Genomic DNA, 111,627 nt, shown 5'->3' on the forward strand with positions numbered 1-111,627 from the left:
AAAAAGGTTGAAAAACACTGCAATAGACATGTTCTTTGAAGACCCTTCCTACTTCAAAGTTCTGATTTCTTTGCATGTGTTACTCGGAACCTTGACAGTACCATTATGAAATCAAGACTCACATAGATTTAAATAAGGAGTTTTAATGCATGCATTGGGTAGAAGATAGAATCTTAGAAACTACAATAAGAACCTCCAGTCCTTTTTTATAAGTCATAGTTGCATATGTCGAAGAATTATATTTAATACATTGTTCATTATGTGAAGTTAAGACTTTAGGTTCTAATATGCATCACTTTATACTTATATAATTTTATCATTGGATTTCCCCTAGTTTAAATATACTGGAAACATGGATTAATTTTCAACACTTTCCATTTTAATTATAATCATTGACCAGAATTAGTGGTTACGTCGTAAGAGCTCCTCTTTGCCTCAGCCTCAAATTGTTTGATTTCATTTAAATCCTGGTAGGTATTGAAATTGGTTATTGGTTAAGGTACCCTTAATGTTTAATTCATTAAACATTAACATTATTAGCTAACCATATCTTAAAAATACCCAGTACGTTCCATGATGGCTATTTCCAGCCACAGTTAACAATAAAACAACCAAATAATGTTCCCATATTTCAATTTAGGGAAGAGACAGCAAAGAATTGATAACCATGGCAGACTTCTGTTGATCTGTTATTTCTCCAGACTAGACAATGCTGAAAGTAATTATTTTCACATAAACTCTGCATGTGAGCCTCCTTCTCGGAAATCCACAGCAATTAAAAAAAGAACACAAGCAATTAATCATTCAAAAACTGGTTCTGAGTAAAGCTGTAGTAAATCCCAATAGTATCTTAATGTTATTTAATCTTTACATAACAGCTGTTTCTCATGTGATGTTTAATAATACTTTACAAAACAGTTCACTATCGCAACTACTTCAGACTTAATTCTGGAACCAGACGCAGTAGAAAGATGAAGAGGCTTGTGTCTGTACAAAGTTGGTTTTTTTGGGAGGAGAGTATAGCAAATGGTTATCGTAATTGTTAAGGGTGTTTTTTTTTCCACCAAGGAGAAAAAAGATTGGAAAAATGTGTACTTCATATAAGAAAATAATTTGATTGGCTTTGAGCTTCCTTCATTTTCAGTAGAGTTTGAGAACTGTTATTTCTTTTCTGGCTTAAGCTCTGACATATATTAATCCCAAAATCATTTCTGATGAAGAAAATAAAGTTTATTTTCTTCTATTTTTCAGTATTGCTGAGATGAAGAAGGGGCATCCCTCCGCTCAAAAAATTCATTTTTTCCCTCTGCTCTGTTGATATTTCTGTGTTCAGTTTTTCACCGTTGCACATTTAAAAATGTAGGATAAAGGAGAGAAAGATGCTTAGATATTTAGAATGCAGCAATTTATTTGCCATATAAACTTTTGGGTATAATGTATATATCATATTTATCAGAATTAAGGCATTTATATATTTTAATCTGAAAAATATATCATCTGTACCCATTTAGGAAAGTGTGTATATATATATGTATGTATGCATGTATGTATATGTATATGTATACGTATACGTATACGTATACGTATACGTATACGTATACGTATACGTATATGTATTATGTATACTTTAATTTACACCCACAATAAAAGGTGAAATTTATATTCCTGAAACTTGAAACAATGCAGAAAAAGTCATTTTCTTCTTGGTTGAAATTTTCCTCAACGGTAAATTCTCTAGATATGGCTAGTATAAGGGTTAGTCACAATGCATTTTCCTTAAAGACTTTCATTCTAAGCAGCAGACTATAATTATATAGAGAATATTCGCTCTTCTGGGTCAAGGAATTGGTGCTTATGTCAGTATTGTTCTTTATGTCAGTATTGTTCTAAAAATGTGTTGATGACTTAGAGATCACCCTCCTGAAGTTTCTTCCAATCAAAAGTTGTATTTGGAGCCAAATCAAAATAATCTCGCTCTTGCTCTTTGCAAAGCTCTAGGAAAACCTACATAAAGGAGACAATGTTTAATAGGTTAGTCAATGATGGTTGAATGGTATAAGAGATAACATTTGCCTAATACTTATCTTTCCTAGGAAAAGATTACAGTTCCCTTTTTAAAAGAAGGATCTTTTGGATGAAGAATCCTTGAGGGATTTCTGATTGGTCATTGATTGTATTCTGTCCAAGTAGTGTCTTTGCTATATTGTACTCTTCCTGTTTTTTATGGAAGCACTGCCATCCCTTCCTTGCTTTTTGGGGGAAAAGCGAGACCATCTTCTGCCACATACCTCCCTTAGACCAATAAGATCACACAGGATGGGCCTTCTCCGGGTGCCTTCAGCGGGACAATGCCAGCTGGCGACACCTAGGAGTAGGGCCTTCTCTGTTGCCGCTCCGGCCCTATGGAATGAGCCTACCTATTCTCATGGCCTTCTGCAAAGCTATTAAAACCTGGCTTTTCTGGCAGGCCTGGGGCCGTTGACCTCTTGATTGAGGTCCGGCCCCTCTCTGATTGGGTGCATGTTGTGCTTTTCTTAACTTTGTTGTGTCTCATTGTTTTAATTCTTTTTTAAATAATTTTTCATTTCTGCCCAATCCCAGAGTCCTTCGGGATTGGGCAGCCTAGAAATTCAATAAATGAAATGAAAAGGCAAGATGGTCTTTTGAGTGGAAGTGTTCAACTCCACTGCATTTCATGCCTAAGATATCAAAATGTAGTTGATTTATTTCGTTTTGTATTGGGTTGAGCTTTGCCAAATTTATGCTTCTCATGTTCTATGTTCCAACTATTATTTCTGTCTTTTTGACACCAGCAATTAGATGAAATGTAACTGCATCATCAACATTGTTAGTGCTCTGAAATATTTTCAGCTCTTTCTCAGTACCATCCAACCACTAGAGCACGGAGGCAACAAATATTGCAGGTCCCGTCCCCTAACGAGATACGTCTGGAGGGACCTAGAAGAACATCATCCCTCCGAAAAGTAGTCTGGCCCCCACTCTGACACTCTTCCAGAAGGCACTGAAGACTTGGTTCTGCTAGCAGGTCTGGGGAACATCATCCCTCCGAAAAGTAGTCTGGCCCCCACTCTGACACTCTTCCAGAAGGCACTTTAGACTTGGTTCTGCTAGCAGGCCTGGGGAACCCAGAATGGGATGGAGGTCATTAAATGGCTGGTATCAGAGGTGGGTTGCTGCCGGTTTGGCCCAGATTGGCCAAACTGGTAGTAGCGGTGGGGGAGGCTCCGCCCACCTGCCCGGATGCTTCTGCGCATGTAAAGAAGGTTCTCTGCATGAGCAGAAACATCGCATACTCATGGCAGTGCACCCAAATCAATAGTAAAAAAAAATTGGCAACCAACCTCTGGAATGTATGTTGTTAGCAAGGTGGAAGGATGTGGGAGGTGGGGGGTGGGTGGGTTATTATTTTATTATTTATTTTTATTTCTTTTATATTGTGTTTTTATCTCCTGTTAATCTCCTTGAGTCACCATGAATGAGTGGATGGCAATATAATTTTAAATAAATAAATAAACCAAGGGGCCTGTCATCCAGCATTATACCATCAGTCGGTTTATCTCATCTATCTACATGATTTTCTTGATAAAATACATGAGTGATTTCCCATTGCCTTCTCCCAAGCAGTATAATTATCTGCTTCCAAACATCTTCCTAGTTCACTATGGCCAGATATAGGAGTCTGCTTAGAAATGACCTTCATCCCTTGAGCGACTCTATGGAGAATATAGGGGCACTATGGAGTGACCCTACAGAGAACATATATTCTTCCTGTCCATTGCAAGTGTTCTTCACTTGGACCCCTCCCAGGAGCACTCTTCTGCCATGGTAAGGCTGCACTATCTGGGGTGGGGGGTGGGGGGAGAATCCCCATAAATTCTATCAGATAAGTATATCATATAAAGAGATTACCTGTTCCAAAGTGTTCAAAGAAAAGCTGTACTCCTCAAGATTGAACAGTTGTTTCACTATGTAAAGAGGGGAAAGTAGGCTTGGTTAGGCTTTGCATGGAACATTTTTGCTTGTCTTCTGTGCATAGCATATTCATTCCCTATTCAATACCCATATAGCCCACAATACCCCACAATACCCCACAATAGTCACTAGTAACGACAATCAGGCTAAGGATTAGGGCTGTGCATACTTTGAAATTAATTCGGAAGTCTGCTTTAGACCTCAACTATGAACACCCAACTCTGTCCTACTCAGCCTGGCTTCTTAAGTCTGAAAATATGTTGTGTCTGATAAAACATTAATCAACATTAATGAGTTAATTCTTTAAAGCAGCAGCATCCTTTTTTCAGAATTGTCCAGCACACTGAAAATAATGGGTTGTTTTAAAGCATTGCAGGGAACTGCTATTCCTTGTAAGGCTCAGTTTTGAAAACATTTCAAAAGACTAATGGTGCTTTAAAATATGGTTGGGTTGGTGTAGCATTACTTTGCAATATTTCATTTCTCTGTCTATTCATTTGTCTTAAACATAATCATAACATAAACATAATCGAGAAATCTATTATGAAGGTAAGTTCCAAATAAAATGAATTGTAAGAGTATATGATTCCCCTCAGAGTAAAGGGTATTCCCCAAAATGAACTGCATAGTAGAGACCACATCATAGGCAAAATAGCCTAAGATGTCAACAGGGAATGATAAAACATCATGTCAATAAGGAGTGAAGCTGGGAGTTTATAGCTGGGTTTACCGCAGCAATAAGGACAGAACACCCATATAGAGAGATTCAGTTTCCTAAAAGTTCCAGTTTCAGATCTCTAAAAGGTGACCCTTCTATTAATGGCAATCTACACTGTTTATTCACCTCCCTGATTTTTGAAAACATGCTGAAGGGCTGAATTTCTGAAATAAGCTCTGCCATGCTTATTTCACATATGCCATAGATCTACTGCTATCATTCCTTTGGGCTAAAACCAGAAATTTCCAGATTTATTCTTCCTGACTAAAATTACCACACAGGACGGAGGGAGCTTTGGGTTATAATGGAAATTTGCACCTGGTTTTCTTAATCCTACAGAGGCTCTAAGCTGAAAAAATTGAAAGGCACTGAAGTAAACAAAATATTTCAGCTGACATCTGAGTATTAGCCATACACATTTTACTCAGTTTGCTATTGTCCTCAAGAAAGCCACACATAGTTCAACATTTGTACTTTTTCTGGCACATGGACTCTGCGTCATTCATTTCTCTCAAAGTTACTTTGGAAGTCCAAAGAGGTTTCCATTGAGTAAACCTTACAAGAAGATGGGAGGTTTCATAGGTAAAGAGAAACTTTGATCATGAATGGTGAACTTAGATCTGCAGTTCTGGGCTGCTTCTTAAGTACTTACAAGTCATTCTCAAGTTACAACCATTTGTTTAGTGACCATTTCAAGTTGCAATGGCATTGGGAAAAAAAGGTGACTTATGAATGTTTTTCACACTTCTGACCATTGCAGCATTCCCATAGTCACATGATGAAAATTCAGAAAATTGACAACTGATATGTATTTATGATGATTGCAAATAAAGAAATACATTCAAATTTCACACTTTGATAGATGTCCAGAGATTCTAAAGATTTTTTTTTAATAAATCTGAGAAAACACATTATTTTTCCTTCAGTGTTCATGCAACATAAGGAGCAGATAATGCCATCTAATTTGAAGTTTATGTTTTCACATTTCATAATACTTACAGACATACCTTTTTCTAACATGGAGAAAGCTTTAGAGAGAGGCAGTGCATTTTCCATTGGAATCTTGTAGACCAACAAAGTGGATATCCTAAAAATAGGTGAAACCATAAATATCCAAAAGAGAGGATAAATAATAATAACAACATCTCCAGGACTGCTGGTTCCATCTTGAGTCAGTCCATTCAAATTGATCCTCCTTTGCAAAATTATTGGTGGTTCCCCCATGGGATTGAGGCTATTAAAAAGTATGTTGGCCTCAATATTATGGAATATCCTGCTCCTGGAAGTCTAGTATTTTCAGTGATAACAGGGAAATCTCACACTGGAGGGGGTTGATTAATTAAGACCCAATCGCACATCCCCCCCACAAAAAAATCTGGCTGCTCTTTTTCTCCATCTTGAAACTACTTTGAATGTACTTTCATTTTATCCCTGATGTTTTTAATGCTTTGATGCTATAAGATGCCAAGAGTGGCTTCAAAACAAGATAGCAGCAAATAAATTTAATAAAAAATAAAATTTAAAACTTTCTAGAAGGCAATTAAAACCAAGATACCATACAATAATAAACAATAATAAGAGCCATGGTAGCACAGTGGTTAGAATGTAGTACTGCAGACCACTTCTGCTGATTACTGGCTGACAGCAGTTTGGCAGATCAAATCTCAACAGTCTCAAGGTTGACTCATCCTTCCATCCTTCCGAGGTGGGTAAAATGAGGACCCAGATTGTTGGGGGCAATAGACTGACTCTGTAAAACCGCTTAGAGAGGGCTGTAAAGCACTGTGAAGCGGTATATAAGTCTAAGTGCAATAATCCATACCACTGATAATTCTGACCAATAAAAATATTGGGCAGAGCAATCCAATTTGTATATATAGAAACTTTAAAAATAAAGGTGTAATTTGTCCAGGGAGGAGTAACAAGGATTGTATTTATTTGTATCCCACCTTTTTTATTTTAACAAATAGCTCAAGGTGATGAACATAACCAACATACCTTCCTCCACTTATTTTCCCCATAACAACAACCCTGGGTTGGGCTGAGAATGAGTGTCTGGCCAAAAGTCACCCAGATAGCTTTCATGCCTAAGGCTGGACTAGAACTCACAATCTTCCACTTTCTAGCCTGAAGAAGACCAAACTGGCTCTGCACATTACATATATCTCCATCTGTGCCACAGTATGGTGATTAATTTTGAGAAGCAACTGAATCTAACAGGGAAAACATGTAGCATAACCATCTGGATCAAAGGTATGACTTTCTCCTCAGAAGCAAAATCTTCCTAATAGGAGATTAAATTTTAAAAAGTTATTTCCTTCTTCAGTTAAGCCATCTGAAAAGAACAAGGATTTCCATTTCAAACAATTTTAAGCATTCAGTCACATTGTAGATAAATGTTGCTGTTACCTTTCTTGACGAGCTGCTTGTGGGAACATTTTTAGAATCTGAGTATTCACAAGATCTCCTTGTTCTACCCCTTTTACTTTTATTTGCAGCAAATAATTTTTTCCAAATTTGCTTTTCAGGTACTGAATTGAACCCAGGCACCTGCAAAAAATAAATAAATCAGCATACAATGAATGGCATCAAATTGTTATTGGGTAGCACTATTCTAATCCGGCATGGATTAGAATGCTGATTTTAAAGGACACCAGTCCATTGAGCCTCCAATGGCATTACAATGTTCATGTAGAGAGGAGAAAGGATTAAGTGCATGGGAGTACATGTAGCATGGTACCTTGTATTCTTCTGTAAGTACTGATAATGTTACCTAGTTTGGTAATGAAATATCTGCAAGAAAACAACAAAGCTCATAGAGCATCAAAAACCCTACAGGTCAAACCTGAACTACAAATATTCTCTTCTATCAAATCTTCTGTAATTTGAACTGTCAATCAACAATTGCAACTGTAGAGAGGCTGGGAGAGATGCCTTTAAGTCATACCATAATTGCCATTGCATTCTCACGTGTCTCAACCCATGTTATATGGGATATTTGGAATATTGCTGTATTTTGATTGTGTTTTTCTCTTATCCTTTCAATCCAATTCACATCTAAGAACTCTGTTTGCACTGATGTGGATTGAATAAGATTGACAGTTTGCCTTGCAAATTTACCGGAAGCTCCTAGCTAACTGATGGTTTGCTGAAAGCTGACAGACTGGGGTTCACTCATCATACTAAAACTAGTGAGACCATTCTGAAGTCCCCCATTATTATGTGGAAATGAGAATTAAGAATGTCAAGAGAGATATTCCAGTAAATTGAATGTACTGTAGTTTAAGAAGTGTAAGTTGGAAAAAATGAGGATAATAAACAGACTGAATATATATTTTACTGCTAATCACATCTGACAAAAGGATATAAAGAGACATTACCAACACATTTTTCTGCAGTTATAAATCTGCAGAATGAGAACAGAATGCTTCTGTGTTAAGCAATGGCAGCTGCAAGAATTTTGGCAAGTTAAGATGCTAAGATTTCATTACAATGACATAAAGCAAATAAAAACCTGATGGAACATGAGCATAAGTAGTCCCATGGTGAGATAGCTGGCAAATAAATTTAACAAATAAATCAACATGTGCAGGGGTTATAAGGATGGGGTCCCCATTGTATAAATAAGGCATGAAAGGAACATGTGGAGGAGGGCCTTTTGTTCCTCCAGATCACAGCAACATATCTGCTCTGCAAAAGCAGAGCAAAACACCTTCTCTACAATATCACTGAGGGCAAGTCATGAAAGCAGGCCAAAGAAAGAAACTCTATTGCATGTAGGAGAGATAGCACAAAATCAATAATTTGGTGAAGAGGGTTTCCTGTGTATATCCCTCCAGTATTAATTATCTAGATCACTTTGATCTATTTGCAAAGTTATACTGAACATAGGGTGCTGGAGTATGACTCTAACTGTTAATAGTCTCATAGCCAAGAAAGCTCGATACTAGAAGTTGCATTGGCATAGATCAATCATTATGGATTCTAGTTCTAGATTCCTAGAAAAGGAAAAAGTGGCAAAAAGATTTATGATGGATAGGGAATCACTGGAAAGGTGAAGTTTAAGTCAGATATAGAGCTGATTTTTGCATTCCAGCAGGATCATCCCAGTTTGAAAGTAGATTGTTAAGATTTTTTTATTTTTATTTTATTTATTTCGTCAAGCATGTATTAGATTATATACAGGGCGGGGCATAACCTTTTCCTAGGGGGTCACAGCAAGATCGACAGCAGTTTACAACTTCCGCGACACCTCATTTTAAAGCCCATAAAAAACTGAATTGAATGAGCTATTAAATGTTAAATTTGTTTCGGTTGAAACTTTGAGAATGAATTTGGAAACTGTGTTGAAAAATCTGGAAAATCGAACGGAACTGTTTGAAGATTTGTTGTGTTCTTATCCACCTCGTTTGAATGCTGTTCGAAGGGCTAATGGTGGTCATACTGACTATTAAATCGTGTCAATAAACTCAGTTTTTGATGGGCTTTCGAATGGTGTATGAATTATTTGTGTTGTTATTACAAGTGTTGCTGTGACCCCCTAGGAAAAGGTTATGCCCCGCCCTGTATATAAGTATGAACGTGATTTTGGATACATGAAATGGATACGAATAAAAAGAAACATTAGGACAGGGACAGTAAGCGTGTTGGTGCGCTTATGCATGCCCCTTATAGACCTGTTAGGAATGGGATGAGGTCGACAGTAGGCAGCTTAAGGTTAAAGTTTTGGGGGTTTGGGGAAGAAACCCCAGAGTCAAGTAGTGCATTCAAAGCACTACCACTCTATTGCCGAAGTCGTATTTTCTGCAATTGAATTTGGAGCAGTTTACCTGAACTTTATATCTATTGTGTGCTCACATATTGCTATGGTTAAAGCTGAAGTAATTATTGACAGGTAAGACATTGTAGCAGATAATTTTATGTACTATGCTTAGGTCAGATCAAAGGTGGCATAGTTCTAAGTTGTCTAAGCCCAAAATTTCAAGTCTGGTGGCATTCTGTTGCGAGCAAAGGAGCGGATGACTCTTCTCATGAAATATCTCTGGACTCGCTCAATTGTATTAATGTCCGATATGCAGTGCGGGTTTCAGACAGATGAACTGTATTTGAGAATTGGTCTAGCAAATGTTTTGTATGCTCTGGTTAGCAGTAAATATTACTAAAGAAGAAGCTATGCAAGATTAGTTTAACAACTCTTAATGCCTTTTTGGCAATGTTATTACAGTGGGATCTGGCACTTAGGTCATTAGATATGAGTACTCGAAGGTCTTTGATAGAGTGAGGGTCGTCTACAAGGTTGTGTCCACCCAGCTTGTATTTTGTGTTCTGATTTTTTTTGCCAATGTGTAAGACAGAGCATTTGTTGATTGAGATTTGAAGTTGCAATAGGTTGGGCAAGGAGCTGGTGCTGAAAGATTTTTCAAAGATTATGCTTAGAGGTTCAGCTATGGCAGTGAAAAGTTTTTTTAAGAAGTAGGCACATAGTCCATCAGGTCCAATAGATAGAGATGGTTTTAGGCCATGTAGTGTCTTTTCAACATTATCTTTTGTAAAATCGATTTGTGTAAGATCACTGTAATTATTTGTGGTATGACTAGGAAATATTGGGCATGATCCATTGCTGTTTACAAAGACTGAGCCAAAGAATGTGTTAAAGAGATTGGCTTTAACGGCTTCATCTTTACAGTCTTTGCCGTTAGGTCCTTTTAGGGGTGGGATGGATCTCGAGTCTTTAAGTTTGTTGTTTACCAAATTATAGAAGGCTCAGTTAGATTACCTGCGCAGAAGGTTTTCCTCTTGTTTGATGTGATAATTAGTGCATTCAGTCTTCATCTGGTGGCATAAATTAGTTACATAGCCTTTTTTGTTTTTTCGCAGAGAGATTTTTTTTTATTGCAGCTTCCTTATTGTTATGGGTAATTTGTTTTCCCTGGTTTTGGGGTTTATTAGTGGTACATATAGTTTAAAGACTCGTTTGACTTCAAGCAAAAAAATGTTATAAAGGTCTTTGGCAGCATTACAGCCAGTGAATAGAATGTGCCAAATAAGAGATGAGAGGTCAGTGTCTATGAGATGATAGTTGGCTTTTTTTAAAGTTATAATTGGGTATCCCATCATTATGATGATTTTTGTAAAGCTGTATATTGAGACAAAAGTCAATCGTGCTGTGGTCACTGTTGGAAAAGTGTTCTTTTATTTGTAGTCCGTAAATTGAGTTTAAACTGTTTCAGAAGATGAGATCAAGGCAGTTGTTGAGTCTAGTGTTGTTAGTTACTAGTTGATCTAGTCCCAGATTAATAACAGCATTGTACAGGGTTGTATGTATGGGTTCAGTTGTATATTCGTTTAGGGTCCAATTAATAAGAGATAAATTTAGGTCACCAAGAAAGATAAGAGGATGTAGGCAGGAGGCAGCCCATATTAATAGTGAGGTTAATTTGTTCGCATGTATGATGTCGTAATCAGGACTTCTGTAACATAGTAAGAAATGAAGTGTGGTATTTAAGGACAGCTCACAGATGATTGTCTCAGGAAGAGCGAGTTCATGAGTAACTTGAATATTTTTTAGATTTAGGAACTTTTTATAGAAGATAGCAACTCTACGGATTTCACGATCGGACCAGTAAGCATGGTAGCCTCTTACTGTGATAATGGAGTTAGGAAGGAATACGTTCAGCCATGTTTCACAGACAAATATAATGTCGAATATACTGGTAAGAGGAGGAATTTGGGCATTTTGCTTATGATGCTTCTTGCGTTAATTAGCTTGCATTTAAGGTCAGTAGTGGTTGGAATGCAACACAGAACACAAAACAGCACCCTTAGGAATCTGGACCGGCTTTAGCACTATTATTAACCTTATCAGAAATAGATTAAATTTGTTCACACCAGAGACCAAAAAGTTGAAATTCTATGCCAAGGTATTTGAAGGATGATACCTAGACTATACTATTATTGATTATCTGCCACTAAAGTTTGTATTTTTCAAGTTCTTTTCTGTATCAACAAATCCCATCATTTTTGTGTTGGTGTAGTTTTGTGTATCTTGACTTCCTACAACATAAAAGCTTAAAGACCTTTTCTAAGACCAATGTCAGTCAAAGAAAAAATAGTCACATCATCAGCATGAAGAAGCACAGCTAAATTGTCCACCACAGAGTTAAGAAAGATAAAATTCTTTTTAGTTATGATATACACAATTGAGCTACCTAAATATTAAGTGGAAAAGGGGCTAGAATACAGTCTTATTTCTTCCTTTTTTTCTGCATAACTCATTTAACTTGCATAACACATTTTCGGGCAACATTCCAATTAAGTAAACTAACATCTGTTCTTCAATAGAACATTTGAAGTTTGTTTTTGATTAATCAGCAAAATAGGAGAAGAGCATCCATCAGACCACACGGCAGGAGATCATTTGTGTACAATGTACATTCTTACATTGCTGCACTTTCCACTAACTGCAATTTCTGAGTAATCTTCAAAGCTAATCTCCAGAGAATGCATACAGTAAAGTCTGTATCCTTTTTTTCCATGCAGAAATTCTTTGCATATGAGAATCAGTGCACATACAGGGTTTCGCCTATAAGTATAAATTACTAAGTTCATTACCATAATTCTCTTCGCATAATGCTTGAATGTGTTATGGCATTCAAGAACTCCATTATTGCTTACTCTATTTCAGACATTGAACTTCATAACCAAAAAGACAAAAAGTCTACAAGAAAGTCCTATGTGCTCAACAAAGAAAGCATGCACTAGAAAACCTACCTGAGCTGTCCAGACACCATGATAGCTACTCGGTCGCACATTGCCTCTGCTTCCTCCATGTGATGAGTTGTCAAAATGGCACCTTTATCCTTGTTCTGCAGCATGGTGTGAATTGCTCTCCTAAAGAAACCATTCAACTGATGAAAATGAAAGAAACCTGAATTCTGCTTTGATTCACCTTTAATTGATGAGTGGAACATCCAAGCAGAATACTTGGAATGCCCGAATCTAATCCCAAATCAAGTCCAATGAGCATAATATAAAGTGGGAAAGTTGATGAGAAATCAGGACAAGTGTCTCAGCTTGTGCATCACACTTATGGAATAAGGAAACGGCTTTTTTCTTTCCCTTATTGGTCAGGTGGTACATACATGAAACAGGCAAGATTAGGATTAATGCATTATAGTCAGTATTTCATGGACATATCAGGAACATGAATAAAGCAGCACCAGATCCATATTTACATAAATATTCTTAGTTCTTAAATTAATTTCAAATACAATTGCAAAGAGTCATGCAAATATGATAGTAAGTCTAGAAATTTGATAAATGAATAAACTAAAATTAGTATCAGGTTTATTGTGCTATTCCTGGAGGCTCTCTAGATTCAAGGACCTTTGAAAGACATTTTCTTCAAAAGGAATGGTGAAGATAGACAAATAGCTAATTCTCTTATCTCCTTCCATTTCACTGGCATGATGTCAAGGGGCATAGAGAGCCGAGATGGCGCAGTGGTCAAATGCAGCACTGCAGGCTACTTCAGCTGACTGCAGTTCTGCAGTTCGGCTGTTCAAATCTCACCGGCTCAGGGTTGACTCAGCCTTCCATCCTTCCGAGGTGGGTAAAATGAGGACCCGGATTGTTGTTGGGGGCAATATGCTGACTCTGTAAACCGCTTAGAGAGGGCTGAAAGCCCTATGAAGCGGTATATAAGTCTAACTGCTATTTCATAAATCCCAAAAATTGAATGTCTATATTTTGTTTTGTTTTATTTTATTTTATTGTGATATGTAATTTCCATGAGAAATAGCCTGATGCATTTCCATTGGAAAAGGAGGACACTGAAAGCCTTGCAAAAGGCTTTTAATCCCTAGAATCATGAATAAAGACAAGATAGCTGGGTGCTCTGGAAAGCCTTAGATTCATCACATACAGATACAAAAATAACATTTTCTAAGAGCACATTAAGAAGCTACAAGAGGTAGGAATAGAAATCAAATGGAGTTTTGTCAAAAACTTTTAATTCAAACAATACATTCTTGATTGTTGAGATATGAAAGATAAGAGATTGGAGATGATTTTTTATTACAAGTGTTAAGTGTGCAAACCTAACCCTAAATGTTCAATGTACAGAACACCTACCACACTTGGTGTTTTCCTTTGGGATCCAAGCCAGTGGTTGGTTCATCTAGTAGCCACACGGTAGGATTACTCAACATGCTCAGGGCAAAGCACAACTGAAATGCAGGAAATTATATTAAACCTTCTTAAATATTTCACACACACAAAAGATGGAAATGTGAAGAATATACATTTCAATATGTTCTTCAAAAATGTGTTTTCTTAATGACTGCTGCACAAATGGAAAAGCACTATATCAGTGAGGACAAACATGATAGGATTCTGCGATACTAACCAAAAAACTGTGAATTATTAAAAGGCATTTTAATTTTTACACAATATCTTCTTGAAGGACTAGAAAGGGCAAAGATATTCTTTCACTCTGTTCTACTGCAAACCTCATCAGATTTGAGAACAGTCTTTGTGGCTTAACACAAAATACATTTGGAGATGTAACAAAGTCCCAGGAATTACCAATTTAGATTTTTAAGACAATTATCAGGAGAGTTATTCAATTACAGCAAAGTCTACAAGTTTCTTGGCATAAATTTGTGCATGCTTAATTCATTTATAATTCCATAGAGCTTCCAGGTACTGCAGCCCACCAACAATATATGAAAATATTAACATTCTTAAATAAGGATTAAAAATCTGAGGACATAGGCAACCAAATGGAACAAAACTGTACATGGTTAAGAATAATTGGATAGCGATTTTTAATGTCCTGATTTACATTATGCAGTTCAGTTTGTAATGGCTGAATTCTGTATAATTATACAGAATATAACAGAATTTCAGAAAACAATTGAGGAATGTAATGTATCCTAATGCTATGTAAAGAAGTAAATCAGTTTAGACATTTTTGGGATTGAGTACTCGGGAATATGCTATTTTTTCATTTTCCTTTCCTTTAGTCCAAAATGACCAGACATCCTGCTTTTGGCAGGACAGTCCTGATTTTTAACAATTTGTCCCACGTCCCACAGCGTTTTAAAAAAGTCCCGATTTTTGGAAAGAATGTACGAGCTAGGGAATGGTGGGAGAACGGGAAGGGAACACTGTTCCCTCTAAGGTGTGTGGCTGCGCGGCCGCGCATGTGGCAAGAAAACACAGCGCAGCAGGTTCTAACTGCCGCACAGTGATTTCTGTCACAGGCTCCGGAAGCTGAGGGGCCTCAGAAAATCTAGGGTTAGACGGGCGCAGGGACGGCGGCAGGAGCTTACGTGGCACAGCCGGTCTCCTAGGACCTTCTAGGCACCGGCTGCGCCGCTCATTACCGTCAGTCACCCCGTGTTCAGCAAAGCAAACGCAGGGAAGTCCTTTGCAGGTGGCTAGAACTGGCCGCCCACAAAGGACCTCCCCAGACTTGTTTTGATGAGCACGAAGCGACTGATGGCAGTTTGCGCCGGCTGCGGTTGCTCAAACTAGCATCAGTTGCCCCGTATTCAGCAAAGCAAGCCTGGGGAGGTCCTTTTGGGCGGCGGCTGAAGTGAACCCCCAAAGCCCCCGCCGCCACCAGAATATCTGCTGCCGCCTTCTCCTCCTCCAACAGCACTGCCGGATTTGCCGTCTGATGCTGTGGCTGAGGTGAAGCCGCCAAAGCTCCCGCTGGCACCCCTGCTCGTGGCAGTGGTGCCTCCCCCTCCATGCAGAGCACCTGATCTTGGTGTTATCCCTCCCCCCTCCTCCCCGTGCTTTTGGGGAGCCATGAGGCCACGGGAGCCAGCAGGAAGGCAGGGGTGGGGGCAGGAGCAGGAAAAAAAGGCCTCATGGCTTCTCAAAAGCACGGCGGAGGAGGAGGAGGTGGCAGGGGTAACGCGTAGCTCAGCTCAGGTGCTCCGAGCAGAGGGGGAGGCACCGTCGCCGCTGCCACTGGCAGGGCCACCAGCGGGAGCTTTGGCGGCTTCACCTCAGCCACAGCGCTGGGCAGCAAATGTGGTGGTGCTGTTGGAGGAGGAGGAGGTGGCTGAAGTTATTCTGGTGGTGGTGGGGGGCTCATCGGCATCTTCAGCGGCAGCCCTGCCCCCAGTGAAAAAACCGAAGATGGAGCAGATCCACGCAGATGACATCACCGCAACATGACTAGAGGAAGAATTCTGGGAGTTGAAGTCCACAAGTCTTAAAGCTGTCAGGTTTGAAGACCCCTGGTTTTTTTCCCCCTAAAGGGTTATGGGTGCAAGGATCTTGTAACAACAGCTTTAAGATTTGCATGCTTCAATGCCAGAGTTTCTGAGCCAACATGACTGGAGGAGGAATTCTGGGAGTTGAAGTCCACAAGTCTTAAAGCTGTCAGGTTTCAAGACCCCTGGGGTTTTTTTCTAAATGGTTAGGGGTGCAAGGATCTTGTAACAACAGCTTTAAGACTTGCGTGCTTCAATGCCAGACTTTCTCAGCCAACATTTTCCTTGCTAAGCAGGAGCGTTGTTAAGTGATACTAATATTATATAACACTTTTAATTAAGCAGGTATCTTGAATAAACATAACTTTGAGTTTCAAATAATACTGATTTCATTGTTGTCTTAGGTGACATCTGTGAAAAAAATTCAGGTGCTCAGGCATGAAAATGTGCCGCTCAAACACTATACTTTTCTGCTCACACTGAAAAAAAATTAGAGGGAACATTGCCTCCCGCCCGGTCAATGGTGTCCCGCTTTACCAATGTTAAAATCTGGTCACCTTACTTTAGTCAGATGAAAGACTGACATATTTTTTAAGCAAGGACCACATCATACTAATTCTAGTTAGGCACAATGGCTTATCAGCATAAATGCAGATGTTCATGGTGTCCTATCATGGCTCTTCATGCCAAAAGGCCTCCTCCTCCCTTATCTTGCCCTGTCTCTTCTTTTCTCAATTTCATTTCTTTATTTTATGGAAATACTCTCAGAGAGCAGACAAGCTGGAAAAAACTGCATTGAGGAAGAAGTTTAAAAGGAGGAATGACAAAGCATAGCTGGACATGGAATCACAAGACCTGTAGCTAAAATATAATGAATCACAGGGCTTACTTTTCTACTTAATCCAGCAGATAATGTCTTAGTTGTCTTTTTTAAATGCTCTTCAAGGACTAGAACTCGAGCTATTCTGAAAAAAGAAGAAATGTTGCTGTTTTAATCTCTACATGAGGCTCTTTGTATGACAATTTTAAAATACAGCCTACTCCAATAAAATAATAGGAATGGATATGTATGTATGTATGTATGTATGTATGTATGTATGTATGTATGTATGTATGTTATTCAGATACACAAAAATACCTGATTTTTTACTAACTACTCAGAAAGCAATTTCATACTTTCCAGAGTATTGTTAATTTCAAACATACAGCCTGAGAAATTAAATTCCTAAGAATGAAAAATCTTGGAAAATAAATTTTGTAATAAAAAGAATATCTTGGGCTTCACTACCTATTAATGGCTATAGTAGCATCATCCTTCTTGATCCCTTTTACAGCTGCAAAAATCTCCAAATGTTCTTTCATGGTCAGATTGGACCAGAGCGGATTCTCCTGAGGACAGTAGCCAAGAGCAGCATTTTCCTCTGTCGCAGCTCCATCAGCTCCTTTAATATGCACCTGTTCCAAATAGGTAGCATAAGTTCCTCATTTGCTTTTGTCCAATGTAAAAATATATTTTGAAATATCAAAGATGTGACAAGGAGCATTTCTGACCAATAAGGACTGTCATTTATATTAAATCAGTAAGTTTTTTAAAGATCTTAATGTTATCCAAGAAGGAAGAGGAGACCTAGCACAATATATGAATAATGCAGAAGCAGACAATATGGCAGATCATAAGGACTGTGGATAACTAAGTGGCAATGAAAGTGACATTGGAAGCTCCACAGAAAGTTTTCACTCCAATCATGATGCCTTTGATAAATTAATAAATAGATTTTTTTCAATGAGTCTCTCTTGTCTTCATCTATTCTCTGATATATTACAGTAATATTATTTAAAGCGATTATATTGACATTGCCTTCCTAAACTGGATACCCAGTATTGCCATACAATAATAAATAACAGAAATATAATATGCTTTTCTTTCGAAAGGAAAAGTTACACTTACTTGCCCAGCAGTTGGATCCATATCTCCCATTATCATGCTAATTGTTGTACTTTTACCAGCACCATTTGGTCCCAGAAGCCCTAATATTTCTCCTGCAAAGAAACCATTGCTGTTAAAATATAGCTTAAAATGTATTATATATGCTGCTTTAAGGAATCTCGGAGTTATTTTTTTTATTTTCCTAAGAAGTAGGGTTCAAAGCATAGACAGGCCTTCTCTCGTCAAATGGCTGCTGTTGTATTAGGTCAAATGCATTTGAGGGACATGTTACCTTTTTTAACACAAAAAGAAACATTTTTGGTAGCCAGTTTTCTCTTCTGCTGTTTGTTGCAACATGGAGTAGAACAAGCCTTTCCATAGCTATACTCTTTGCACAAGTTGTGGACGATGATAACTGGTTTCTAAATAAAGAGAAGGAGAGACAGAAAGACATTTGTGTGTGTGTGTGTGTGTGTGTGTGCATACATATATATACACACAGTGTATACACACACACAAACACACATATACAGATATATTTCTATCATTTGTTTATTCAGAAAAAGCCAAATAGGCATTATCTTTCACCTGGGACAGAAACACCTAAAGTTTAGTTTAGTTTAATTTAGTTTATTGTCATTGCATCTTGTACAATGAAATTAAATGCCATCTTCAGTGTACATCATACATAAGTAAATTATATAAAAAATAAAAATAAAACAAAAATACACATTCTATACAATTGAATTGAAAACTCCTGATACTGCATTAATATTGCACTATAAAGTAGAATTCAATACAGTTACTGCTCAGGGATAAAAGCTGTTTTTCAGCCTATTTGTCCTTGTTTTTATTGTCCTGTACCGTCTACCAGATGGTAATAGTTCAAAAAAAGAGTGCCCAAGATGAGATGGATCTTTAAGAATGTTTTGAAATTTCTTAAGGCAGCGGGAGCTATAAAGCTCTTGCAATGAGGGGAGACGGCAACCAATGATCTTCTGGGCAACATTGTTAACCCTCTGGAGTGCTGTCCTATCTGCCACTACGCAATTAACAAACCATACACAGGTGCAGTAAGTTAAAATACTCTTTATAGTGCAGTGGTAGAAGATCACCAGCAGTTTTTCACTCAGTTGTTGTTTCCTGAGAAGTCTCAGGTAGTATAATCTCTACTGGGCCCAGTGCTGCAATGTGAGCGCCCCAGATCAGGTCCTCTTTTATGATAACATTCAAAAACATAAAATTGGCCACTTGCTCCACTTGTTCTCCATTGATAACTAAGGACTGGTTCTCTTGTTTCCAAACAAATCTGTTTATCTTGGGAGAAGAGTCCTTGTTTTCAGAAGTTAAGTCTGCTTGGATCTAGACTAGCCAGATTAGTTTAATGCAAATGAGAAATGGACAATTCCAGAGTTGTCAGAAATGGGGTTTCCTTGGCAAGTTTAAAACATATTTATTTCTTCTTCCATTGTCATATCCCATTTAGTATCCCTCTTCCAGTTATCCTTTAAATGGCTTGGGAAAATGTTTCTATAAGCATAAATGTTTCTATAAGCATATCCTTTTTGAATAATCTGTGTATGGTTCCACCTACAATAACTGTTTCATCGAAAGAGTGTTTAGTTTTTCAGCCATGTATCCCCACAGAAGTGAACAACATTTTGGTGGTTTGGCTCTCACCTTTATTGCTGGAAAATATTTTTGGCCTCTGAGAAACTGTCTCCATTTTAGAGTTTGAAAATATTTATATTTTCAAAGCTAAAGACAAATAATCTGACACATGTCCCTTATGCTTCCATAAGTCATTTTAAAAATTGTTCAATGATCTTGGTAATTAGAAACACTAGTTAGTCTAGTTCCAATGTCAATGGCAAATAATCTCTTTGGTAGAGGTGATGCTTCTGCTCATAGCTTTCTCAGTACCAAGCACAGTTCCCTAATATTCCTATCTATATAATGAGTATATTTTGCAAAAGGAATGGTTGCTAATACCAGCTTGGTTTGAAATAAATAAATTTATAAATCAATTTGCTCCAAAAGAGTGAAAATAATGTAGAAAACAAGGTAACAATGATGATAATAATGCAATATAAATACAAGGTAAAATTGCAATACAACAATATCCGGATGACCTGGATATTGTCATAGGGCACATGGGTCTTTTGAAAATGCTACCTTGGCAACTCTGGACTCTGTTGTTTTCTTTCTTCAACTGTATCTTAGTATCCCTGAGAGCAGTCCTGATAAGTATGTCCCTGCACAGTGTAATTAAGCCATGCAAAGAGAAATGTATGCTTGTGCATTTAACCACGCTCAATAAGCAAACCACAAATATAAATGGAGCAACTCATACTGTATGTATTTTTTCAAAATATAAAAAGCCCAATAGATATGTTTTACCTCTTCTTCATTGGCAGAATCCAGTGCACTCTGAGCTCTGGTCCTTTCATCTAGGATGTCTCTATCAGTCTCTTCACTGAGCTCCTCGGGATTCTGATAGGTCCTTTTTCTTTGAGGAGAAATCCTAGGGATCAAAGATACAACAAGTCTGAAGTGACTGAATATTAAAGTATAAATGTTGATTTCAACTAGGAAAGCAATCAACAGTCCAACCTTGAAGTAGAAGGTTGGTGGAGATCTTATGTGGTAACTTACTCAATGCTTATGCAGCTCTATTATTTATATTACTGCTTTTCTTTGCTCCCATTTTCTCCATCATTAAAGTGCTTGATGGCTCTTCTTTCCCTTGTTATCAATGTTCCTTTACTATTCTGAATTAAATGAGCTCTTGTCAAGTTTCTAAGCCACTTTAACAAACCAGGTAACCAATCTACATATGACCAGGTTCACAATATTCAGCAACTTGACATACTGGATAATGGTTATCACCTCAAATGGACCTATCTTTCCACAATATAACTTCAAATAGATATGAACAACTTTATCCTGCAGGTAACATACAAATTACTTACAACATCCTATTGAAGGAAGTCCTATAACTAATGAACATATTTTACAAAAGGAATGGCTACTCACACCAGCTTGGTTTCAAAGAAGTAAAAATTCTAAGTCAATTTACTTCACACTGTAAGTGTGACATTATCAACAAACTTGAAAGCATGGTATGAAATAGAGAATAATTTATTTTTCCTTAAAAATAACACTGATAAGGTACCCTTATAAGGTACCATTATTTTATATTTTTAATAATGTATTGAAGTGTTTAGGAGGCTTAGTAAAAACTAATAAAAACTACAATAGAAGAAAAAAAACTAAAAGTTCAGAAGATGCAGGAAAAGAAAAACACAAGAAAGTGGCTTCCAACCTTCATCAACAGAGCAATGTAATCTTGTACGTTTTCACTTAACTTTCAGCCTAACTTTTATTTATATGCAATCCAGAAATCATCGTCCTTTCAATCCTAGGAAAAATTCCATTAGGAGGTACCAGAAATATTAACCAAATAATGTGTCATTGATTAAATAGTCCAACTTCATATTCCTCCTTTTTTGGTCTGCACAATTTTGACCTCTAAATCATTCCAAAGGTATCAATCTTTAACATTTGGCAGGAGTCTTCAAAACCTATTTTGTAAATCCCATCAAGGGATCCCGATCTAGGATTTCTTGTTGCAACTCTTCAATGTCCAGTTCATTTTCTTGATTTCCCTTTTGGTATTTCCATTTTGGTAATCTCAATTTTTTTTTTACTTCCATGCCTTCAAATGCTATAATGTCTATGCCAGGTAAAAATGTTTTCTAAATGTTATCATCATCTAAATATTTATCCATTGAAATTTGTAACTTTTCTGAGATACTTGTTATTTAAATCTCAGATTACTTTTCAAAGGATTCTTTAACAAAAGAAAAAGTTATCGCTGAGTTAGTAATTTTAACTCTTTTCTACCTGGACCTTTAGTTTGCTCAAGTGTTCATTTGCAAACTTCATCAAGCTTCATTTCCTAATATGGGTATCATTCCATTTAAGTCATTTCCCATTCGTATGTTATTTAATCATATACTTGTTTTTTAATCTTTCAGCAAAAATAACCAATTTTTGAGATCTTTGTAGTCTCCCAATCCATTAAAAACTTTCTTAAATCAAAATCCTTTTTTTTGCTTTTTGTCAATTGCAAGATATTTTAAATTCTTGAGTCCCTATTTAAAAAATGTTGATCCAAAGAAGGTAACACTGACCGGGAGTCAATAAAGCTTGCCTTTTTGAAGTGGTTAAACTGAAAATTTCTTACAAGTTTTTTATTTTTTTATTTTTTACAAATATATCAAATCAATGTGTGAATAGTGTGGTACCTGGGTGTCATAAATTCTAATACAAGTAAACTGATAAAGTTAATCATAATTATTACATTCAATCAACTTAAGTTTTTCTAATAATCATACAGATTTATATTAGGTTGCAATCTATCGTTATTCAATTCCATGTTTTTTCTTGATATTACTTTTATTTTATTATATAAAATGTATATATTAATATTCCCTCTTCTCTTATTTCTATACTTATTCTAGCTTTAGTCCCATCATCCTTTATTAAAAGGCTTTTTCTTGCTATCCTGTCTTAATTTCTAATCATGTCACCCACCTAAGAAAAGAAAAGAGAGAGAGAGGAAAGAAAAAACAGAACAACAAAAAAGATGAATCATCTATCCATCATCTCATGCCCTCTTCAGTACTTTAATTGCTATGCTTAAAAGGAAAGAGAGAGAAAAGAAAAAAAAATCAGAACAACAACAACAACAACAAAAGAATTATCTATTCATCATCTCTTGCCCACTTCAATACTTTAATTGCTATGCTTTTTAAAACTTGCCACTGAAATTCTTCTCTTGGCTCTTTATTTCTGTCGGAATCTCTAAATATTTCTCCCACTTCTACCCTCTTCCACTGCCTAGTCCCAAATTTTCTGCCCAGGTCCCTGTTTCCCTTTCAAACATATCTTCCAACTCTCTTAATACATTTCCCCCCTGATTTAATTCATCAATCACTGTTATTTCCATTGTTATCTCCTCTTTGTCTACTTCTTCATTTCTTCTGCTGACTCCTCCCTTTCCTGAGCGTCTTGTTACTTCCTCATCATCCCTTGTATGGTATTTTCCATTTTTCCATCATCTCCTTAAATCTCCATGGTGTCTTTTGTGCTTTGAAAGAGTTTGGCCATAGTTTGAGCGCCCATGTTCTAACAACATTCAGGAGTCCTTATCTGGATCTCCAGTAGTCATAGGGTAGTTAAAAATAATCCAATGAATATTTTCAAAATTCTTCATGCAGGTCTTTCCAGGCTGTAATTTTCCCTTTTGTCAGCAGGTGGCATTCTCATCTTAAGTTTTAGTATTGCCACTAATCAAGCCTTCTTTTGGTTATCGAACGACCATGAAAGCATAATAGGTTTTGTAAGTAAATGATTCCAGCATTTTAAAATGCTTTCCCAGTACCACTTCTCCCAAATAAGAATCCAATTTTCTGTATCTTTCAAAATTTATTATTTTTCTCTCCCACGTCCCTCACTTCAGGTCTGGTAAATTCTCAGAATGCTTGGGTGCCGCTTTTACAGATATTTCTGAGCAAATAGTTCTAAATTTATTTCTTGGGGTTAAATTTAAAGAAAATCCTCTCCCCCAGATCCAGCCATTGTTCACTTGTTTCACTCCAGCACCAGTCTTAGATGGTCATCGGTTGTCACAGCTTTGTGGCAGTCATCTTTAGCTGCCTCTTCTTCTTGTCGTGGCTGAGAGGGAAAGTGAACACCAGGGTTCCAGGAGAGCTGTGACTCTCCTTGACTCACAGGGTGCCCCTCTTTGCTTCATCACCCCTCCAGGATGGCTTTGGCCCCTCACAGAGCCCACAAACAAGAATAATCCAGCACAGTGGATGAACTCCATTATCTTACATCTGAAAAATGTTGCGACATTAACCAGCCGCCTAAACTGAACATTTCTGAATGTGATTAGAAATGAGTTCATCTGGCTTAGTATCCTTTTTAAAGGCTCTGCTGTTCCTGAGAGCAAATATGTTGTTTCCCTTAGATCATGGCATCAAACACATGGAGGCCCACTGCTTTATGGACATCTCACAGGGAGTTGCCATTCATAGCACTCGTGGGTGATCTTCCATTATCTCCTTCTCTGGAGAAATTCAAAGGATCAGCCTGCTCAGTGGTCTTTCATTCTTCACCATGGTCATTTCTACTCTTTTGCAATAATATCTTCAGTCAGCCATGACTCACATCAGAAACCGGGAATTTCTTTCAGAATGGATCCCATCATCACAACATTCAATAATCACAAACATTATTTTAAAAAACCCTATTTATTCCTCTTTGCATTATCATTTTTTTAAAAACTACATTACATTTATAGTTCACTTGCATTGGTGTTACTATTAATATTATATTTTACAGAATTGTTCTGAGCAGGAGATGGGCAGTTTCTAAATGTGTTATATAAATAAAGACCTAAATCTCAGAAGAAAATTCGAATGCTGGGAAGAATTGAAGGAAAGAGAAGAGGATGATCAGTAGCAAGGTAGATAACTCAGTAAGAGCAATGAATGGGAGATCAAAAATCATAGCTTAGGGATAGATGATAATGGAGAAAATCTATGTATGTGGTCACTTGGAGTCAAAAATAACTTAATGACGCATAATCAATCAATCAACCAAACAATTGATACATGCATGCAGATACACACTTCCTCTCCTTGACCCTACTAACATATATACCAACCTAAATACAGGATCTCTTCTCATAACTGGTCTGTCATATTTCAAAACCAGATAGCGAAGTAAAAAAAGGAAAATTATGCTGTGGATGTAAGGCTACATAAAAACACAAACAGAAAATTATATTGAACATATGTACACCCATAGAGGGATCTTAATTTAACACATTTAATTCTGTATTTGGTTAAATATCTCTAGATTTGGGGAACATATATACAATGATTTTGTGGCAGACTTAATAATTAGAGAAGGAAGACTTTACTCAATCTTTTATGTTAGTATAGTAGAAAAGTCCTTTCAAGTAGCACCAGTATCAGCTACCTCACAATTCATACTGAATTAGAAGGCTTAGGCAGATGAGAAAAGAATGCCATCATATTTCTGAAGCTAGCAAACAAATACTAAATGCCACCACTTATTGATGTATACCAGGGGTGTCAAACTGATGGCCTGCGGGCTGATGCCTCATATGCAGGCTACGCTCACCCCAGCTCTGTGAAGAGGAAAAATATTGTGATACATCATTGATAGCAACGTGACATGTCGAGTTTGACACCCGTGATGTACAGAATCATTTCCTGCCTGAAAAAGATGATCATCCATACTCCTGCAAGTCTCTTGAATATATCAGAAAAAACCCTCCTTCTTCACTATTTAACCTCATAGGGATTTTTATTTATTTATCTGTATCCCGTCTTCATTATTTTTACAAATAACTCAAGGTGAAAAATGTATCCAGCACACCTCCCTCCTCCTGTTTTCTCCATAAAAACTCTGATTTCATACCTAAAGAGGGATTAGAACTGATACTCCCCTACTTTCTAGCCTGGTGTCTTAACCACTTGAACAAACTGGCTCTCCATTTTAGTTTATTAGTTTAACAAATTAGAATTGGATGGGATTAGTGTACAACTGAATTGCAAGTATGCTGCAGTTCTAACAGGAATCTCTAGAATCTGAAGTTGGCTGTATTTATGGACGTTTATGTGAAGATATATGTAGATATTAACCTCTTGGATAATAAGATAAACTGACTACATTAATGTTTTTCTTAATTTTTTTAAAAAATCTCTTTGCTATAAGAGTAATACGTTTGTTCCCCACCATGAAGAAAGATATCCAGAACTCATCCATATGTAAAATGTGGTATCCTGCATCATCAAATGCATAAACATCTTTCAGCGTCTATATAAAAATGTAGATAAAAAGCAATAAAGTTCTTAAGTACAGTTTTTACAATTCACTCTGAAAGTAAAACAAAACTTTTAAAAGAAAGATACTTGTTTCTCCAGAAGCAAAAGATGACCTAGCTCAGGGATCAGCAACCCATGGTTTCTGGAGCCGCATGTGCTTTTTTGATTCCTCTGCTGCGGCTCCCTGTCGCTGGTTGGCTCCACAATTGATAGGTCTTTCAGTTAGGACAGGTAGAGAAAAAAGGACACTGCGCTAGGAGGAGATTCTATGGTGGGGGAACTGGACTTCCAGTTGGCTTCAGAATTGAACAGAGGGCTTCTGGTTAGGACCTTTGTGGCTCTTTGAGTGTTTAAGATCGCTGACCCCTGATCTAGTTACATATCATTTTTTACAACTGCAAACAAAAGATTTCATAAAATTGTCCTTTAAGACAAAAGAACACCCCTGATGTGGGGGTGGGGGAGAAAGCAAGGAGAAGTGAACTGTATAAGTGTTGTTCTTTTTTACAATGTTTTATTGGTACACATCTGCATTGGGGACATAATTTGGGAACGATGAAGCATTTACCATGGATTAACTGAACAAATAAGAGTAAGAATAAAGCACAGAGCAACAGTATTACACCCACAATTAAAAAGTTTATTCTTATTCTTAGATTACTTGTTATGCCTATTCCAGTTCCTTAGTTCCAGGACCTGGAAGTTTCTTTGTCCCCAATAGATAAAATTTCTTTGTTTCATGTTCTTTAGAAGGGGATTGTATGAGGCTTGGTAGTGTTTTGAAATTGTTCTTTTTATTTGCCAATTGTGCTGCAGATTGGCAGATGACAGAAAACCTACTGGGCTGATTAACATGCGAATGGGAGACCATCAGGAAATAACAAACTGTAGACTAAGCAGGGAAGTTAAAAAAAAATCTTCCCACCAAAAAGCAATGGCAACCCCGTTTTGTACTCTTTTCTTACAGAGAAAACTACATAGTATAGGATCCTTGGTACCCTCTGAGCTTAGTTGTTTTCCTGCAGTTACATTACTAGGTAAACATTCTAGTTTTCCAACTAAGTAACATCACTAGTGCACTGATGCTGTTATCTAGATGGATAATGAAACATCTTCACGAAAGCAACCAAGCTCAGAGAGCATCAAGGACCACACAGCTCAATCCTGAGCTACAAATATTCTCTTCTATAGAAAACTTAATAGACAGCAGAATAGAAACTTGACTCAAGGGATTCTTCCATTTTCTTATGCAGACATAGTTTCCTAAGGAACTTCTGATGAGCTTGATGAAGGTTACACCAGATTTCTAGAAAGGCAAAGGAGCATTCCAAGATACAATTTAGGTCGCTTCACCTCTCTTAAACAACATGTTCCTTTCTACCATTTCACACATCAAAGGGCATGGGAATGGAACTGGAGTGAATGTCCAATCATCAAATTTATGTAGCCCAAGGGTTTGCAGCAGAGTTGGGAAAATGAATGAAGCTAATGTAAACTGGTAGATGTTTGCCATAAAATGCTATTGTTGTGTAAAGTTATTTTTTTCTAGTTTTTGCTGCAGAAATCTGTTTGCAAATCTGTAGGCTTACTGTTCCAGTTAAGTACAATATGGAGTGGTCTTAACACTCATTTCTGAATTGAAGTAAGAAAGAAAAGTGCATGGCCAGAAGTGGCCACAGAGCAGCATATCTGATTTTAATGGATCTGTGAAGTGCAGGGAAGAATTAGATTACCCTGGTGGTTAGGGAATTGGCAGAAAGGCCAATATATTAAAATAGAATGAAAAAAGATGGGGACTTCAAGATTGGAACTGGAGGCCAGCTACTCCAATCCAGTAGTTGTCCATACAATGGCTTTATCCATAAATATGATGGAGAAATTTGTAAGGCCCTAAACCTGCCCCAATTTTCACAGGAATAGGCTTACAGACAGGGGAATGGGACAACTTGCCACAGCCGACTGGTTGCAGCCAACTCATCATGGCCAACTCTCCACAGGCCAACTCACTGCAGGACAATGTAACAATTCTATTTAATTGTTTAATATAAATTTTAAAAATGTTTTAATTTTTGCCATTCACATTTCATTCTGTCCCTCCTTTCTTTAATGCCACCATTTCTTTGATATTCGTGTAAGTCTTGTTCTGCAGCAAGTTATCCTGTGGTGAGATGGCTGTGGTTTTTTGTTCTGCAGCAAGTTGGCTGTGGCAAGTTGGTCATGGCGAGATCGCTGTGGGGAATTGTCATAGACCTGACAAATAGTACGGAATTTTATCTTACCGTTGAAAAGTAAATTAAAAAACTAATAACTGGAAATATAGGAATGAAAACATCAAGTAGATACATCAGAGGTGGTATAGCTGTTACAAACATTGCAAATGAAATCACAGACACCTAAAATGAAATAAGAAAATATATGAATGTTTTTAACTTGCTAAACATCTTCACCCAGGTATCCTTTTCCATAAAGTCTGTTGTGCCTTTACTCCTTAAATTTACACCCCAGCTAAATTGCTTATCTAAGAGACATCTAAGAAATGTCTCTAAACCTGTTCACACTTGTCTGTTACAATTAATACTCTCAATTTTCATTCCTTTCAACATCTGCTGTAAGTTTTCTGCTGCAGAAAACTAGGTCTCAATTCTTCATTTTGCTAATTTTATTGTCTCAGTTGTGAAAATTTGTTAATGGTTGTTGAGATAAAGCTATTGCTCAAAAGAAATATATGCCAGTTGCCAAGCATCCAAATTTTGATCAATAGTAGTAAGTGTGAAAAACGGACATACGTCACTTTCTTCAGTGCTATTGTAACTTTGACAACCACTAAATGAATGGTTGCCAGTCAAGGACCGCCATCTGGGGCAGAAATGGGTTGCTGCCGGTTCAGTCCAGTTTGGATGAACCGGTAGTCGATTTCAGACCTGAGTCACAAAATCAGAAGGGACCCAGGCCTGCAACACCCCTGAACTGGTTCCCTCGCCGCCGCTTGGCTGCCACCATTTTGGATTTTAGTGATTGCGCCTGCATAGTTCACTGTAAATTGTTCTATGCATACGCACAGAACAATTTCCATTGAACAGTACATGTCTGGCACGCATGCACATTGGTAGCGAACTGGCAGTAGTGCTGACAGCAACCCACCCCTGACATTGGAGGGAGGAAAGTGAGGAGAAGTGAATGATTAGGTCGCATACTTACTAATATCAAGATGAATGACCAAAAACTGGCAGTATGCATTTTTTTACGAAATATGAAGGCAATTACATATAGGAGTAAGACAAAAGAGGTACTATAACCAAGCAGAAATATCACCTGTTTAAAAATAAAGCCTGAAATTAATGGCATGCAACTTTTTTGGAAAAATAGAAACAAATAATTCATATTAATATATGCAAAATTTTAAATATTGTAACATTTAAATAGTAATACTTACAAAAGCATATTATATCAACCATTTCATTTAAGGACCTGAGTTTAGCAGATGCAATCTACAAAATCTATTCATAAACTTTATGTTTCAAATGTATAAAAATCCCATTTGGATTTCATGGATTGTTTTTTTTATTGGACAACCCTTCCCTCCAAAACTGTCGGTTTACCAGATTTTAAATATATATATTTTATATATTCATTCTGTCAGAATGCATAGGGTTTGTGCCAAGGGTTATTAAGAACTATTTCACATATGCCATCACTGCCATAATGTAGAAAAAGGATGGTGAAGCACATTGTTTTGCAGTGCTTGATTCTAGAGATAGCTCCAACAGTAAATGAGTATAAACTTGGAAGTTTATATAAAATTCAGCACGTCACATATTTCTTTAATCTGCTTTGAGGTTTCTAAAGTTTTAATTTAATGGGTTAAGTATGTTTAGGTTGGCTATTTTATTTATTTTTGTGGGATGCGATCCAGGTCTGCTTTTGTTGTGTGACAAATGTTCTACCATCCTCTTGTTTCGTCCTGTCAATCTTTAAATTAATTTGTATGCCAGAAGAAACAATGCATATTTTTAATTATATACTAAAATAGCAAAATAAAAGAATGTTAGAAAAAAAGATACAGGTTTGTCCAGTCATGTCCAAATCTAGGGGACAGTGCTCATCTCCAGTTCACAGCCAAATATCCAGCATTGTCACAGAGCACTGTTACCTTCCCACCAAAGTGGTGCCTATTTAACTACTTGCATTTACATGCTTTCAAACTGCTAACTTGGCAGAACCCGGGGCAAGAACAGGAGGTCACCCTGTCCCACGGTACTTGATTCTGAAACTGCTAATCTTTCATTTGACAAGCCCCGCATCTTAACCACTACCTTGAGCCTACATCACACCCCAGCAAGCCCACTGGTTATACCAGCTAGAACTGTCTTATAATGATGTTACCTGAATAAATATGGAGATAGAGTTGCCATCTCAGCTGATTACAGGGCCTTTGTACCAATGTCAAGTAGCCTCTTTGTTATTCTTCAATCATTTATTGAAATACTTATTTATAATTAAAGATAGAAGCCTACCATTCAAAGCCTGAAACTGGATGTTTTGCTATGTATTATTAAATAAGTTATTGATGGCCATAATAGAAAAGTGTAAACTTAAATGTTTAAAATGTTGTTTAAATCATAAAACTTACCAAAACTAAATGTAAAATGCTCCAATTCTTAGCACTTATAACGATTAATTTTAGCAACCATGGCAATAGTGCTACAACAAGTAGAGCAAAGTGGAGAGGAATATCTATCAGAGCTTGTCCACACCAATATACAGAAGGCAACAGCCCTGAGATTCGGAGTTGAGAGTGAGCTTTTATCTAGCAAAACAAGCAAACAAATAAATATTTGGAGGGGAGGGGAGAGAGGACAGCAGAAGTTAGTTTAGGTTTTGAGGTCACATTGTAAAATCAGACAGACAGACCTTTTTAGGCCATTACTACTATTATTTACAGGTTATAATTTCTAAACTTTACATGTAGAGAGAAAAAGCAACACAAAATACAGATTTATTATTTTAATGGTTTTAAAATCTGCCCAGTATGTAGGATAGACTACATACTGGATAGTCTATGTATGATTAGACAGATTTAAGACAAAAGAAGGGGAAAATAATTAAACAGGATATACCAGAGTTAACATAGGCAATTGGACTGTGATAACAAACATAAACTGTGCCACATGTGTATCTTCACAGTGATCTGATGTTTGCTTTTTAATCAGTACAACCTTGTCAATGCAGTGGAATATTTTAACATAAATTTAATTAGTTTTACCTTGTAGTCTTGCATGCTCATCATTGCAAATTGAGGTGGAAAAGCAGACAGAAATATGAAAGTCTCAAACATTTGTAATTCCAAAAAATAAAACGCAAAACTTTCCTGTTGAAATTCCTGGAAAATGGATTTTTTTAAAGAGAAGGCTTTATATGTGATAATATGGTATAATGAAACAGTTGTTCTAAATATGTTTACATGGCAAGCTTAGATACAAATGATAATGAAATTTAAAATAATATAATTAATTGATTCTTCCACATTTTAATGATTTTTTAAAAATCTACATTGATTCTTTTAAAAAACATATTCGTGTACTTTCCCATTGGTTCTCTGCCTCTGTATTTATGATCTTATTGGAATACTTACCCCTAAAAACATTTGACTCCAAATTCGAAGACGGGCAGTGGAATTAAGCATGTGTAAAAATGCATTGCTGATGATGTTGACAAGCACAGGAAAGCAGTTGGTTATTTCTGTGTGGCACATAAGTGTGAACCTGTATTTCTGAAACAAGGCATCAAGTTAGAAAAGAGATGAATCAAGAGAAGAAAGTGATCAAAAAACAATTATAGCCTAAGGGCCTCATCAGGTTTTTGACTGAGAACTAGGATAAAATATAATTTACATTTAATACAATTATGTTAAATGTACTTAATACTTTATCCATTTTGGTACATTAACAGTTTCAAATCAGTTTATGGCTCACTAGTGTTATTTGTGCTCATTTTAGATTAGAGGTAGTCTTTGACTTACAACTGGTCATATAGCAACTGGTCAAAGTTACAACAGACCCCTCAGAGCTACTTATAACATGTTTTTGCATATCCTCCTGTGGTAACATCAGAGGTGGATTCCTCTTGGTCCTGTCCAGTACACCAGAAGAGGTAGTGAAAATCTGCCATACCTTACTGGTAGTAACTGGTAACTGTAACCATACCGGTAGCTTGGCCACGCCCCCGAACCTCCGCAGAAGCTTCTTTTTTTAAGCCCTTTTTCCATGCCAGTTCAGGCAAGGAGAAAGAGGTTTTAAAAACTAAAAGAGAGAGGGGGGGGGGAGAGGGAGGAAGGAAGGGAAGGGAGAAAGAAAAAAAATAAAAAGAAAGAAGGAATCTCACTTTTTAACTGGGATTCAGCAAAAGAGAAAAAAAATGCTGTTGCTTTAAATTGGAACTGAGCATGCCTGGCTGTGGAATTCTGGGAGTTGAAGTCCACAAGTCTTAATGCTGCAAACTTTAAATGGAAACCTGTTTTAAATTAAAAAGCTGCTCAAAAGCAATAGCAATAGCAATAGTTAGACTTATATACCGCTTCATAGGGCTTTCAGCCCTCTCTAAGCGGTTTACAGAGTCAGCATATTGCCCCCAACAACAATCCGGGTCCTCATTTTACCCACCTCGGAAGGATGGAAGGCTGAGTCAACCTTGAGCCTAGTGGGATTTGAACAGCCGAACTGCTGAACTGCAGTCAGCTGAAGTAGCCTGCAGTGCTGCATTTAACCACTGCGCCACCTCGGAAGTTTGCAAAGTGACATTCAGCAGTTTGTTTCTGGGTCAACTAACAACAAACTTGATAAAAGGTAGGATTCTTATATGGTTCTATGTTTTTGAAGTTTTGGGGTTTGTGCAATATGGGCTTTGTGTTTCTAAGAGTATTTTTTTATCATTCCCTGCTTGTGAATGGAGCCAAACTTTCTATAGGCTCATTATCTCATTATCTATCTGGCAGGCATGTGGAATGAGTCTTTCAGGGAGTAATATTTTATTGGGGGGTTGCTTCGCACAGAGGGAAGAAAGAAAGAAAGAAAGAAAGAAAGAAAGAAAGAAAGAAAGAAAGAAAGAAAGAAAGAAAGAAAGAAAGAAAGAAAGAAAGAAAAACAGCACAGCAATTTAGGGCTAGAAGGCTACTCAGAGGTCAACTAGTCTAACTCCCTGCTGCAGCAGGAAACCTTACATTGTCTGGATTATTTTAGTCCCTCTAACAGAGACGAAAATTGCCAGAAAGAAGAAGGAGTTTACTAGGGCAAGGCTGCCATGCAGAGGAAGGCAAAGATAGTCCTGACTTATGGCTACAATTGAGCCCAAAATTTTGGTTACTAAGCAAGAGCGTTAAGTGAGCTTCACCACATTTTACCCAATCAGTGACATATCCTGGTGAGTGACATCAAATTGGTCATGCCCACCCAGTCACATGACCACCAAGCCACACCCACAAAATAGGCCACGCCTACGTAATAGCTAGTAAAAAAATTGAAACCCACTCCTGGGTAACATGATCACATTTGGTGAGCTCAGCAACTAGCTCACTGTTACAGATATTTGCAGCAATTTGAGGGGCTTTTTGGCCAGGTTTTAGCATTTATTTCCAGTTTCTGGCAAAAAAAAACCTCTCAGGGAAAATGGATTTGCTTAACAATTATCATAATCACTTAGCAGTTGCTGTAGTTGATTAACATCTGTCAATAAGAAAGGTTATAATGTTGAATTTTGTCATGTGATTCCTTGACTTATGACTCTAACTACTTATGTCCATAATTCCAGGCTCATTCATAGTCATAAGGACTACCTGTAAAAGCAAGGAACAATCATTTTTTCTATTCTTTTAAATCTGATATCCTATTAACATGGTTGAACCCTAAATAAAATAACATTATATTAATTAAAATAATTATATGTATATGTATATGTATATATGTATATGTATGTATGTATGTACGTATGTATGTATGTATGTATGTGTGTATAATATAAATTCTATTTGATATATAATTAAAAATATATTTCTAAAAGGCAGTTATAATATCCACAATCAATTCCATTAAATCCCTTGTTTCATTTTCCAAAAAGAGGGAAAAATTCAATGTTACCTTCTCTTCAATGTCTACTTGTATGGCCCCATTGTGGACCAGCTGGTCACTGATATTGTTACCCGAGATTACGTCCATCAGAATGTTCTGATTCTTTATTGCCTGGACAAAATTATCAATTTTTTCACCTGGAAAATAAAACAAAGAGGGACAATGGCATATTTTTTTCCAAACAAAGAAGAGAGTACCAAATAATCAACAATACAATATTTAAATATAATCATACCTAATACTCAACTCATATTTAATTGTAGATTAGGATGGAGAACTCTGACTCTCTACCCTTTATTAAATTCTAAATCTGTGTGTCTTTCTATTTAGTGAGATTTTGGAAGTAATTATAAAGAATCCTTGCCATGGGAAAATGTTTTTGTTCTGAATTCTTAAAAAAAAAGTCTTTAAAAATTGGGCACTAGCGGGATCTAGAAGGAACTAAAGATTACAAGCAATGGAGATTACTCACATCTGACATAAATACAGAGTAAATCAAACTATTTTAACATTGGACATATTGAATGATAATTTTGAACAATGGACACAGAAATCAGTTTATTAAGAATATCTATCTCTAAAGATAGACTGTGGTTTAAAAGACATTATGGAAGAGGAACAAATTTTACTTGGCAAAACTGACACTGATTTGAACGTTTCTTTAAAAACAACTGGATATAAAGATGATAAGAAAAATATGTCATATGGACATAAAAAAGAAACTGGCAAATGTCTTAATACATAAAAGCATAATGCATGGTCAACAAAACACCAAAGGAAACAGTTTGAATTATATATGGTAACAGAATGATATGTGTAACCAACAGACTGTGGTTTAAAAGACATTATGGAAGAGGAACAAATTTTACTTGGCAAAACTGACACTGATTTGAACGTTTCTTTAAAAACAACTGGATATAAAGATGATAAGAAAAATATGTCATATGGACATAAAAAAGAAACTGGCAAATGTCTTAATGCATAAAAGCACTGTATAAATAAAGCAAGAGAGTGACTTGAATTGTTTTCTTAAATTGGATTTACAAAAAAGCTTGTTAAAGCTTTGAAAAAATTTATGAGAAGGGACAAAGAAAAAACTAAAAGAAATGAAGTTCTACGACATTACTCGAAGAGACTAAAAAGTTCATGATGGTTAGAAGTAAAAGGAAGGAATATAAAGTTGGTTTATTTGATCATGGTTAAAATATGTTATTATCTCTGATAACCCTTAATGGAGTTTTGCTGATCAGGACTAAAACAAGGTTTTAAGGATTTGTTTATAGATAAGATATGGGATATATCAAAATCTAAGGGACTGGTTTGGACAAAACTCAGCAGCACTTTTTCGTGCGGCTGTTGATAAAAGTAGGATCACCAACATGATCACCAATGTCCGATGATGGATATGGCACAGGAAAAAGAAGAAGAATGGGATATAGGAAGAAAAGAACATTTGTTGTATTTCAATAGATAGTGATTTTTTTTCCTGTTGTTTCTTTTGTTTATTTTTTATTAGTTTTTATCATTGTGTTTATAATTTATAATATAAATACTATGAAAAAAGAACATTATATTCCTCACCCTTACCTGTATTGTTAAGGATCAGAAGTCCAGAACTTTCCTTGAAATTCCACTTTCCTGGCTGAAAGTATAACCCAGGATGAAGCTCTGCATAATGCATGGTCAATGAAACACCAAAGGAAACAGTTTGAATTATATATGGTAACAGAATGATTCCAGAAATTAGTAAGCTGTAATAAAAGATAAATACAAATTAAGCATAGTAGAGATGTGAAATCCAACAAGTGCCATTCTACTTAGTTTATTAAACTAGACACAGTAAGAACAATATTATTTAGAAGAAAAGTGATCTTTATTAATTTCCCTGAGTTTTGAGCCACTGTGGAAAACTAATTGCAGCCCTAACTATTTAAAAATCTTAATTAGTTTTAAAAAATAGTTTACTGTACATGAAGCCAATGGCATCCTGGTAAACAAAGCAAGTCTTCCCCAACCCATAATTTTGTATATTTTATAGTTTTATAGTATCTTTATATGAGGAAAAGTAGTTGTACTTTCTACAAAAATGTATAATCTGTCAATGAGTAACATGGACAGAGCAACTTCACTGGATTAAAAAGCCAATTAACAAAATCTGATATTTTCAGAGTGAAATAGGATTATAGCAAAAAATTATCTTGGGTATTTGTCTTTTTATTTGAACAAATAAAAAGGGGATCATCCATGCCCTCTCGCTGAGATCATAATTGGTCTCCGTCCTTGGAGAAGAATTTTTTTATATCCTTGGACCCTTTAATGATCATTAAGAGAGAGGAAGAGGGAGAATGGGGAAGGGAGGGAAGGAGATGAAGAGAGGAGAGAGAGAAAGGGAGAGAAAGGAAAGAACATGGGAGGGAAACCTTTATTTTGTTCAAGATTCATGCAGGCAAGTTTTCACTTCAATCAAGGCATATATTTTGGCCCTTATTCCATAAGAAGATTGCACATTCAACATGCTTCAAATATAACTAATAGATCACTCACAGGGCTCCCCAGATTTTCCATTCCCTCTTGAGATTTAAAAAGTGCATTCTTGCAATGGCACAAACTTGTTGTCTCCAGAGTTTTAAGCCCTTCACTGTCACTTTTCCCATCTCTGACAAGAACAGCAGATCCTGTTCCATTTCATCCTTTCCTGGTTCTTCTCCTTCCCCTTCGTGATGGACTCCATAATCTAAGGTAATTTTCAACATACAATCAGTGTGCTTATTTCAGTTGAAGAAAGTCTTCATTTTCTAATCTTCATCCCTCCCTACTCCCTTCTAGCTTCTGTCTTCATTGTACTCTTTGCAATTTCTCTTCAATTATTACACTAAAGTACTTACAGCAGCTGGGATTCGATCTGAGGAAGGAAAATAGCAAATTAAAAGTCAGGCATTATGAAGGGGTGGGATCTTAAAGAAATATGTAAAATGTTGAAAACTATGCGTGAATCATTTGGGTTGAGAAAGGATGATAATTTGAATATTATGGAAAGAAATGAAATTGAACACCCTATGATAGAAAAAGCAAGAAAGAATGAGAGAAATAATAAGCAGATAATGGATCTCATTGGACTTAATAGAGACATAAAGAAGAGGGAAGAACGTGTCCCAATAAAAAAACAAAAAAAGGGAAAAGGAAAGAAAAGAATGGAACAGACAGGCAGCATGATGAAAGAAAGAAAAGAGTTCACTACAGGGGGAAAATATAATAAGAAAAGAAAAGGGGGAAATAGGCTGAGGAGACAAAAGGAAAATGAAGAAGTTATGACAAAAATTCAGAGATTTAGATTTAAGATTTTTTTAAAATAAATGGAAAGGAAATTAATAAATTGGTAGCTGAGAGGGAGGGAAGGTGGATAATGTTTGTAAAGCATATACTGTTGTGAACTTTAATTAACCGTAACACTGAAATGTAATATGTGTGTATGATATAGAAAGAATTATAAGCAAAAAAGAATTAAAGGTAAATTAACTAAGGTGAATAAAGATAGTAGGCCGGCTGATACGTATCAATAACGGAAAGTGAAATGATTATGCCGAGTTACAGATAAGAAAAATATTAGTTGGGAAAGTTATCAGAAGAGGGGTGGGGAATGGAGGGAAAATGTGGAAATACATCTAATAATGTATAGTTAAAATTACAAGATGAAACAAAATAGGGGTGTTTAATGATGTAAAAACATGTAACAGCATGATGAAGATAGCGGGAAGTCTGAATCCATCTTGCACTGCATCCAAAAAAGAGGTTGTTAGGGGGGTGGGAGGAGAGGAAACAATTAGAATTCGTATAAAGGTATACCTTTAAAAGAAAAACTAGCAATATTGAAAACATTTTTTTCGCTTCTTTTGTTGGGAATATAATTATCAATTCCAATGATACTAAATGGGGTTTGCTAAAAGGTGGAAATACACCACGTAAAATAGAGAATGGAGAGGGGGAAGTAAAAGGGAGGAAAAGAGCAGAAGAGAGGGAAGGTGTGGAAAGAGAGGAGAGGGAAAGAGCAAGGGAAAGCAGAGAAGAGAGAGGGAAGAGGGAAGAAGAAGATAGGGAGGAGAAGAGAAGGAGACGAGGAGAGCTGAAGACGAAATAGACTATAATATGGTGAATGGAAAGCAGAAGAGCAAACAAAAATTGAAGAGGCTTAATGGCAAAACAATTGATATACTATTGAATACTCAAAAATGTTTATTAAGATGTATAGGTATGCTTTGGATTATATTATATGTATGTTAAAAAATAAAAAACTTTTTTTCTCAAGTACTTACAGCAGAAGATATTCCAAATACTTTACCGTCATAATTTTTTTCATTTCCTTCTAGTTTCAAGAAGACATCTTCCAAAGTTGTCATAGTAACTCCATAGTCAACTATTCCTAGATCTGTCTGTTGATCGATTTCACTGAACAAACCTGAGTGGACAAAAACAAATCACATGCTTGACTTTGATTTGTCCTTCTAATTTAAGTCAAGCTATTCGCCAAAGCCAGCAAGCCTAGCAAACACTTGAAGGCAGGACAAGAAGCAATGGATGAAAACCAGGGGTGAAATCATCTGAAGTCTGCTATCTGTTCGCTTCCTGTGTGCATGCACGCATGCTCACCGCAGGTGGTAAAAAGACTTTTCTGAGTCTCCAAAGGTAAGTAGAACAGCAAGGGGGAAAACAGTTGTGCTATCCGATTTAGATTCGCTAGAAAGCAAGATTTCCTGATATCTAGCGAATATAAATAACACGGCACAGCTGATTATCGCACAGCTGATCGTCGGAACCTTTTTTAAAAACTTTTTTTAAGCATTTTTTTACTACCGGTTCTGGTAGTAAAAAAATGCTTTAAAAAGTTCCAACAATCAGCTGTGCCACCCAATCGTCGTAACTTTTTAAGCACTTTTTTACTACTGATTCACGTGACCTGATAGTAAAAAGGTGCTTTAAAAAGTTCTGATGATCAGCTGTGTGACAATCAGCTGTGCTGCACAATCGAACTTTTTTAAAACTTTTTTTTATTACCAGTTTGGGTGAACTGATAGCATTTTTACTACTGGTTCAGGTGAACCAGCCCGAATCAGTAGCATTTCACCCCTGATGGAAACTTATGAAAGAGAGATCCAATCTAGAAATAAAAAGAAATTGGTGCGAATTTGTAGAATGGCTTGCCTTCCAAAATTGTGGGTGCTCCATCACTGGAGGTTTTAAAGAGAGTTTGGGGAGCCGTTTGTCTGAAATGATATAGGGTCTCCTGCTTAAGCAGATGGTTGGATTAGAAGACCTCTAAGATCCTTTCCAGTTCTCTTATTCTGTTGTAAGAGTCCATCATAATTTTACTTAGATCCATTGGCATATAATAGAAAGCAAGTTAAATTTGTGTGACTTCAACTATATGGGTTCTTTCAGAAAAGAGTAACTAAATTCATTTTTATTTACTCGATAATTACCTGGAAATTTATTCACATGTTCTGAAGGCAGGATGTATCTCAATTCATTTTCACGTTGTCCTGATAATTTCACAGAAGGAATATAGTGCTTAACCAATGATGTTGTTCTTTCAGAATCACAAATTTCATTTATATGCATCCTGTGCATGTTAAACAAACATTCAGGCAGACAGCAATGACTAAGAGTTGCATTTTTTTTCCAGTAAATAAACTTGAATTTATGGACCTCATTTTTATTTTCATGTAATTTTCTGTTTTTGTTATAACCTTATATAAGCCATCCAGAATCACAAACTGCAAGATGGGCAATCATATGAATTATTTAAATACATATACATGCACATATAAAATATATGCTTATAATATGCTAAATTATATGAAATAACAATGCATAAAATATTCTGATTTAATGGACATTCAACTAACATGTATCACATTTCCCACAAAATTGTCTAAACTGAGAGGTTCCTATATTTGGGGAAATCAATTAAGTAACAATCTGTTAATTTCTGACCAAATTCAATCTATTAAAAGTTGGATAAATTTAAATCTAGTATTTAATTTCTTTTAGCATTTATCCTGTAGCTACAAAACACGTAATGTGATATTATATTTTTGATATTTTATCTAAATCCCTCTTTCCCCTCACTCATAGAAATAGGATCATTGCACCATATCACGTTTCATTAAGTACACTTTTGCATAGATGCATCCTAACTATATAGCTAAGTGTCATCTCCCAGCACCCCTCATTACTAACTGGGAGGGTTAAGATTGCTTGGAGTTTTAGTTTGGCAACTTCTGTAAGATCCCATATTAAACAGAGTTGTTAAATTAATAGCAGATTTATTAGTATTTCAGTTCCTTGCTCAAACGAAAAATGTTTTATAGATCTATTGAATTTGTCCATTTCTTTATTTTTAGATTTATATATTCCTCAATTACCATTTTGTCTTCAAACTTTAATAGAAACTTATAGCTTCTAAGAATATCAGTGTCCTCAATGCGGGCCCCTTGCACACAGACTGCATAGAAGTGATAGGAAACACCATCGCCAAACAAATAAAACACAATGCTGTCATAATTCTAGTACCTTAAATGGTAGCCAATTCCCCACTTTTTCTTCAGGAACAGAGATGAGCCAACACAATTCAGGCTGCCATGGGAGATAATAGCTTTGCGATCTAGAGAAATAGCAAGGAATAACGTTTTTGTTGTTATCTGTTTAGCAGTACAAAGCCCTCTATGCCAAATTCCAACTGTAGCATGAATGGGCATTTTAGAAAAGTGAGTCAGCAAAAGGAAACCAACAAATATTACTTCAACATCAATTATTCCTTGTGAAAAGCCTATGTTTTGTAACTGATTTTTATTGCTATATAAATGCAGATTTGTTCCCTTGCAATAGGATAAGCCTACATAATGCATGGGCAACCTGAATATCCCATATTCCAAATCTCTGCTTCAGTAAGGTGATCGCTGACTTGTTCCCAGCTAAACTACAACCAGTCCAACCTAATTCTTGAGGTTGAACTTGCTTCCCAAAGTAAAATACTTTTTAGTAGGAAAGTCAAAATAAAATTATGAAAAAATATAGTAATTTTGTTATTAGACTCTGAAACTGTACCCTGTTGGATGAAAATCCTTGAGAGAGAACACCTCAATCATTGTGCTATAAATGAATGCAAAGAAGGAATTTCCTGTTGGACTGCAAGGAAAAAAGAATGAAGGGGAGAAGTGGCAGTGGGCCTTCAAACTTGTTGAAGATAGAAGATAGGAAGAAGTGAAAAGTGAGCTTAGTATGGAAAATAAAACCATCAGATTGAATTCATTAAATAGCACTCACAACAGCAGTTAGACTTGTATACAGCTTCACAGTGCTTTACAGCCCTTTCTAAGTGATTTACAGAGTCAGCATATTGTCCCCAACAATATCGGCCCTCATTTTACTGATTTCGAAAGGATGGGAGGCTGAGTTGAGCCAGTTGGGATTGAACTGCTGATTGTGAGCAGAGTTAGCTTGCAATGCTGCATTCTAACCACTGCGCACCCACAGCTCTTAGAAGATTTATCATCCAACATTTTATTGGGACTTCACAATGTCCAGAGTGGGCTCCAAATTTCTGGAACACTGAACATTTGCATTAGGATGCTATATCAAGCAGTTATCTATGCAGTTCAAAAGAATGTTCTTCTATGAAATAGAAACAGAAAGAGGCCTGACAACATATACAGAAGTAGCATTACAATATACCTCTATTCCTCTTACTTTGTGCTTGTTCCTATATTGTACATTGCTTTATTATAGGAAGATCTACTCACCAGAGAGGATATCAGCTTCGTCCATGAACTGAGTAGTTAACAGAATGACTCGACCTGCTTTTTGCTCATTTAGGAGAGTCCATACTTGATGTCTAGAATAAGGATCCAATCCTGCAGTTGGCTCATCTAGTAATAAAACCTGCAGGTGAGAAGTACAAGAAGTACGTATTTTAACTCCAATTGTATTGAGAAATGAATGGGAGAGAAGTTATGCTATCAAATTTAGAGAAACCTGAATAGGTTTGGACTAAAGAATGTTTCATACACGTAGAAAATTCAAGGTTGTATACTTCAAGGTAGCACATTTGTGTTGGATGGAACTAATAATATATCCTCAAAAGGAGTGAAATGCTGAAAAACCACTGTAAGACAAAACCATGTATGAAGCACTATATACAGACAGAAATATAAGAATGGTGTCAACTCTAGAAATGACATTAGCTGAATCCATACTTTTCTCTGCTTTGTTTTTTAGGTGTCACATTGGGGAGGAGGCGGACTTATGGAATGCAGTGTGAGGGTTGGAAATTCACCCCTGTGTTCGATGAGGGGTGAATCGTAGTAAAATAAACTCGAGGTAGATTCTAAGAAAACACATTTTTATTGTAAAATAAATAACAAACAAACTTACTGGCTAATAACTACATTCTGGTAAAGTTCCTAGCCTACCTCCACGTGGCAGGCAAAACAGAAAGAGAGAGAGAGAAAGAAGAAAGGCAAAAGGACATGCGTAGAAGGCTTACAGAGAATAATCAGTCTACCGTATGTCTTAGAATATAAGCACAGCTCGCAAAACCAAAAAAAACATCGTGACATGCAGAACAACAATAAGTCACCTGAGCACCAAGGCTAACCCAATGTAACTTAGCAACAGCAGGAGGGAGTGCTAGGAAGCTCATCACCTGCTTGGTTGCCTAACGTGACCTATTAGCCAGGTGATGGCCAGTATGTATCAATTAATTATGCCAAAGCGCAGGAATTATTCAGAGTTGGCTTTACATTTGAACATGCCAATATGATGTACCCAATAAACAGGGTCTTTGAGAAAGGAACAGTGTCAGAGTCTTGAACTGGTGTGGAGCATTATTCAGAACCATAACAAATGGTTTGCAAGGGCAGAGAAGCATAGAGAAATACAGCAAATTGTGATCAAAATTAATTTGAATTACATTTTGTTTCTTTTTCTTATGTTATTCCTTATTTTCTTTGGCTTTTTTCTTTTCTTTACTCTGTTTAATATTGTTTAACCTAAGGAGAAAACTGCATGGGTAATCTCTGACTTACAACTGTTCGTTTAGTGACCATTCAAAGCAGGGGTGGGTTCCTGCCAGTTCTAACCTCTGCTATAGAAGAGATTCCACAAATCTATAGTGCCGTTTAGAACTGGTTCCAGCTCCCTCCCCCTGCCTGTCCGCACATCATCGAGATGAAGAGCGAGAGGAGGAATTCTGGGAGTTGAAGTCCACAAGTCTTAAAGCTGCCAAGTTTGAACACCCCCAGGTTTTTTTTCTAAAGGGTTAGTGGTGCAAGGGTCTTGTAACTTGACAGCTTTAAGACTTGCACACTTCAATGCCAGAGTTTCTGAGCCAACATTTTGGTTGCTAAGTGAGTTTCACCACAATTTACAAGTTGGCTACGCCCACCCAGTCACATGACTACCAAGCCACTCCCACTAAGTCATGTGGCTGGCAAGCCACTCCCACACAGTCACATGGCTGGCAAGCCACTCCCACAAAGCAGGCCACACCTACAGAAGAGGTTCTAAAAAATTTTGAAACCGACAACTGATTCAAAGATACAATGGCACTGAAAAAAGTGACATATGACTATTTTTCACATTTAATGACCATTGTAGCTTCCCTGTGGTCACATGATCAATATTTGGGCACTTGGCAATTGACTCATACTTATGGCCTTTGCATTGTCCCTAGATAATGTGATCACCTTTTATAACCTTCTGACAAGCATAGTCAGTGGGGAAGCCAGATTCGCTTAGCAATCATGTTACTAACCTAACAACGGCAGTGATTCATTTAACAATTGTGGGAAGAATTCACTTAATAACTGTTTTGCTTAGCAATGGAAATTTTGCGTTCAATTGTGGTTGTAAATTGAGGGTTACATGTATTATATGTATATTATATATAATATTGAGCAATATCATTCAATATAGATGTTCAATTACTCTTTATGATTAAATAAGAAAATTGGAAAATCCATTGGCTTTAGAATAAACTTTATGAAATCTAATTTTTGGCAACTAAATGAAATTAATCCAGATGAGAACATTTCCCTTTTCACAAAAAGCTCAAGCAAGTGTTAAGAAACCTCTGAGGATAGAATTGTATTTTTCAAAGAAATAAAGCCAGAGAAGAGTATATCAAATCCTTGTTCTTCCTATTTCCTATTAGAAGAAAGGAATCAACTTACCGGTATATACAGATTCTGGAAGTACATATTTAAATTAGGGACTTCTATAATCTATACAGATCAAGGAAGGAAAGAAGGGAGGGAAAGAAGGAAAAATGTGTGCAATAGACTTTTTCTCCCATGGGTGATTTTTACCTGTGGTTGTCCTAAGAAAGTAATCGCCAGAGTCAATTTTCGTTTCTGTCCACCACTTAAATTCTTAGCTTGTGTATTCTGAATGGCACTGATATCCAAGAGAGTCTGTATTTTTTCTACCTATAAAGAATAACAATGTACATTTATATTCATTTTAAACAAATATTTTATTGCACATTTTTCCACACATATCTCTATCACGCACTTAACAGATCTGTGACATTATCCATACAACTGGAATCAATATTGAATACATTATATACTTTCTATTTCCAAACATTCTCACCCTGTGTACATTTCCATTTCTTATTTCTATTGTCTATCCATTCATACCATTTCGCCCATACCGCATAGTATTCTGAATCACCCTTTCCCTTTAACTCTAATGTGAGTTTGTCCATTTCAGCACACTCATATATTTTTTGGATTACTAATCCCTCTGGCGGAATTCTATCATTCTTCCAATACTGTGCGAAAGCAATCCTTGCTGCCGTTATTATATGAAACATCAGGTATTTTAAGTGTCTATTGTACTTTGCACTGATTATCCCCAGGAGAAACATTTCTGATTTGAATTCTATTTGACATTTAGTTAATTCCTGCAGCCAATTCTGTACTTTCAACCAACATCTTTTCGCTTTGGGGCATGACCACTATAAATGAAAGAAGGTATCTTTGTCCCAGTTTACATTTCCAGCACTTTGGGTTTAAATTTTGGTACATCTTGGCTGGCGCTACATGCCAACGGTAAAACATCTTGTATTGATTTTCTTTATAGGTCACAGATTTCATAATTGTATAATTTTTGTTCCAAATTGTCTCCCAATCTTCTAATTCTATGTTGTGTCCAAAATTTTTGGCCCAGGCATTATTGGTTCTTTTACAACCTCCTCTGCCCTATCAAATTTTAGTAAATAATTATACATTTTGGTTATTAATTTTCCCTCTGGGCCTACCAACAGTTTACCTAATTGTTGTGGTTGAATATCGAATCCATATTCCTCAGCATCCTTTTTATATCTCGATTGTAATTGTAAATATGGCCACATATCCTTTTAGTCCTGATTTTTTTTGAGTTTCCGTTGGCAATCTAAAATTTCATTATACCTGTACATTTTACCTATATCTAATGTGTTGGGATAAATCATAGCCTTCATGGTGGATAACCACCAGGGGATCTTCATATAGTGTTTTCTCCTTACGTCTTCCCAAGTTGGTATTAACACATCCTTTATTTTATGTCTGTAAAAATAAGAATGTGCTTTATTTCCCTTATCCCACAGAAAGGCGTGCTATGCCTTTTGTAAATCGTGCCCTTCCAATGTTAGAACGCTTTTATTTTTTAGATTTATACAATTTCTAATCCAAACTAATGTTGAAACCTTGTAATAGAGCTCCCACACCAGGAGTCCAAAGCCATCTCTACCTCTTCTATCCTGGAGTGAAACTAGTTTTTTCCGTGCTTTTCTACCTGACAAGACAAATTTTGTAATTATTTTATTTAGGTCTGTAAAGAACCTCTTGCCCAATTTTATAGGGATTGTTTGGAATAGTTAAAGTAATTTGGGTAACATATTCAGTTTAACAGTTCTTATTAAAATGAATATCTTCCTATTAATTCTTCCTAATAGAGATAATTGTAGTGTTCCCCATCTTTCCAAATCCTTCTTTATTTGTTGGAATAATTGTATATAATTTTCATCTTTTATCAAGGAGCACCTTGCAGTTAACCATATTCTCAAATATTTAATTCTCCTAGTAATTTGTAGTCCCATTTCCTCCTCTAATTCTTTTTTCTGATTCATTGTTAAATTTTTCATTAACATTTTGGTCTTTTCTTTATTAATTTTAAGGCCTAATATGTCTTCATATTTTTCTATTTCTTGTAATAAGATGGGGCCAGTTTCCAATGGCTCCTTGATCCTTGTTCCTTTTATTTTTAGGTTTGCTCTAATTCTGATTAATAGTATTTCTAACGTCAGGATAAAGAGTAGAGGTGACAGTGGACACTCTTGATGTACTCCTTTTGTTATTTGGAATGTTTTTGTACACCATTTAGTATTACATTTGCCTTTTGGGTAGTGTATACAGCTTCTGTCATATATCCAAACTTATCTCCAAAATTCATACTTCTGATTTGTTGGATCATAAATTGCCAATTTAAGTTATCAAATGCCTTTTGAGCATGCTTTGTAATATTCCAGTATATTTACTACCATTCTTATATTGTCTCTTATTTGCCTGGTTGGTAGAAATCAATTCTGGCCAGGGTGTATATTTTCGTTTAATAATTTTTTCAAACTTTCTGCTATGATATTCAGAAATATTTTGTAGTCAGCGTTAAGGAGCGAAATTGGGCTATAGTTCTTAATTTGATTCTTGCCTATATCCTCCTTTGGTATCAAGGTGATAGAGCCCTCCCTCCTTGATTCCTGTAGTTTTGCTTCATTCAACGCTTCATTACATATTTCCATATTTCTATTAATTCACCCATAGTTTTATAAATTTCCCCTGGAAGGCCATCTGGCCCCAGGTCTTACTGTTTTTTTGTTTCTGGATTGCCTCTTTCAATTCTTCTAATGTTCTTTTCTCTTCTTCAAGTGCTGTTCTGTTGCTCTTTTCTCTTCTTCTAGTGGTGGCAACCCTTTCCCCTTCAAATAATTACTTATTTTATCCTTCACTATTTCTTCCTGCATATAAAGATTCTCAAAAAAAATTTTTTGTGATCCTCTTTTTCTCATCTTCATTGTTTTGTAAACCCCCCATTTCATTGTGTAGCTGCTGCTGTATTATCCTTCCTTCTTTTTCTTTTTTTAATTTATAAGCTAGCCATCTCCTTGGCTTGTTAGCATGTTCGAAGAAGTTTTGTTTGGTAAATTTTAGGTTTCTTGCCATATCATCTTGTTCTAATATATTTAATTTGTGTTTCGCTAGAGCCAATATTTATTTATTTTGTTCACTCCCTAATTCTTTTTGGAGTTGGTTTTCCAATTTTCCAATTTCTTCCTTTAATATATTATGCTGCTTCCATTTCTCTTTATTTTTCTTTGCCATGTATGCTATCATTATCCCCCTTATGTATGCTTTCATTGTGTCCCACAGGTTTGATAGTGAGGTATGTTGTTTTTTTTATTTTCTTCGAAAAACAGTGTCAATTCTTTTGTGATCGTTTGTGTATATTCCGTCTCATTTAAAATCTGGGGGTTTAATGTCCACCTCCTCTTCTTTTTTTCTTTGGCCTCTCCATGTTATTTCAAGGGGGTTATGGTCTGCCCATGTGTTTGGGAAAATCTCTATCTTCTCTATCCCTTTACCTACTTCCTTGTTCATCCATATCATGTCGATCCTCGACCATGATTTATGGGGGTTGGAATAAAAAAGTATATTTATTTTCTTTTGGGTGCAAGTTTCTCCACATATCTATCAAGTTTAATTCATCTGTCATCTTAAAAAAAGGTTTTGGTAGTATGTTCCTTTTTGCCTTGTTCTTTTTATCACTGGTATAGTCATTTTTAATATTCACTACCCCATTATAGTCACCCACAATACATATGTTCCCTTGCCCTGATTCAATAATCTTTTCATGGACTTTCTTGTAGCATTCCCCTTGGTTTTTATTAGGAGCATAGATAACTACCAACAATATTGTTTTTTGCCCTATTATAACTTTCATCATTAATGTTCTTCCTTTTGGATCTGCATAGATTTATTATTATATCTAAATCAATTTATTATATTCTAAGTATTTTTCATCTTGTTTTTTAATGTGTACCTCTTGGAGACACACAATATCTGCTTTCTGAATAATTAATTTTGTAAATATTTGTTTCCTTTTCACCAATGCATTTAGTCCATTAACATTAATCAATAGTAATTTCAATTCTTCCATTCTCCTATTTATCTACCAATTTCTGGTTCCTGTTGGTCCTTGTAGCTCTTTGTGTTCTTGTTCTAATACCTCCTTCTTCTTAGTGTTCTTTCTCTTCTGCCTTCCTGTTGTTGTTCTTCTTCTTCTTGACATTTGTTCTCCAGCTCCTCCCTGCTACTATAGTCCTCTTCTACTCCTGTCAATTGATCATATAGTTCCTGGATCTTATCTAAGTTATCAATTTTGATCTTTTTGCCCTGCCAGGAGATGGTTCCACCACAAAACCGCGATGCCCTTATCCGCGCCGACTTAAGTGCAGAGGCAAATCCGTGGCATCCGAAGCGCTAAGAAAAACATGACCCTACCTCCGCAACAACAGCGCCGACAGAAGGGCGTTCTACATGCTTCATTCTTTGCCTTCAAAGGTAGCCCTCCTCCTCCAGCTGACAGTGGCAGCGGGCACGGGGCAAAGCGGGCTGCCCAGCAGCAGCAGCCCGCAGGAAGGGTCCAGCTCAGCCGCAGGAAGCTGCTGCCCCCCGCGGCTGAGCTGGACCCTTCCCGCGGGCTGCTGCTGCTGGGCAGCCCGCTTTGCCCCGTGCCCGCTGCCGCTGTCAGCTGGAGGGCTACCTTTGGAGGCAAAGAACGAAGCATGTAGAACGCCCTTCTGCCGCTGCGCTGTTGTCGCAGCGGTGATGACACGCGGTGATGACATCGCGGCTTTAGCGACGCAGTTTAATCACCGCTATTTTGCGTAGCGCAGTTTTGTCGTGCCACGCCAGGAGACAAGTATTCCTTCCAGTAGTATCCACCTAAACAGTATGTTCCGTTTGTTCAATTGTGAGGCCAAAAAGCGGTAATCCCTTCATTGCTCTCGAAGGCTTCTGGGAACTTGTTTCAGGGTGGTAATTTCCTTATCTTTGTATACCATTGGTTCTTCTCAAGTTATTTTATATATTATGTGCCTGACCTTTTTTTGAGAAAATCTGCTATGTACCTCTCTGGGCAGTCTATGGCGCCTAGCATAGTTGGTTTGGATTCTATAGATATCGTCCAATTCGTTCAGAATTTCATGTTTGTCTCTTTGAAGTGATTCAGTGATTAACTCTGCCATTATCTGTCCTAGGTCTTCCTCTTTGGCCTCTGTCACGTTCTGAAATCTTAGGTAAAAAGCTGCCCTGTCCATTTCTAAATGGATTAGTGAGTCCTCTAAATCTTGTTCAGTGCGGTCATTTTTTGGTCAACCAATTCCAGTTTTTGTTCAGTTTGTTCCATTTTGGTTTCCACTGATTTTATTTTTTGTTCATTTTTCTGGATTGCTTCTTGGATTGACACCATTTTATTGTCCAGTTTCTGAATATCATTTTTCATTTCCCCGTGGTTTTTTGACATTGTTTCTTGTAACTTCACCATTGTATCCTGGATCATTAACAAGGTGGTCTGCATCATTTGCATATTTGGCATTGTGTTGGTGTTCTCTGCATTCTCTCTTTGTTTGTTCATTGGTTTGATGCCATGGCCATGGTTATCATTGGGTTTGATGCAGCTTTTCCCCCTGTCCTCAGAGTTATCATTGTAATACTGGTCATTTCTTTCAAGATTTTACTTTGTTCTCTAAGAATTCTATAAATACTTTCCCAAATTACCATCAACTATTTACCTGTAAATCTTTTCGTCCCTCTCCATGCTACTACCAAGTAGCTTGTAGTACTGTAAATATGTTATTAATATATATCTCTGCTATTAGTCAATCTAATCTGATCCAGTTATTCAGTATATAATTAAGGTTATTGTAGATATGGATATACATATAATAGATATAAATATTCTATATATATTCTATATGTTAATCATGATATATGCTAATATAAATCTGTAAGGTAATCAGTATGTATATAAATTTAGATATAAGTAAAGATGTAAGGATAGATATTAGTACGTCAGTTAATCAATCTATAAAAGTATAAATATAGATACAAATCTAAGTTTCAATAATATGAGTAAAGATATAAGTAAATAAATAAATAACTATATAATTCCTGGTGTAATATAATTTTAGGTCTAGACAGTTTAGTTGTGAATTTTCTGATTGTTGGTTCCTGGGTTACTTAACCATTTTATATTATGCTAAATATGTATAAATATTTCTTTAAATCTTCTTAGTTAATTTGATAAATGAATAACTGGTCCCTTGGTAATGTTACAATCAATGTCCAATGTTTTTCCTTGCTCCTCCTTGGTCTTTGGTTAATATCCTATTATATCCTCTTTAATCCATTCCTCCTTCTTATTCAACTCCAAGTCTCTCTGCTCCTCTCTGCTTTAATTTTGGTCTCTATATGTTTCTCTTCTCTCTTTTCGTCATTTAAGAACACCAATTTCTTCCTCCAGCTTCTGTCTCTGATACTCATCTGCTCAGTTCCCTCTCGCCGCCATTGTTCACGGAAGCCCACGGAAGCCATTCCTCACCCTTCTTACTTTTCTCCTGTCGCTCAGGCTCACCGAATCACTCTCTCCACTCCCCCTTCCTCCAATTCCTTCTCCTGTTGATCTCTCTGTTTCAATATTTTTGCCTTTTCTCCTCTATTCAGTTTTTATGGTAACTTCAGTATGCTGAGTCACTGCTCCTCCTGCCGAGTCGCCACTTGTTCTTCAGGGAAATCCCCCTTCAGCTGGAGCTATCTTCTTTTCTGAATAACTAGGACTTACTTTTACAGTCAATTATCACCATTGCAGCTCTGGGATTTCGACCAAATAGATGTCACAGTCTCTTAAGTAAATCTTCTCTTTCTCAGTCTCTCTGGCCCATCACGGCCTTGTGTCCATAATAACACAATGGCACATACTTTCGCATTGGGTTGGCAGGGGTTTCCTTCATTGCAGCGGGTGATCACCTTTCACCTCGCTGCCCTGCAGGCTTCCCCTCTATTCCACTTGGCTCTCCAGGTTCACTGCGCCCCCGAGAGGTCCCCAAATGCAAAATATTTGGAGTCTATGAATGGAGACCGTTCTCTTTCCCCGGCACCACTGTGACGTCTCCACTGGAAGCCCCATTCATATTCAACTCTGTTAAATTTCTTAGCATGTTTTTTTAGTCTTGGCTGATTGGAAATGAAAGTACATTCTATCAATAGGCATGCATTTTATAAGGGTTTGGATCTTGACTTATTTGAAAATCAGAGATTGTTTTTCACTATAGTCACTACTGCTGACTAAGTAGAACTGCTGTGGTTTGCTCCCCCAGGTGATCTCAACAATCCTGATGACATGGCTATAAAGTAATTGCAATGTACCTTTCTTGCCTATTCCTCTCTCCTTTTCAACCCCAACTCAGTTATATTCTTCTGAATATATGCTTACCTCATTTTCTATATCACTGGATGGTATCCCCTTTATTTTAGCAAATGTCTTTAAATTTTCTTTCACTGTTAAATATTCAAACTGAATATTGAACTGTGGACACACAGCACTAAATTGCCTGATTTGTTCCATCTCTTTCCTCTCAGCGATATTGTACTCCAAAATGGTTGCAGAACCTGTAAGCATTAACCCAAAAAAAGTATGTGGTGAGTTTTAACCCTGTGCAAGCTAGTAATAGTTTAATAGAGGATGATGCATGTTCTCTCATTGTATGGAAATAATAACAATGTTCAAAAAGATTGTTTCCAGAGTTTTATTCTACCTAGGAAAGTATCTTTAAGCCCTGCCCTAATGAATCTCTTACTCCCAGTACAAAGGAGAAATAGAAAGGAGGTGAAAGGAGGAGCATACATTGGGGAGAGAGGGAATTTGCAGTGGAAGAGCAAAAGATCTTCTTTCTTAATGAGCCAGAGAAAAAACTGCACTGGGTGAAAAAAACCTCCTGGGGACAGAACAAGCCCTTAATTCTCAGGGAAGCAAATCCCCCAAAAACCTATGAACTACTTTCTTAAATATAATGAAGGAAAAATAAAACTCAGCCTACAAATTCTAAGCATGCTTGAGAGTAAATTTTCACAAAGTACATAATGGAACTGTTAAGTTTGTTCTTATTTTGTGTCAGTGGCTTAGGTGAGTGTATTACAATTTGAAGAGCTCATGGGGATTAACAATGGAGGATTGTAATCATGATAAACTGCAGGGGTAGCTTGCCTCTGAATGCCATTTATTGGACAGCAGAGAGAGCTATGCCCCCCCCCCCCATATCTTAGTTGGGACTGCCAATAAGGATGAGGTTGGCCATTGTGAGAAACAGGCTGTGTGAGCTGATTGCTTCTTTGTCTGGTACAGATCAATTCTTCTTATATAAACTAGATTGGGATTAGTCTTGCATCTGACCTCTTCTTAAAGTCTAATTCTTACCATCAGTTGACTTAGAAAGTCCACCGAGGATGTTTAGCAATGTTGTTTTTCCAGCTCCACTATGACCAAGAATTGCAGTGATCTGCCCTTCATAGATATCCAAAGACAAGCCTAATGTAGAAGAACACGTGTTAGCTCTAAAAGTCCAGCAATATATGAAGTTTCAAGAGAAGAATGCAAACTGCTTTCTAAACTGATTTTGGTTTTCACTGAGCACTGTCCTGCCATTGTTGTCTTGAAAAAAATAGCCAAGCAAAAGTTCTGAAGGATTTGCTGAGAATGAAAAGCCAGCTTAGAGATAAGCAAAGAATCAAGTTCAATATGTGCCTCAATTGATTCTTGTTTCTAGGCAGTCCATGATCTCAAAATGATATCTGCAAATGGGCATTTTAAATCCTTGGTCAACCTGCTCAATCCTTGTAGAAGAAAAGTATTTTCTAGTTCATTCAGGTATTTTATTCAATGAGCATAATCTCAAAAACAGTATTTTTGTCCCAAATCCTATAATAAATTTCAGCTAATGATAATTTTTTCTTCTTTCCTGGGAATCTTTATATATATATATCTTCCCAACAATTTGTTGTGCATCTCTCTACAAGAGCTTAGTGATTTCCTCTCAGCATCTATTGCCAGTTAGGATGCTGATGGAAACCCTAGGAAAAAAGATGCAGATGGACCTTGTAAAACTGCGTGAAGTTTATGTACTACCCGTTGAAAAGGACCTCAAGATTTTTTTTCCAGAGAAAATTACATGTTTGTCAGCAATCTTTTATTAGGTATCGGATTCCACCATGTCATGTCACATAAAAGCTTTGGTCCACTCATATTTTAAAGTTTTAAAATGCTGTAATTTTGTGAGGTTAGTCAAATTTCATGAATGTTTGTTTCCCTCTGGACATCTGAAAAATATTCATGAAATATTAATGCTCGTATTTAACATATTACAAGATTTCAGCATTTTCACCCAAAAACTTATGAAATCATATAAAAATAATATTTTTCTACTGCCTTTTTTAAACAATCTCCCAGCATTTTGGATATTTGTAATTTTAAAAATCCTTAGACAAAAAGTTGCAACAATGTCAACAAAGTGCTATCATGGACATCCAAGCAAGGACTATCTGTACAAAGCATTGTTAAGGCTGATTCTTAGATTCAATTTCACACTAAAGGGCAGCATAAATATTCAAAGCCAGTGCTATGTTAGAGCAAATCCTTCTTGAATTTGAAGGAAGAAAATTAAGCGGAAAAGATTAAGACATGAAAATATTTCTTACCTCTCAAAGCTTCTGTGTTTGTTTTTCCCACTTTATATGTTTTTTTAATGTTATTTAATCTTTAAAAAAAGGGAAATATTGAACTTTTTAAATATTCATATATTTTTCTCATAAATATGATCTTACAATGCACCACTCAGGAGGGGGGATTGAGCAATTTTATATCTTATGCTTAACTTTAGTCATGTCACTGGAAATATTACCTGACTTACATGAATCCAGTTTGGATTTCAGTAGTGATATATTTCTTATTTTAGTTTACGTTTTTTGAAGGAGACCCTTAATATTCTCCGAATGCACTGTCTAGGTTGTCTTGAATGGAGACATTCAAGTTGAGGCAAGATTTATGAATAAGACAAATTTACAGTATGGTCCTGTTAGAATACCTTCAATAACTCCAAATATTCAATGCCATATTTCTAGTCACTTACCGAATGGCTTCCTTCCCATCAAATTCAGGAGGCACAGGTTCAATATTTTCTCTGAAAATATTTCCATGACTTTGTTCATTTCTAGGAACATCATTGGTGTAAGGCTTTCTTGATTTAAACCAATAGTTCCTCTTCAAGAAAAATAAGGGAGGATAAGGCAGCCCATATTTGTCTAAAAGATATTTTTAAAGAACATCAAATTCTCATAATTCTGTAATAACTATACATTCTTACAAACACAAGCAAGAACATTCCAGTCACCCATCATCAGTCAAACAAGATCACAAGTTGCCTGTTTGAAAAACTAAAAATGTTAAAAGTTTCTTTTTAAAAGACAGCAGAATTGGAACCGGAATGGCGACCTCTGGTTGTACGTCCGGCGCCCTGGAAGCCTGATCGGCAAGCTCTGCAGTTAGCTCCGAACTCTTCAGGTCGGGGGGTCCAATTTTGGACCATAGCCTCCCTGAAAGGGGGGGGGTGAACTAAGGGGTGATCGCCTGGTAGGTTGAGGAGAACCACATCTCTCTTCCCTGACTGGGAATGCTCCCTCATCTGATGATGAGGAACATTCCAGCCAGCCATCATGAGTCAAACAAGATCACAAGTTGCCTGTTTGAAAAACTAAAAACATTAAAAATTTCTTTTTAAAAGACAGCAGAATTGGAACCAGAAGGACTTGTGCCTACTCTAACTGAGCAGGACTCTATAGAAGTAAAAAAAGAATGGGGACAAAGCTATGTTAGTGCTTCTCTTATCATTAAACTGTAAGCTTAATCCAGAGTAATATATGCATTCAATCATAGTTGCTCCTGGTCTTTCTACAACGGTTCCTTTGGTATCTCTTCTATTACTTCATTTCATGGAGCAACTCAATAAATCAACTGAAATACATATATACACACCCAGGAGCAATGAACAGCACAAATTACTCAGGACTAATCCTACCCAGGCTGTTGTCACTTCCTTATTACAAGTGGTAACTAAGGCTTCAAATTAAACTGCCATCAGAATTTCAGGACATTCATTAAACATCCTTGGAAAATCAAGAGAATCCCTCAAGCACTTGGGTGGACCAATTAAATAATCCCTGCTTGCTCACTGAGAAGCACCAGAGTAGTCCAGTCAAACCAAAGAAAATATTTGATTATGGTAGAATACATTCTGAAATGTATTGGCAGGTGCAAATGACTAGAAGCATTCATTGAGTTCAAAGCACAGAATAGTTTATTATTACTATCTGTACATAAGAATCAAGGGAATTCACCTGGGTCTCTTGTGGCAATACAATGACTCCAAACTGATAACATGTTTTACTCCGCTTTCCAGCTCAGCCTGCTCTTTTCCTATATGTATCCTTCAATAGTAATGAATGGCAGTTTCATTTGTAGGACATCTTGCAGCATTAAAGCAAACTTTAAAACAAACAAGCCCAAGGTTCTGTCATGCAACATTATAATTAGAAGTGGCTTTACCAAACAAATAATAATTTTATAGAAATTCTTAATTTCCATAAAAGATTAAAAGAAAGGGAAGTGGAGAACGGTACTGCCATTGCAAAAGTGTAAATCTACCTTGCAAAATGATCACAAAGTTTGTTTTTCAATGGCTAGCACTGATAAGGAGTGCACCTTTGTACTATTCTAAATTTATCCTGAATGTCAGAATTAAGGCACTATATCATTTCATATCATATCAACAAGAGAAACTAACCAAAATGAAATTTTAAATTCAGAACAATGTGAAACAAGTACAGAAATGAAACAAAGGTCAGAATCTCAAGAGGCCAATTTCCTAAAATCTATTTGCTATCTATAAACTGGTTTTTCCTGAAAGTATTCTAACATTTTGAAGCTTAAATTATGAAAAACATGATGAGATTGGCTTGTCTGGAGGGAAGTTAAACAAGCATTATTTTGCTTTCCTTATTGATTATTTTGGAACAAGATTTATTGCAGCATTAGCTCAGCATCTAAGTCTATGGTTGCATCAACAAAAGGATGGTTTTGTTGACATTATTAATTTATGTGTCCATGTGTAGGTGAGGGGGCCCATATTAGTCTTGTTCCAATATTTAATAATCCTCTTAATGGCCCTGGCTGGCAATGGTAAGGAGTGCACCTTTGTACCATTCTAAATTTAACCTGAATGTCAGAATTAAGGCACTATATCATTTTGGTTGTGCGTTTTGTACTGAGTTTTTAAAGAGATTTTGGATGAAAATAGAATAGGGAACAAAGATCTAAAATGCAGACTATATTTGAAGCAGTGGTGGGATTCAGCCAATTCGCACATATTTGGGACAACCGGTTGTTAACTTTCTAAGCAGTTCAGAGAACCGGTTGTTGGAAGAAATCTCCTTTTTCCACTTTACAGGGCTAATCTGTAAGGAAGGAAACATTCTGGTGTTGTTTCCAGTCTAATCTTTATTTCCCTGCTTACAGAAACTGCCTCTCGTTAACCCTTATTACATTGTAACAGCTAAGGTGAAGCACCCATCGACCTGAGTGACATTGAGTTGCCCATGGTCATATGACCACCGAGCCACACCAACCCAGCTGGTCATTAGGGCACAGAACCAGTTGTTAAATTATTTGAATCCCATCACTGATTTGAAGGAACAAATTGTATGTAGGATTTTAAAATGCACTATAAGCAAATAAATCTAAAAAAAAATCATGGACTTCCTTTTTCATAAAGATTTTTGCAGACAAACTGCAGTACTAATTTATATGATCAATTCCTGAGAAGTACACCTGAAATGCAATTTGCAGAAAGGCAGTCTGCTAATTATCATACATTTATCAGCATATGCTTACCAGGGACAATCTTGTCAAAATAGAAAGTCAGCAGCATATATAAAACAATATCAAAAAGCAAGAATAAAATGAATGATTCAGACATTATCTCTGACAAACTGAAGGATCTTGCATATTTTTGGAATTGAAAAACCTGTATGAAAACACAAAGTCCACACTGTCATGAATAAACACCAGGCAAGAAAGAACAGATATTTGGAATCTAACAAAACCTTTAACAAATCAAACTTTAGCCCCCTAGAAACTCTATGAAATAAAATAATGAAATGGAATGGAATCAAAAGCCATCTTGTACTTATCCAGGGTTATTTGTAGATTATGTAGCAGAATAGAAATAGAAAGATAGAGTAATGGCAAGAATCTCTGCATTACAGGTAATCCTCGAGTTGCGACCACAATGGATCCCAAAATTTATGTTGCTAAGTGAAACCTTTGTTAAGTGACTTCACCCCATTTTACAATTTTTCTTGCCACAGTTAAGTGAATCATTGCACGGTTGTTGAATAAATCTAGCTTCCACCATTGACTTTGCTTGTCAGATCATTGCAAAAGCACATGACCCCAGGACACTGCAACCATCATAAGTATGAACCAGTTGCCAAGCATCTGAATTTTAATCACATGACCCAGTGGTGGGATTCAGCCAGTTCACATCTATTCAGGAGAACCGGTTGGTAACTTTCTAAGCAGTTTGGAGAACCGGTTGTTGGAAGAAATCTCCTTTTGTTTTTTCCCACTTTACAGGACTAATCCTGTAAGGAAGGCAGGAAGGAAACATTCTGGTGTTGTTTCTAGCCTAATCTTTATTGTCCTGCTTACAGAAACTGCCTCTCCAGTTAACCCTTATTACCATTGTAACAATTAAGGCGAAGTGCCCATCAACCTGAGTGACATTGACTTGGCCATGCCCACATGATCACCGAGCCCCACCTACCCAGCTGGTCACTGGTTAGTAAATTATTTGAATCCCATCACTGACATGATCATGGGGATACTGCAATGCTTATAAGTGTGAAAAAAGGTCTTAAGTCCCTGACCCTAACCTTTTTTCAGTGCCATTGTATCTTTGAATGCTCACTAAATGAACTGTTGTAAGTTGAAGACTACTTGCATCATATATCAGGCATGTTCTACCCTACTTAGAAGGGTGGTGCTTTAATGAAACAGCATAATACTCAACCTTTGAAAGCCCCGCACCAAAAGCAAATGGGCAGAATATGTTCAAAATTAATTCCAAAGCTGAAGGCATTAACTTGAATAAGGTTGTGATGCTAAGGACTCCAAAACAAAGATTGAGGAGGAGGACAACAAAGGCAGTGGTTTTGGCCTTCTTTAGGAGTGAACTCATCATGAAACAGAAGCATATCTGAAAGAGAGAAAACTGCCATTTAATAAGATTCTTTACTAATTCTTTACTAATATCCCATTAAATCAATGAAGTACCGTATTTTTTGGAGTATAAGAGGCTCCAAAGTATAAGACACACCTTAGTTTTGGGGGATAAAAATAATAATAAGAAAAATTCTGCCTCTGTCTATCAGCATCCATGGTATTCAGCTGACACATGATAACAAGGTCAGTCAATAAATAGGCATAACAACTAAGTCAGCCAATGAGGACTATTTGGACTCTGAAGTTTGCTGTGTGAGCAACAAGGAGACAGGAAGGAGCCTAGCTTAGCTGAAAACTGAAAGTGAAACTGCTTGTGTTTTGCTTGTATTTAGTGCTACCTTGGAAAACCTACTTTTGATAATATATTGTATATTATTATTATTTTGAATCCTGCTGAATCAGTTACTGTGCTTTCTGAATGTGATTGATGCTACAAACTTTGACCAGCCAGGTCAGCTTCAGCATTTGTTGCACCCTGATTCAGCACAGCTCATTGGCAGGTGGATCAGACTGCCGGAATTCCCCCAATCAGTTGTTCCAGGATGCAGAGATTGCCACAGACCAGTGATGGGTAAACCTTTTTCTAAAGGTGTGCCAAAACTGTGCATGTGTGCACTATTGCACGTGCCTGCATGCCTACCCACCCACCTGCACATGTGCGAGTGACCCCACCACCACACATGGCTAAGCGACCCCCACGCGGGGCAGATTTTCACCTTCTCCAGGCTCTGGAGGCTTTCCTAAAGCCTGGGAAGACTGAAAACGGTCTCCTCCATCCCTCCGGAAGGCTACAAATTAGCTGGCTGGTGCACACATGCATGCCAGAGCTGAGGGCTGCTGAGGATTGCTGTGGCAGCAAATATGGCTCCACGTGCCACCTGTGGCAAGGGTGCCATAGGTTTACCATCACAGCCACAGAGCATCACTGCCTCCATGCGTTGCATATTTGACCTCTGGTGGGGGTGGGTGGGGCTACATTCAGTGTATAGGACACATCCAAATTTTCACTCTCTTTTTGGGGGAGGAAAGGTGTGTCTTATACTCCGAAAAATACAGTTGTAATTCTGCAGCAAAATAGAAATATATATTGAGAAAGTTCAAACAGACATTGAAACAGTTTAATTATTATGAATTTAAACAGTGTAGGAAAATATGCTGAAAACAAACATGGAGGACTTACGGATGCTATACCATAAAGGAAGAACAGAACAAACAATGTAGAAATGTTGGTCAAGGGAAGATAGGAATGTTGCAAAAGAAATGCATATCCACTGGACAAAATCAATGTGTACACACTATACAGCAAACCCCAGGAAAGCCTACAAAAAGAGAGAGAGAGAGAGAGAGAGAGAGAGAGAGAGAGAGAGAGAGAGAGAGAGAGAGAGAGAGAGAGAGACTGTTAACCTTCTTGTAATGTCACTAATGTCCATATGTCACCGAAATAACTATAAAAATAATAATAACAGAACCCCAAAAGGATCCTCTGCCCTGTATTTTTTTTAAATCATTTTGTAAAATCACAAATGAAAGAATATTTAGGTGTATTTAACGTTGTGGTGGGTTTCAAATTTTTTTAGAACCTCTTATGTAGGTGAGGCCTGCTTTGTGGGAGTGGCTTGCTGGCCATGTGATCGAGTGAGAGTGGCTTGGCAGTCATGTGACTGGGTGGGCATGGCCAACTTGTAAAATATGGTGAAACTCACTTAACAACGCTCTTGCTTAGCAACCAAAATGTTGGCTCAGGAACTCTGGCATTTTAAGCACGCAAGTCTTAAAGCTGTAAAGTTACAAGACCCTTGCACCCTTAAGTCTTTAGAAAAAAAACTTGACAGCTTTAAGACTTGTGGACTTCAACTCCCAGAATTCCTCCTCTCACTCTTCATCTTCATGATGTGCAGACGGGCCGGGGAGGGAGCTGGAACTGGTCCTAAACGGCACTGTAGATTTGTGGAACCTCTTCTATAGAAGAGGTTAGAATTGGCAGGAACCCACCCCTGATTTAACTGCATCACTCTAAGATAGGGAAGCAAGGACATCCACAACTTCATAACAACACTGTTCACTCAGGTAAATGTCTAAATTGGAGAGAAAACAATACAGAATCACTATTTTCATCAATACTTTCATGACCATGCTTGGCTTACTTAATTCTGTTCTAAGTGCCCCGGGTAGCAGTGGACTCCTGCTTTCTTTCTCCCATGAAGTTGCTGGTTTCAAGTGACAAGAAGAAACCACAGCCCAGCTTATAGCTCACCAGAAAGCTGCATCTCGTAGTCCCATTGTCTTCATCACTTCCTTCAATTTCCTTTTCTCTCTTGAAAGAGTTTGTGCCAAGAAATACATAAAGGGTGAAAAACATAGTGATAAGAGCCATAAGAGTAGCAAAATATCCAGTTCGCTTCCGTGCATAATAGAAGATGATCTCATACGAATGCCGTTCATAGATTGCATTTCTTCCCAAACAGAATGATTGGTGATCCGCTAAAAACAAAAAACAAAATCACTGGTTTCTGAAATCACTGGTAGCTTCCCTAGGAAGATAGAAATAGGTGCGTGAGGAAGCATCAAACCCTTATCTCTTAGATTGCTGCAAAATATTATGATCAGTTCACTATCATAGATAAAGGAGCAAAGAATAAATAATATACAGCATAAGGCTAAAAGATTATTTAAAAATGCATAAATGAGATCGTCTTTGATGCAGAAAGCCACCATAAATACTCAGCTATGTAACACTGCACTAGTTCTGTTATTATACCAGCTATGTGCCACTTACGGTAATCTAATTTCCATTTCGGATTAAGGAGGAACTATTAAAATATGAAGAAATTATAGGAAAAATGCAAAACAACAGCAAAGGATTCCCTCCCCCTCATCCTGAAATATAAGTTTGACAACAATCTTAATAAGCTATCTTCAAAAGTATTTTTAAACTATCCCAACCAGAAGTATTAGACAGGATCCAGAAATAAAAGGAATGGAAATCAAAAAAGAAAAAAATTACAAGCTTTTGCAAATGATTTAGTTTTTCTGTTAGAAGAACCACTAGAAACTGGTCCTAAATTGAGGAATAGGGAGAGGTGACAGGGTTGAAAATAAACAAAGAAAAAACTAAAGTAATAGTTAAGAACCTTACAGATAAACATCAACAACAAAAAAGAATTGACAGAGAAAATAGATCTACAGATAGTAAAAAAAGGTTAAATATTTAGGCATCCACCTAACAGCAAGATGTGTAACAATTAAAGAGGACAACTATATAAAACTAAAGCAACAAATTAAGCTGGTCCTGGAAAGGTGGAGGAACCTACAATTATCTCTGATAGGCAGAATAGTCTACATAGAAATGAATACACTATCAAAATTACTTTTCCTTTTCCAAACGATACTGATAAAATTAGAGAAAAAATATTTCTGAGAACTAAATAGAATAATCTTGAAGTATATATGGCAAAGCAAAATAAAAACAAAAACAAGAATAAAATTGAAAATGCTACAGGATTCTAAAAGCGATGATGGCTTTGGACTACCAGACTGGGAGCTATAGTATCATGAGTACTCATATGGGTAAAAGATTGGATAAACTTGAAACACAGAAGATTACTATTATTAGAGGGACATGATCTCCAACTAGGATGGCATGCTTTCCTATGGTACGGAAGGAGTACGGTGCATAAATATTTTCAAAAGCATTATGTGAGAAATGCTTTGCTTCATATATGGGAAAAAAATAAAGTACAAAACTATATGAAAGTACCAATATGGTTCTCCACAATGAAACCACTGATATATCCAAATTTTATCGACTTGGAAAAAAATGTATTCTATAAAGACATTTTAAATGAGAATTGTGAACTTAAAACTAGGCAACAATTACAAAACCAAGGGGTGGATTTAGTCTGGTGGCCAAATTTGCAGATTCAAGCAAGATACAAGAAAGATGTAAAAAAAAAAAGGAGATCTTTATAAAGAACCAACAACACTTGATAAGATCCTATTAGGGACAGATGAAAAACTGATTTAAAAATATAATTATCTATTGAGCTATAAAATGGAAGAGGAACAAATCAAAGAAACAATGATTGTATGGGCAAAAAATTTTAGTTACACTTCTAGACTTTATTAATGCCAACTATTGAGTCTAGCCTGTTAGATTAACAATATAAGCATGCAAGGATACAAGCAACATACATCTTAGAGCTTATCTTCCAGAATCACTTTCTCTACTTCTAAGAGTGCAATTTGAATATACAAGCTAGTATCTGAAACTTCATCTTCCTTGAGGGTACGTGGGATTAGGCTTTCCATTAACATTAACTCCTTTTCAGCCTGTGTTTCTTTTACAGATCTAACTAGTTGTTTAAGCAAGGGTATTATGCAAGGCTAAACTTGCAATTCCACATAATAAAAGAAATAGCATTTGCTTAATCCAACCTGTTCCCAGTAGCCAAAAGAATCACACATCTGTTCCTTGTACTTTTTGACCAATAGAGGAAGCTTGATCTCATAGTTTTTGGATCCCCCCCCCCCCCGGACTGCTCCTGATCTATTCATATAGAAACAACAATCTTCTCCCAGGAATACACATAGCCCACCCTTTTCAGCAGTTAAAAGATCTATGGGATGCTGGTTCTGTAATACCATGGCTGCCAAGGAATCTATCTGGTCCTGGACTTCAACTAAGGTGCCAGAAATTTGGTTCAGGCTTTCTTGCAATTCTTCCGACAGTTGCCTGAACTATGTAATGGAATGGGTCATTCCACTTACACCTGTTCCAACTGCTGTCCCTATTCCCAAGATTGCTAATAGTGGAATTAGGAGTGGCACTCTTTTCTGGACATGTCCCATGAGGGGTACAGTGAGGGCCTGTTCCCCACTTACCACCTCCATTTTGGGGAGGAGGTGTACTAGGGTGCATGTGCCAGTCCAATTAGTGGGCAAGCATAGATAGGCATTTCTCCCACATAGAAAGAAAACTACATTTTCTCCTACACATACGCTGATGTTCATGGGGAAGGCATGGGCTCGAGGATTCCTTTCATTAGTCCAGATTTGTAAAGTTCCTGCTAGGAACATACCAGTCAGGGGCTGTAATGGAACTTCTTGATTAGGGTCCATTAGCTTATTCCTGAGGACTGGCCCTTCGAAAAGATATTAGGAACTTGCATTTCCAGGAGGAAAGTAAACACAAACTCCCATAATGGATTGTATTGAAAGCCTAATGAGAAGTCGGGGTGGTTAGAATGGCCGTGGGCAGCTTCCAGTGGTCAGATTCCCCTCCTATTGGTTAAAAACAAGTGGAGGTGGGAGCGAGAAAGTGACTTTCTGTTGGAAGTGCTTTTGAGCAGAGGGAGACATGCTGTGAGTCATTTTTACATCTACAAGGGTTTTCCTGGGGGCAAGGTACATTTCAGATGAGCATTGTTCCTCTGATAGTGACCCCACAGGAATGCCAGGTTCCTGATATCGTTTGATGCACAAGCAGGGTGACCCTATAATTTCTACACCAACTGCTATGGGTCCAATGATGGGAAGACGGCTCATCCCCAGTCTTTTAGCGCGTCATACAGATCGCCATGTAGCTGGGCTTCTGCCGTTTTAGTTTCCCATCTACCTCCCTTGTCAAAGACTATCGTAGCTCTGGTCTTTTCCCAAAGATCTGACTCAACTGGCACCGCATGATAAGATGAAGGTCCGGCTGACAAACACAACCAGCATTTCTGACCCAGGGCAGGGTCACACTCATTAAGCTTTGTCCTAATTCCAACACTCTTAACATGTGATTCCCTTATCTTAACTGTTGCAGGGGTCTGTTTTCCCTAGGCTTTGCCCTTTTTCTTACAGGGTTTGTCAAATAGTTGGCTGGAAGTGTTGGAATTGGCTTGTGGTTTCATCCCCAAGCATAAATAATGCGCTGCTGATGGGAGCGGACCTGTTCCCCACCCTGTAATGGGTTTTTATCTTGTTCTCCAGGATTTTTGACATCCTCAGATCCTTCTTCAAGAGCTAAGGGCATTTCTTGGGTATTTTTGCAACATGGGGAGTTAATAGTCAGGAAGTTATCATTTAGCATGCCTTTTGCCAACAACAGCTAAAGCCACAAACAACTCATAATTATCCCTTACACAAGATTTCCTTTTACACAGTTCCCTTTTGCCTATAGATTCACCACATCAGGGAGAGGGTAAGGATTATATATGGTTTGGAGGGTTACAGCGTCAGCTTCTGGCTCTCCACAAGACCAAATCTTATTTGCTAGAATCACACAACAAATTATAATAAGGATAATCAAACTTACAAAAGTAAAGGATATGGTGGCTACAGATATAAAAGCTTGCACTGCCATATCCTGACAGGTGCTCAAGTTCTCTAATTCATCTTGCAACTGATAAGTCAAACATTGTTTTCCTTCAATTCTTCAGCCATACGTCAAGAAACCAGCTTCCGGTTGTGGTTTCAGTAGGGCTTCTTCTAACCCCGTAAGAGCTACCCATTGCAGTAGGGAAGCTTATAGGAGGCGTTTCTTTAAGCATACTACTCAGGGACTGGATTCGTCCAAGTCAGCCTCCCAGTATTCTTCAGTGGCTGGTTTAATGCAGGTCCAATGAATCCAAGTCTTGGATTCTAAAACTCTTACTGCAAGTGGAGAACACATAACTACAGTATACAGGCCCTTCCATCTAGGTTTCAAGTTCTCCCCTTTCCAGTGTTTTACCCACACTCTGTCCCCCACCTGAATATTATGATTGGAATTTGTTAAAAATAGTGGGGTAAGGGAAACACAATATTGTTGGATTTCTTGTACTTGCTTATTTAATTCTCCCACCATTTGATTCACCCATGAGGCCCCCAGCTGTCCCAGGTCCCCTCCATGATTTTTCAAATTACAACTTATTACTGGTGGCTGTCCAAACATCATTTCAAAAGGGGACAGTTTGAGTCCTTTATGCGGAGTACATCTTACAGACCAAAGGGCTAAGGGTAAGGTGTCTACCCAATTTTTGTCTTTCTCCCTGGTCACTTTCTCCTACTGCCCCTTGGTTAATTCCACTGCCGGCATTTGAAGGTTGCCTTGGGTGATAAAGAGGGGCATATGGAGTGGGCCTTCTTCATCAGGCGCAGTTTGGAGGAGAGACTTTTTCTCAGCGTGATTCATTGTGACCTTGCTTTTGCCATTTCCTTTTATTTGGGCCACACAAACCTTTACAGCTTCCTTTTTACATTTATGGAGCCAGTCAGGATTTTGTTGCACTGATATCTGCCACTAGTCAATATACTGATATTGATCTGGGTGACCAGTTTTAGCATCGGTTATAATCTGTTGTACTTTTGAAATGATGTCTGGATTAAAAGTGCCTTCAGGTTTCCATCCTACATTAAAGGTGGGCGATTCATTCTCACAGAATCTTTTTAGCTCCCCAGGGTTGGGTTTGGGATCTCCATAATCTCCACTAAAAACTCTCTTGAAGTTTTTCAACATGCACTGAATAGGTGTTCAAGGAACGCTCCCTCCTCCCATGTTCTATTTCTAACACACTTTCTGCTGACCTGTGGTCCCGGAGCTCACGGTCACCAACAGGAACTGCAGCAGATTAACGTCCCACACAAACCTAGAGCCTCATTAGGATATGCCGGTTCCGTTTGGAAGGGATGCTATCCCAGGCTCAGGGGGGTGATCGGGCCCCTTCTTCCATTCCTAACCGAGTGGGTCTACAATTCTTTTGATACTTGCTTGCAGGCATCTTCTCTTTCAGCTGGTGTAATTTTTATTAACTTGTCCTGATCCTGGTCAGATTCTTGGATCGGTGGTGTCCTCCGGATGCCCAGGAGAGGTAGTCAGCCCTCTCCCGGAGAAAGGTCTCCGTCGGCACCTGAAGATGGGTGAGACGGCCTCGATAGGGCACCGGTCAGTCTGTTCTGTCCTCAGCGAAATATCTCTCTAAGTCCTGCTGCAGTCACCAGAATTGTTGCAGAAAATGACAGGCTTTAGACTTCTCAGGATACAGGAAAAGTTTATTTGGTAGCCAGGTTCAGAAAGCTAGCAAAATGGCTAACATTGCAAATTCTGAACAACCTTCATTATCGAAGCACACATTCTTATATATTCTCAAAAGCAGCGCAACACAGAAACATTTAACTCATTTCTTATTGGTTATTTTGGGGGGAAAGCCTTGTAAGTAGATGGGGGTCTTACTTCTCCTCTGGTACAGACTACGTGTCATTAACAAACTTTATTTGAACCTTGTGGTTTGGACTTTTGACATAGGGACGTTGGCTAGAACATCTTGTGGTTAGAGGCTGATGACATTTTCTTGTCCCTTAAAGCAAGGTTCTAACTGTCCCTTTTATGCCACATCTTCATTCTTATATTTTAATTCATATTTTATTCTACTTTATCATAGAATTAGAGAAATGGTAAAAACTTTGGGAGAGGGACTTTAAATTGACAATGGCAACGGCTTATAAAGAAAATCTTTATAAAATGTGTTACGGGTGGCACCTACCATTGGTAAGATTGGCAAAAATATTCAGTTATCTGTCTGCCAAATGCTGGAAATGCAATCAGACCCCAGGTACTCACTATCATATGTGGTGGACTTGCATGTAAACAAGAAAGAAAATACATAACTGGTTGGACCTGAAACCAGAAGTATTTCTGTTTGGTATGATGCCGGAAGGTTATGATACTGTATTTTTCGGACTATAAGACGCACTGGTGTATAAGACACACCAAGAGTCCAAAGAGGTAAGTAAGAAAAATGTTTTTGCCTTGTTGAAGCCAGCTGAAGACTGCCAGGGGCTGAGGGAAGGCAAAAAAGCCTCTGCTTTTGCAAAAAATGTCCCATTTTACGGCTGTTTTTCACAAAAGTGGGAGTATTTTTGCCTTGCCCCAGCCCTACTGAAGCTGCAGAGGGCTGCTGGAGGCTGAGGGAAGGCAAAAAGCCTCCGTTTTTGTTTAAAAAATGGCCCACTTTTAGCAAAAATGGGGTGCAGTGGCGGGGCTTTGGGAGGCCAAAAATGGCTCTATTCGGTGTATAAGATGCATGTCCATGCTCTTTGGGGGGGGGTATGGTATCTAGTTTTGCATGTACTGACAGCAGCAAGGATTACATATGCAAAATACGGGAAGAATGAGAATATTCCACCAGATGAGGATGTAATAGATTGCGCGGAGATGGACAGACTGACTAAAAATAAAAGATAAAGATGATATAGAATATTACTTGATATGGAATAGATTTTATCAGTGGTTAGAGATAAGAGGTAGAAAATAGACAAAGAAAGATTATTGATATGTATGAACTAAATATAAAGATGGTCTATAGTTATAAATACACTGATACATTCAAGAGAATTATAAACAAGCTAATATAAAAAGAAACTTAGGCAAAACCATTTTGTTATATTATTACTATTTTTACCAGTGTATGTGTTACTATTTTACTGTCTTTTTTTCATTTTTTTTTCATAAATGATATACCCTGACAATACACTGTATTCAAAATGTTTATGAATAAAAAGAAAAAAAGAAATAAAGAAATGGTAAAAGGTGTCTCAGAAGGTAGCAATGATATTGTTTTGAAGAAAGCTATAAATGAGTATGAGACTAAAGGGACTAGGCCTCAAGCTCAGCTTGAAGGAGGCTGAATTTTAATTCAGCCCAAGTTTGTCCAGTCAAAAAATTACTTTTTGGTTCATTGCTTTCCTTTATTTCTCTTGCCTCCCTTTTCTTTTTCTTTTTCCTGTTACACGTCTACAAAACACCACCTTCATAAAGCTATGTAAAATGTTCTTGTTTATGGTAACAATGATAATGTATGACCTTTCGCAGCAAAATATAATTACTAGCCCCTGTAGGAGACTGAGTAGTCTGCTGTCTAATGAAGGGTTCTTCTGGTGATTTCTAAATATTATGTGATTGCAACATCCACTGTCCTATTCCAGTAAGAAGCAAAGGATGGGATTGAGGGGGAATTGTTTCACAAATAGACACAGGCAAACAAAACTGAGCAGAGAACAGCACCTAGCAATGGCTAAGAGCAAGAAAGTTGAAGAATAAGACCGAGAGGCTAATTCTGACTTTTATCTAAAAAGACTGGAAAAAAGTATAGGTAGTCCTCATTTAGCCATTGCCTCTTAGCAACCATTCACAATAACAACCATGAAAAAGCTCTGCGGCCAATCCTCACATTCATGAACTTCATGTCTCTAAAAAACAAAGGGAAACTGAAGTAAAATGATAAAACCATGATGTTTCACATAGCGACCACTTCACTTGTTAACCAAGTTGCTGATCCCAATTGTAGTCACTAAATAAGGACTATCTGTACCTGCAGTTGGCTCTTCCTTCCTTATTAAAGTTAGGTCTCTGCCCTTTGTCAAGAATATAAAATCTGTATTACAGCTATGGGCCACTCAGACATATGAAGATTGCACCTTCATGGACTAATTGTTATGGGAACTAGTGGACAACAATAACAACAAACCAGTTGATATAAAAATTCAATCAATGTACAATAATCTCTCTCAAGAAGGTAATAACAACCAGCCTACGTATATAATTTACCAATATAAATACATTAAAGTGATCCCACTTACTTCAATAAGTGCACTATCAATGCTAGATTGCAAAGCTATAAAGCCTCCATACCAATAGCTTGGATTTGAACAATCAGATGATGAAAAGTTGTAACAGTAATCTACAAAAGACAAATAAAAAAAGAATGCTACTTTATTATGCATAAAATTTATTTAATACTATATTAATAGGGCTAGACATTCATTATGATATATTAAACTGGAAACAATGGGCATGGCACATTAACTCAAACTGATTGTTTTTTTGTTTTTTATATGTGTATAATTTTTATAATTAAATTAATATAATTAAATTAATTTTATAATTAATATAATTAAAGTTTTAAATTACAACAGTTTTATCAAGATGACCAAGGTTCAGAGGTGATTTGCTACCGGCATTATTGCCAGTTTGGTGTGCGCCCAATTTTGCACAGGCGCACTCACTTTGCTCACATGCGCTTGCGCAGTTGCCCATAAATAGGTCTGCGCATGCACAGATCATTTAAAAAATAGGAAAAATATATGCCACACTCACTGGGAAACTGGTTCGGAAGCATGGCAGGCCTGAGTCACTGCCGGTTCCAGCGACTCAGGATGGCAAACCCCTACTGGTTCAGCCAAACCATACAGAACCAGTAGGAACCCATCTCTGCCAAGGTCATCTAGATGCTGTCATATGCAGTGGGGGCCATGTTACAATCTCATTAAAAAAAATTATATTATTTAAATAGGTATCTGTTCAACTGATATAAAGAAGGAAGTCCATTTCATATTTATATTAATGACATGTAAGACTAAAGAAATGCAAAAGCCCAAATCTGCATCTAACTTTCCAGTAGACATATAAATATTTGGAAACTGGAGCATAAGAACACAAACATCATAAATTACCTGTCTTTCCAAAATATTCATTTGGGGAAACCAGTTTATATAAAGGGAATCGGAGTCGATATGAGACTTCATCTTGAAATACAACTCCAATCATGTCTATTTCTTCCATTTGTGCAGCTTCCATGGATTTTTCATCTTTCATAGCTTCTGTCTCTACACCTTTAGCACAGAAATCTGGTTAATATGTATAATCGCATGGAGGAATGACACAGAAAAAATGTCTCATTGTCTAGATGTTTGATTAAGTGCAACAATCTATAACATTCCATGAAGATATCCCAAAGGGCAGGACTTGGCAAAAGTATTCAACCAACCAATCAATCAAGTTTTTATTTGGTCATAGACCAGCATGTAGGATACAATTAATGAAAGTAAAATTTAAAAAAATGTGTATATATAATATATAAATGTTTTAAAATATCTGAAATATCTAAGAGGGGTTAGACCCTACAGTTTAAATAGCAGATTACTTAACAGTACTTAAACAGAAAGATGGAGTCAGAATGATCCAAGAATAGCATTTTAGGATAAAAGTAATTTGAATGACCTGGGTATTTAATTAAAAAAATGGAAACAATATGTCCTGCCGTGCGCCTGGGATAATAGAGGACAATGGATGGAACCTAATTAGGGAGAGAACCAACCTAGAACTAAGGAGAAACTTCCTGACAGAACAATTCAGTGGAATTGATCAGGAGGTCGCACTAGAAGACATGAGCACTTTCCCCCTTGCTTGAACAACAGGTGAGCGCATGCAGCAATGCTCCATTCCATTTGTGCAAGCGGCAGGTGTATGTGCATGCCGCTCGTGCAAATGGAGCTGTGTGCATGCACACGCAAAAGCAGAAAAGTTGGGGAACTCTGGGCAGAAGAAAAGGCCCTTCTGAATTTGGGGATTGTTATGTGATTGAGATATCTGGTAGTTGAAGACAATGTGCAGAGAGCCTCAAGAGGTGTTTCTAAGTAAGGCTGAGAAATAGTTACATTTTCATCATCATCATCATCATAACTACAAACCATTGCTAAGTGTGGCAGTTGCTAAATGAGAACCTGTATTTAACAAAGAATAGACTACAGATAGGCAAATGGAAACTTGGGAGTGAAAAGGCAATTTGCTTCACACAATAATGCCAAAATAACTATCAAGGTTCCGACTAACAAACCCAAACAAATCAGAACTCTGAGACTGCAATCTTCCTCAAAGAACTTCTTTTTTGAGTACATCATTTTGGCACGATTAAAGGCAAAGCCAACTCTAAATGTTTCCCGCTGCTTCAGTAAGATTAAAAGAGTAAATGATTCCCTCCCCAAGTGTCACAGGTCACATTGACCATTTAGGCACTCCTCTCCATCTTCATCTGACACTTGTGGAGATGACCTTGGTTCCCATGGGAGAGTTCTGTGTTATGTCTAGCCAGGTATTCCAGCCACTTTTGCCTTCTGCCAGGTTCGGTTTCAAGTTGACAATAACACTAACATGTAAAAATACTACACACCACTATGCAAGGTCCACACTTTCATGTTTGAATCAGTGTTCCATACAAGTATATACAGGTAGTCCTTGACTTATGACCACAATTGAGCCCAACAGTTCCATTGCTAAGCAAAACAGTTGTTAAATGAGTTTTGGCCATTTTACGACCTTCCTTGCCACAGTTGTTAAGTGCATCGCTGCAGTTGTTAAGTTAGTAACACGGCTGTTAAGTAAATCTGGTTCCTCCATTGCCTTGTTTCTCAGAAGGTCACAAAAGGGGATCACATGACCCCTGCAACCATCATAAATACATGCCAGTTGCCAAGCAGCCATACTTTAATCATGTGACCAGGTAGTTGCTGCAATGGTCATAAGTGTGAAAAATGGTCATAAATCTCCTTTTTCAGTGTCATTGTAACTTCACATGGTCACTAAACCAACAGTTGTAACTCAAGGACTACCTGTCAGAGATGGAATTTGAATCACAACACACGTTGTAACTTGCCGTCTCTTGCAACCCCTCTGCAGATATCTACAATTTGGTTCTCAAACACTATCCATTCAGCCCTCCAGAGATCTGAAAGGCAGCGTGTATATGTAAACTTCCCAAGATGGTGGCGTTCAGGTAGGAAGGTGAGGCTCTTGCTTGGAAGCGCCCACCATATCTTTACCTCACTCACTCATCGCATCCCTGCTTGCATAAGAATTTTATCTGTAAGTAAGAAAATCACTGGGAAGCTCTGGAGCACTCTTGATTGCCAAAATGTTGGCGTACAGGAGTGCCTGATAGCTGTGATCGCTCCGTGAGGCTCCCTGAGAAGTGTCCGAGATTGGCTCCGTGAGGAGTGCCCGAGATTGCCGAAGCACCAAAATGCGCCTAAACTAAAGCTGAAGCATCATAACACGCCAGAACCTAATTGATCCCTGCCTGCACCGAATCTCCGAGAGGCTCTGTGATGCCCTGTGATGCCCCGTGAGAAGCAGCTGATTGTCCCTGATTGCCAAGGCACTGGAACGCTCCTGAGCCAAAATGAGTGAGGCAAAAATCATTCCAATCATAGGGCAAAAAATCCCTCTGATAGATCATCTTTAAACTCCCACTGAAATTCATGTGAAATAAATCCTTCAAACTCCCACCGGAATTGGTGTGTTAAAAAAATCAATTAGATGGTGTGTTTAAAAAATCAATTTTAAACCAATTTATAAATAAAATAAAATAAAATATCATTTAAATCAAATCTCCTTTTAGTTCCTACCGAATTGAATTTCAATCCTCCACCATTTTAAACCAGATTGGATTTGAATTCTCAGCATCAAAGATACTCTAACAAAACATAATGGACAGCAGAAGTTACACGAGGAAGTAAAAGCCAATTACTCCAAAACCCTTTTATGCTACAAAACCCTTTCATCATTACCCATTGTTTAAATGACAGAATTTGTAATATTGTACTGTTTATTTAATTGATTTTCTAGCTGATTAATTAATTGTCCAGTTACTTAATAGATTAGTGTAATTTATTAGAGCAACAGACCTGTTGCTGATTGATTGATTAATTACTATGAATATTACAGCATTGGCTAATTTATTGAGCATATATTAATTAATTGAGCATCCATTACATTGATTAGTTAGTGTTATTGATCAGCATAGCACTGATTACCATAATTACTGGTTTAATGTTTAACTTATTAGCATATTTAATGTTTAACTGATTGATTGCATGATTAATCATCAAGCAAATAAGAGATCAATCAATTCAACATTAGATAACAACACAAAAAAGAGATTAATTAACTCAACATTGAATACCAGCAAATATTAGGTACTCAACTACGTACCTATAACACAAATCTACCATGCCAAGAAAAAACTCCAAGCAAACAACCAATCAAAAAGATAGACATCTCTATTAATGACACAAATGATACCTTCAAATGCTTTCTATGTACAGATTTCTTCAAGGAGAATGCGAATACTATTAAATGCTGCCTATGTAACTAGTATGCCCACCACATATGCCTGGGATTTACCAATAAATTAGTCCAATTCCTACAAACATCCCCAAATCCACTTATTCATCTCTGCCCATCATGAAAACCCAATTTAGACAAATTGTTTGATAGGATAGACACCAAGACTATCACTCTTTACAACACAGAAACATGTGTACTATCATCCCTTAACAACATAGAAACATGTTTAGCATCTCTTGAAAGCAAGAATTCAACTCAAACAAGTGAACATCCAGCAACTCAAAATTTTATTCCAATTCAATAACCTCAACCAAATCAAAATCTTATCCCAATTCAACAACCTCAACCACAAACACAACCAGCCACCTCCCAAGCAAATAACATTTCCTTATTAAACAAAGATGCCGTTGATTGAGAACAAAAATGTCCCAATGCTATTTTATTTGGTCTTGGGGACATCAATGAAACTGATGATATTACAAAGGTACGCAACATCTTCAGCAAATGTCAGACACCAACCATCTCCCCTGAGGAAATCATCAACGTTTCCTGCAATGGTTCAACTATGGTGACGGCTCAGTGGCTCTATGCTTCTGCAGAGACATCTGCAAAGATGAGACCAGCAAACGCAAATTCATACATACTATTGACTCAATTGCCAGAAGAAACTCCAACTATAACAAACTCCACTCAAGGTCTGGCCTATCCACACTACAACGAGTTCACTCTTGTGAAGTATATGCTGAACTCAAAACATGCCAAGAAAAGGGCGAAACTGACTTATACAGTGACTACTGCGCTGACTGCATTAAAAGTAAGAATAATGTTCCACATCTCAACAACCACCACCCAACAACCAATACTAGGCATGCACACCCCTAACTTCCTCAAAATCCACCAGACCTTAAATGCAAGCTACTTAACGCAAGAAGTCTTGTAAACAAAATACCAGAATTCCTCCTCTTACTAAATTCAGGTGTATTTGACATTGTCTGTGAAACGTGGTTGAATTCAGCCCTCCCAGACTCCACTATCACAATAAGAGACTATCATGTTTACCGGTATGACCATAAAATCCATAGAGGGGTGGGGTTGCTATCTTCTATAAAAATCCCTTAATCTAAAAAACATTCAATTACACAGGAACTTGCTCTTCCTGAGACAATCATCTGTAAGTCGTCCCTAAACACCACATTTTGCTTCTTACTTTGTTACAGACGCCCTGATTATGATCTTGTACATGTGAACAAACTAACTTCACTACTAACATGGCCAACCTCTTGCCCACACCTTCTTATCTTTCTTGGCGACCTCAATCTACTTCTTATTAATTGGATGCTAAACAAATATACAACAGAATCAGTACATACAATCATGTACAATGCCATTACTAATCTGGGATTGGATCAACTAGTTACAAACAACACTAGAGTCAACAGCTGCCTAGATTTCATCTTCTGCAAATAAATGGTCTACAAATAAATGAACTTTTTTCCAATAATGATCATAGCATGATTGACTTTTGTCTCAATTTATGTCCTTACAAAGATGATAATATGACAGAATCCCAAAGTATAACTTTAGAAAAGTCAACTATGATCTCATAACTGATGACCTCTCATCCCTTGATTGGCAAACTCTGTTCATTGGCTGCAACATGGCCAAAGACCATTATAACATTTTTTTGCACAAAATCAAAAGAATAATCAAACTATATGTACCTCTAATAATCACCAAAACTAGGAAAAACAAATTACCAATAACAATAAGGAAGCTTTGGTCAACACCCCCCCCCCCTTCTTTGGCACAAAAACAAAACTGTCTACGTAGCTAATTTCAAAAATCGCTACAAAATTTTATGCCGACAGATAAAGGCAGAATGCATCAGTTATCACAGAAAACAAGAGGAAAACCTACTACACATGAAATCCACACAGTCCTTCTATAATTTTGTAAACAACAAACATAAAGACTCAAGATCCATCCCACCACTAAAAGAGCCAAACAGGAAAGACTGTAAAGATGAAACCACTAAGGCCAACCTCTTCAACTCATTCTTCAGTTCAGTCTTTGTAAACAGCATAGCTCATGTCCCACATTTCCCAATCGTACCATAACCAATTACAATGATCTACTACATTTAGATTTTACAAAAGATGCTGTTGAAAAGACACTATGCACCCTAAAACCATCTCTATTTATTGGCCCTGATATGCATACTTCTTTTAAAAAAAAACACAACCACCTTAGCAAAACCTCTTGGCATAATCTATGAAATTTCAGAACCAGCTCCTTCCTAACATGGTCACTAGCCACAGTCATCCCTATCTTCAAAAAGGGTGAACCATCCTAGTTGAAAATTACAAACTCATTATGTTGTGTCACCTCCAAAGTCATGGAATCAATCATAAACCAAACCATTACCCTCTACTTAGAAATAAACAACCTGCTCTCTAATAAACAATTTAGTTTCAGGAAAAATGTGTCCTGCAATCTGCAATTCTTACACTGTGAAAACATATGGACTTCACAACTCGACCAAGGTAAAGCAAATTAATATAGATTTTTGTAAAGTCTTTGATTCAATAGTACACGACAAACTACTTTTAAAACTAAAATCTGATGGCATCTCTGGTTCCCTGCATAAGGTAACCTGCATTACTATCAAACAGGCAAAAAGTAGTCAAAATAGGAAATGCCCTATCAAACCTTGTAGCTGTTAATAGCGGTGTCCCCCAAGGTAGCGTTTTAGGACCCACACTCTTTATACTTTATATAAATGGCCTCTGCAATCATATTATAAGCAGCTGCATTCTCTTCACTGATGATGTAAAACTATCTAACACCACCAACAATGCTGCAACCCTTCAAAAAGACTTTGACTATGTGTCAGCAGTGATGTGCTGTGAAGCTTATGGCTGGTGAGGCAAAAAGAAAGAAAGCGGCTTTCCCCCCCCCCCCTCAGCAGCTATGTCCGAAATAGAGGCATCCCATGCCCCGCAGCTATGTCCGACCCAGCTGCGGGGCGCCTCTATGTCAGACAGAAGTGGTGGGGTGCTTTCTTTCGGCTTTTGCCTGCCCCGCAGGGCAAACACTTCCACCTTGCAGGCTCCAGAGTCGCAGGCCACCAGGGGTATGTCCCGCCCGCAGCAGAAGAGCGCCGGTTCCTGCCCAGGCTGGAGCAAGAGCTGCGGAGGTGAAAGGCGAAGAGGGGTGGGGGGGTGTTCCAAGAGGGCCTCTCCCCTTTTGGCACTCCGCAAGCCAGGCCCGCAGCGGCAAGAGGCTCCACTCCGCTTCTATCCTCCCCTCCGGTCCAGAGAAGCCGGCCACGGGCAAGTCTCCGCAGCCCCGGTTCCCTCTCCAAGCAGCCCCAGGAGGAAATGGGCTAGCCCCGCTTCTCTCCCCGGACTTTCCGGCAGTGGAGGACCCGCATTCCGCTCCCTCTTCCAAGCCCCAAGAGGCCAGCCTTTCGCCTCTGTGGCTCTCGCTCCAGCCTTGTCCGGGCTCCTCCTCGGCAGGCCTGCTTGAACTCTGGAACAAAGCAGCAGGAGCCGAGGCTGGCCACTCGGGGCTTGGAAGGGGGAGCAGAATGCGGGTTCTCCGCTGCCGGAAAATCCGGGGAGGGAAGCAGTGCTGGCCCGTTTCCTCCCGGGGCTGCTTGGAGATGGAACCGGGGCTGCGGAGACTCGCCCACAGCTGGCTTCTCTGGACCGGAGGGTGGGGAGCGGAGCCTCTTGCCGCTGCGGGCCTGGCTTGCAAAGTGCCAAAAGGGGAGAGGCCCTCTTGGAACACCCCCCCACCCCTCTTCGCCTTTTACCTCAGCAGCTCTTGCTCCAGCCTGGGCAGGAACCGGCACTTTTCTGCTGCGGGTGGGACGTACTCCTGGTGGCCTGCGACTCCAGAGCCTGCAAGGTGGACACGACCTTGTAGATGACCCTTACTCTGTCAAGGACCTTCGAGTACTCATATCTAATTATCTAAGTGCCAGAGCCCACTGTAATAACATTGCCAAAAAGGCATTAAGAGTTGTTAACTTAGTCTTGCATGGCTTCTTCATTGGTAATATTGTACTGCTAACCAGAGCATACAAAACATTTGCTAGACCAATTCTCAAATATCACTGATCTGTCTGGAACCCGCACTGCATATTGGACATTGATACAATTGAGCGAGCCCAGAGATATTTCACGAGAAGAGTCATCTGCTCACAACAGAATACCTTATGCCACCAGACTTGAAATTTTGGGATTAGACAATTTAGAACTTCACCATTTTCGATCTGACCTAAGCGTAGTACATAAAATTATCTGCTACAATGTCCTACCTGTCAATGAATATTTCAGCTTCAACCACAACAACACACGAGCTCACAATAGTTGCAAACTTATGGTAGACCACTCCAAACTTTTCTGATTGCAGAAAATACAACTTCAGCAGAGAGTGGTAAATCCCTGGAATGCACTACCTTACACTGTGGTTTCTTCCCCAAACCCCCAGACCTTAACCTTTAACCTCTACTGTTGACCTCACCTGATTCCTAAGAAGTCTGTAAGGGTCGTGCATAAGTGCACCAGCATGCCTACTGTCCCTGTCCTAATATTACCTTGAATTCATATTCATTTCATATAGTCATAATAATGTCTATACTTATATCTGTTATCTAATTCATGCTAATAAATAAACAATAATAAATATTTCTGTCTGTTTCTCTGTATGGTTTGAGCCAATTGATGGATCCACTGTTGTTGTTTGGATCTGTTCAAAACGTAACATGCTAAAAAACATACAAGTGAGCTTCATATTACATTAAACTTTGATTGATTGCCTTTTTAATTTTGAGTCTTGAGAGTAATTAAAAGAAACAAATTAATATTTTCGAATAGACATAGTTTCAATTACAAACGGAAATATATTCCCAGCACAGTATAATTTGGGTTTAGAACCCTTTCTACTTCACTCAGCTTTATTTTTGGCATAGTGAAGTTGGAATAGAGAAACACTCTTGGAAAACAATGCTTCAAAACCTAGATAATTTATACAATGCTTAAATCCTAAGAAAAATGCTCATAGCTAATAATCTGTTTTGAAAATAACTCATTGATTATTCTGCAGGAAACAAACGTTACTAGGTATTGAAAGAAAAGATAGGTATACCTTTCAGGATAGATATTGTTTCTATTTTGTCCATTATTTCTTTTGCCAACGTGTTATTTGGAGTATAAGCAATTTTAAGTTCAGTAGCATTCAAGGAAAGTTTCCCAAGGATGGCTAAAGATACTTCTTGAGGAGGATCGATTTCCATCATGCTTGTCAGTGTTATTATTGCAATGAGAAGACCCAAGGAGGAGAACCATTCCTGGAGACCACAAATCAGACATACATCTCAGCAATTGGCTTAGAAGCATAATGTTGGAGAATACTAATTAATATTCAGCATTAAGAATTCAGAATGATAACTGTAGAAGATGACCAGGCTGAGCCCGTCAAATCTCTAATGAAAGTGGACTTGATTTTGTGACCATTTTTATGATGGTTGTAAAGCAAGTCACCACAGTCATTAAGCAAATCACGTGGTTGCTAAGCAAACCACATAGTCATTAAGCAAATCCAGCATAACCCATGATCATTGTTTGTCATTTTCTGCCAGCAAGAAACATTGTGAGTTGTGGTCTTATGGCTGCAGGACACTGCAAATGCTCATAAATGGGAGCATTGCCAAGCACCCTAAATATAATCACTTGAGAGTAGGATGTGAGCAGTAGTTGTAATTTCAAGGATGCATGTTAAGTATCTTTTTTGAAGCCCATTTCAGCTTTGACTGGTCATTAAGTGATCCCTTGTAAGGACTTCCTGAAATTTTGGTAGCCTTCAGCCTGTCCACATGTTAAAATCTGCATAAACAGAAAAAGGCAGGAAGAAAATAGAATGTTTTCCCATAAATCGTTGACACTTTGCACTTCTCTGTAGCTGTTTCGAACTAGACGGGGTTTTGTCCAATACTGAAGCACTTTCCTTTTTTAAAATTTAATTGACTTTTTAAAACATTTCATAGCATTATTTAAAAACATTTTCATTAGGTTTTCATAAAATCACCATTACTGTGGAACTGGTGGGCGGTTAGAAAATTTTACTACTAACAGAGATACAAAAGTGGGCAGTAGGTATAAAAAGGTTGACTACCCCTGATGTAGAGCAATGAACACAAAGCGAGCTAGTCTTATTTCCATGGTAGCCACTTTCTTGACCTTCTCTTTAAAAAGGCAGGAAGAATATCAAAAGAAAACAAGCAGAACTGGAGCTCCTTTTAAAGCCTCATTCAATGGAGTGTACTTGCCTGAAAACTCTGCATTCTCATTCTCCACTTCAACATTACATTTTTCCATAGGAGTGCAGCAGTCTGTTGACACACACTTCTTTGTCGTATGTGCGGTTTCTGCATTTTAAAGGCCACTTGAAATCCAAAAGGGACCTACAGAGAGATCCTGACACTGAGCACACTGAGCAGTGGACGCACAAATTAAACACAGCATTTCCCCTCCCCTTCCTTCTTTATTACACAATGCTCTGTCTTTCATGAACAGATGAATAGAGCTGGGTAGAGAGTTGAGCTAACACTGTTGGAGAAGGTTTCGGGTTTTTTTTAAACTAGCTATAACATCAAAGAAAGAAAAAAAAGGAATCATCAGATACTTGCATAATACTCCTCTCCATTTGCAAGCCCCAGAGAGCTTTCAAATCTCTAGGACATCTTTATTCAGAACCACTCTTAATTATGAATAAACAACCTGTTCACACATTTTTGAATGTTGTACTTACTAAAATCCCTAATATTCCAGAAAGATGTTGTAAACCATTTCATCTGAACAGAATGAAGCAATGATCTATGCCTGCATACAATATATTTCTCTAAGCAGATGAAATTATACTGCTAGAGTATGAAGTGGAGCAGTCGGGCAGGCTTTTATTATTTTCTTCCTTAGCTAGATAGCATTGAGAAGAAACAATCAAAATGTGAGGAAAAGTCTGTTAAAATCTAACTATTCTCATATCAATGATTATCTGGTAGTATTTCCAGATGTCTAAGTGTAGATTTTGGTTCAAAACAATTGCTCCAGCTGTGAAAATAATAATAATAATAATTGGCTTGCCTGATTAAATAAAAACTCTCTTGTAAGAAACACCAAAAGCTTACCCAGTTTAATGATATGCAGGTGTATGCTGAACTAAATGAAAGTTCCTGTGGGGGTTGGATTGAGGTTAATCAAGCAGAATCATTTTAATAAGTTAAAACACAGATACCTTGATATCCAAATATTATTCTGAGTAACTGAGTTTTTAATGAATTCAAACAATAACTAGGGTATTTGTTTTACTCAACAAAACAAAGAACATCAAGGCAGATGCAATTTCAAGATACTGTTGTAAAAAAAAACAGTGAAAAGATAACATGAATATGCTTACCTTGCTTAAGCCAGAAGCTCAGCAAAGAATTCATGAAATGCTAAGTAATAACGGAGATGTCCTTTATCTAAAATATCATTGGCTTTCTGTCTATAACAGTTCTTTCTGTTGATTTGAGGCTTCATTCCTTCAGCCCTTCCTCACAGCCAAAGGACCCAAGGAGTTTCCAAACAAATGTGATATTTATGTTTTCCCAATATTACCCCTCTTCCAAGTTTTTCCTCTCAGGAAAATTCAAAGGATTTGCTTGGTGCAAATGTTGCATCAATATATTGGAAGATGAAATTACACTGCTAGAGTGTAGGAGAGAAAAAACAACTTTTTAAAATTCTTTTCCGTGCAAGACTGAAAAAGAAACTAAATTAAAGGAGCTCAAAACAGTTAGGAAAATTACAAGTCTTAACAACAGTATGTTGAAAGAAATGTCCTTCTGGGTTCAGCTCCAAGTGGGGAAGAAGACACTGGAGACATGGAGGCTGCTTGGAAAGATGGTTTATTGTTGGACAGGGCCACATGGCTTGAGCCCTGACCAGAAAAGGTGATCACATGGTTCAATGTAGGTAGAGAAGAAGAGAAGGGCTGAGGAAGGGGCTTGCTATGCTTTTTATACCCTGTTTAGTCCCACCTCTCTGTTTCCTGTTCCTGTGTAAGAAATGTATTCTGATTGGTTGTCAGACTCCCATGGTGCCATGCAGGGGGCTACTCTCTAGGCTGTTTTGAATACAGGTATGAGTTCTCAGATGCCATGTGGAGAGTTGAGTAATATCCCTTCCCCCTACAGCTGCAGTGGGGAAGTCTTTATTATGTAAAGTGGGCTAGCCTGGCCTTCTCAATGGCCTATTGACAAAGTGTAGAATGGTCAGGAAGCTACAGCCAACTATTCTGTCTTTTAAAGCACGTTTCTTTCTTTTCACATCCAGAGAAATATTCTGCCTTTTCAATATTTCCTAGGATATTTCATTTTTCTGGGAGAGGGCTGGATGATAACTTCCCACAATCCCTCCTTTTTTTTTTCAAAACATGTGAGTGGAACGCACATGTTTTGACAAAAGATTAAAATTGGTCAGATCAGGGAGACTTAATTCTTCTGATGAAAAAGCATTGAGAGAGACAGCAGAAGGATCTCTTCAGTGGCTTCCAGAGAGCTTTCAACCATGAAGGTCTAGCAACTAGGGAAAGAAATTTACAGTAGCCAATTTTCCATGCCAATTAGTTTCAGATATCACTTTCTATGAGCTTCCGGACAGGTTTCAAACAAGCAGAAATCCAAAATTCTTCACAGCCATGCTTTCCCTTTAAGTTACATGCTGCCCATTTTAAAAGGGATGGTTCTTGAACCTGCCCTGGCTTTTATTTTAGTGAGGCCAAATTGAGTTTAGCTTGTGTGCAATCCAGGCTATTTAGTATTTGTAAAATTACACAGAATGAGCCTGGGGACTCCTACTCATGAGACCACCAGTGCAGCATATCCTGCTTTACTGGGCAGTGTGGTTTTTTTTTTGTCACAGTGAGGGCTTGTTTTTTTTTGGGGGGGAGATCCTCTCTGCTAGCTCTTCAACTGGGGGAATTGCCTGAGGGGAATTGACCCTCCCCCATTGGAGTAAAAGGGAGAAATCACTGTTTAGGCTTTTGTGCCAGGGCAAAAATCAAGCTAGGAAAAAAATTGTGTGTGGAGGAGATCGTTTCAATCTAATTCTGAATAGGCTCTCTCTCTCTCTCTCTCTCTCTTTGTGTGTGTGTGTGTGTGTGTATGTGTGTGTGTGTGTGTGTGTGTGTGTGTGTGTGTAGCTGCTTCTATAATACAGAAAATACAGACATTTGGGACAAAATTTCCCTCCCACTAGACAGAAATCTAAGGTGTTCAGAATTGCTGTGCTAGCCATTCTCAAATACAATTCTTACATGAATACATTAAACTGATTACAATATAAATGAGACAAGAAAGAAACCTTACAATGAATTTCTGTGAAGGAAGCAAAGAAAGAAAACTTTAGAATCAATTTTCACCCTCCCCCATAGTCTTTACAGCTGTCTTCTGGGGATAGAAGAGAGTCTTTTGGTCTTTACTTCTCCATCTCAGGGTCCATTCTTTCATATCTGCTGGATAGCATTAGGCTTAGCTTGCTGGTAAGAGTGGTCAGTCAGGCTTGGTAGAGTCTGTCCCAGGCTTGGCTAAGTTTTTTTCCCTCATGTCAGGTTTTATCAGGATGAAATCACCAGCAGCCAATTCAAGAGTTATGGTTTGAGCTAGCAGTCCTTTGTTTCTGAGGTGAAGAAAAAGAGGAGATGTCAAGTATACAGTTCTTTACAGACATATCTTTAGTCTCATGTTGTGGAATCTCACCCATTCTGTCCAAGTGGAAATCCAAACATTATTCCAGAAGGCAGACGATGTAAATTTAATGGAACATGACATTCCCACTGCTTCTATGATTGAAACACTTTTGCAGTAAGATGAGTAAATTTTCAAAAGGGACAACAACTTGTGTTGCAAACAAACAAACAAACTATCATAGGGCAGAGCACATTGACTCACAAGCTTTTAAAAATGCACTCAGGTGTAAAAGAGAAAGGGAAGAAAAACAGCTTTTTTAAAAAAAAATGCAATTAAAAAAGGTACTTTAAGTCAACACTCCAAAATATTAGATTCCATTCAGATGGATGCAAATTCTCATTAAGTATGTTAAAACATTTGCAAATGTAAGCAAAATATCTCAAAATCATTTCTTTTTATACCTCAAAAATTTCCAGAAGAAAAAAAAAATCAAAATTGTATTCAGAGCAGAAAAGGAAATGTAATTGCATAACTTTTATAGATGAAAAGATAACAGTGAAAGGTAAAGGAGCAGGTCACCCATTTACTCCAACTTTCTCAGAAGAGAGGGGGGGGAAATGGTTAAAGTGAGCAGAAAACTTCAGCTCCCCTTCAATCACCCAAAAGGAAGGAGGGAAAGAAGTGGGGGGATGCACAGAGGCATTCACAGGTATCTCTGGGGGGCATTTCATACACACGCTCATTGTAAAATGAGCAGACACTCACTCTCCCCACCTTTCCTGTTTCCCTCTAAAGAATGACCCAGGAGGAAGAAGGGGGGGGGGATTCACGCAGGCAATCACAGGTGTCTGGATCTCTTCACTTAGCACTCCCTGGGGCATTGGGGACACATACATTCATACTGCAATCAGAGCTCATGCTTGCTCAAGCCAACCAAAAATATCAATGGGGGAAAAAATAAAGGCCCCAAATATGTCAAGTTCTATTTGTCACTTACTCAGTTCAAATGGAATGTTCTGTTTATTATATTTGTTTGGCAGAAATAAGGATTCAGGAATTCGAAATATAATTATGGAAGCCAAGAATATTATCTGAACCAACTGAAAAATAAAATGAGGTTCCTAACACAATGTACAGCAAAAATCTATGGTTTGATGATAATTTTGGTCTCAAAATTAATACAGTACAAGGATAATACAACAAATATGTTTGATTTGGGGGCATTAGTTACATTCAGTAAGATTTAACTGCACTTATCTCACTGTCAAAAATACTTGTGCATTTCCCATGTCACTTTTTATGTGCAAAACTGCATATTTTCTGAGATGTCCTGTCCCTGATACCATTCATATTTCACACAAAATTTGAATTGGATGACAGGTAATAAAAACAATGAAAAAAGTATAGGTCCAAGGGATACAGAGAATCAGAGTGTAGAAGTAACTCTTAAATGAATCCAGAGATGCCGGTCTAGCATAAGGCAACTCTGTCAGTTTATGACATTCGATGTTTAAATGTTCCACTTGAGCATCTCTTGACTGAAACATCCTGTTGCTGTGGTTCAGGAATCAACAAGTCAAAGGGACAAGTCAGGAATAGAAATTTATTCCCAGATGAATTGTTACTCAAAATAATTAGGAGTGGAAAAAAGTGCTTTGAAACGCATGTTAGTATGTGTGAAGCACCTTTCTCTGGTGATTAAAGTAGCCCTTATGACACTGTTGAAAGAATTGTATCCAGAAGACATTTGGCCATATATCTATTAAAATTCTCTCATTCTCAGTTTCTCCTCAAAATTAATTGTGGGAGTAGACGTTTTCAAACTTGTCATTCTAAAAGTCTCTAAGGCTTTAGAAGTAGATAATGAACAATTTCCGAAAATGATTGTAAAGTAAGATTTGTGAACTTAGTGTCTTTAAAAGCCATTAGCAAAATGGATAATCCCATTTCCCCCTCAAACTCAAACCTACAGAAAAGCACTGTGCTGTTGCAACAACAGCTGATGAGGAGCAGCTGTCTGGAGTATATGTGGGCAATTTCCATCCTCTCCATATCTAGAGATATTCTAAAGAACTGATCTACTCACTGGGTCCTTGGCCATTGCTGCAATCATTGACAATATTTTCATAATTGTCTTCAATTTGCCATACTTCTTCTGAAAGTCTGTAACCTAAAATATGTGTCTTGTAGCCCTACTAAATACAGTGCAAAACCTTGGGAGTCGTCTCTGCTATTTCTGGCCTCTAGCTATGGCTAGCAAGATGTGGCAGTCTAAAATATGCCTTTTGTTGAAATAAGCAGTAAAACTATTAGAACAATGCTCAGTTGAGTCACAATCTCCAATATCTATCCTGAATCAAATCATTAGTCAGGACTCTCCAGCAAACCACTGTTGGAAGAAATGGCACAGGGCACCTGGGAAGAAGCAATGCTCAACCAAACTTGGACTCAAAGTACAACCTGCATGGCCCCATGGGAGTCTGGCTAATACTATCATGCCATAGTCCCATCACCCTGGAGCTGAAGGGGGAGATCTTTGTTATACAGAATAGACTGGTTCAGGCCTTTTAATGGCCCATTGACAAAGGTGGGGGCAATTAAGAGTGAGTCTGTTTCCTGCCTTAAAACATGTTTCTTTATTTCTTATCCAGGGAAATATAATATTCTGCATTTTCAATATTTCCCAGGATATTTCATTTTTCTAGGAGAAGGATGAGTTTTAACTTCCTACAACACAAATAAGTATAACATGCCTTAGAGCATAGCATAGCCTCCTTCTTCACAGCTGTCTTTCAACATTACACTTTGTGTTTCCTTCTCATCCAAATAATGATTCACTCTCCATCTCCACCAGAAGATGAGGTATGTCCTCTCTTCCTCTTTAAATAATAGGTAGTAGTAGTAGTAGGTGATAGATAGGAATATTGGTATTAAGAGATAGCATATATGATCTCGTGTCCTCTATTCTTATTTGACTGTGGTGTACTATTGCAATAGCAATAGCACTTAGACTTATGTCCCACTTCCCAATGCTTTACAGTCCACTCTAAGCCAGTATATTGCCTCCAACAATCTGGGTCCTCATTTTACCGACCTCAGAAAAATGGAAGGCTGAGTTAACCTTGAGCCGGTGAGACTCAAATTGTCAAACTGCAGCAGTCAGTCAGCAGAAGTAGCCTGCAGTACTGCATTCTAACCACTGAGCCATCATTGGTATGTATGTACCGGTATGTATGTATGTATGTATGTATGTATGTATGTATGTATGTATGTATGTATGTATGTATGTATGTATATATTTGAACATGGCTACCATGCCATTCTGGAAAATAAACAGAATTCTATGAATATTCCTGGCTCACATTCCTTGCTTGCATATTTTCTTTTGGAAGTTGTCTATTCCTATATTAAAGTCTCTTGTATTGAGAATAATGAAAGCATTTTATTCTCTGCTTTGTTTTTCTCTGTCAAGCTGCTGAGAATTGGCAAAATGTAAAGGCACACTCTAAAAAAAGCATTAAATGTTGGTCAAAAGGGGATGGGGAGAGGGAAAAGGCAACCAAGGCTCTATTGTACATTGATTAACATGCTAGATATTTATTGGTTTTTTTAATCATTGCCAAGCAATGATTAAGACGAAATTGGCATGGCTACATAGGTGTCCAAGGGGCACATAAGTTCTTGAGTTATGACCATGAGTGAGCCTCTGTAAACTGTGGGTGTAAACTAGGCTGGTCATGAAGCAGATCACCGTGTAACTGCACCCAATTTTAGAACATTTTTGCAGTGGTCATTAAGTGAATGCAATGGGAGTACAGCCACCATTAAGCACAGACAGTTTCTTTCAATTAGCATTTTTTTGCCAGAAACTGGAAGTAAACACTGGAAACAGCCAGTCCAAACTGCTGAAAATTGCGATCATGAAATGTTGTAAATGGCCATAAAAAGGAATCAATTGCCAGGTGCCCTAAATGCAATCACATAACCACTGGGGGTGTGACTTTCAGAACTCCAGAATCAGGTCATAAGTAGCTCTGGGGAACTCTGGCATAACTCTGAATGATTAAGCAATGACTTCTTGTCCGTCATGATACAAAACTTGAAACCTTGCTGCTTGCATCAGGAATGAGAGCCCCATATTACCACGTGTGGTGGACTTGCATTGAAGCTAAAAGATACTGGACTAAAATTCACATGTGGTTGGAGAAAATGATACACAAACACATAGATCTTAAACCAGAGATTTTTTTATTGGGAATTATACCAGAAATCTATAACAAAGACTTAAAATATTTGATTGGAAATGTTTTAACAGCAGCTAGAATCGTATTTGCAAAAAACTGGAAAAATGAAACAATACCAAAACAGGAAGAAGTTATTTCAAAAATAATGGAGTGTGCTGAAATGAGTAAATTGACATTTGAAATTAGAGAACAAGAAGATGAGCAATTCTATAAGATATGGGAGTTGTTTTATGAGTGGTTGGGGGAAAAAAAATTGGAAATGAAAAATGTTTTACCTATGTTTTAATTGAAGGAGTTAAGTGATAATACAATTATGTTGTGAAATAGATTAATAACGATACAATGAAAGACTTATATATATATAAGATGATATATATATATATATGAATTGAATAATTTAGAATTTTTTGTTTTAAAATGGATAAGATAACAATGAATTTATGTATATTTGATAGAAGATTGGTGATATAATGTATAACTCTAAGTATATATTATAAATATATTCTGTTGTTGATAAATAATTTTAATAAGGAAATAATGAAGTGAGTATTTAGAATACCTTCTTGAAAAATGAAGGAATAGCATCTTTGTTTGAATGTATGACGTACAAGGACAATAATGAACATAAGCATACTCGATAGATGATTGGTGGGATTATACATAATTGAAAATAGTGATATATAAATATAAATAGTGGGTATTTTTTTAATATTGTAAAAATATTCAGAATGGGATAAGTGATTATATAAAGGTATATCGTTATTAAACAGACAATCAAGAATGTAAGGGAATTAGGTTTATTGGGGGGAAAATCTGTGATTGTATATGTAATTGAGAATATGGATGCAAAAACACTTCTAACCAAACAACATGCTGTATGTAATGGATGAGAATTTTAGTTATGTTGTTTTTTTTAAAAAAAATAAAAGAAAAAAATATGGGGGGGAAAAAGGAATGGGAGCCTAAAACAGGTCAGTCTGCATCAGTCCCCCACATGTAATTTTTTTAAACCATAATTTTGATTTATAATGGATGTAGCTGTATAGATGTGTTCATAAAATCATCAGGAATCAAGCTTGAGTCAAATATATATATTGCCTTTCAAAGGAAGAAATATAACTCCAATATGATAGTTTGAACTACTACCAAGTGCCAACAAAATATGTGTGAGTGACTTGCTTTTGAAACATATGCAAGCCTCAGAGTAGGATTAACTAAAAAAAAAGAACATTCGCAAATGTATGTGTTACATTTTTTTTCTCCAACATTTTCTTCCCATCCCTACCTAATCACTGAATTCTTCACTTCAAATGTACAATAAACCAGGGTTGAAATTTAGCAGGTTCTGATAGGTTCTGGAGAAGTGGTAACAGAAATTGTGTGTAGTTTAGAGAGAACTGGCTAATACCTCCTCTGGATGGCCCCGAGTGGGGAGGGAATGAGGATTTTACAGTGTCCTTCCCCTGCTACATCCACCAAGCCACGCCCACAGAACCGGTAGTAAAAAAAATGGATTTCACCATTGCAATAAAACCCATTAAAAAAAAAAGTAGGCATGAATGTTGAGTATATTCACCTGCTCTTGGAAAAATGCTTGTCTGGAAGGATTCATATAGATAATACTAAGTTGATCAGAAGAAGAATAGTTACCCTTAATTATTTATGTATTAATTAATGTATTTATTTGTTACATTTATTTGTCGTCCATCTCACCATGGGGCTACTCTGGATGGATTGCAAGAAAACAGAAAAAAATATATTAAAAATGTAAAGAAAACATAATAAAAATAAACATTAGAAGTACAATAATGTGAAATTTAAAGGGTGGGTGGAACCAGGAAGGTAGGTATAGCACTGACACCTGGCTCTTAAGTATGAGCCCCTTTGAAATTGCAACTGATCTCTTCTCTCTTTTTATAAATAGCGTCAAGAGACACTCTTTAAATATACCCTTCAAAATGGTTTTAATGCTGATCTATACAGGTAGTGTTTGACCTACAACAGTTTGTTTATTGACTATTCAAAGTTAAAACAGCACTGAAAAAAGTGACTTATGACCATTTTTTCACACTTACCACCGTTGCAGCATCCCATGGTCATGTGATCAAAATTCAGAATCTTGGCAACTGGTTCATATATATGAAAGTTGCAGTGTCCCGGGGTCATGTGATCAACTTTTGCCAAATTCTGAACAAGCAAAGTCAATGGGGAAGTCAGAATCACTTAACAACCAGATTGCTAACTTATCAATTGCATTGATTCACTTCACAACAGTAGGAAGAAAAGTCGTAAAATGAGATAAACTCACTTAACAAATGTCTCACTTAGCAATATACATTTTGGGCTCAATTATGGTCATAAATCGAGGACTACCTGCTTTATTGCTTGAAGATTATATATCTTAAATTACATCATTTGTAATTTCTTAATTACACTTTCAACTATAGTGCTGGCACTATGAATCACAATTAGGCCTGCGCTCTGTGCAAGCTTGTACATATATGTGATTCAAGATGTGACACCTGTAGATGAACTGTATTTCTCTTTGGAAGTCCAAAGTAGTGTTCTGCAGTCAGTTTAGTTTGAGATCCAAAACCCAGAGTCATAGTTATCTGTTCTGATCCCCCCTCATCCCACACCAACACACACTCCGAGCCAAAGATAAGTTATGGCATTTAATTAACAGACAGACAGGTCCTTGGCAGCAAGCCAGCACAGACAAGCTTGGGCAGCAATCCAGCACAGATAAGGCTTGGCAGCAATCCGGTCTGCCAAGCTCACAATAATGTTCTCTGACATTAGTTCCTGCGTTGAGTTCTGCAAGAGGGGCGTGTGCGCAAGTAGTCCTTTTATAGTCTGGAGAGGAGCTTAATGACTACCAGCTGAGTGCAATTACCTCCTGTACTTGTGCAACTGTTCCTGACGCCTTTAGCTCTTCGGTGCCGGGCATCTAGGAACAACTCACTGCTGACCTCAGACTCACACCCCCTTGTCTCTTCCCCACTGATCCAAGGCTCAGGTGCCTCCTGGTGGCCAATCAGCCTCTCTGCGCCCTGCTCAGAGTCGGAACCCTATCCAGGATCCTCCACATCCTCCAGAGCCGACTCATAGGGCCCCTCACTGTTGGAGTCTGGTGGCAGCTCCAACGGCTCCTGCTGGGCCACAACACTTCTCCCTATTGTCCTTATGAGAAAAGGAATGTTTGACTCAAAGGAAAAAGATCTCCTGTAGAGATTCCTGGAATTGGCCACATGAGCTTAAATCTGGCTCATGAAAGAGCTGAACCTCACACAAGTTGCAACAAAAGCTACCACCTTCCTGCATAGTCGATGTATTATACTACTTTGGACAGTGGCGGATTAAGGCTCACTGGTGCCCTAAGCACTAACAAATTTTGGTTCCCCCCTCCTATATAAATTTTCATTGTTTTTTCTTTCTCAACTTTGTGGTCTGCTTAATAGTTAATACACCACTGACTTTGGAGCACCTCAGTCTCACCAGTTTTATCCCAAATGACTTTCATGGGGGGGGGGGGCTTCTCCATTAGCTTTTTATTCTTCATTTCCTGCTTTTGGAGGTAAAACTATTGAACTGTTCATTCAATTCAGAAGTCACACAAAGGGTTTCTGATGAATGATTTCTCTTCAAAAAGGGAAGTCAAGAAGAGAAGGAACAGAAAAAGAATTTAGATGGGGTTGTGAACTTCACTGTTTTGCTGTACTGGCTGAAAGGTCATGTACAAAGAATGTTCTGTCCTGAAGTTTAGACCGGTTCCCTAGTGCACATACATGAACAAACTAGGGTTTCTTCAATTGTCCTTGGATAACATATTCCTTCTTGAAAAAATGCATTTATTTTTTATTTTGAAGGCAAAAATCCCCGCCAAAATCATAAGGGATTTGTTCATTTCTTAAGTTACTGGGAAGAGGAACAATTTCTAATATTATATAAAATTGGCTCTTGCTACTGGATTTTGTGCAGCTGCATAAAATCTGAGCAATAAGGCTGCACTTTCAAAGGCTTTTCATAGTGTGACCCCTACCGATGATATCTGGACAGTGGATGGAAAAACATTATTTATTTGCTCAATTAAATGATTTGTAGCCTGCCTTTCTTTTGTGATTTCCACCAGTATGAAAACAAAATAACATAAAAACACTCAGCTGAAGCTTTTTCATGTTGCCTTTAGATTGTGCAGCAGGTTTCAGTTTATAAATTATCTTTATAGATGTCTTTATGATTTTAAAAGCCATACTGGGAACATATATGAAGGATTGACAAAAGATTGCCAAAGCAAATAAATATTTTTTTTTAAAAAAATCTCTGAATAAAACACATGCACTTTTATATAATACCAAAGGACTTAGATCAGTAGGGTCCTTGGTACTCTCTGAGCTTGGATATTTTCTTTCAGATGTTTGATTATCCAACTAGGTAGCTTCATCAGTACTAGAAGGGAGTGGGGTAGCCCTCTTTAATCTATATAAATAAAAATGTAATGGTTGTTTGTTCAAAATAGCTAATCTCCAAAAGTTCTTCACCGATTGCTTTGAAATTTTGACACAATGTTGCATTCGAATACATGAATGTTTTTATATTCGTATATTACATAGATGTCACACCTGTGACAGGTAAAAACATGATTTTTGTAAAAACATGTTTTTTTGAAAACCAGCGCCATCTGGTGGATGTAAAAGCAACACACACTATACTAAAAATTTCATGATCCCATTTCAATGTTTCCATCGCCATCTGGTGGACGTAAAAGCAACACATGCTATACTAAATATTTCATGATTCCATTTCAATGTTTCTGATTGCATTGTTATATTGAATTTTCATAGATTTTGATTTATTTTTATTTTGATTTAATTATTTAATGTGACATTGCATTGGAATTGAGCTGTGTTGTTTACCATAGTGTTCATTTAGTGAGTATATTATATTTGGAACAGTTAGGCCTCTCTCCAGCTTCGTCCCGGTCCCTTTATATGTGTGGCTGGGCTGCGGCATACCCTTTTCCCTTTATATCCCTCCTCTGATGAGCTTCGGCCATTTCCACCAAGGGGAGCTGAAGCCCTTCAGCCTTCCTCTCCCCTGTCTCCCCTCCCGCCAGGCCTTTGCTGTCTGCAGCAGGGCGCCACCTGCACCATCCCTCGTCCGCCTCCCCCCGCCCTTAAGCCGGCCTACCCCTGGCCAGCACAGCAGAGCTCCAAAAGAGGCGGAGTGTCTGCTCAGCCCGGCCAGCTGTGCATGCTCTTCACACACCCCTCACAGCAAGCCAGCTACGACCTCGCCAAGGTGCCTCTGATGGGGCGGGAGCAGCAGTGTCAGCCTGAGGTGCAGTGGGGCTGGTGCGGCTGCTGGCTGCCTCATGAGGCGGCGGCTGCAGTGGCGGCAGTGTCTCTGGATGGGGCCACGGCCAGCAGGTACTGCCTCACATTTGGATCTCCAGGGGAAGCTCCTTCCTCCTCCTCCTCCTCCTCCTGCTCCTCAGGGGATCCCAGCCGCCTCCTCTTGCCGCCGCTGGGGATGCAAGCTGGGGCAGGGGTGGCGGCCGCCTCCTTCTCCTCTCCTCAGCCCAGCTGGGCCGGCGCCTGAGGGCGTCGTCATCATCATTGGTGGCGGCGGCATGCCTTTCTCCTTCCAGCCCCAATGCAGCAGCATACACAGCAGCAGCAGCAGCATGACTCAGCGGCAGAGGTGCGGGAGAGGAAGAAGATGGCACAGCATGCGATGCTGCCAAGGTGGCGCAGTGGTTAAAAGCAGCACTGCAGGCTACTGCTAGATCAGCAGGTCAGCGGTTCAAATCTCACCGGCTCAGGGTTGACTCAGCCTTCCATCCTTCCGAGGTGGGTAAAATGAGGACCCAGATTGTTGGGGGCAATATGCTGACTCTCTGTAAACCGCTTAGAGAGGCCTGAAAGGCCTATGAAGCGGTATATAAGTCTACTGCTATTGCTATTGCTATTGCTGCCTCGGCGGGTCAACAGCAGCAGCAGTGCCGGCTTGGAGGACTTGCCCCCCGGCCTGCTGACCCAACCAACGCTGCCTGCCCCCATCTCCACCGTCACCTGCGTCTCAGTCTCCTCCTGCCCTCCTGGGGCACCTCCGACTTTTCCTCCTCCAAGATCCTGGATGTCTTGCTCTCCTGATCCACCGACTTGGGGGAGGTGGAGCGCAGCTCCTCCGAGGAGACACTCAACAACTTCCATGAGGCCAACAGCCCCGGCACCATCTCCCCCAAATAGCCTCACCTGTCCCAGCAGCCCCGAAGCCTGACCAATGGCAGCACCCACCCGCTGTTCCACTATGCCCAGGGGAGCTGTGTCATTTACCATAGCATTCATTTAGTGAGTATAGTATATTCGGAACAGTTCGGCCTCTCCCCAGCTTTATCCAGACAGTCCCTTTATATGTGTGGCTGGGCTGCCGCCGCACCCTTTCCCCTTTCTGCCCCTCCTCTGATGAGCTTCAGCCATTTCCACCAAGGGGAGCCGAAGCCCTTCAGCCTCCCCCTCCCCTCTCTCCCCTCCCCTCCCACCGAGCTTTTGCTGTCTGCGACGGGGCGCCAACTGCACCATCCCTTGGCCGCCTCCCCCACCCTTAAGCCAGCCTACCCCTGGCCAGCCCAGCGGAGCTCCAGAGGAGGCAGAGCTGGAGCATTTCCTCAGCCTGGCTGGCCATGCGTGCTCTCTACCCTCCCCCTCAAAGAGAGCCAGCTACAGCCTCGCCAAGATGGCTCTGACAGGGCAGCAGTGGCGGTGTCAGCCTGAGGTGCAGTGGGCCTGGGGCTGTCCCTGGGCTCCCCGTGAGGCGGCACACCGAGGACTTCTCCGAGATCCTGGACATCTCACTCTCCTGGGCCATCGACTTGGGGGAGCCTGAGTGCAGCTCCTCCGAGGAGATGCTCAACAACTTCCAAGAGGCCTACAGCCCCGGCGCCATCTCCCTCAACCAGCCTCTCCCAGCCCAGCAGCCCTGAGTCCTGACCAATGGCAGCACCCACCAGCCACCCAACTATGCCCAGACTGGGCCACAGCAACGCGTGGCCGGGTACAGCTAGTTATGAATGAAGCTGCAATTAATCAGATGGTACTGATTTTGAGAGTCGCAATAGGTAGACCGGTCTAAAGCTATGCTGGCCTGGCCTTTCCTTTTCGCATTAGGTAGACCTGGCTGAAGCTATGCTGGCCTGGCCTTATCTCTTTACATTGGGTAAACTGGGCTTAAGGTACCCTAGCCTTTCTTCTCCTAGGGTAGACCAGGATAGAGCTATGGTCACCTGGCCTTTCCTCTTTGCATTGGTAGACAGGGCTGAAGCTACGCTGGCTTGGCCTTTTGTCTTCGCATTAGGCAGACCGGGCTGAGGCTACGCTGGCCTGGCCTTTCCTCTTCGCATAGGATCGACCAGGCCTAAGCTACATTGGCCTTTACTAGTTCACGTTGGGTAGGCTGGGCCAAGGCTTTGTTGACCTGGCCTTTCCTCTTTGCATTAGGTAGACCAGTCTAAAGCTACGCTGGCCTTGTCTTTCCTCTTCGCATTAAGTAGACCTGGCTTAAGCTACACTGGCCTGGCCTTTCCTCTTCGCATAAGGTAGACCGGTCTAATGCTATGCTGGCCTGGCCTTTCCTCTTCGCATAGGGCCGAATGTGCCTAAGCTACATTGGCCTTTCCTAATTCACGTTGGGTAGGCGGGGCCAAGGCTATGTTGACCTGGCCTTTCCTCTTTGCATTGGATAAACTGGGCTTAAGGTACCCTAGTGTTTCTTCGCCAGGGTAGACCAGGATGGAGCTATATTGACCTGGCCTTTCTCCATAGTGAGGGGGGAGGAGTATCCAGACTGGGTTGACCTTGTCCTCTCATTGATTGGATTGAGTCAGATAAGCTCTTTGGGACACGCCCCTGGTCCCCAGGTTCTACCCAGTTATCGACTGAATCCACTCACTGGACAGTTCACCATTCTGGATCTCCAGCAAATTACAACGAAATAAAGGGGAAAAAGACTTGGACCCGCAAATTTTGCCTCCCTGAACTGCGTTACAGCCTCATCTTACCGGGACTGGACTGCCACAAGCCTCCTAGGGCGGCACGCTGCCCTGGCCACTGAGTGAGACCAGAGTCACTCAGTGAGGACCTTTGCCGGGCAAGCAGAAAAGAGGGCACAAGCCTCTTGGAGGCAAGCCCTACAATGGAGGCTGTACAAGCACAGGAACACTCCGCTGCTCCCCTCAGGGGTCGAGCCGTGAACCGTTTTTAAAATGTCTTTCTTTTATTTTTTTAATGCTTTTTCTTTTGCTTTGTAAGCTGCCCAGAGTCCTTCGGGATTGGGCGGCCTATAAATTGCATAAATAAATAAACAAACAAACAAACAAACAAACAAACAAATAAATAAATAAATAAATAAATAAATAAATAAAACAAACAAACCACGGCTTCTCCAAGCACTGTGGAGCGCCCATGCTGCCTCCACAAGGCCAGAAGACTGCAGAGAAGCCAGAAGGGAATCCCTGGCCACAGCGGCATTGGAAGAAGGCAGGAAGTGAAGAATCCAGTGGCAAGGGCGTGCAGCAGCTCCTTGGAGCACACACCACAAAAGTAAACACTTTTAAAAGTCACGCCCTTTGTTTCCAGCTGTGTGGTGCCATTTTGAAGCCGGGAAGATCCACGTGATACAAGATGGTGGTACCCAACAGCTGCCAGGAAGAAAGGCAGCTGCAAGTCCGGTCAGCAGCCCACCGTAGGGGCAGAGGAGCATCTATCCAGGTCCGTGGCCTTCCCAGAGACTGTCCGGGGGAGGGGGGAAGGAAAGCCTAAATCCAAAAGGAAGCACCTCTCCCCCAGGGCAGATCCAGAGGAAGTGGAGGGTCACAAGCCTTCCCCTTCCAAGTATGAGAGAAAAGGCACAAGACCTTGGAGAGGCTCTGCAAGAAGGCTAGCAGCCATAAGACTACCCCAGGCCCGGGCACAGAGGGGAAGATTCCAGGCACTCTCTTACCCAGTGGAGCCATAGAGGAGAACCCAGCCATGCAACCTAGGGTCCCCATAGACCCCTCAAGTCTTTGGAGCTCTGCTCAGGGGTGACAATCCCTCCCACTCCACAGTGAGGGTAGCTCTACCCACTGGACTACCACTCTTGGGTGTTCCCCCTGCTCAGGGGGGCAAGGGCTCCAGCCAGATACCCCCCACAGGGGCACCCAATTTTCAAGAGCTGATGATGCAGGCCTTCCAGCAATGCATGGCAGGGGTATTCCAATAGCCACAGCCACAGGGGGCTCCCCCTTCCCCCCCAGGGTTCCAGAATACCTGGAAGCCCACAAGGAAGAGCTCCCCAGCTCTTCAGCCTCATCCCAGGAGGACAGTGACCTGGAGAGCGAGGAGGGCGAGATCAGGGAGGACAAGCTGAGGACGAAGGCATGTTCCCCCCCCCCTCTAAACCAACATTCACCGGGTTGTTCCAGCTCTCACTGTTCAAGTCTCTGCTCTTCAAGGCCAAGACAACAGTCAAGCTAGGCAACAGAGCAACAGAGGTGCCACCTCAACACCAGGGCTTCTCAGTGGAGAAGGCCATTGAGGCTGACATGGTGCCCACGCCCAAGGCCTTCCTCGACCTGGTCAGGCACCAATGGGCATCTCCTACCACCGGTCCTTCACCTTCTTCCACGGACAGGGTGTTCTTTAATGTGGACCAGGAATTGGCTAAGGTGCTGGCACACCCCTCCATCGATGCTCCGGTCGTGGCTCTTCATACATCTACCAACATGCCCAGGGAGCCAGAGGAGGCTCTGAAGTTGGAGGACAAGAAGGCAGATCTCACCTTGCAGAGGGTGCATCAAGCGGCTACTTGGGCAGTGAAAGCAGCCACCACAGCCTCCTTCATCAACAGATCATCCTTGTTGTGGCTGCAGGAGCTACAGCAACACACCCCCATAGTAGATATCCGATCTCATCAGGACATCAACAAACTGGTGGCAGCCACCCAGTTTTCATCGGATGCCACCTTAGCTGCAGCCAGGTTTGCCTCCAGGGTGATCGCTTCATCGGTGGCATCACGCAGACTGCATGACTACGGCAATGGCAGGCGGACATTCGCCACAAGTGGCGCCTGGCATCGGCCCCGTTCTTTGGTTCAGCGCTGGAGCCCTTCCTGATTGAGAACAAGGACAAGAGAAAGGTCCTGCCCACCGCCCCGAAGAAGGGCAGCTTCAGGACGGTTCCGTACCCCAGATGCTCCTATTCCCGGAGTCAAGACTCTGGGTCCTTCTTTCAGGGTCAGGATTCCTTCAGAGGGTCAGAGGCAGGGTACTCTGGGAACAGACAGTACCAGGGAGGATTCTTTGCTAGACAGATTTACCCAGACAGACAGCAGAGAGGCAGGCAGCAGAAGTGGCCCTTTCAACGGGGCGGAGGAAGCGGAGTGGGGTGCTCCTTCCACAAAAGTTAAAACTAGGCCCAGCGCTCCTCCCATTGGGGGGGTGCTTGGTGCACTTCGCCAACTGCTGGGGCATCACCTCATCTGACAAGTGGGTACAGAAGACTATCAGGCATGGTCTTTCACTTGAGTTCCTTTCCAGTCCCCCGAGTTTCCTTCCAGATATGCCCAGTTTCAAAGAACCTGACCCAGAGGTTGTTGATGCAGGAGGCCATCCAACACCCGTTGGAAATCAGGGCGATCCATCCAGTGCCCCCAGAGCAACAAGGCCAGGGGCACTACTCAATTCTTTTTGTCATTCCAAAGGCCTCAGGGGGCTGGAGAGTGATCCTTGATTTGAAATGCCTGAACTGTTCTATTCGATATAGGAGGTTCAAGATGCACTCTCTGCATTCTATCTTGGAGGGGATCAGGCAGGGAGACTTTCTCGCTTCCATAGACCTCACAGAGGCCTACCTACACATTCCCATTGCCCAAGAACAATGAGGTATCTCAGGTTTTGTTACCTGGGGCACCACTTTCAGTACTGGGGCTTGCCCGTCTTCGGCCCTGAGGGTATTCACTAAGGTAATGGCTGCTCTGGCAGCGCATCTGAGGCAGGTTCCGGTGCGTATCCAATGTTACCTAGATGACCTGTTATTGCAGTCATCTTCCTTTAAGGGGGCCCTACGGGATCTAGACATCACCATGATTGTCCTGAGGAAACGGGTTTACGGTGAATCTAGCCAAGAGCCACCTCTACCCCTCTACTAGTCTGATCCACCTAGGAGCCCGAATAGATACTCAGGCGGGCATGGTCTATCTATCATCTGAAAGACAGCTAGCTCTTAGGCAGCTAGCATCTGTGGTAGCCAGAAAGCATAGGGTGTCTTTAGCCACTCTGTCAAAACTGCTGGGCACCATGGTCTTCATCATTGGCATCGTCCTGTGGGCTCGTCGCCACACCAGAGACCTCCAATGGTTCCTCTTGCCTTTCCAGCAAAGGCGCATGAGCTGCTCGCAGACCAAAGTACTTCTTCCTGCAGAGGTCTTCCACTCCCTGATGTGGTGGATGTCCCCGGTGATTATGAAGGGCGAAGCCTTCTGGACACCAGACCACATGACGGTAACAACAGACACCAGTCTGAGCGGGTGGGGCGCCCATCTGCAGGCTCAGATGGCGCAAAGATAATGGACTCAGGTGAAAGGGGCTCACAACATAAACTGGTTGGAGCTCAAGGCGGTCCGCCTGGCTCTGTTACACTTCCAGCGCTCAATCAGGGCCCATCACATATTAGTCCTCACAGACAATATTACCACCAAGGCCCACATAAACAGACAGGGGGGACCAGATCGAGGACCCTCATGAAGGAGGCCAAATATCTGGGACAGTGGGCCGAAAAGAACCACCAGTTGTTGAGGGCAGAGCACATAGCGGAAATGGACAACACCAGACCCGATTGGCTCACCGGGGTGAGGTGGACAACTTGGAGTGGAGGCTGCAGCCGGTGATCTTTGAGGAGGTCACAGAGCGCTTCGGATGCCCCCCTCAATGCCCAGTTCCTGAGGTTCTTCTCCAGGTACCAGACACAGGGGGCAGAAGGGATGGAAGCTCTGTGAAGCCCCTGGCCCAGGGGTCTTCCGTATGCCTTTCCGCCCTTAGCTCTGATCCCCAGGATCATATGGAAAATCCTTCGGGAGGGGGCGGAAGTGGTTCTGTTGGCCCCTCACTGGCCCCGGAGGTCGTGGTTTGTGGATCTCCAGTCGCTTTCAGTGGAGAGGCCCTGGAGAATCCCCCAGGAGAGGATATCCCTCAGCCAGGGGTCGTTGGAGCACCCAGACCCTCAATGGCTCCAGTTGACCGCTTGGTGCTTGAGTGGAGCATCCTGAGGAAAGACCTCTTCTCCCCCAAGGTGATACAGACTATCCAGGCCGCCCGCAGACCCTCAACGGAGCACATCTACGGCTCTACGTGGTGGGCCTTTGCCACATGGTGTAACTCTCAGGGGCACGATCCTATCCAGGCCACGATGCCACAGGTTCTGGACTTCCTCCAGGCGGGCCTGGACAGAAGGTTAGCTCCCAACACGATTAGGAGACAGGTTTCAGCCATCCCATCAGTTCTTCTGTGTGGCAGGAACCAGAGTTTGACTCACCACCCCATGGTCAGGCAATTCCTCAAGGGGGCTTCCAATCTCAAGCCGCCCACAGTACATAGATACCCTTCCTGGGACTTACATAGGGTATTAAACGCTCTAACAGGCGCTCCGTTTGAGCCTTTACGAATGGTTTCTCTTAAGTTCCTGACTCTTAAGGTGGCTTTTCTGGTGGCCATCACCTCCACCAGGCAGATATCTGAGCTGCAAGCGCTGTCTGCCAGGGAGGATCTCTGCGTGTTCCATCAAGACAGAGTGGTGCTATGGTTGGACCCATCTTTCATCCCCAAGTTGTGCTCCTGCTTCCATCGAGCACAGGAACTGATCTTACCCAACTTCTGTCCAGATCCTTCTCACCCGTTAGAGAAGAAGTGGCACACGCTGGACGTAATATGCAATATGCAATATGATGATCTACCTCAGGAGAACCAGACCAAGCAGGAAAACCGAAACCCTGTTTGTCTCCTTCCAACCAGGGTCTCTGGGAAAAAAGGTAACTTCTACCACCATAAGCAGGTGGTTGTGAACCTGCATTGCCACTGCTTACCAATCACAGGGGTTGCCAACACCACGTCATATCACAGCTCATTCCACACATAGTGCAGCCACCTCCACGGCATAGGCCACGCAGGCCTCATTGGCCAAAATCTGCAGGGCAGCCATGTGGGCTTTCCTCTCACCCTTTGTTAGGAACTATAAATTGGACTCCTTTGCCTTGGCAGAAGCCTCGTTCGGCTGCAGGGTGGAGGTCACGCATCACCAGGCATGAGTTGGGGGCATGATACCTCAGGGATCTCCCTCCCTAGGGATGTGTAGGCTTTGGTACATCCCAGTCTGGATACTCTTCCCCCCCTCACTATGGAGAAAGGGCGTTGGTACTTATCTGATAAGCCTCTTCTCATAGTGGGGGAAGAGTATCCAGCCCCTTCCTGACAGTGTTTTGTGACTAAGCGTTATGTTCATTGTTTAAAGAAATATATATATATATATATATATATATATATATATATATATATATATGTGTGTGTGTGTGTGTGTGTGTGTGTGTGTGTGTGTGTGTGTGTGTGTGTGTGTGTGTGTGTGTGTGTGTGTGTATTGTATTGCCCCCTTCCCCATGTGTTTGTTCCCCGCCCTGAGTCCCCCCGGGAATAGGGCGGCATACAAGTATAATAAATACAAATACAAATACAAATACAAATATTGATGTTTAAACCAATGAAAGCTAATAACTGGAATAAGAGTCTGGAGTGAATGGTGCAACGAATCGGATAGAGTTCTTTGCCGATAACGGGGGAATACCTGGTGGCCAGGGGTGTGTCCCAAAGAGCTTATCTGACTCAATCCAATCAATGAGAGGACAAGGTCAACCCAGTCTGGATACTCCTCCCCTCACTATGAGAAGAGGTGTATCAGGTAAGTACCAACGTCCTTTCCTCTTCACACTGGGTAGATCGGGCTAACGTTACTCTGGCCTGATCTTTTCATTGGGTAGACCAGCACAGCTCCACCTGCCAGATCTGACACATTGTGAGCCTGATCTGGCATGTGGGCCTTGAATTTAACACCCCTGCTGTAACACCACCATTTTGTGAGTCACATTGGTTAACAGTTGCCTTACAATTATAATGCCCTGGTAAGCCTATATGACCTCTCTGCTACATACAATGCAGTGTGATCTTTTGGGAGCAATTCAAGGTGCTGATGTATGTAAAGCCTTTCTTTGCATTGTGCCTGGTTGCCTAATGGACTATAGGTCTCCTGTAGCTTCTCCCCATGGGCTGTTGCCATTGTTCATTGTCATCTTTAATATATTCCAATATTCTTTTTTAAATTTGGTTTTTCTTTGTTTATTTTGTCAACATTTGAGAGTAATTCCTTATATTGGAGCTCCCTCTCCTGGTTATAAGTATAAATAGTCAATATTATATTATTATTATTTTCCTGAACACCAGGGGGGTCTTTTGAAAGAAATATGAAATATGTTCTTGCCACAGTACATGCAGTCAAGGAGTAAATGTCAAGTAAGGCATAGTGCAGATCCAATTTAATCAAAAAGTAAGATCCAAATTAGAGTGTTTTAACCAAAATAAAACACAATAAACCTATTTCAGCTTATAAGTGTTTTGATGCCCTCTTAAAACTAAATGCAATCAACGCTTTATGAAGTTATTTAAAGTGAACCATAAAAAGGCATATTCTTCACATCAACTTTTCTTGTCAGCCTAAAATCCAGCAATATGCTGTCTCTTTGATATACATAACGTGTCCAATATATCCTTTGTGAAATTATTCTCATTGACAATTTTGTTAAGTCGGGGGTGTTATATGGCAGATGTTTGTCTATTTAACTTTTAAAGTTCCAGAGCAATTTGGTTTCTTCCCTTTCTATGACTTTCTCTATTTTATGATCTCACCTGTTCTTATCTGCAGGCAAATGGTATTTCTTGCAGATATTCCAATACATCATTTTTGCTATTTTGTCGTATCATTGTTTATAGTCAGCTTGCGCAATCTTCTTGCCACAGCTTACTAGGTGGGCCACTGTTTCTTCAGCTTCTTTGCAGCGACAGCATTTGCTACCTGTTACTGTCTTCTCGATTCTGGCTTTGTATGCCATTTATTCTTATCTTGTGCAGCCAGAATTAGCCCCTCTGTCTCTTTCTTCAACTTCCCACTCTTAGCCATTGCCAGGGGTTATTGTTATCTGCTTTGTCTGCTATTTTTTAATGTACTGATCATATAATACTTTGCCTTGCTATGTCTCTTTTCTATTCTTCATCTGGTATTTCTTGTAGGCCAGTTTGGTCTCTCCAGTAAACCTTCACAGTATACTAGCATCTATGCATCTCCTTCCCAGTACTCCAGCTATCCTTCTAATGCCTCTTTTTCGTCTTCAATTGTCTTGTTTACTTGCAACATTCTATGCCCACTAATGCTCTTTGTTAAGTGGACTCTGTCAACCACATTGTGTGGATGAAACACATGATTCATCTTTATTATTTTTTCTCCTCACCCTCTTTTAGTTCAAAACCTCAACCACTGAATAGTATTGGCTCATCATTTAAAAAGCAAGGATCACTCAAGTGCATATTCTGTCTCAAAAGAGTGAAACAACTCTGTAAAAAGTTTATTGGATATCCTCTATATTTCAGAGCGGAAAGTCTATTTGCAGTTTGATTAGTACTGTATATTTCAGGCACACTCAGACTTATGTTTCTTTATTCTATACTTAAAAGGCATGTATGGTGATATTATCATGTGTAATAATTTAGGATGAAAGATCAAGAATGTGGCCTAAGGTCCATTGATATATACGACCCCAGAGAAATTATCTAAGATATAATGGTATTTATAATCATCATTGAAAATGTGGGAAAACCTATTTTATCATGCAGGGTGAGCTTGAGAAAAAGCAACAAAATGTTGCATACAAATACATATGATACAAAGAATTTTAAACATTAATATTCAGATGAAACCAGAATTTTTTTATTGGGACTTATGAATAGCCAATTAGAAAACACTAGAAAAGAAAAATCATAACTCGAAGACTATCTGTAGTGAATTGGGGGAGATTATATTGTAAGGGCACTATCTGAATGCATCTAAAACTTTCAGTATGAATAACTTACAGTTAGGACATTTTTTTCTTACTCTTGCTTCCATTTGTTATATGCTAATAGCAAATATATTTGCCTTTTATTTGATATGTACTGTATGTACCTAAATTTCTAAAATATCCTGAAACTTTAACATAAGCCCTGGGAGGTCACAATTTTGTCATTCTTTTATGTCTGAAGTTTTGGGGAGTAAAGAGAACCGGATTAATTAATTAGTGGGACAAATTACTGATACTCTGTTTACTTTGGCCTGGGATATAAAAAGATGATGTCTATTAATAAATCATGTTTGTTTATCATAAGTGAAACAACGAACAAAACATTTTGTGCTTTGTCCAGTTTGTCAAAATTATAATATTGTTCTATAATCCCAAATATCTGGCATTACAATGACTGCCATTATTTTATTTAATTGCGTGGTCCTTGCACAATCTTAATTAGTGTGTGCTCATTTTTTTTTTATGCATCCTCCACCTGGCTGAATGGAATCCATCACCCCTTTGAAATCTACCTCAGAAGACAAAGCATTTCAAATTAATTGACAGATATTTGACCTTTTATAGCAATAAGTAGGACATTTGATTCAGCGCTATCCTTTCCTTTCAATGCAAACTTAACATTTGTTTCCTACCAATTCATCCAGATGTCAAATTAGGGCACTGTATTAAAATCTTCCCTTTTTTTCCCCTTCAGGTTGCTGAGTTCAAGCTGTGGTTTGGTTTTATATCATGTCATGTTTGGCTGCACTGGGCACGCCCATTTCTTATTTTGTGGATGTGGGATTGGAGAGTTGGCGAGAGGACAAGAAATACTGAGGAGATTCTAAGAAGTCCAAGGAGGGAATTTCTCATTGGGTAGGGAAAGGATGACTTTGTGTCGAGGTCAAATTCAAATTCAAATTTAATGAATTTATATGCCACCCAATCCCGAAGGACTCCGGGCAGCTTACAGAAATACATCTCTAAAAGGATAAAAATTAAAAATCACGATGAATGCACCAGAAACTTTCAAGGCCAACAACCTACATTTAGGACAGCTTAACACCTCAGCTTCTACCTCAGTCAGCGTCAGATCTGCCTCAGCTTGAACCTCTAAGTAACCACTATTCTTAACTCTATTTATCGAGAAAGGTACAGTTTACTATAAGTCAAGTGAATTACAGTAAAGTATAGCCAGAACTGAGAATCAGGTTCCAAAAACCCCAAGTCTAACTTTCCCCTCCCTTAGTCATCTCCCATTACTGGGCCCCCGTGTCCAATCAAATTCAAACAAGATGTTTTCAGAACGGTCACTTCAGGTGTAGGTTTGGTGTGCAGCTGCATTCCAATCCCAGCCGGTTGTCCTTGAAGCTCATCTTGGAGTGATACAGTGAAGTTTTGTTTTCCTCAAAGCATACCCCCCCCATCCAGCTCCCCTTGGGTTCAGTGCAGCTAATAGTGAATGGTTAGAAGTGTGAGGTGGCAACTGATAGGAGTGCTCTCGGCCTCACCTAGGCAAAATATATAAAGCCTGCTGTTTATATCACTTAATTGTCACTATTCTTTTTCACATCTCCTTTACTTAGATTAGATTTTAATGCGATCTTCCATATCTCTCTCTTAGTTGGCCAATCCATATACTATGGCTGTAACAGAACAGATCAAACTTATTTTGACATACCGTATTTTTCAGAATATAAGACTCACCTTTTTCACACACACCCCAAAAAGAGGGTGAAAATCCGGGTGCGTCTTATACACTGAATACAGCATTTTTGGCCTCTCAAAACCCTGCCCCCTTTGCAAAAATGGCCCATTTTTTGCTTATTTTTATCCTCCCAGCCCCCAGGAGCACCCTGGAAGCCTCCTAAAGGCTATGCATGGCCTTTTTGTTTTTGAAAAAAACGGTCCTGTTTTCACAGAGTGCAAAACCTTTTTTTAAAATTTGCCTCTTCAAAATCTTGGTGCATCTTATACTCTGGTGTGTCTTATACTCCAAAAAATACGGTAATGCTCTGCACCAACAGACCTGTTCATCCATTGACTCACTGTTCTGTTTTTACACTCATCCAAACAGTGACGTGCAGTCAGGGGAGGCAGGGGAGGCAGAGCCTCACCATAGTCATCATGAAAAGAAAAGAAAATGTAAAAGGAAAAAGGCAAGAGCTGTGGTCAGGCTGAGCTAGTTGCTGTCAGAGTCACAGTGGATGACTCTGCTTAGTGCTTAACTGTTTAAAAAAGCCTCTAAAAAAGCGCCCTCTACAGGAGAAGGCAGGAGAATAACATGCCTCATCTAGTCTGACTTTAGGAGTTTATGATCACTCGAGCAGAGTTAAGCAAGGGTTAAAAGCCGAAAAATTCCTGATGTAGATGAGGCACGTTATCCTGCCTCCTCCTGTAGAGGGTGCTTTTTTAAACAGTTAAGCAGAGTCATCCACGGTGACTCTGGCAGCAACTAAATAAATAAATAAATAAACTAGCTTAGCCTGACCTCAGCTCTTGCCTTTTTCCTTTTACATTTTTTCTTTTCTTGATAGCAGGCAAGAGCAGAGTTGAAATCCTCTCTGAAACAGCTGGAAAAGGTATGTGTTGGTCAGAGGGAGGGGGAGGAATTCAAACTTCATCCTCCTGGTGCAGGGCTTTGGGCAAAGGCTGGAGGGAAGTGCTCTCCCTCCCCAAGTGTAGTTTGATTGCAGGCAAAGCCACGTTGTCTTTTCACACCTGTAATCAGTAAAGCTGGGCTGGATGCTTCCGGGGCTGGGGGAAAGTGTGTGTGCTCCAGTATGGCTCTTTGACTGGCTTCCTGCCTCCTCCTGTGGTCTCCCTGACTCCCTCCAATCCAACTTTCTGTGTGTGTGTGTGTGTGTGTGTGTGTGTGTGTGTGTGTGTGTGTGTGTGTTTGAGGGGGGAGGGAGGGAGAGAGGGAGGAAGGAGGGGAAGGGAGAAGAAAAAGAAAAAGAAAGAAGGAAACTTATTTCGCAAAGGAGAAAAACAAATGCTGTCGCTTTAAATCGGAACTGAGCATGCCTGGCTGTGGAATTCTGGGAGTTGAAGTCCACAAGTCTAAAAAAATTGTGTCAGTGCCTCACCAGCCATAAACCTCACTGCACGTCACTGCATCCAAAGCATTGTTTAATGTCAAGGTTCCTTACCATGGTCAAATACATGATTTCCATTAGCAATGCAAAGTGAATAGGAGCACATTGATATGTGTGGAGAGTGAATGGGAGCACACTGATATTTAAAATGCAGACAGCAATGGGAATACACTTTAATTTCAGGATGTCAAAGGTTTTTATAGCCTGTTGGCTTTCCTGGATTTGATTCTTCAGTATATAGCATAAACATAAATACTGCAATCTATTCTCTGAAATGTTAAGAACCTCAACACTGGGGGGGAAAACTTCCACAATGGGATGGGGCACGCTAGAGCAGCCAAAGACAACAGCAGATTAAAATTGCTTTTGAGGTTGGTGTGGACATTCAACTGGTCTGGATGCAGACTTTTGGTCCCCATGTACCTCAATTTTTATTTTTATTTTTGTGGGAAGACTGTTTTTGTTAGAGGAAGAAGAGTAACAAAAGACATTCAGAAGGGAAAAAAAGTATAAGGAGTTGTCAAGAGACAAAAAAAGAACAGGGGAAAATAAGTTGCCTCATAGAGAGATGGGCGACAAATAAATTAAAGTCATTCAACAAATTATCAAACATCATAAAATACACAAGATACCACTTTGCCTAGCTTTCATCACCTTTGAAAAAGTGACTGTTAAATTGAGCATTACATTTGATGTCCTACTCTCAGGTCCAAAACCAAGAATGACAGACAGCGATTCTTCCAAGATAAGTTCTTCACATCCATAGACAAAATCTTGCCAGATTAAAGACTCTACTATCTGTGTTCGCATCTATGATATTCTTTGTGAACTATTAGGGAGGTGCTGTCTTCGCCCTCTTTCTCTCACACATAGCATCTGGATTGTGTTGCCTCTTACTCTTCTGGAATGTGGCCCCTCCCTCCTGGGAATCTACTACCTTATCTACATTCCATCACACCTGTAGCAACAATATATGGAGGAATCTTAAGCCTGGAGGAAAGATTCAAATGAGAAATAATTGAAAGAGAGATTAAAGTAAATTGTAATACCTTAAACATTGCCAGTAAAATGACAGGAAAATAAATACATAGACTTACAAACAAATAGAAATATGTGATGTGTGTAATCAATGTTGAACAATGATCTTCAACTGACCTTAAAACTTCCAGAAAACACCCAAAGAAATCCTGAACAGATGATGTAACTCAGTTAACACATATTAAATGGAAATCAGCTGTAGAGTGTTGAAGCAACTGGAAAGTAACTAAAGAGGCTTCATCCCCTTCATAAGGTATCCTGTTTGAGAAGGAGGTTGGACTAGAAGACCTCCAAGATCCCTTCCAACTCTGTTATTCTGCTGTCCTACAAAGTGGTGTTGATACTGATGATGGTGGTAGTGATGATGGTGATGACGATCTATCAAGAGAAAGAGAGAAAGACAGTTTACTGAGAAAAAGTGGTTGTCAGATGAATTTCCTAATAAAGGGTGTTGCATAGAAAAATCGGTACATGTAAAAAGGCTGGTGCGGTGGCTAAGATGCTGGATGAGAAACTGGGAAGCTATGGGTAGCACTGGATTTAGATTTGTAACGACCCTTCAAAATACAAGAAGAAATGCATAAGTAGCCATCAACCTATCAACATATGATTCTAGGCTCATACACATCACATGTTTAATAGAGCCACCCAATCCTTGAAAAGAGTTTTATGGAATTAATCTTAAAACATAGTACCAAATTCAGAATTGAAGAAATTCTGCTTTCCTTAGTTTTAGGGATCAGAGTGCATTGCAAACTGCTGTCATGAAATAACTACAGCCTCGAACATGTCTTCTTTTCAGCTTCAAAGCATTTTACAAACATTCATTATGTTTGCAAAGATGAAAATACATTGGCAGAATAATTAGTATTTATCCTACATGCTGAGATGCTGTCTGAGAATGAAAAAGAAAAGACTGTTTAGCATTAGACATACATCTTTTACTAATGTAGCAATAAAAATGGGAAATAAATCCTGACAGTATCATAGCATTTGAACATATTAAATATAATATGTGCAGAGTATTGAGCTTTGCATGAAATGTATGCTGCTAGTGTTTTTAAATATCTAGTATCAAAATGAATTGTTCCTCTGTTGCAGATTTCTACAACCACCCAGCCTTAGAATCCAAGTCCTACCAAAATTGGCGAAGGGATCCATGGTTAATCTATATTTTTTACTCCACACTTGTACACAGTATACATGCAATAACCAGATTTTAAATATAGATATGTAAATCTAAAACAGCCACAAAAACACTCTGCCAACGAAAACAGGTTCCTGATCTCTAGTTTCGGCTGATAGGGCTTCCTGCAACGGCCTCCTGCAATCCTCTGCCAGTGAAAAGGAAGCCCTGTTTTTGCTAGCATAGGCATCGCAGCCCAATCCTTTGCTATTTCCAGGGAGGCCCCACAGGCCAGATCTATGCACCCCATGGGCCAGATTAAGCCCGTAGGTCTTGAATTTGACACCCCTGCTCTACTGTGTTATGAGAATTTAAAACAGCAAAGCAACCTGAAACATCAGGGTACTTTGTATAGGGATTGCATCACTATATCATGACTTATGAAGTACCAGTTTGATAAATGCAGTTGATGGTGATAGGTGAGCTTGTGTATGTCCTTCATTTGTCATGAAATTTTAACACTTGGCATATCAAAGATTGTAGCATTATATTGCCAGTGTATTTTGAGCTTTGTTCCTTAGCATAGATCCACCAAGTAGCCATTAGGTTTTTAAAAAATAAAATAATAAATAAAATAAAATAAAATCCTGCATGAGAGAAAAACTATTCCAGAATCCCTCTCATTCAAGATACCATGTTCTCTGTTCTGTGTCTCTGTTCGTGGGAAGGTTGTTACTTTCAAGGAAAGAGCTGTGCTTGCCAACCACAATGAAGCCAACTTGATTAGAATTTAGAGATCTTTTTACATGTTCTTCTTAGTTCTAGAGTTGTGATGGTGAACCTATGGCACGCATGCCAGAGGTGGCATGCAGAACCCTCTCTGTGGGCACGTGCACTGTCTTCTGGTTTCTGGCGCGAAAAACAGGCTGTTTTGGGGCCGTTTTCTGTGCTGTTTTCAGGCTATTTTTCTGCTGTTTTGGGGCTCAAAAAACAGCCTGAAAACAGCCAAAAACCAAGCATGTGTGAACTGGCCAGCCGTTCATCGGGTTTCTAGTGCTCTGGTGTGCGCGAAGACCAGCTGGCCAGTGCACATGTCTATGCCCAAACCCGAAGACCAGCTGGCTGGCATGCGCATGCGCACTGGCCAGCTGGTTTTCAGGTTTGCGGCACTCTGGCATACGTACACATGCACGCCATTCCGGTTTGGACACTCTGTGCCGAAAAGGTTGGCCATCACTGTTCTAGAGAGAAAAATCATAAGTGGAATCATGGCCCTGCAAGATTGTAAACTTTATGCTTATTGGGAAACTTGAAAGGTGGATAGTTAGAGCATAAACCAATATTCTACTCATGGTTGTTGGTGAGAACAAGTGATGTTATAGCTATTATATCATCGTTGTACCAATGATGCCAATTATACATTTCACATCATTTTAGCAATGTCAACATATTTACCATCATCATGGTTGTAGATGAACATTTGTAAATTTACCCTCATAATTATCTGTTGTGGCCCAGCAGGAGCCATTGGTGCTGCCATCAGACTCCGAGAGTGAGAGGCTCTGGAGGATGTGGAGGACCCTGGACAGGGTTCCAACTCCGAGCAGGGCGCAGAGAGGCTGGTTGGCCACCAGGAGGCACCTGAGCCTTGGACCAGTGGGGAGGAGCTAAGTGAGTTGTTCCACGTAGAGAGCAGCTACGCAGTTACCAAAGATAATTGGACCCAGGTGATTATAATTAGGCTCCTCTCAAGATAGTATTTAAAGAGAGACTGGGAGGAGCCTGGTTTTGCAGGATTCAATGTCATTTCTAATGCTGGAGAAGAGAAGCTGTTATCTGTCAAAGTCTGAGTTGCTGCCAAGGTTCTTATCTGTTTGTTATGCTTGGCTTTCAGCCACTGAGGTTTTGGTTTCTTGCTAATAAAGTGCTGTCACATTCCAGTTAAGCTTGACTTGGCATTCGTTATTGGACGGAGGAGGGGGTCAGAACAATTATCTAAGAATTTCAGTTTTTGCTTCTCAGAGTCATCTATTAAATGCATGGGGCTTTCCAACCTATTGTTCCTATGACAATTGGGAACAAGCAGAAATGCACCCATTGCCCATAGCATCCCTACTAACCTAAGTAATAATATAGCTTTGAAAATTTACTGCATTCTGGGGAAAGTTTTAGATAGATATCAGTGTACAGAATTTTACTGTGGAAGACCTATCAGCTGTTTATTCTACAACACCTAGTAATACAATTTCACTAATATTGACCGTATTAATCAGCATTATTCACACCCGACAGACAAATATTCAGGAGCTCCACATCATTTTTGCAAGGTCATGTGTCACTGCAAGTTGATATAATTACTATAATATTCTGAATATAGCTGAGTAAAGCAGATGTACATTTGGCTTATGAGACATGTTGAGAGAGATGTGTAGCATATATTTAGATACCTCAAACTGGAATATAAACAAAAAAAATTGGCACTAAGAGATAGGCTAGATCATATACAGAAATTGCTTTTCAGTAGTAAGAGGTTTTTTAAAATATATGTTTTAGCACCCACATTTATGTTGTATGTTCATATCTGAACTACAAAATTATAGAAGCATGGTAGAAGAATACATCATGCTTATATTCTACATCACAGAAGCTTGTTGGGAAGGTTCCGGAAGGTTCCAATCAATTGTCTGATAGACTGGGAAGTGTCTGTTGGTCCAGAGGCTGAAGAGTTTGTAAAAACTGGAAAGAAATTGATATAACTTTCCAGTAGTTTTCCATTAATGATCATCAGAGTACCTTGCTTATTCTTATGGAGTTTTTCACCTAAATCCAGTAGTTTTTGAAAAAATCTGGTGAGTTCAACGCACAGCAATAGCTCAGGAAATAGCAGGATTTTTT

The 111,627-nt window shown here is 39.1% G+C and overlaps 1 protein-coding gene and 2 pseudogenes across 3 annotated transcripts; 1 reads left to right on the forward strand and 2 right to left on the reverse strand.

The window, feature by feature from the left end:
* Positions 1 to 230: 230 nt before the first annotated feature.
* LOC106553773 (ABC-type organic anion transporter ABCA8) lies at positions 231 to 79,782 on the reverse strand. Of its 3 annotated transcripts, XM_087710206.1 has the most exons (38): positions 79,658 to 79,782; positions 78,478 to 78,679; positions 69,873 to 70,031; positions 69,000 to 69,100; positions 60,655 to 60,881; positions 59,581 to 59,719; positions 58,189 to 58,374; positions 57,009 to 57,141; positions 54,193 to 54,364; positions 53,762 to 53,820; positions 52,485 to 52,595; positions 51,504 to 51,679; positions 44,279 to 44,398; positions 41,714 to 41,852; positions 40,485 to 40,575; positions 39,392 to 39,531; positions 38,254 to 38,370; positions 36,462 to 36,651; positions 35,505 to 35,668; positions 33,927 to 34,054; positions 31,430 to 31,567; positions 31,061 to 31,177; positions 30,428 to 30,604; positions 28,996 to 29,109; positions 28,077 to 28,190; positions 25,709 to 25,789; positions 24,609 to 24,700; positions 20,270 to 20,393; positions 18,162 to 18,291; positions 17,891 to 17,982; positions 17,231 to 17,397; positions 16,832 to 16,907; positions 13,844 to 13,938; positions 12,482 to 12,601; positions 7,121 to 7,261; positions 5,719 to 5,798; positions 3,931 to 3,986; positions 231 to 2,004 (listed from the first exon to the last, which is right to left on the reverse strand). In XM_087710206.1, the coding sequence occupies exons 1-38, from the start codon at positions 79,760 to 79,762 to the stop codon at positions 1,906 to 1,908; spliced, it is 4,872 nt and encodes a 1,623-aa protein (XP_087566332.1). In that variant the 5' UTR covers positions 79,763 to 79,782; the 3' UTR covers positions 231 to 1,905. The 3 variants fall into 3 exon arrangements, 2 of the variants coding, with proteins under 2 accessions (XP_087566332.1, XP_087566331.1); XM_087710205.1 differs by lacking the exons at positions 59,581 to 59,719; positions 69,000 to 69,100; positions 69,873 to 70,031; positions 78,478 to 78,679; positions 79,658 to 79,782 and having other exon boundaries at positions 60,655 to 60,872; XR_015696019.1 differs by lacking the exons at positions 231 to 2,004; positions 3,931 to 3,986; positions 5,719 to 5,798; ... (2 more) ...; positions 17,231 to 17,397; positions 79,658 to 79,782 and having other exon boundaries at positions 13,848 to 13,938; positions 78,478 to 78,676.
* LOC148048203 (uncharacterized) lies at positions 10,484 to 12,217 on the reverse strand (annotated as a pseudogene).
* Positions 73,889 to 75,440, forward strand: LOC148048204 (uncharacterized; annotated as a pseudogene).
* Positions 79,783 to 111,627: the final 31,845 nt, after the last annotated feature.

The sequence above is a fragment of the Thamnophis sirtalis genome, unplaced genomic scaffold, assembly GCF_051295495.1.
Source record: "Thamnophis sirtalis isolate CommonGarterSnake01/CBP01778 unplaced genomic scaffold, rThaSir2_p1.2 scaffold_3, whole genome shotgun sequence".
Taxonomy (NCBI): domain Eukaryota; kingdom Metazoa; phylum Chordata; class Lepidosauria; order Squamata; family Natricidae; genus Thamnophis; species Thamnophis sirtalis.

What these genes read in the sequence shown, in the direction of transcription:
- LOC106553773 (XM_087710206.1), bottom strand. Translation starts at nt 79,762, where the DNA reads ATGCAGAAACCGCACATACGACAAAGAAGTGTGTGTCAACAGACTGCT. An exon ending in GATGGGAAGGAAGCCATTCG is followed by an intron (nt 53,821 to 54,192) that starts GTAAGTGACTAG and finishes CTTTTTTTAAAG; the next exon opens with ATTAAATAACATTAAAAAAA. An exon ending in CCAGTGATATAGAAAATGAG is followed by an intron (nt 44,399 to 51,503) that starts GTAAGCATATAT and finishes TATTCTTTATAG; the next exon opens with GTAGAAAAAATACAGACTCT.